At 41.0% G+C, this 144,179-nt stretch overlaps 2 protein-coding genes and 2 long non-coding RNA genes across 6 annotated transcripts; 1 reads left to right on the top strand and 3 right to left on the bottom strand.

Moving 5' to 3' along the window:
- Window positions 1-10,171: 10,171 nt before the first annotated feature.
- LOC136364496 (uncharacterized) lies at window positions 10,172-10,460 on the bottom strand. Its single transcript, XR_010744157.1, has 2 exons — window positions 10,335-10,460; window positions 10,172-10,244 (listed from the first exon to the last, which is right to left on the bottom strand). It is a non-coding gene; the product is annotated as an uncharacterized lncRNA (long non-coding RNA).
- A 17,708-nt stretch (window positions 10,461-28,168) lies between these two features.
- On the top strand, window positions 28,169-55,134 carry SLC18A2 (solute carrier family 18 member A2). Of its 3 annotated transcripts, none has more exons than XM_066323513.1 (15): window positions 28,169-28,403; window positions 30,171-30,522; window positions 37,714-37,772; window positions 39,816-39,899; window positions 42,231-42,323; window positions 42,714-42,803; window positions 42,893-42,936; window positions 43,011-43,071; window positions 46,370-46,465; window positions 49,290-49,368; window positions 49,626-49,677; window positions 50,092-50,155; window positions 51,210-51,329; window positions 51,909-52,042; window positions 53,826-55,134. In XM_066323513.1, the coding sequence occupies exons 1-15, from the start codon at window positions 28,283-28,285 to the stop codon at window positions 53,934-53,936; spliced, it is 1,560 nt and encodes a 519-aa protein (XP_066179610.1). In that variant the 5' UTR covers window positions 28,169-28,282; the 3' UTR covers window positions 53,937-55,134. The 3 variants fall into 3 exon arrangements, with proteins under 3 accessions (XP_066179610.1, XP_066179612.1, XP_066179611.1); XM_066323515.1 differs by lacking the exon at window positions 28,169-28,403 and adding an exon at window positions 28,572-28,634; XM_066323514.1 differs by lacking the exon at window positions 28,169-28,403 and adding an exon at window positions 28,665-29,183.
- A 1,360-nt stretch (window positions 55,135-56,494) lies between these two features.
- PDZD8 (PDZ domain containing 8) lies at window positions 56,495-109,481 on the bottom strand. The gene is made up of 5 exons (XM_066323512.1): window positions 108,450-109,481; window positions 91,824-91,946; window positions 87,692-87,794; window positions 62,144-62,306; window positions 56,495-61,110 (listed from the first exon to the last, which is right to left on the bottom strand). The coding sequence occupies exons 1-5, from the start codon at window positions 109,340-109,342 to the stop codon at window positions 58,913-58,915; spliced, it is 3,480 nt and encodes a 1,159-aa protein (XP_066179609.1). The 5' UTR covers window positions 109,343-109,481; the 3' UTR covers window positions 56,495-58,912.
- Window positions 109,482-123,109: 13,628 nt separating this feature from the next.
- On the bottom strand, window positions 123,110-124,400 carry LOC136364495 (uncharacterized). The gene is made up of 2 exons (XR_010744156.1): window positions 124,212-124,400; window positions 123,110-123,440 (listed from the first exon to the last, which is right to left on the bottom strand). It is a non-coding gene; the product is annotated as an uncharacterized lncRNA (long non-coding RNA).
- Between the last annotated feature and the right edge of the window lie 19,779 nt (window positions 124,401-144,179).

The raw sequence follows: 144,179 nt of genomic DNA, 5'->3' as shown, positions 1-144,179 counted from the left end.
GCCTTGGGCTGGCAGGTGCCATCTTTTAATCTGATTTCCTCTGGGAAATGACTATGAAATGATTGATTATCTCTGGAAGAACTTGGTGAAGGCATCTCCAGGGGTACTCTCCAAAGGGGTCCCTTCTAAATAATCAAAGATGTTGCATGATGAAGAAGCTGAAGGCTCTCCCCTGACAGTTCTCCCTGACATATTTTGCAAAGCTCTGAATTCCTGCAGCATTTCTGTCCCTCCTCCCTCTGGCAGACAATTCAGGAATTTTGTTTTCAGTACTTGTCCAAGCAAGGCCCAGATCTCCAGGAAGGTCCTGTCCTGCCACCTTCTCTGCAGGCAGGGCCAGCTTGGCTGTGGCTGTCTGTCCTGAGCTGTGACACCCTGCTGCTGCCATCTGCCCATCATCAGAGCGAGCTGGGGAGGAGAGGAACAGATCCAGCTGCTGTGTATGGCAAACATCCCACCTTGCACTGGCCAGGGAAGTGTTCCATGGAAAGTAAGGACACCACATCTTCCCATCTCTGTCACCTGTCCAGAAAGCAGCCAGAGAGCTGCTCATCTGCTCAGGGCTGAACCCTGATCATTCCATCATGATCCATGAGTCTGGACTCAGCCTGGAGTCAGTGTGTGTCCCACAGTGTCCAGCTACAGAGGTGCTCGTGGCAAGTTCTGCTCCTTGGTGGTGTCTGGGGAAGGCACACAGCAAACCTGGAGTGGCTGCAGCCCTGGAGTGATGCTCCATGCCTTTGCTGTCAAAAGAGCATGTGTTGAACAGCCACCCCACAAGTCCCCACTCCTCCCCACATTTCACTCTGCACGGACCTCTGGGAGCTCCTTGACCCACCTGTAGAAGACAAGCCCACCTGTCTCACTGGGATGTGGGGAGGATCCTGTACTTATATAATTGTGGAGCACATTAGGATGAGAATATCATTGTTTCTTCAAGATTTTGCTTCTATTATTAACAATTTGAATTGTCAATAATAGCTTTTCATTAAAAAAACCCACCATTAATTTAGAATAAAAATATGTAGTTCATATAGAAGAAACCACTGACTTTAATTAATCACCTTTTAACTTGTAGATGATATGCATGCCCACTAAATATGAACATCTCTAAATAATAAAAAATGCTTGATTATGACAGAATGTAGCATATTCTCCATTAGCAAATTTACCAGTTGGAGCTGAGATTTTCAGAGTATTTACATGTCATCTTATGTCTGTTGTACTCCATGTATGTGGCAATATGTATTCAGTCCTGATTAATAATTGGATGCAATTAAGCATTGATGATATGCAAGATATATAATGACTGATAGTAAATAGGAAATGTTTTGTAAGAATAAAAATAAAAACTACAGAGGCTGGAAGAAACTTCAGTAAACTCTGTCATGTTTGCTTGAGTTTGGCCTTATGTAGAAAGTCCCTCCATTCATATCACTCCTCTCATATTACTTAATTTTGTATCTTCAGATTAAAAATCAGTGTAGAACTTTGGTATCAAAATACCAGAAATCAATGAAAGGACTTGCAGGATATCACAGGCTTTGGATCAGATAACTGCACTTCCTGCCCCTCAAGGTTTTCCTTGTGATATTCTACGCCTGTCAGCAATTTTAATAACTGGTAATGTAATTTGTTTCTGTCATATCAATGGGATCTCATTTATGGAGAGCAGTTAATCTTGTATTCATGGCCCATATATTTCTCATTGGCACAGTACCTTAATGCCTTACCATTTACTTTTAGGGAATTTTGGCTGGATTTGCAATAGAGATTCTGCACCAAATCATTCTAGTTATGGCCAAGGGATGGCAGTAAACAGCTTTTTTTTTTCCTATTGAACTTGTCAGTTAAGCTTTCAATTGATTTTGTAGAAGGAAAGGGAACAAATCACATAACCACTACACTCTATAAACCAATCATGCACCTGACTCTTGAATATTGTGCACAGCTCTGGTCCTTCACCTCCCAAAGGATATGTAAATTTGGAAAAAAGTTTAATAGCCCAGGGTAAAAGATGAACAAAAAAAGGGAACAACTTCCATACAGGGAAGTAGCTCTCTAGTCTGGAGGGAGGTGAGAGACTGGTGGGAGAGATGAGTAGAATTACCAGGGCTCAGAGAAGGGAAACAAGGAATGATGGAATGATTTTCAAACATCTCCCACTATGAGAGCATGGGCTGACAAATGAATCCCACATGTGACAGGCTTAAGAAAAGAAACAGAAAGAAGAGAAAATGGGGCTTCACACAACATGTAATTAAGCTGTAGATGCTCCTTGTCACGGGAAGATGTGGCAATTAAAAGTTCCTATTAGATCAATGAGAGATGGGACAAAACCATGAAAAAAACCCTTCAAAAACAATTAAATCCAAATATAACAATTCTGTCTCAATAATTACTGAGTTCTAAACTGGAGATGAGGAGAAGCTTCTCTACAGATTTTGGTGTCTTTATTTTCTTTCTTTGCAACCTGCTATCTCTCAGAGACAGAACGTATTCTGTCCACTCTGTTCTGGCCTGATTTCCATGCCTGTAATGCATAGAAACATATTGCTACGGAGCTAAAAATACCACTCAGCAAATCTAATGCCTGAATAGATATTTAGTTTCATATTTGTGTGCCAGGTAGACAAACTAGTCCAGTCTGATTGTGCAAAACATATCTCCAAAAATTGTGATTTAGGCAACACGACACCACCAGTCTGCGGTAAAAAGTAATGGTGGTCATTTGGCTTGTGTCATCAGCCTAAAGAAGGGTGGAGAGTTTGACACCCATTGCATTGTCAGGTATAAAATGGTGTTTATGTCTTCTGTTCAGGTGCACTGATCCCACACAAACAGGAATATCTGGGCCTGGTTCTCTCACTCTCAGAGTTGGAAGCCAGGTTCCAGATGGCAGAGCAGTGTGCAGCAGCCTTGGGCTGACAGAGGCAGCAGCAGGTCTCACAGCAGAGAAGGATCTGAATGTAAATGCAGTAAATATAGTCAGAGAGCTAATGAAAATGAATCAAAGTAGTGAGTAATGGCTCATTTAGTGCATAAATATTTATGATTTGACTGTTCTTATCATGGACTAAATCCTGGAAGAATTCACATTCTCTGCCCACAGAAGTTTTTGTTCAACAAAATTGACATGGAGATCAGCTTTGTTTGCTTCAAAGCAGTTACAAAATATTGCTTTTCATAAATTCTCCCCATCTCGATCTGCATGAGATGCTGGATTAGATGTGAAGGGCTCCACTGAAGAACTCTTCTCTCAGGAAAGACGTGACTGATGGGGAAAGAGTTGCTTGATGTGCAACCCACAGCGGATATGAGTTATTACAGCCCCAGCTGGAGAGCTCTGCAGATCAAATGCACTTGATGCTGAAGGATGCTGGATCAATCACCCTTGATTGGGCCAAGATGGCAGCTGTCACGAGCACTTAGGAGCAGAGGGCAGGGTGTTCCTGGTGTGGGAATCACAGGGGAACCACGGAGGAATGAGGGGAAGGAGCAGAAAATAATCTTTGGGTAGAAGTGTTCGAAGGAGAAAATGACAGCAGTGGTGGAGGGAAAAGCCATTTTCTGTGTTGACAGAAATATGGTGAAGAGATGCTTGAGACTGAAAATACAGTGGGGGCTGGTTCCTCTGGCTTGGGAAGGTTTGTGCAGCCAGCTTGGCTGGAGAGCCCTTTTTAAACCAACACAGTGGTTATGGATGATATGGGCTTCAGCACAGGTCTCACCACCAGCAGCCACAGCAGGGCAGAGTCTGTGCAAGGAATCCTCCTGAGAGATAAAACAATCAGAAAGAAGATACAGGGTCTGGACTGAAAAGCCATTAATGAAACCATCAGAAATGTTCCTGTTATCCTCTGCTTTGTCATTCAAAGAATGACATTTCATTCATGCTCATCTTCTGCATGAACAGCGTGTCTGAGGACTCAGGAAATTCTTAATGGGATGTAGGACTTGTCATCTGGGTGCCAGTTCTTCAGATGTAGTCCAGATTTTAGTGGGCTCCACGTTAGTAACATCTGATAACACTTTGATGGCTTTTATGCTTTTTCAACTTGTTCCAGGTGGAAGTGCACCCATATCATAAAAACACTGCCATATAATGAATGCTAATTGCATGTGTGGTGGTGGCAGGCTCTGCAGAGGCAAAGGCTGGGAGTCCAGCTGGGAGCAGTCCCTGCAGTCCTCTTTGCTCCCAGGTTCCCAGCACACCTTGTGATCCTAATTTCCAGACCACAGGGAGCATCAAATGCAGCATGGTGTGGCTATTGCATGCAATGTGAGTGTTTTGTGGACCCAGAAGGATGGGTCTTGTCATTTAACCTGCCTTTCATAAATGAAACACTTTGTGAAAATTTATTATCTTCATATACAAGTAACAACAATATATTTTTTAATTTTTATTACTATTACTAAACAGGTCCACGGGCTGTATTCAGCATGTTCTGCCAGGGCATGCTATATTCTAAGATCAACTTCAAGTATTTAACTGAGCTATCTCCATTTCTTCCTCACATTATGCACCACTTATAAGGTAGAAAAGTACTTTTCAGGTCATTTGACAGGGCAGTGTGCATTTACACACAGAGCAAGGGAGATCAGGGTGCTCAGGATAAATTTCAGTTCTCTCTGTTAATGTACACAGGCACAGATAGTGGCAGAAATACGAGGAATTTTCTCCATCACTCATACAGCAAATCACAGCTATGTGAGGACAGCAGATCTCTCATATATGAAGCCAATATTTTTAGGATAGCAGTCTGAGGTCTAAGTGCAAACCTTCATGAGCAATGAAGTCCATGAATGTATTGCTTGTACGTGCCAATAACTGATTGTCTGCACGTGGTTTTCATTAGAGAGTTTTAGGAAGTGCTTGAACAAATGTTAGTTGGCTCGTCTGCTTATGGGTTTGCACGTGAATCTGAGGCTTTTTCTTCTTTTGCCGTTTCTTTTTTTTATTTGAATCAAAAATTCAGTCTCTGAGTAGATAAAATGTAGTTCTTTACAGGTTAGCTCAAAAACTGATAGGTTTTTTCAAACTGATGAAGCTCTCAGTATCTGGCCAGAGACAGAATCCTTCCAACACTGGTCTTGTGCATAAAACTTTATGTGCATTTTCAGGATGCACCGAAGTCCAGAGGAAATGGAAAGCAATGGGCAAGAAGGGAAAGTAAAGCAAAGCAAGAAGAAAAGAGTAGAAATTTGACAGTGAAAAATAAATTTCTTTGTTAAGCATCTACTGATGAAAAATCAGGGTAACGATGCTGTCTAACAACATTAATTCATTACATTATATGCTTCCACAAATCCCAGTGTGAACAGGAAAACTGAATGAGAAACCACCACAAAACCAGCATATAAAATTGCCAACGGACTTGATGTGCTGCTGGAAGAGAGTTCCTTGATCTGCTGTGCACTGCACACTCTGATCTGTGCCCTATGGGGCAGAGCCACCTGTTTGCTCTCTTTTGTCACACGTGGCAAAAAGATTTGAGGAGCATTACCAGAGCTGGAGGCTGGGGTTCTGACTGTGGGTACAAGACACTCACTTCCTAATATTCTCCCCACTTCATACTTTTCTTGTGGAAAGTCATAGAAGATGTTGCTGCTAAAGGAATTTGGGAGTTCAGGGAGTTCAGTTATGTATTAAACCTTCTGCTGACCAGCTTGATAAATGCACGTGATTTTAGGATGTTTATCTCTCACACAACCATCCAAACTCTCAGAAGAGCACTGACTGCCTAGATTTCCCTGGTGTTTAATGGATGTTTGATGGATGTTTACCAGCCAAAAGTTGCAAGTGTTTTCAAAGCAAATCCAAGTGTAGGTAACAAGTACCAGCAAATCAGGTATTTTTGGCTGAACCGCAAAATGTTGACAGTGAAGAGAGGGCTTTTGGAAAGGCTTTGACAATTCCACCCTTGAATGACTCTGTGAGATGAGCCATTCATGTCAGTGAGAGGGGAGGGACCTCAAAGATAAAGCTCTTTGTGGTCCTCCCATGCTGTCACTGTAACTGCAGCTTTTCACATGGAGACATGGCAGTGACACTGCTGATGAAAGAGGACTGCCTTTCTCCAAGGCTCATTCCAAGCTTTTCCATACCTCCCAGGAGAACACCAACAACGTCATGATCTACTTCAGACAAAGCAATATGTGGCATTCTTCATAAAAAAATGTTTCTCAAACAGTTTAAATAGCTTTATGATAAGTCATCCTTGGAAGAGGAAATAAGAGACCAAATGGAGGCTCATGGATTTTCCTTGGAGTTTAAGAGCAGGACATAATTTGCTGCACTACAAAGTCTGATTTTCTGAATGGGTCTGTAGATAGTGAATGCTTGGAGTAACATTTGACAGCCAATAGCACCTCTTTTCTACCTCCCCTGTGAGAAAAGTTACGCTGCCAAGTGGTTTTTACAGCAATTTTCTCTGCCAAGGAAATGAAGATGTTTTGTGCTCAAAGAGATTAAGGACTGGCACGGGTACATGTGTTTGCCTTCTAAAAAAGCCACTTATAAATGCTATCTAAGAGGAAGCAGGCTGAATTCTGATCTTCTTGATATCCATGGCAAAGCTCACAGTGCTTTAGAAAAATTAGGTTTGGAGAGAAGTAAAAATAGAATATGTTTTGCCATTAATCACTTTGATCTTGGTTTTAGAAGAGCCATTTCATGCCTAAGCTTCCTCACATGGGAAGGGTTTTTCCTACAAAAAACAGCCAAAATTACTGATTACTTGTCTTTTCCCTTGAAAGGACAGGATATTTTTCCAGGTCAGCAGCATTGACCTGAAATCAGGACATGATTACAGACTCTGGAGAAAAGGGAATTTCCCAAAAAATCCAAGTTCCTCTTGGTCAAAGCCAGACAAACATTAAGACGTGTCTTATATCTACATTAAGCAGTCATATATGGCTATTAATTTTTTTTGTGGCTATGTTTGCCATTGTCTCTAGCTTTGAACAGAGCTCCCTGTGTCAGAGCTCCCATCAATGGCCCAGCATGTCCCTGGACCCTCAGGCAGGGCCTGAGAAGTGGGATGTTCTTTGGGACAAGGCTCACCCTGCCATGCTCACAGATTTACTTCTTCCATGGAGAAGTGTGGATATAATCCCCCTCTTGGCCTTGTTTTCCATTAAAAGGGAAGCAGCAGCATCAATAATAACAACACTATAAACACAGCAACTAAGGCAGTCATTAAAGTTAATCTCCAGGTGACTTTAAAATAGATTTTAGGGATGGTGTTTCAATAAACACTTTGACTTGAGGTTCATTGAAGTCCAGTGTTTGGAGAATCAGGTATTTTATTTGTTCAATTATAAATCTTTACTGATGGGAACAGGAAAACATGCTAGAAACTGTTCTCAGTGTTTCTTGTGTTTGGAAAAAGGTGTCATAAAAAACCATTAGGGAGTCTGTTCCTGTAAAATTCTCCAGCCTACCACTTCACACAGGATTTGAAGTGGCTGGCTTTGGCAAATGCTGCTTTGATCTAAAAATCTCACCTGCTTTTTAGTCTGAATAGCATCACCATGGGACTATACGACCTTTCAAAGAAGCTCAATTAAAAATCAGGAGGCCAAAATGTTTGGTCCCTTGCTCTGATTACACTTCCAGCAGTTTCGGAAGGAAGCAGCTCTGTGAAAGTCAGAAAAAAATAATGAAATTATAAACCCAACATGGGATTGGGGTCTTGAACTCTGTTAATAATTATTATTTCTGGAGTTTATTATTTTTATTATGGTGGTTCCTCCGAGCATCTTAGATAAGGACTTTAAATCCCCATTTATCTGAGAGTTTCTAGCAGCATGCCTGCTGCAGAGTGCATCTCTGTAACTAAAGCAGCCCTTATCACTTCCTGCCTGTCCTGGCTGAGCAAGAAAGAGAAACTCCTTATGGCATGTGCACAAATATGTGTCACTGGGTGATTGAGTAGATCTGCAAAGCAGCTGCGGTGTATTTCAAAAAAAGAAGAAACCCAGTGAAATAGGAGCTGGGAATGCAGAAGCCTCCTGCAACACCATGAAATTTCATGACAGGGGAAGTGTCTGCATTGCCCATCTGTCCTGCTCCAGCTGTGCCACTTCACCCCACCAGCTGTGCTCCAGCTCGGCCTGGCCAATCCATAAATTAATCCATCAGTGAATCCCTGACCAATGCATTGGCTTTGGGTGTTGGTGTTTATAAATATCATTCCTGATCTCTACATTAATCTCTTGGATAACTCTGAATACTGAGGAAAGCACAAGTTTGACAGCCTTCAGACATTAATTTAGTTCTCATGATGATGGATAGCTAGCATTCAAGGTGCTTGAAGCTGCCTGGAAAGCTAGAAGAGTGGTGTAATCCAGCACAGAAACAATTTGACAAGCACAGATCAAGGAAATCAGTTTCTCTGTCTCTAGAGTGGGGAAAGAAAAATGTGATAAATCTGCAAAATTTCAAGTCATCATCATATTTTATGAGACTGGACTAGAAGGCATGTGTGTCTGAGAAGTACTTACATAGGAGGGTTTACAGTTGTATTATTATATTGCCCAGATTAAGTGATTTATAGTAAAAGAATCTGTACTCTGGGTTCCATGAGCATCACTTGTCCACAGGCAAAAGGTGCCTTAGAACCAAACTGAAACAGGTGAAAAAAAGCAACCACACCTGAATGCTTGTTATTGTTGAGAAGAGACAAAGACACATTAGCGTGTCCCCTTACAGGAGTTGTTTCAATTGAGAGCCTTCCTGGCTCACTCTCTGAGATATTTGTCAAAATTGTACAGAAAAACATTCAGCTGGAAGAGAGCTTCATAGCAAGAAGGGCTTAAAACAACATGATTTAATGAAAAAGAGAGAAAATCAAAGCAAAGCAGATTATAGTGTCTGAGAGAGAGCTGGGCAGTGCACAAATGGTCTGATAGGTTATAACTGTCAAACCTGGCAGGGAGATGAACTCCTGGATGTAGGAGAGCTCTCCCTTCATTTCTGCAGGCCTACATGGATCTCTGGAGGCAGCAGAGCAAGGTGCATCCTCTCACTCCTTTAGCCCTGCAGAGAGGTCCCTGCAGTCTGGAGAATACAGCCCTGCTCCTTCCTGCAAGATTAACATAGGAATAACCTCTCTTGACTATTTGCCTTTATAGATTTACTTCTTAGTCCCAGAGAACACAGTGAGTGAAGGGAAGTTAAATTTGTGTTTACAAGAGGAGAGCAGTGTGCATAAAAAATTGTCTGCTTGAGCTCACAGTCTCCTGAAGTCCCAGAGCCTTTTAAACCAATTAAGCTCCTGTTGGCTCTGTAAGGTGTAGGGCATTCTTCAGAAGGACTCAAAAAAACCCAAAACAACAAAACCCCACCACTTTATGGCAAACAGCAGGTGCTGAAGTTCCTGGAAAGCCTTTCCAAGTCACGGTGTACTTCTGTTCAAACATGACTCAACGGCTATTCTGAGTGAAGGATGTGATTTACAAAGGATTCTGGCCAGGTGCTTTAGCAGGCTGTGTGTTTCACAGTGGACATGTTCTACTTTCTGTGTATATTATGTTGTCTTGAGGAATGAATCAGTAGCATTTGTAGAAGTCTTTAGGCACCCAATATACATGACCTGGAACTTCACAGCCAAGTGCCTCTCTCGTCCTGGAGGTTTTCCATCCTCTGGCATGACCATGGATCTCCATGGAGAGAGAACAAGGTGCTGTTTGCTTAGGTCAGGTAAATGCCCACACTCAGAGTGACTGACAACAACTGCAAAACTCTGATTTTCTTCAATGTAAAACCAAAAACCTTTAATGAGACTCTATCCCTGGATAATGCAGCTGCTGTCATTCTGGTTGTATTTCTAAAGCCTTTGGAGATGCCTTTCTTTCCATTCATTCAATAAGGAGTGATGAGACACTCTCTAGCTTTGCTTTCACAGCTCTACTTCTCTCTGGGGGAAAGCAAAACTATTCTTAAGCAGCTGCAAAAGGAAGAATGTGTGATAAAAAAAATAAATAAAACAAAATCACAGTCTAACCTCCATAATATCGATCCTGGAAGGGAGATTGGACAGATGCCTTCTTTTGTATGGCTGTGGAAGGACTTTCGTGCTAATTTTATTTCTTAAGGGTTCTGCTTTTTAGTGCTTTGAGTGGTGGTAATGGTAAATAAAATTCGTGTGTGGGGGAAAGGAACTGATTAAGAGAAAATTGTCATTTTATTCCTGGAGGTAAGTTCGCTTTTTGCATTTCCTCTGTTCGCTTAGAATCACCTGAAATGGCAAACGCCTCATCTGTATTTTTATTATTCCTGCTTGTTGGGGATGTGTGCTGGAAATAGAGAATCCCTTTGGCTGGGTTACCTGGAGCCACTAGATGGTGCAAGCAGACCTCGTTCCTTCGGGAGCCCCGGTGCCAGCAGATGGCACGGCTGAGATGGAGCCGGGTCCAGCCCCTCTGCCCTGGCAACAGGAGAACGCCTCAGAAAATCCTCTGCAACATGAGGGACACTGGGATTGTTATCGGGGGACTCTGAAAGGAGGAGAACACGAATGAAGGTTAGGAAGGCAACAATAACACACAATGCTTCACACACAATAGTCAATCTGCCCTTGGGTCTAAAGCAAAACGGCGCCACAAAGATAATTTGATGTGGTGCCCTACGTTTATCATCTCAGGGAAAGTGTAGATTTTAAGATGCTCCTTGATCAGTCCTTATTTTAACATTCTTTTTAGGCAGAAAACTATATAGGAAGTATTGAAAAAATCTCAAATCTCTTAATCCTGGCCATAGGAATGGGCAAACTGAGGCACAGAAGACTCAAAGCCACCCAGCAGCTCCTGGCCAGGGCCAGAGGCAGCAGCTGGGTCTGCTGACTGCACAGTGGTCCCTGCCTCCCTCAATTCCTCCTCTGCTCCTCAGCAGGTGAAAAAGAGTTTCCTGCAGTGGAACCTGGAGCTCACTGCCCAAGGCAGGGACAGAGGAGGTGACAGAGTCCCTGAGCCAAGCCCACCCAAACCCAGGAGGGAGACAGGCACTGAAAAAGGGCCTTTGCCATCCTTGTTTCTGTGCAAGGAGGGCCAGGGAGGGTAAACCACAAAGGCACTGCCCACACTGCTCTGCCTGCCAGTGGGAGAAGCACTGGCTGATGGCAAGAGAAACCGATCTGGAACAGGGCACTTATTGCTGTTTTTTATTTTACATCAATTTAGAAAAATGACCTAAAGCAAATTACATCCTCCTTTGGCTTTATTTGCCCTCATCCGTTGAAGGGTGGTAATGACACCTTTGAGGACTGTGGCAAAGCCTAATATGCTGTTTGCTCACCATAGGATAAAAGATTTAATTAATACCAGAGGAGAAGCTAGATTCGAACTCTTTGTTCCCATAATTGATCTCTACAGGCCTTTCTAGCATTAGAAGAATGAGCATCTCAGACAGAAAGACCTATTTCGAAGTTTATTGTCTTGTACTGACAAAAGATCACTGGACACACAGACAAAATTTTAAAAAGTCAAATCAAATCATCACCCATCTCACTCCAATTAAAATAATGGTCAAAACAAGCCCTAACACAGCCAGAACAATGCTGAATTTCAGGGTGTTGTGGAAGACAGGAGAGCTCTTTAAAGTCATTTCACCAAGCATACCCCATGTACGACTGGAGGTTTGAGATGGGTAATCATTTCAGGAACTCAGTGGGAAGGCGTTTATTACCATTTCAGGGTTAGGAACAGAGAAAGAAAATGGATCTAGTTGAAGGATACTCTGAATGCACAAGTCTTCTCTTCAGGCAGATCAGTTCCCCTGCATTTCCCACCATATCCATGGACACAACCAGCAAGGAGGATTCTTTCACAACCACTCTGTAAAGCTGGTGTCACCACTGAGCAGTGCCAGGAGTTGGACTTGGTAATCCTTGTGAGTCCTTTCCAACCAAGGATATTCTAATGTATGAATACTAAATGCCACAATGCATCCTGGATGTGAAATTTATGTCTCCACTCAGATTTCAGACTGAAAAAACATCCCTGAGATATCCCCTTCAAGGCACACAATGCCTCTTCTCCTGCTTTAGAGCCCTAGTCTTCATTGGAACCCTCCAAACATCATTTTTGCTTCCTGAGTTATCTCTGAAGCAAACTCTGCCATTTCCATCCCACTGCAAGCTGTGATTTTTCCTATTCTGCAGCCAGTCAATATTTGAATTGGCAGGAAGATGGGGTGTTTCAAAGGACAGATAATCTTCTATTTGTTCTCTTCCATCCTTGCTTATACTCAGCCCAGACTTCTGCTTAAATGTCTCCAGTTTCTCTTATTATTGTTATTTTCAGTGGAATTTAAGTTCCAATGGTAGAGGCCACGGGACTCGAGTCATTCCAGCCTTCAGTTGTGGCACATGAGGCAGATCTGATGTGAACACACAAAATGTCAGCTCCTGCACCACCAGGATAACACCGACCCTGCCACCCCTCCAAATGCTGCTCTGGATGCTGAACTTTCCCTGCCCGGAATGCAGGAGGAAACATGATGTGCAGGGAAGGAGACTGGCAGCCAGCAATGGCCAGCAGCACCTCGGGGATCCCTGGTGAACCTGTGAAGGAAAAGGAGATGTTAACCAGGGGTGACATCCTCCTAAGTGTCATTCCCGGGCCATGGAGGGGACTGTGTGACCTTGGGGTACCTTCCTGAGAGCAGGAGGGAGAATGGGGACAGATTCCTGCTGGTGGCACCGTGTTGGCCCTTCTTGCTGTCCCCTTTTCTGTCCCTCAATGCTGCACCTTTGCCGGGCTTTCTCCGTGTTTGCTTTTGAAGGAGAAGCCAGGGCAGGGGCTGAGCATGCAGAGCAAACACAGCAGCCCTTCCCCTGTCCTCCCTGCCTGACCTCTCCCCTTGCCTCCTCCAGGGCAATTCTCACATCTGTTGGGACAGAAATCCGGGCAGAAATGGAGCAGCTTGGATTTACAATGAGAGCTTCTGAGAGCACTGAGCCCCTTGGGCTGCTCTGCACATCCAGAGGGCTGGAAGCTGACCCAAATCCATCTTCCCAACACAGATTTATTACTCTGGCCCTCCTCGGTGTCCTCATCTGCATTTGTGCGAGCCGTGGCTGTGAGTCCGTGACTTGGGGCTGCAGCAGCCCCTGCTTCCCCAGGCAGTGGTTTTTGTCAGATAAGAGCAGGACACAACAGAAGGGAGAGGAGCTGTACATGCACAGAAAATGAGCCCAAGCATTCATTTTGCTATCTGTCCAATGAATGCTGCTTATTAGAAAAGACTGTCTGGAAAGTTGTAGCAAGAGGCTCAAGGGTTATATCAGGGCAAGCAATTTGTTTTGGAGAGTATTAAGTAACGTTTCTCAATTAATTTTTTGGGGACAAACAAATCTTAAAAAGAGCAAGATCTGTTTCATAGAGTTACCTTTTGAGCACCTATCACAAAAGCAGTGTGCTTTAAATAAGGTCATATATCCATAGGCAATTCTTGGCAAGGTTTACGGGACCCAGAAAGGAAATGTTAATATTTAAAAGATGTCTTTGTTGCTGTTTAAGGATCTTTGCTATACATCTCAGACCCTATTCATTTCTGACTCTACGAGTTGTGTGTATAAAACTGACAAACAGAAACAGAACCACTTTATCTGTGCAATCGAATAGGACTAAACCACACACAAAAGAGTTTCTAATATTATCAGCCTGTTACACTGAATGGATTATTGTCTCGCAAAGAAATTCAGCTGGGCTACAATATTTGATAAACACCAAGAAGGAGTGTTCCGCTTGTGCAATACCCACAAGGAGAACTTCCAGCTCCAGGATATTGTTCTGCTTTGGTAAACATTTCAAACGCAGCGCTGCTGGATGGTTGATGGAAATGCTGTTTGGACTCAGGTGGTCATGCTCTGGCTGCGGTGTGACAAACTGCTCAGCCCAGTGCTGTCTGATAGAGGGGTGTTGTAAAGAGTATTGATGAACTCCTATTGATATGGAGGGAGCCTGTAGCCCTAGCCCAGGAGTGGAAGTCCTTTCTGTTGTGCACTGCATCACTAACTAATGTAAAGGCAATGCCTGCCCTGGGTGACATCCAGCTACTCCAAACAGAAGAGAGAGAGCTCCATGCAGGAATACAAGGGGAAAGTGGCACTGCCTAAGGTCAGGCAGGCAGCAATTTCTGTGTGCCACCTGTGCCAAGGTTTTTGTACTCATGGACTGAGGGAGGACGACAGAGTTGCTTTAATTCTTCTTTGGAGAACGTTTTTGGTGTGAAGAACAGCAGATGAGGAAGGACAATATATTTATTAAAACATAACAGAGCCTGAGCATCAGCAGGAGAGTATCCTGAAGCTGGAACAGAGGTGCCCAAGGGCACACCTTCAGCCAGACTCTGTACAATTTAAAGCAGCCTGGTTACTCTGGTATTCGTGGACACAGTCACTGCACTTTCCAGCAGGTGCAGGAAATGCAATTAGTTGCTATGGATATTGATCCTGCCTTTAGAGTATAACTTTGAAGTTGGTTTGGGTAATCTGAAAAACAAAGATGTAGCACGATGCTTTGCCTTCACTAGGATTGCAAATTATTTCTTTTATCCTTGAATTTTCCCTTTATTGCTTTGCTTTCTCTCTTTTATGTATTCTTGTGAAAAGACAGTCTGTGCAAATATTGGGATTTGAAAACAGAAGCAATGGAGGCAGCCTATTGAAATCTCCTTTCATGTAGATGCAGGTTCTAGCAGAGCTAAATCAGAGGTAATTTTTTTTTTGCAAAGAAGCAGAAGCATCTGATTATTTTTGACAAAGAGAAATCACATGGAAAGAAAAACATAGTATTTAATTGTAAGTGAAATTTTAGAGATGTTTGAGATACAATTGGATTCAAACTGAGACTGGGAACATCCCAGAATGGAGATGTCCAGCTCATAAAAAACCCCAATGGCTATTTAGAAAGATCTAGATTTTAATTTTGAGTTTCCAGAACTTCTGAGGGATCTCGATTCTCAGATCCTTGGTTTGGATTACCTGTATCTTAAAGTATGAGGGATCCGCTACTCTATACTTACATGACAGTCCAGGAAAAACAGGTTTTACATTTAAAAAAAAACTTATTTAATTTAGGAAATTAAGAATATTTATTTCAGAAGATTACTCATTTACAGATATGCAATGTTGAAAAATTATGCTCTGTTAATATTTTTGTGCTTCATATTTCTTATCAGAAGCTTTTCCTTATGGTAATTGTTCACAGTGCACAATTTCAAAAACATTCTTCACTTCCCCTGAAAAAGGATTTTTAATCAGAAATCAGGGAAAGTTATTGAGAAACACATCATTGCATGGAAGCCAACTGGCACCTTCATCACTTCTTCACCTTCTTTACTGCAGGCAATCTAGATAGTTAATTATAATTATAATTACAGTTCTGGATATAATTTGCAGCTTTCATTGGATGTATCTTACCTGGATTCCTCATGGAAAAGGCACAGAAAGAGAAGGAAAAAAGGAATGAAGATATGCTCTCTTGTTAAAATCCAGATCCTTTTTTCCCCACATCAGGGCTTTAAATAATGAACTAAACCAGAGAAGATATTCATCTTTAGCACAAGTCAGTGTGATCCTCAGTCCATTTCCATTTCAATCCAGAATATGTGGTCAAAATGGGTTTTCTGCTTTAAATCTGCATATAATTCTTGTGTGAAGCATCTGGTAGTGCCTGGATTTCATCCCCACTAACTGCAATCATTTCTGAAAATGCAAAACCTGTTTTCTTCATGTAAGAATTTTCCTTAATAAAAAACAAAAAAATTGTAGCCTGTAAACTTGGGACTGTTTATTATTCATAAAGCTATTCCTTTCCATAACTTGTCACATATGATGGGAGCCCCTAGAACCTAAAAAATCAAGAAACTGTGTGCAAATATTCACCAGCATAGAGTCAAAAAACACAGTAAAGGACCTGAAAGTTGAAGGGAAGAGGCTGTGAACACGGTTCATGGTTAATTTAGCTGAATGAAGCAAGCAGACCTTTGGAAAATGAAAATGAAGAAATCAGATAACGAATAACTCTAAAGGCTCATTAAAACTTAGACGTGCGCCCCTCAAATATAATTACCTTTAATACGATTTCATCAAATGTCACTGGAAGAGCTGGAAACTCATAATGATGAAACACTTTCCAGCCTACAGTGAGGAGGTCTCATCGGGCTTTATAAATGTTGACAGTGACTGACTCTTCCTGCAGGGGGAAGATCTGGTGGCTGGAAAATGTGGATGTTTAATCTAATGGAGAGTGCAGGGCAGCGTCACACGGCGGGTGGAGGTCGAGCCCCTCTGGCCCCACTCAGCCCTGTGTCCCAGCACCTGCAGGATGCTCACCTCCACTCAAACCTCACATGTAGGATGCTAAACATCTGTCAGGTCTGAGTGTTTAACTGTGGAACTTCCCTGCAATGTTTAAACTTCACAAGGATTAACTAACCTGCCCTGGATCAGAACACTGGTTGTGGTGAGCTGAAAAAGCAGAGGATTTGTGGCTGTGGAAAGGTTGTCCCCAAATATTTTGTGTGTGATTTGTTTTGTTTACACAGGAAAATGATATTAAAACTATTGGGATCCACAGGACAGAGAGCATTACAGATTTAATTAGCATAACCAGTTTGATAACCAAGATGCCTTGGCGAGAACAAACAGAGCTTTGAAGACTACATGGAGAGTGGATCAAGTCTGTCAGACACAAAAAGGAGATTGAATCAAACTTATACAAGCAAGAGATGTTGTAAAATCATTGTAGTAAGAAAATTACTAGCCTTCCTAGAATAGTACATAAGCATTTGGAAATCTCAGTAAAAATTAATTCTGATCACCAAATCAGTCTTCCTGTCTCTCTCTCAATCATCCAAATGAAACTATATAGGTTAAAAAAAGTTATTTAAAGCCATAATTGTATGACAAAGAAGATATTCCACATCACAGAATCTTGATTTTACCTAAGGTCTCTTCCCTTTTCAGAAAGACAGAAATGTTATTTAGTGAAAATTTAGGACCTTTGACAACATGCAGAGAGGAATGCTTCACTCTCTTTGCAGAAATACTCTCCTGCTCAAGGGCTGGTCCCTGGATAAAGATGGAAAGGTTTGAAAGGGTACTGAAGGTTTTTTAATGCAGTGTTCAGCAAATCACATATTTTGATTTCCTGGCTTCTGTGTTTTTATGCATTGCTTTGCATTCTGCTACATTAAAGTAAAATATCTCTTGTTCCCAAACTAAGCCTTTTTAATGCTTCCAGTGAACGCTCTGGCCTCAGCTTAGTTTTTACAGTTTATGGCATCTCAGTTGGAACAAATGCATCTTTTGATTCAGCACTGGCTCCGTCATTTGCAGTTAACTTTTCAACACCAAAGGTGTGAATCGTTCCCTCCTTGGACCCTGTGAGGAGGATTGGTGCTGCTCAGGGGCTCTCAGTGACTGAGTGGAGTCTCACCTGAGAGCTGCTCCAAACTCCCATCTCCAGGAGGGCCCTTGCTGGTCTCTTTTCTCACCTGTGTGAAGGCTGATGGCATTTTGCCCCTTGAGACCATCTGCTTCACACCTCCACACGTCCCTTTCCGCATGCCAGACACAACCAGTGAAGATTCCTTCCCATTTTACCTGTAAATTCCTGGGAGTTTTAGCCATCTGACCAACTTTGCTCCTCTGTTGCCTTACTTGGCTAAAATGGCAAAAATCTGAGAAAGTACAGGTGTAAAGAGGTGTTCTATTGAACTGCTTCCCACTGGAAGAGCCATGGAAATCCTCCAGCCCATGTACCATTGGGGGGCTCCTCTAGGACTCCTGTGGCTCTGAGAAGCTGCCACTGCCAGCAGGGCTAACACACCAGGAAAGTTTTGAGCCTCAGAAGTGGAATCTCACATGAAAATGTGCAGCAAATTCAGTGATGACCAGAAGTTTCTTCATTGCTTGGAGCTTTCTGGCTCATATTTGCTTCCTCTTTTTCTGAATGCATTTAACACAGCTCCATGCTCTTACTCATTGTGTTCCTTTGGAAAATGTCCACAAAGACATAAGGAAAAGCTCAATCAAATATGCTGCAATATAAATTTGCAATGCATACATTATATAGTTCAAATAGGATTGAAAACAAAACTGCAGAGCTCAGTTTATTAATATATTGTATTCACACCTACATATAAATACGTGTGTTTATACATCAATGTGGCATTACATGTCTGTGCTCATGGACCCCTCCACACACTACACAAAATTATCTATCACATTAAGACTACACAAGACTCACAAAAGCTTGAAACACTGACAGAAAACAGGAGGGAGCACCACCAGTTTTGATGGCTTCTGCCAATAAATAGTAACCTTTATTTTTCACTTACATAGCATAGGCCATGCATCACATCTATGGGCAAGCACTGCCATAGCTAATGGAAATATAGCCATTAACAGCATCAATTTATTCTCCTTTCATTTCAGGGCTCTACAAAGCAAAATAAAATATGAAAGGAAGCAGGCTTTATGCTAAGGGAAATGTAATTTTGAATTTGAACTCATTGATCAGGAAAGAATAATTTGCTCTATGTTTTGGGGTCATTAGTGTGGGAGACAGTGCAGTGTAGTCCAGCAGAGTCTAACTTTAGCAGTGATATTTCTCATAGAGCAGGAAGCTAATTAGTCCCTCTGAAAATTCCTTCCCAATCCCTTGTGGATTTCTTTCTGAAAAACCTCCGAAAGCCAATACAGACGTTCCTCTTAATGCTGTGCATCTCTAGTTAACTCTTTGTTTTTCAGTGTAGGACCAGGACGAGTGTGGCAGTCTTGACAGTTGTTCACAGATGTTACACTTAAAAACACACACTTTTCTGGGCTTTAGTACTGCAGCCATTAATAAGGGGGGGAAAAGGGGGGATTTGGGGAGAGGTGTTGTCCTGCTTTGATTTTCTGTTGCTAAAGACAGTACTGAAGAAAGCATTGAAGAATGCTGGGTGTAAGAACCCCAGGATTTGCACCTTCAGGCTGCAGGCACCACAAGCACATGAACACTGGTGATAAAGACACCCCAGATTTCAGTGGATCCTCAGGGAAACCAACAGCTCTACTCACAAAAAAAGGCGAATTGTTGTACACAGAGTCCTGTTTCCTTCACTTATGATCCTTCCCTTCCCCTGTTTGCCCTCTATCCTTCCCCGCTCCCTGTGTCCATTACTCATTTCTTCCACCTCAAAGGCATTTGGAGAACAAACATTACGAAGACATTTCTGCCAAGGGCAGCCCAGACCAGGACTTACACCCCTGTTGTAAACTTGGTCCCTCACAATGATTTCCTTAGCACTGACATGTTTTCCCTTCAGTTGAGCAGCTGCAAAAAATTACAGGCTCTGAAATCTCTGTGTATTGTTCCCTCTGTGAGTGGTAGGGATCTGCTGGAGCCAAGTTCCCTTCCATATGTGGAAACTGTTCTCCCCAGGAATACTCTTGCTAACTCTGCTCTAACCAGCCACTGCCAGATTATTTCTAGGCATTAAAAAGATTTTCTTCAACCAAACACATTTAGGATTTTCTAATAGCAATTTAAACCTAATCTGAGAATGCCTGGAAGTGGAAAATGACTTCTACATGCTGAGGATAGTGTTCCATTACCAGTAATTTATTGTCTTTAAGAGCATCACTGGAACATTTATTGACACAACAAAACACAGACATTTCTGGTTTATTGTAAAATCTCATTGTGCTCAGCCATTTGTGACTAAGCACAGCAGTGCAATTTATACTCCCAGGCAGGGCTTCCTATTTTTCCAAGTGTGTTTAGACTCATATGAAGATTGCATGGTCCAAGGGACAGCAAAAATCTCCTGTTGAAAACCAGTGTAAAACCACAAGCACTATTGGTGGAAAAAAAAATCAATTAAGATCTTCAGAAAGGAATTTGGCTGAAGAAATTTACTGCAGCATTTCCAGTTGTGTATGCTGGTATCTAAGAGATTATGATTGGTTTGTTGAAGCAAAGGGTCTCAGTCATTTTAGATTGTAAATCATGTTTTCCTGTGTTAAAAATTCAACAAGCTCATGTCAGATATAAACTTTGTATTTGTCTCTTCATTGACTCTAGAACATGTATTTCGGAGAAATTTCATTTCTCATCAAAAGTTACACAAAAGAGAACTGTTCAAAAAGCTCTTTTTTTTTTTTTTTCCTTTTTTTTTCTTTTCTTTTAATACTTAGAGATTTATAATTATTTCTGAGACATTTTTAGATCCAGTCCTCCAAAGTCACATCTTGAAGTCAGGGATTATACATGTGGGTACCTGTTAGGTCTGTCAGAGGACTAGAGTAGAAATCTTTGAATTCTATCCATCAGCAGTGGGTGAGGGAGCAAGTCCATGGATGGTTCTGGGTGTCAAGGAGATCCTGACTGAGGCACACACACATGGCTGAGATACAGCTCATTCACCCCACATTTCACTGATGTTCTACTGCATTATTCAGAACAATCTCAGAGCTGAATTTTGCAAGGATTCAGAACTGTTCAATGTCAATTTTTAACCTTTGGATATTTTAGAGGCTCTTGTACACTTTTATTTTGAATATATTTATTTCTTGGTACATTTCACCAGTCCACTTGATGTCTATCACCTACCAAATGAAAAACTCATTGACTTCTTAGGTTTGTCTGGGATTGCTCCTACTTGCAGATGTAGGTAGGTGGCAGAAACCTCTTCTTGTGCCTTCTCATCTTTCCTGTAAGACTAAGATATTTCATGTAAAGCCTTGTTCTGTAAAACTAATGTGATTTTCTCCAGACCAGGCAGTTAACATTTCTCATTGACTGCACTTACATCTAACATATTGCAGAAAGGTCTGCAGAGATTTCGTTTATGCCAACAATATAAATAAGGCCATACAAAAGCTTTTTGTCCCCCCAGCTGATCTAGTATCTTTTTTTCCTGCATTACAGTTGTTTGTTTTCTTGCAGGCTCTGAATGTTTCTTTCTGCTCTTATCCCATCATTATTTCATTAGGACCCATGAGGCTGCTGCATCAGCACAGCACATTCAGCCCAGGTGTTGCTAAAATTAAAATCTATGGGAAGCAGCATCTATCACAGCAGCCTGCAGGTCACACCTGCTCAGGGTGGTTGGCTTGTTTTCCATCATGAATTTTCCACAGGGTTTATTCCAGGATAATACATTTAGATGTAGGTCTGGCAGGCAATTCAAGGATTTTAGAGTGGATTCACTTTTCATGATGGATGGGATTGGCACTTAAATGTTAATTAAGTAAGGCAACTTTTTGAAGCTCCTTTCAGTGGTGGTTGTGTATTTGAGGGACTCTACTGTGACATCATAATTCTTTAAAATGGCAGTATTCTTTAAAATAATAAATATCTTATTTTATTGACACTTAACTTGCCCTTCAAAAAGACAAAGTTACAGCTTGGTTTAACATTCTTAAAGCCAGCTGCACTAAAACTGTGTTAAAGAACAAGGAACAGCCCCACAAGAATTCCCAGGGTGAGCGGGTTGTGCACCATTACCAGAATAACTGACCTTAGAGCCTTTATGTACATGTGTCTGTAAACACAAACTTATTGCATGCTTATTGCTGTACATTTTTCTTAATAAAAGAAGTTCACAGTTTGTGCCTGGAGGGGACTGTGCTGTCTTGCAGAGCCACCTAGAAGACACCAGTCTCAAAAGACATGTAAGCAGTCAATATAAACCCAATTCACATGCAATGACTGAATTCCTCTGAGCTCCTGGGATAAGAAGGATTTTTTTTTTTTTTTAATTGCCATAGATGCTTTTTCGTTTCAGACAGATTTCTGAAGAAAATAATTAGGTTTGTAAAACTGAGACTAGCATTTCTTCCCATTGATCATGGAGCCAAGAGGGACCTCAGGGCTGTGCTCACTCCAAAAGGAAAACCAGCTTGGAAAGAAAAGATACGACAAGGTGCTATTTAGCCTAGTTGTTTTCCAGCTTTTAATGTGCTTGGCTGAGCCTCTTTCCTTGTCAGATGAAGCATGTCAGAAGCTGTGGTCAGTAATACTCAGACAAAGCCTGCCATGGAAAGGCTGAGAACAGAATCCCTGGCCATGTTGCAGTGTGATGGTTCTCCTGCACAGCTCATGGGGACAGACACACTAAATCCTCTGCCCCATGCAGCTCTCGGCAGTGTTTGCTCTCAGGAATGAAAAATAATCTGGGTGCTAAAGGCCAGCAGAGAAATAATGATGTTTTGGGATGGGAAGGCACTGCCTCTCCTTCCTCTCTTATCTCCTGGTTCGTGAGGTTAAATTTTCAAGCAAATCCAAAAGGTGAGGATATGCCTGGCACACCAGGAAACCTCTGCCACTGAGGAGACATTCATGGTGTTTATTCTGTCATTACTTTAGCTGCCACATATAGATGTAGACAAATATTTTCCCATCTATACCTAAACACTCCTTGCATGCTGTAACTCATTTAAGTATCCCAGGTGATGTGTTTTCTACAAGGGATTTAGGCAAGGAGCAGGGTTAAGGGGTGGTTTTCTACTCAAGCAGTTCCCCAAGTCCAGAACTGTCAAATGCTCTTTTTCTAATATGGACAGCAAAATAGTTTAAAAAAAAAATTAGAGATATTTTACTCTAGAATACAATTTCCTAAGTTTGAAATGCATTGAATATTTCAGACCTTCATTGGAACCCTCAAAATATTGCATTTTTTATTTGTTTTCAATGTGAATTTGTTTTCAATGTGAATAGTAGAGTGCTACTACTATTTTGGGTCAAGATTATGTGTGAACAATATTTTAGAATAAGTGCCCTAACTTAAAAAAAATTACTTTTTAATAGATTAAATTATTTAATGCATATAGATAGCCTATGCCATTATGTATAGATGCCCAGGATTTTGTCCATGACACATATATACATGTATGGTCTTCCAAAAGCATCCCAACAAAGCATCACCTATTTATGTTCATGTTTTCACCTATTCTTTCACCACAGCCCTCCTACCTCTGTAAGAACCTCCAGCATAGTTTCTTGGTGGATGGGAAAGTGTCTGCTCTCTATTCTGACATTAAAATTAACGTTGTTGTTTCTATTCAAAGCGGAACAAGTGACATTTTACTCCTTTTTAGCAGAGACACAGGAGCTGTTCAATCTCTCTTCTTCTCCCACACCCTCTTTCTTTACCCTGAGCCTTTCCAGCTTTAAAAATTACCCCCTTAGAGCATGTCAGACCTGGTTATCACACACAGAGCTGTTCAGCCAAAGAAATGCTTAGCATTATTGATGAATTGGTCAGTGATTCTCTTAAAAGCCAAATTCCTGCTTTTTTTCTCTCTCTTCTGAACTTCACGTGCCATAGTGAGTGGTCGTACATACAGAAATACACATTCACACTTTCTGTAGGCTACAATTTCTGCAGATTAAAATATAATGCACACCCTGTGTGCCTGGAGAAGAGGAGATGCATTATTCAGTGGAACTAACTACCACAGTCTCACTGCAGAGTAATTAGCAGCATGACTGCCGGGCACAGAGGGGGGAAAAAAAAGTCTGGGAAGAGCTGCAAAGGATGAAAAAGCTGACTAAGTGTATTACTTGCTATTAGTTAAACATAAGCTGCCAGGTATGACTTCCAATCTAAATTGTAAGAATTATTTATAGCAGGAATTTACCCCACCAGCAATAACTGCAAATGATTAATTCATACAGAAAGCTAAGTTAATTATGAAGTATTGCAAATTAAAACTGCAAGCACTAAAAATAAATGTAAGTCTTAAAAAGAGACAGCTTTAAAAGGGATTACTTTCCCCAAAGAAGCCAGCAAGGCAGTGCATTTCTCAGACTGGATTGTGAGAACCAGGAGTGTTCCTTTATAAATTTCAACGTTTAAGGAACCTGGAGGCAAATGACCAAAATTCCACTTCTCCCTGGTGATTACAATGGAATCATAGAATGCTTTTTGTTGGAAAGGATCTTAAACATCATCTAATTTCAAAATCCCTGCCATGGGCAGGGACACCTTCTGTTTGACCCGATTGCTCCAAGCCCCATCCAAGCCAGCCTTGAACACTCTCAGGGATGGGAAGTATTTATAAGTCTTGAAAAATCTTTATTTCTAAATAAATATATGCTTTTGGAACTAATTCTGTAGTTTATTTATTTTAAAATTTTCTTATTAGAGGTTTATTTCATATTAATTCCTTATTAAAATTTAAAAAGTGATCACATTATTAAATATAGGTCTAATGAGCACGTGTAAAGTTAAAGAAGCCAAAGCAAATATAAAGTAGAGGATTAGCAAAAGAAATGGAGCTGATCAGCATTTTTCAAAGCATGGAAGCATTTTTGAGCATTTTTGCTCCACTGTTGTGTTGAAAGCTAAAATAACAACTGGAAGAAAATACTCTCTGGCTTTTCTTCACTCTTTTTCGCCCAATCTCAATTAAAAATTACAGAATAGTAAGAAACTGAAATCATCAACAGCTGATTTGGCTGCAGCCCTATTCCTTTTCTGCTTGTTCTTCAGTAGACACAGAGAAGACTGATTAAAGACAAACGGGTGTTGGTGAAGGAATCATTCTTTGCCTGGATGCAGCTCACACCTGCAGAGCAGCAAACCCTGCCCTGCTCCCTGCCTGGGGGTAACCACAATTCCAGCAGCTGGATGGGGTAAAGCAAAAGTATCCAAGCACCAACAGGCACCTTGACATGTAAATGAGTGGTTTTGAGTGCTCTTCTGTCTACCCTTGTGATAGCACAGGCATGACCCTGCATTTGTGTTGCAGCATAATTTATCCAACAATCACTTAGCTGGAGGCAGGAGAAGCCAGGACAGCAGGAGAGAAAGGGATGTAAAACTCCAGCCGAGTGAGCAGATATTGTCAGTGTGTTGTAGCATCACAGCAAGAGTGGGATATGGAGGGGAAATATGCCAGGAGAAAGGACTGAGAGAGGAGGCAGGAGGAAGGGAAGGTTCCCCCCGTCACGTCATTGATGTCAAGAGATAGAAACAGATTGCTTCTACACTCATGTCCCTCTTCAGGAATGGTTACAGAAACATCTTATTCCTCTCCAAACCTGCTTTTTGACAGGTGACAAAACAACAGCATCGCTGTTGTTTCCCTCCCCTGTGAACTGTTGGGAATAAAAAATACCCAGGCCCACATTTTCCTGGTAAAATATTGCTATTGACATTCCACTGACATCCATTCCATATTAATGCTGCTTCTGCTGCTGACCAGAGCTGGTGCTCCCCACCTCCTACTGCAATCCATGCAAGTTGTCAACTAAATAATGTCATTTTTTGACTAAGTGCATTCAGTATCTGACACTCTAAAGATGAAACATTTCTCCCTAGTTCAGTCCAGTCGATTGTATTTTTCTATTTCCTCTGAAAACAGAAGTCTTGTTTTGGAAATTCAACTTCAAACGTGAATGTGTCCAACTCCTGAAGCTGCTGGTTAGAAAAGATTAAAACCCCCAAACTAATTACAAGTCATCATTCAAGAATCAATAACCTATTAATAGCCTTGTGTGATACTTGTCATGTGCTGGCATAATAGGTTCTACATAGAAATAATTCATGGTGGACATGTCCAATAAAATCAGAGCTACCTGCATGCAAACAAAAGAGAGATGAGCTGTCAGCAGATCCTCTCCCACTTTTTATCTTTTCTAGAAAAATCAGTGTATAGCAAATAACCCACTGTTCTGAAAATTTACTCCCGTTCCCAAGACCTGTTAAACTTCACTCAGAGATGGGTAAAGACCTAAGAGAGCAATTTAGACCATAACCATTTATCTCCTACTATAACAGACACTGGCAAAATTCCAGAGCAAATGTCTTTTGTTGTCCGTCTGGGTGTTTACAGCACAGAAGGGCTGCTGCCACGGAGGCACCAGCAGAAGTTTGAGCACTTTCCTATGAAACCTGCATCAGCAGTGAGCTCACATCACACCAGAGATGGAAACCACTAAATGGATTAAAATGCACAGCAGACAATGGAGCTAGAGCAAAAAAAAAAAAAAAAAAAAAAGCCTGTGTAGTGATGATGTCATTCTCTTCAGTGTAACATTTGGGTCTGGGGCTGCTGAGCTCCTAAGAGGCTCCCCTCCCATCCAGTGAGTTCTTCCAAAAGGGAGGCTCTGTGAAGCAAAGAGCAGTTCACAGAGTTCAGCATTTGGTGACTAGAAGAAAGTAGTGTGTTATGTGATATGAAAGACAAGAGTTTTACAGCAGTGGAAGCCTTTGTTAGAATGTGTTTCTTGGCCAGTTCAGTGTGGTTAACCTCTTTTTTAATAAAAATTGAGAAGAAATCGATAAGGCCGAGTCAAACACTTGGAATGCCATGAAGAAAAGACCAAAAAAAAAAAAAAAAAAAAAAAAAAAAAAAAAAAAAGTTGAGGGGAGACCTCATTGTGGTTTTTAACAACCTCATGAGGTGAAGACTGAGGGGCAAATAATGATCTCTTCCCTCTCATGAGTCACAGGACTTAAGGAAAGTTATGAAGCTGAGTTAGGGGAGGTTTAGGATGGATATCAGGAGGAAGCTTTTCTCCAGTGGTTGGGCACTCCGGTTCCCCAGGACAGTGGGCAGCAGCACCGAGAGTGCCTGAGCCCAAGAAATGTTTGGACAATGCCCTGGGGCACACGGTGGAATCCTTGGGGTTTCCTGCACAGGGCTGGGAGTTGGACTCGACGATCCCGGTGGGTCTCTTCTTATATTCTACGAGATTCCTAATTTTAGGCAGTTGTTCCGTGTGGCTCACCAAAGGCTGCGCTGCTGCGCTCCGCTGTCTGAGCAGCGGCTTTTCCCCGCCCTGCCCCTGCCTCGGGACATCCCCTCGGGCACACGGAGGTTCTGGCACATACCCCTGGGCACACAGAGGTTCCCTGGGCACACGGAGGTTCTGGCACATGCCCCCGGGCACACGGAGGTTGTGACACATCCCCCTGGGCACACAGAGGCTCTCTGGGCACACAGGGGTTCTGGCACATCTCGCTGAGTACACAGAGGTTCCCTGGGCACACAGAGGTTTTGGCACATCCCCCTGGGCACACAGAGGTTGTGACACATTCCGCTGGGCACACAGAGGCTCTCTGGGCACACAGAGGTTCCCTGGGCACACAGAGGTTCCCTGGGCACACGGAGGTTCCCTGGGCACACGGAGGTTCCCTGGGCACATAGAGATTCTGGCACGGCCCCGCAGCCCGAGCCGCCCGGGCTGTCCCGGAGCATCCCTGCCTGGGCCGGGGGGACAGGGAGAGCAGGGCAGAGCAGGGAGAGCAGGGCAGAGCAGGGAGAGCAGGGCAGAGCAGGGCAGAGCAGAGCAGGGCAGAGCAGGGCAGAGCAGGGAGAGCAGGGCAGAGGAGAGCAGAGCAGGGCAGAGGAGAGCAGAGCTGGGCAGAGCAGGGCAGAGCAGAGCAGGGCAGAGCAGGGCAGAGCAGGCAGAGCAGGGCAGAGCAGGGAGAGCAGGGCAGAGGAGAGCAGAGCAGGGCAGAGCAGAGCAGAGCAGGGCAGAGGAGAGCAGAGGAGAGCAGAGCAGGCAGAGCAGGGCAGAGCAGGGCAGAGCAGGGCAGAGCAGGGCAGAGGAGAGCAGAGCAGGGCAGAGCAGGGCAGAGCAGGGCAGAGGAGAGCAGAGCAGGGCAGAGCAGGGCAGAGCAGGGCAGAGCAGAGCAGGGCAGAGCAGGGCAGAGGAGAGCAGAGCAGGGCAGAGCAGGCAGAGCAGGGCAGAGCAGGCAGAGCAGGGCAGAGCAGACAGAGCAGACAGAGCAGGGCAGAGCAGGCAGAGCAGAGCAGAGCAGGGCAGAGCAGGGCAGAGGAGAGCAGAGCTGGGCAGAGCAGGGCAGAGCAGGGCAGAGCAGAGCAGGGCAGAGCAGGGCAGAGGAGAGCAGAGCAGGGCAGAGCAGGGCAGAGCAGGCAGAGCAGGGCAGAGGAGAGCAGAGCAGGCAGAGCAGGGCAGAGCAGGGAGAGCAGGGCAGAGCAGGCAGAGCAGGGCAGAGGAGAGCAGAGCAGGGCAGAGGAGAGCAGAGCAGGGCAGAGCAGGCAGAGCAGGGCAGTCCCCCCGCTGCCCAGCGCTCCCCGGGCTCACACGGGGCGCAGAGGTGCCGCCCCCTCTCCTCTCCTCCCCTCCCCTCCTCCCGCCGCCGCTCCTCCTCTCCGCTCTGTGCCGGGGCCGGGAGCGGCGGCCGGGGGCGCGCAGCGCGGAGCGGGGCTGCCGGAGCGCCCAGCCGCCGTGTCCCCGCCCGTGTCCCCGCCCGTGTCCCCGCCGGTCCCCGCCGGCCTCCGTGTGTCCGCAGCCGGGCCGGAGCATGGCTTGGGGCGAGCTGGGGCTGCTCCGCTGGCTGCGGGAGAGCCGCCAGTCCCGCAAACTCATCCTGCTCATCGTCTTCATCGCCCTGCTGCTGGACAACATGCTGCTCACCGTGGTCGGTAGGTAACACGGGCTCGGGCTCCTTCCCCTCGCCCGGGGTCTGCCAGGGCCGGGCTCCGGCCGCAGGTGGCTCCCGGAATGCCGGATCGATGCTCTCACACCCAACGCCTTCAGACCCCGTTAATTTAGTTACGTTTTTAACCATGGATTGTGTTCCAGGCATTGCAAGCGCGCCGCCGCGGACATCAAAGTCTTGCTTTATTTCCATGTTAATTGGGAGATAAGAAATGGTGTAAAAAGGTCTTAATAACTCCTTTTATTTTCTCTTTTTCTTTTTTCCTTTTTTTCCCCATTTTCCTGCTAAAGGCCACTAATACTTCATAGAATGACAGATAACAGTATTTATAGCTCATCATAGTTTTTTTTCCTCCTGTGGTCATGCAACTGAAACAGGCTAGATAACATTGGAGATGCCTGTTTCCTTGTGATAGTTCCTGTCTCCCCCACATTGGTCTTAAAATGATAGCTTAATAAGAAAACTATCTAAGTCACTTTTAAGAAAAGCACTTCCATGAGTTAGTTTAATAAAATAATATCAAGTTTTAAGGTCCAACTTTTAATGGCTTTGGTGGCAGAGTGTCAAGATTCAGAAATCTACTCAAATAAAACAATTGAATATTTTTCAGTGGTAGACTTAGAACTCCTCACATTCAGATGTTTATGTGAATTGAAAGAAAATGGTCCAGAGAAACCAGTGGCTCATGGATGTGCACAGAAACACAAATGAATGCACATGGTTCTCCTGGAAGTGACTGGGTCTGTGCAGAGCCAGCTCTCAGGTGAGGCTGCAGACTCACCTTCTGAATCACACTCCTGAATTTCTTCAAGGGGTTCCAGCTTAAAAGTTGATGCCACAAGATAGACTTTAGTTATCAAAAATTCCATTTTTTGCAAGTTGATTTTGGATTTTTTTACAATAATATACTTCCTTATAAAATTAGTAATATTTAATTGCTTATTTAGTAATATGTATGCTAGAAGCCCTAGAAATTATGACAGTTTGCAGACTTGAGAGTCTGGGCTTTTTCAGGAAGAAACGCAAGATGGGAAGGAGTGATTCTGTCACTTGTATTAAAATGAATGAACCTGACATCTGTTTTTACAAATTCTGAAATCCTAATGTCTGAGATACATATTAATGCAATTAAATTGCAGCTAAGAGCCTAAAACATGTAAACATGATTCCTTCTGGATGAACTTTGCAATGTAAATTTTAAAATAATGAGACATGCAAATATCAACATATTAGTTCTGATTCCTTGACAGAGGTCTTTTGCCTTTTTTTCCATCTTATGGCTGGTGCCTATCTATATTTTTGTGGTTCATTTTAGAAATGGTTTTTATTGTATTTTTTAGATTTCGGTTTAATAATCATTCCAATGCTCTTCTTATTATTCATGCTTTTGCAGCCTAATTAAAGGACTTGTTCAGCCACGTGCAACAGAGAGGCTTCAGAGATGGGTTTTAATACTTCTAATATTTTGCTTAATGATGTATGTATAGAAAGCCTTATGGAAATCTTATGAAAACTGGCAAAAGATAAAGAATAATGTAGAGGAAATTTTTGTTTTAAACTGCACTTCTGAGTTGTGGGTGGGTTTTTTTTCCGATGAGCAAACTTCTTTTTCAGTTCTGTCTTTCTGCATGTGCTCTGTAGGAAAGCCTCGTATTCCCTGATCAATGGCAAAGCAAGCAAGAGAACTTGGTGATTCCATTTCCAAATAACCTGCTAGTAAGATGCCAATGTATTCTATTTGTTTTTCCAGTGCCAATAATTCCCAGTTACCTTTACAGCATCGAACACGAGAGAAATGCCACAGAAATCCAGACCACTAAGCCTAACCTACCCTCAGCAACCATGGACAGTTTTCAGAGCATCTTTTCCTACTACGACAACTCCACCATGGTCACTGGGAATGAGTCTGACAGGACACAACCAGGAGAGCTGCACCAGACCCAGACAGAGCAAATGGTTGTCAGTGTGACCCCTTCCCCCTCTGACTGTCCCAAGGATGACAAGGAGCTGCTGAATGAAAATGTCAGAGTGGGGCTCTTGTTTGCTTCAAAAGCCACGGTGCAGCTGCTGACCAACCCTTTCATAGGGCCTCTGACAAACAGGTATGTTGTTGCTGCTGCACCAGCACTGAGGGCTTCACACTGATGTTTTAGTGTTTCAAACATTATTCACTCCCTTTTGGCCCTGGCTTACTTCCTTCTTGCTTTTTCTGGAGGAATAGTTTAGTGAAATGTATTTGATGAACACTTCTAAACACTTACACCCTTTCCAAAGTAGCTGCATGTCAGCCATCAGTATCACACACTTCTCCTCCAGCTCCTGAGACCTTGGACTTTTGTAAAATCCTTTGCTGAGATGGTGTTGAAATATTTCCCATATAGTTACAGGAGGCCAAAAGACGCTGCAATGTGGTATTCCCAAAGATTGTGAATTGTCAGTGTTCCTGTGCCACCCACATTAGGCAAAGGTGGTATTGAAACCATAGGCAGGGTTCAGATCCCTCCCCTGCTCTCACTGAGATGAGCAGCTCTTGGTGGGATTTGGTGTGTGATGGTTTGGAGTTGTCTGAGGTGAGAATCAGAGGGGAATTTGTGTGGACTTCAGTGAAAAGTGACCAAATGTCCAGCTTTGCTGATGCCATGTTCATCACCAGGTTCAATGGCTCCCACATCCCCATCAGTACATGACTCTGCCCAGCCTTCTAATCGCTCCCTCTAAATTCTTGCAAATATTTGATGTCTTGAACCAAATATGTTTAAATGGGACTTCACAGAAAATTTGAGCCAGGATCAAGTTTATAAACACTGATGTCAATGCCTTAAAGCCCCTCTCCAAATCCAAGTACTGATGATGTTTACATGAAGATTAAAAAATATGTGTAATATCATTTAAATTTTTGATGTTAATAGCATTTTGTGTAACCACTCTCCTCAGCTTCAGGCCTCCCAAACAGACTAGGAGATCAATCTCTGCAGGAAATAAACTCCAGACTCTATTCAGTCGGGTCACTGATCTGCATATTTCTTATGTAAGCTGTTTTTATAGAGAATTATTCCTTTCAGAAAATAATAGGCAGCAGAAATTTGTACTTGTAGAACGCTTTTGTTTAAGCAGTCAATGCCCTTCACAGGTGACAATGTTTAAAACAACCAACAGACTCCAATGCCAGACACTTCAGATTTTGAAGCCAAAACTACCTTGTTTAGGTTTTACAGCAGATATATATATATATATATATATATATATAGTCTGAGTTTTTCTTTCAGTCTAAAAAAAAGTATCCAGCTGAAAGCTAAGCAGTATTTGGACTCACAGTGTTATGTATTCAAAACCTGTGTTTGATCTGTGGAACTGATCTAAACACAAAAGCTTTAAATGAGAGAGTCAGTTTCATTTCTTTCTCATTTCCCTTTATCAGCAATACATATCACCAACACACACATAAGTATGCCACCACAAAATTACTGTTGCACAAATATTGCTGCAAGTTGAGAAGGATTTTTCTTACCTGTATTGTTTAGTGAGGATATCATAGCTCCTCTGTGGGTAAAGTAACGTAACAACAAATAATGTTTTAATAAGAGTTCTTTGGATGTGCTTCTAGATTTTCCTAACTGCCTAAATCGTTACCCTATTGATATTTGCTTTTTTTTCCTGTTAGCATCACCATTTCCAGAGCTGCCAAAGCAGGAGAAAGCTGTGTGGTCCCATCTCTGCCCTGGGACGTGTGTGAGGCATCCCTGGGGTTGGCAGTGAGGCAGGAAAGGTTCTTGTAGCATCTCCTTTTCCTGTTAGGGGCAGGGTTGGCACCACACCACGGTGAACTTTAGTGCTGGGAGCTGAGGTTCCCTCCTGGAATCACCCCACAGGTTTGTGCCTGGGGCAGGGTGTGTGACTGCAGGCACAGGGGCAGCTTTGCTCACATGCCCGATGAGTGTGAGAAAGAACAACAAGGAGCACGTCATCCCTTCATCCCAATGACAAACTCTTCCCTCACACAGCTGAATTGAGTGCCCTAATGGCAAAGTGGCCCTAAATTAGATTTAGAGCTCACTGGTTTTCTTTCATGCATTATTAGTATCTTGGTACTGGTATCTGCCTTTCTTCTGAAAAATGTTTAGAGGGAAATATCAGTTAACACATTTATCAATTAACTGCAGAAGTGATTTTCCCTCTCCCTTTTAAGCTGACAATTTCTAATAACAATGTATATGATCAGCTAAAATTTGTGATTGCATAAATCAAACAGAAAACGTCTGGGTTATCATTAGAAAGACTCTTCTTCACCAGTGACAAGCTGTTTGGTTACTGTTAATCTTTTTGTCTTTATTACTTCTACAAAATTCTAGGAAAATATCAAAGCTTAAGGAGAAATGGTTGCTTCTTTCAAGATCAGTGTGCACAGTTGGTTAAGATGCCCAGTAAGTTTCTTTTTCAAATGAGTGGCACACTGAGTACAGTGATTTTTATTTTTCAATCAAATATAGCTGTTCAAGGGTCGTTTAGAATTTTCTTCAAGTGCTGATTTTCACCAGGCACTGGCTTTGAGTGCTTGAGCAACAGGATGTTCTACTCATATGAGTCTGTGCAAATAATAACTATTTTTTAGGTTTTCTGAAGGTTTTGGGGACCTGTTTTCCTTTCTTTTATAATTACTGAAGGTACAGATTTTCAAAAACAAATTTCAGAATTGGTTTCATGCAAGGACAGTGTTCTGCAAAAGAAACATTGCTTATTTAGAGCCCAGCTCTGTTCATGGAACACCAGACACACCTGGCTCAGAGAGCAGGTTTGCTCTTCCTGAAATAATACAAGTTCTCCCTGCCCTGACAAAGTCCTAGCAGAGCAAACACTGGTGATAGCTTTGCCATGGGAAGTCAATGACACACTTCCCACTGTGGCACAGTTTCAGGGCAGAGCTGATAAGATTTTGTGGGTCAGAAGCACATTATGTTTTTCCTGGTGGTGAAATTTGTAAGAAACTACAGAAAAAACATAGCGTTTGATACAGGGCTCTTTGTGAGGGGGATACAGGGGGAGAGTGAAGGCTCTGCCTAAAGCTGTCCAGTGAAGAGATTGGGCAAAAGGCTGCCCATTATAATTAACTGGTTCATCCAACTGCACTGGAACAGAGCCCAGAGCAGCTGTGGCTGTCCCCATCCCTGGAAGTGTTCAAGGCCAGGTTGGATGAGGCTCTAAGTAACCTGGTCCAGTGGAAGGTGTCCCTGCCCATGGCAGGTGTTGGAAGGAGATGGGGTCTAAGTTCCCTTCCTACCCAAACCATTCTGTGATTCTCTGATTGCCTCCAGTGCTGTTTTCAAAGTCTCACCAAGCTCTGTGCACCGGGCTGTGAGCCCAGCTGTGCCAACCCTCAACCACCAGAGCCAATCTGTGCCTCTGCCCTGTGTGCCCACTGCTTTTTCTCATCAGTCTGGAGAACTTTGTAGTTCTAACCTTCTCTTATTCATAGCAGCCTCAAAATCCATTAAAAAATCATTAACTATTTTCACCATCACCATCATTTTGACACCATCCTTGCTACAGCTTTGAACTCCTTTGCATGAGAGAGAGAGAGAGCAGCTGGGAGCACAATGTGTTTGTGTCCAAGACACACACAGAGCAGGAAGCAGAGGAATAAATAACATTAGTAACTAGATATTTACATTTCAGTTCCTATGTGAGCTTTCCTTTCAGGTTTTGGCAGGAGGTGACCTGTTCTGCAGGTCACTCTGTCCCTCTGCCTTCCCTGTGCTCCAGCATGGGACCACACTCCCTGTCCCTGCTGACCCCACATTGTTCTTTTTAAACTCCACACATATTAAATGGTTCATTGGTTCAGAAGCTTGAGGAACACATTTTTGCCATAAATCCTCCCCAGTCTTCACTGCCAGGGAAGGAGAGAGCCAGTGTTCCAGGCAGGACAGAGCTAGCAAAGGGTGCTCACAGGGGCACCATGGAGCTGTGTAACAGCAAGGTTGGAACCAGTGCATTTGCAGTACTGTAATTGGTAAATAGGCTCTAATAATCCACAGCTGCTCACCTGGTCAATGTAACCTTTATTGTGCTGTTGCACAGAACCAACAATCTGTTGTCTTATTCTGAGTAATCTTGTTAATGGGTATAAATAATTTCCTGAGAGTCCTACAATCTGGAACCACAGTGTCTGAAGTGAAGTTGATTTTCTATTCTCCATCAGTGGCAGCCTTTCCTTTCCCTCCTTCAAGTAGGGACTCAGACTTTTTCAGAGATCAGAAATACTCATAGTAAGAACTTTTTAGCTGCAAGTAGCCTTAGTGAGACATGCTGGACTGTGCTTCAAAATTGCTTGGAGGGTTTTGACAGGAGTGCCCAAGAAAATTATAGGCTTGGCCATAGTAACAAGAAAAAATAAGAGAGATGACAGGCTGTAATATTCTTTGGTGTTGCATCCATGCAGAGGAACAAAATGCAGAGGTGATTGTGATGGAGGGTGTTATGTCATGGCTGAGGAAAAACTGCATATTCCACTGGCCAGGACCAAGGGACAGAGTCACTGAATTGGCTGTTACAGGTGGTGCCTCTCCTTTTTATGATTATTTATGTTGTATAGTTCAGCAAACCCTCCCAGTCTGTGCTCTCCCACATCTGTAGAACAGACCAGGGAATGCAGCTGCAGATGAGACATTTGTGGTAGCCCAACTGCCAACTGATTAGTGCTGCAATTTCAGGAGGAGCAGGGTTTGCTAAGAAACAGGGTTTGTTGAAGTTGCCCAGGAAAGGACAATCTGCATATCTAAATAAATGTCAGCTGGATGTGGGCAAGACTGTCCCCTGAGAAAGCCCAACCACAACTTCTAGAGGTTCAGCAATCCCATGCAGGGGCAGCATTCCAGAACTGTGCATGTCCACTTTGTGGGGGAAGCTCTGGGCAATATTATCCTCCCAGATAGGATAAGGACTTGTTTAACTCCCACCTTCTGCTGTGTGTCACTTTCCACCCTGCTTGTCCTGTTTGTCCAAGGAAAAAGGAGAATAATATCTGCAACTGCAAAAATTAAGAACAATGCTCAGAATTACACGGAGCATTAGAATTGACTTCCAAAATGCTTGTTTTCTTCCTGCCTTCAACCACCAGAAAGTTCCTAGGTTTAGGAAGCCTATTGGAAGAGTTGAAATCTCCTTTATTTAGTATGATAGCACTGCTCTGTGTTTAACTCGTGAATGTTTATGGGAGATCTCACAGCTCATGTCTCTGATGTAAAGATGGAAATGTGAATGTGGGAGCCAATTTGGATGGCATTTCTCTTCTTGCAAATAACTGAATATTATTTCAATGAACTTGTAGCAGAAGCAAATTGCTGTCTCACAGGCCCTGTGTCAAATGAGTTGCTTGATTTCTGTACTGAAAGCAGAATTCTCCCTCACAGTGTCCACAGATGTGTCTGGGCTGGCCTTGACAGATCCAACCCCACTTTACTTTGCAGTGGGAAAAGGCATAAGGACATTCACCTTCTCCTTTCATAGCCCAGAAAAATCTGACAATGCTCAACACCAGCAGTATCCATACCTGCAGGGTTTTGTTTGTTTGTTTTGTATGTACTCCTATCAGTGCTTTCTTTAATTGAAAAACTCAAAATCAATTATGATCAAACTCTCTGTGGCCTGTTCTACCTGGGCCCACTGAGAAGGGAAGTTCTCACTTCAGCTCTGAGGCAGGTGAGAAGTTGGCAAGAGATAATTTTTTATTTCCTCATGTACATAGAAACACCAGTGGAGATCAGCATCCCATTGTGTAATACCTATTACACACACAGCAAGGGAAAGGCTGGCTTAGAACAAATAATTTACTTCAAATAAAGCAGACAAAAAGAGTATTGCTCTTTTATATATCATATGTGAAGTTGCTGGGAGATTAAAGTTATTATCCTAAGGCCATGGGAAGTTTGTGATAGGGATTTAATTTGCTTTGGAGACACCAGTTCAGGTAAGTAGCACATGAGTATCCAGTCTCTGCTGGATATTTACAACACCCACTTACAGATTTCAGCTAGGAGAATGTGTGCTCTATGTTTTTGTCATATTTTAATACAGTGGTGATTTAAAGCAAAATACCATGTGAAAGCTCAATTTGTTTCATTCACAAGAATGAGAAAAACAATGATCATCAAGCTCTGCATTTTAAAGAGTTTTCCATTATCAAAGGCCCTTGATTGTATAAAAATATTAATTCTAAAACCAAGCTGGCAGTAATTATTTTGTCATGACAACTGTTATTAAAAGGGCCATTATTGACCCTTCCATTGTTTGATTGACCTGCTTTAGCCAACACTGCCCATTTAAATGCACAACACTGCCAAATCATTGGACACTGAAATCCTTTGAAAGTGCTCCCCTGAAAAACATGAAAAACATTGTTGAAGAATTTGGCCATTAAATAATGTCCCGGAAAATCCATTTGAGATGAACAATCCTACAAAGAATGAAGCTGTGAACAAAGTGTACTGGATAGAATATGTACACTGTCTTCAGAGCTACCTAGGTTTTGACTCTAGGGCAGATTTTTAATGGTGTGAAAAATAATATATTGTGATTTTTTTTTTGGTTGAATTTTTAGTTTTATCTGCTCAAAAAATATATGTGCTTCCCATCCAGAGATTTCTTTATTTCCTGGAAACTTGAAAATACTTGAAGCAACCAGGCATTTCTACAGGCTGTGTAGAGCCCTAATGAAGAAATGGTCTGATGAAGAAAGCTTTGATCAGTTCCATTTCTACTCCTAAACCCATGAAAAGCAAAAGTATTATTCTCAGGCTCTTTGGGACTCTTCCAGCGCTCCTGAGGCAAAACTCCCAGAAAAGCTGATGACAAATTTTTCCAGTAAAAAAGCCACTGGCTTGACTATGTCTCATTATAATCATTGTCTCATGAGGACGGAAACAGATGAGCATTGAAACACGACTGGAGTATTTCAAAGTTCAGCACACTCAGGGAAATCTTCCCTTGGCATATCTTTGGCAACCCTGTGGAGGCCCAGAGGGGTTTTATGGGGAACAATTAAGGCAGAATGAGAAAAGGGCAATCAGGGCAATCATGAGAAGGATTTCTTCCAGGGATTTCAGATGCAAAGTCCATTGTGTCAGCTGAAAAAGAAATCTGTGATGTGGACAAATATGGCCATGTGGCCCACAATAAATAGTTCAAATCCTACCAAGAAACTACAGGTTGGGTTTGTGTGGTGTGTGAACTCGTGTAAGACCAGCTCAAAACCTCAGTGGGACAACCTCAGAAATGTGAATGCTCTTTTTGTTTTCCAGAATTGGCTACCAGATTCCACTGTTTGCTGGCTTCTGCATCATGTTTGTTTCAACAATCAGTAAGTGTCCACATCTTATTTGGTCCTCATCTTATTTGGCCCATGGATAACTTGTAAATGAATGGTCCATGATAATTATCACTAGGAATTCTTATTGATGTATGGGGACTAACTTCCAAGGAAAATTTAAGGGATCAGCCTAAACATCAGCTCCATGTGGATGGTGGGACTGATGAGATTGAACAAGAGCTCTCTTGGGAACGTGCTCTGAGGAATCTCAGGTCTCTTCCTTAGCTGAACCTTTCAGGTTTTTCTGACCTGGAGCAGTGCTCGGGCAGTTTTAAATAAGACAGCCACGGGAGAGCTGTCTTGCAGGGCCCTGAACAAGGAGATATCAGGGTTTATCAGAGAGATCGTGAGGCTGCAGTGGCTCATGGGCAGAGTATGAGTCAACAGGATCACAGCCTGTTGCCAAACATCTCTGTGGGATGTGCAAACAGGAGCACAGCCTGCCAGTCAGCTGAGATAATTTGTCTGCTCTAATGGCATTGATAAGGCTTCAGCTGCTGCTTTGTGTTTGGTTTTGGCCTGACATTAAAAGCCGTGGCCCAGACAGAAAGAGTACAGAGAACATCAAGGTTCTTTAGAAGCCTGTGAGGTGAAAGAACCATTTTTGCCTCAGAGGCAGATGTGAGATGTATTAGAGACCATGACAAGAAAACGAAGGGGACAAGCAGTTTTCCACAAAAGAAAGAATAATGAGAGGTCCCCCAGAGGAGGTATGGATGCCCCATCCCTGGAAGTGCTCAAGGCCAGGTTGGATAGGGCTTGGAGCAAACTGGTCTAGTGGAAAGTGTCACTGGCAGAGGATTGTAGCCAGGTGATCTTCAAGGTCTCTTCCAACCCAAAATATTCTGATTCTATGATCTTAAAACCATATCCAAGTGGACTGAAGAACTAGAGAAGATGACCTGGTCTTAGAGCCACTGACAGCTCAGTGTTTTAGGAACACGTTAGATAAATTCTGGTTGGGATGTAGGTAAGAGTAGTGAGCCTAAGTCATGGCAGGGAAATGCTGATCTGCTGAAATCCCTTTTTACTTTTATTTTTCTTGATTTTTATGTGTCCACACCGCAGGGATTTTTGTAAGATGTGGTGGAAGGCCCCAAGAGGCACAATCCCCTGGGGCAGGTGGGAGGAGTGCACACGGATCCCATGTTTAGTTGGTGCATTACACCTTCCTGCAGCTGTAACCTGCCCAGCAAAATTCCTTAGGTGACCAATGGATGGGAACTTTATAAAGCTTTATAAACTGACTGCAGATTTAATGACACTGACAACCACGTGGACTCTACAAGCAGAGATGTGGTTGGGTTGCTGAGAAACATATTTTCCAGTGTCGTGGATGAGGAATTTAGCCAGGCTAAGTGCAGCATCCAGGGCCTCTGTCCCAAAAGTGACTGAGGGAGGGAGTGGCTGAAGGGAAGCCTTGGGTTAAACCTCTTGGGGGAAGAAAGAGTTGCCACATCCTCTGGTGCAGTTGCTCTGCTTTTGGGAGGAGAAGGAACTTGCTGGAGGTTTTGAATGGGGGGATCTGGCTTCCCTGCACATTCAGCCAGCTGTGCTCCACACGTCTGGCACGGGGCTGGCAACACCAAGGGAAAACTTCTCTCCATCCACTGATTATTGGAGGAAGCATTGGTGAGTGTGTGTTCCACCCTGCCTTCCACAAGTGCCTGGAGCTCCAGCCTTAAATGAAGCAGCGTGGAGAGGTGAGGCTGGAAAGAAAAGTCTTATTACTCCTCTTGTGTGCAGCTGAACCAGAGCAGATGTAATCAAATCCTAAGTAATTAGTTAAAACTGCTTGGGCTCTTGCATTCTGTGTCACCTGGAGGCTTAGACACCTGAGATCAATTCAACACTGACACATCTAAATGCAATAAGAGAAAATAACGCAGTTAGCATTGGAAAGTGGCACAAGTCACTGTAAACACTTGACTGAATTGTAGGAAGTTTTTGTGACAGTTTCAAGAAATCTAACTTTTTAACCTAGTTAGAGTTAACCTAATTTTGAAAATTACCTCTGTTTTTATTTTTCTGCAGTGTTTGCCTTCTCTGGAAGCTATGCACTACTATTTATTGCCAGGTCTCTTCAAGGAGTGGGTTCCTCATGTTCTTCTGTGGCAGGTAAAAGAAGAGATGATAGAGGAAAATGCAGATAATTTTCAGTAATTTCTTAAATTGAACTTTGTCAGCACAATCAGTAATGAATACAAAAAATATTCAATTGAATCAATTTCATATTTGGTTGGGGGTTTTTTTCTGTCTCTTTCATATGAAGTAGCTCAAAAGCAAATGTCTTTTAAGGCTTCCTTGGTATTTGGGTTGCAGTAAGGTAGAGCACTAAATGAACTGCACTCTCCCTGGGATTTCTGCACCTGTGTCTTCAACATTTTAAATTCATTTTTAGCCATTTTAAAGGTCACTGGGAACTTATGTTGGTACTTATTACAGTTAGAACAGCAGCTCTGTCTGTTACAGAAATTTCTGTTATAAAATGTTGTTTTTAAGGGCTTACCATGCTGGCTGCCACTTTGGGCTCAGTATATCTGTACCACATTTCCAAAAAAAGTGCCTCATTTTTAAATAGAGTAGGTAAAATGGAGTATGGGTTTTCAGCCCAGATTATTTGAGCATTCTTGAGGCCAAGGCTGGAGAAAATATGTTTTGTTCATGCTGAATATTTCAGTCTTGGAAAAATTTCCTGCAATGGCAGGAACTGACACTGGTGAAGATTGCAAGCCAAGCTTTCCCAAGGGAAGACATGCCAGAATCAGAATTATTGTTCAGCTGTAACTCAGTCCCCGTCCAAGGGGACACCTTGAGCTACAGGCTCTTAGGTGAGCACAAGACTTTCTGGTTTTTTCTCACCCAATGTGCACAAAAGAGCAGAAGAGGCCAAGGGACCGTCTAGTCCTCCCCTTCCTGAAGGCAGGATCAACTTAATATCAGTCATTCCTCATGCACACTTGACAGGCTGACCTCAGAAGCCTCCAGAACTGCCCTCAGCATCCTGCTCAGTGCTTAAGTACTTCTATGGTCAGGAAGGTTTATTTTTCCTGATGTCTCATCTAAAGGTTCTTTACTGCCATGTGAACTTATTTCTGCTTCCCATCCTTCAGAGAACACAAAGAATGGTTTCCTTTCTTTATCTTCCTGGCTTGCTTTCATATTGCAAGGCTGTTATCACCTCTCACATCAGTTTTGTCCTCTCTGGTTTTAAATTGGAAGTCCTGCAGTTGTCCCTCACTGATGTAATTCTGAGCCCTTGCTCACCCTCGTTGCCACACTCTGCATGGTCTCCAGGCAGCCCCAGATTTCTCCCTGTGCTGCCCCAAAAGCACATCCAGCTCTGGGAAGAAGCTCTGACTCCTCACAGGGCCAGCAGCAGTGAGTCTCATCCTGTACCTCACAGGCAAAGGAAGTTTTGGGGATCATTGCTGCCAATCCTTCACTCCCCTGCACTGGTGTGTGCAGTCATTCCTATCTATGGGTAGATCTTTTATTGTCTTTGCACTGCCCTCTCCTTCTTTTTTTCCAGAATATTTCCCCAATTCCCACATCCATTGTGAATTCTAGTGCAGTTGTCTAGCAGCTCTCCAGCTGTTCGTGCAAACAGTTTGATGTCATCCACTCTTTTCAATAAACGTGGTAATCCACACAGGACCTCTGCTCTTTTGATGCACATGATGGATGGTATTTACTGAATGATCAGCCAGGCAATGCATTGTTTTCCTTCTCTGTGTAGCTGTGGACCTTATTTACTGAGCCCTATGTAAATCTTGATTTGAAACCAGAATTATTAATTTCTACAAGGACTCTTCTGCAGCATTTGCGTCTACAGTGTCTGAGTGCTCCACAAAAAGACGAGCAAATTAGGCTTCGTTTTTCCTTTTGTGAAATGAAGGTTCATAATCAAGTGCAGAAATAAGGCATGTGAAGATAAAGGTCAAAAGGATCCTAGAATTTTTTGATGCTGAACTTGAAATACTCATTTACAAAGCAATCAGCTCTGCATAATACCTCATGCCCAGAGCACTGTCCACAATTGGAGCCAAGTGGGCACCAGACCTTTGTGCACTCTGTGAATAAATAAATGATGGTGAATACTTGTCAAAGCTTTGGTTCTGCTCATTGGAAAGTGTCATCTAAAAGCTCTGTGACAAAGAGATTAATAAAGAATCTAACAAATAAGGTATCACTAAATTACCTGACTAATACTGCACAAGAGAACACGGTCTTGGGGACATTGCTAAAACATTTTTGCTTGGAAGTTAATTCTATAGGGAGGGACTATATATATTTGTATATATTAAAAAATACTTGGTCGTTTCTGTATGTTTAGTAGGTGTGACAAATGGTGACCATAAACTGTAGCACACAGATGCCTAATTTTGTGCTGTGATTTTTTTTTATTTTGTCTCCTTTTTTTTTTTAATTTTTTTTTTTTAATTGTAGGGATGGGTTTGCTTGCCACTGTTTATACGGATGATGAAGAGAGAGGCAACGCAATGGGAATTGCACTTGGAGGCCTGGCCATGGGAGTGTTAGGTCAGTGAACTGGAGGCTCTGCTGGCAAAAGAAACCATCCCCAGGCATCCCAAAGGAAGTTGCTGGGATCAGCAGAAGGGTTTCATTGGGGTAATTGGTGTTGTGCAGTCTCCAGACTGGATTCATGGTGCATGTGAAGAACAGCTTTCCCCACAGCACACATTCCATATGTGGGTACACGTGTCACACAGCAATCTCTGAGATGTTTGGGGTTTGTTTTACATGACAGAGTGTTTTGGGCAATGAAGAACATGGTTATTGTCATGACAAATAATCTTTGTGGAGGTTTTCAAACTGGAGTTTTGGAGTGTGCCAGTAGCAGGATGCCCAAATGTTCACAGGGGATTTGTTCAGAGTCAGAGTCTTCACAACTGTGTCCTTTCCTTGCAGTGGGGCCCCCTTTTGGGAGTGTCATGTACGAGTTTGTGGGGAAGAGTTCTCCTTTCCTGGTGCTGGCAGCCCTGGCTCTGTTCGATGGAGGTCAGTAGATACCCTGAGTCAGAATCACCCTGAAGGATGTCTCTCTGCTGCTCCTGGAGGAGTGTTACACCGTTGGTTTCTTTTCACAGCTGTTCAGTTACTTGTTCTGCAGCCCTCCAGAACACAGGCAGAAGTGAGTATTCAGGGAAAACACTGCAGGAATGGGTGTCATTTTGCCTTTCCTAATCCCGAGCTTTTGTTTCGCAGAGTCAGAAGGGGACACCTTTACTGACCCTTTTGAAGGACCCCTATATCATTATTGCAGCAGGTACCAGACCCTTTTTTTCCTTTTTTAAACCAGCCATGGTTTAAACTGATGTCATTCCTGGCCTCTGGCCATGCCTTGGGCTGAGCTGCTTTAACAGTGCTGTCATTTGCTGCTTTACTTGACATAAAAATCTAAGAACGTGTTGGTAATACGGGATGAATATACCAGTAGAAGCACAATGGGCAGAAAATTTGAAATAAATGTGTCTTCCCAACTGAGAGGCCACTAATGACTTGCAGGTGCCTGCTGAGGCAATGAGCTGTGGCCAGGAAAGATCCTGTGAGGCAAGTGACTTGGGCCAAGGCTGTCCGAGTGAGGGACTGCCAGCACAGCACAGGCAGGCACAGGGAATAACACTGTTTCTGTCTGAAGAGGGAGTGAGCTTGGTCTCTTGAGTGTGAATTGTATTTCAGAAAAAGTTCTGGGTGGAATGGTGAATGCTGTTTGGTATTATGTGTGTCTCGTTTTTCTAATGAGCCTTTCTGTCTCAAGAGAAGTTTGCCTTTTTTTGCATCATACATCATTGAATGTTTATTCTGAAGTCTGTAATTAAGCCTGGCCCTTTCTAATGTTGATAAAATACCTGAAAACAGATAATTATTTTCACAGTTCTGTTTCTTCATCCTAACTTGCTTGTTCCAGGCCTTTCTGGGAGCATTCTGTTTCTTGCTGACCTTAGGGAATTATCATAACCTTAACTCTGTGACTTGGTCGAACTGTGACTTAATTTACACAAACCCTTTTGCTTGAGAAGTTCTTGGAGCATGAAGAAACCACTGAAAAAAAGTATTTGAGGGCAAAGTAGAGCACAGACAGTTCTTGTCATAAGAGATCAGATTTGTCATTCAGCTGATTCAGTAACTTCTCTTACAGGAGGTAAAGCATATAAAGTATGAGGAAGTCCCTCCCATGGATTATCAGTGGGATTAAGGGGAGCACTTGTGGTCTCTGTCTCCCAGGACAGAGGCTGCCCAGGCCTTTGACAGTACAGATGATGCTGCTGTTCTCCTACTTCAGCCTCCTCTTACTTTATTTCCCTCACGGACCAAATTTGGTTCTGTCAGAGCTGAATGCCCAATGCCCTGGTTTGTGTCAGAGGTGATGCTTCACAGCCTGTGCCATCAGTACCCACTGAATAAGCAGGAGAAATGTCACTGACGTGTTTTGTCACTGCTGCTGGGAGCTCAGGGAGTGAAATCAGTGACATTGCTGAAGCCAAACCTCACTGACAGGGATTACAGGAAAATCAGTGCTGCTGCCTGACAAGTTAGTTTCAATGATCAGATTCAAAAAGCAGAGACAGTTATCATCAGGAGCACACAGGTCCTTGAGAAGGTGTGGGACAGCTTTTCACTGGGTCCTGCTCTTTCACAGGGAATGCCAGGGATGTCTGTGGCACTCTGCCAGAAGCTGAGGGGGCTCTTGGCTGTGGGGATGGGATCCAGCTGGAAGGCTGCAAATTCACACCTTCTGGCCAGCACAGGACATTTCATCCAACTCAGGGAAGAAAAGATGTAGGATTCATGCCCTTGACACATGGCACTTTAAAGAAAGATCAGCTCCATGCAAGATTGAGGCAAAAAATAATTTATTTTCTTTTGGGGAAGTTTTGCTGGGGTAGCAGGACTTGGCCCTGAGATTGCAGAGTACCAGCTCAGGCTCTCACTTTTCTCTTGGGGCACTTGAAGCATCTCTATCACCATATCCCTAAGTACTTTGGTAAGCTCTGGTGATGCTTCCTGCCCTGAGGAGGAGAAGGTGCCACAACTGTTTGCAAGCACACCTGCTCCTGCTTCCTTTGCAAGGCTTGTTCAGAATAGAATAAATCCTTTGCTATTTAAGCTCAGTTTAGAATGGTCCTGCTTCCTCTGAAATGTTTTTTTTTCCAACATCAAGGAAGCTGTTTGAGCATGGCTGATTTTGGCTTGGAAGAGCCCCGAGGTTTTTAGCTGGGGCTCCTTACAGGCACTCTCTGGGAGCTTGCACCCAAGTGGAAAGGTTGGCTTTTGTCTGTAGGGCAAAGCAGTGCTGAACTGTTGCTCCTTGCCTGGGGAAGGGAGTGAGGCAGCTAGCCAGCAAGTTCATTTTAGGAATTGTGGATACACAGTCTAATATATTCTGACAGGTTTGAGCAAAGAATGACATCAGTGCTCATTTGGTTTTGAACCTTATGATGAGGAACTCCTTCTGAGAGAAACAATATTTCTCTGACCACTGAAAAATCCAGCTTTTTATAAAAAAAAAAAAAAAAATTAAAAATTGAAATTTGTTTAGTACATGACTGGAAGAGTCTAAAATATTTTCCTGAAATTCAGAGATTGTAGATATTAGGAAGAAAGATGAGAACACGAGTTTGAGGCTGTCACTTCCAGCAGTGATTCTAAAAGCCATTTGGTAAGGAATTAGCAGAGGGGACATGTCCTGTTGCCCTGCATTAAGCTTTGAGTGCCTGAGGGTCTTTTAAGTAAGAGTGAAAGACATCCTGAACCCACAGAAATGCCACGGGGTGTCATAATCCCTCCAGTAAAGCTGAAGTGCATCACTGAGGAGAGATGAGCATGACACAAACCCACTGGAGCCTGGTCTGCAGGCAGTGGTGGAGGGCAGAGCTGAGCTGGCAGGCAGGACTGAATCAGCACTTCCACCACTTGTTAGCCTTTGTGTCTGGGTTATTAAAGGTCCAGGAATTCAAAGGAGATTCGTAAGTGTTTGAAATTCACAGGGCTGTGCAAGCTCAAAGCCAAACCCGTGTTTGCTGCACAGGCTGGCTGACTGTGGGATCTCCAGAGAAAAATCCCATTTGTGGGGAACTGACATCCCTGTGGCTGCATCTTGGTATTTTTAGGATCAAGACCTCCACATCCTGTCATGTGATGTAGTCCTGAGCTCTCAGATGACAGAGGCACAGGGTCAGAGCCTGATCCTCTTACACAACAGGGCTCTGGTATTGCCCCGGGAGACCAGGTAAAGACCAAGTGATTGTAGTTGTAGCTAATCATTTGTACAACAGACCTCATGAACTTTCCAAATGTCATCAAGCTCACTGCAAACTTTCACATTATGAAACAGCTTAACCTTTATTGTAGAGTTTCTGGGAGAATAGAAACATATAAAAAGTTAGAGTTCAGTGATTTTACACTGTGTTCTATTTAAAGTTAATCACCATCTGACACATGACAAATAGGGCTGTAAAAAGTGCAATATTTTATGTAAAAGCATTCATTATTTGCACAGTGTTCTGTTTATAGTCAACAGAAATAATGACTACTATTTTTTCCCCTCCCCTTCTTTCTGTAAGGATCAATCTGTTTTGCAAACATGGCTATTGCTATGCTTGAACCAGCTTTACCCATCTGGATGATGGAGACCATGTGTTCAAAGAAATGGCAGCTTGGTAAAGTACAGTACATTGTTTGCATCTCTATATTTTTTTCTATTGAATGTCTGGGTTCTGGTCTTGTTAAAGATTATTTGCTTCGGGGGATAATTTTGGTTTTTTTACAGTCTGTAAAGTGTCAGTGTTAAACCTGCACAGTTACAAACACTGCTATGTTATAAAAATACAGTGGGGTGATGTTATTGCAGTGGATGCTCCTGTAATGGGCTACACTCACATTTCAAGGAAAAATAGTTGCAGGCAGCCTCAGGACTAGGGTTGATCCAGCTCCATGGGGAATCCAGCACTGCTTTGGCAGTGAATGTTGGCCAGGGCAGCTGCAAGGTGCCTGCTGACTGAGCCAGCCTTGCAGAGCAAAACCATTTGTTTGTTTTTCCCCCTGTAAAAACCCCTCCTCAGTTCCTAGTTTGAATTGCCCTGAGCAGAGACCTGCAGCAGGTTCCCTGTGCTTGGTGCAAACCATGTTTGTGGCAGCACACCCTCCTTCCAGACTGCTCCTGGTGACATGTGGAAGAAAGACGGACTTCTGCTCAAAATGTGGCCACAAGGTCATCAGGAGCACTTTCCCTTGGAATTGTTACATTTGGCATCCCCCTTAGTGGTTACTTCATCATCCCTTTCAATGGGAAGCAACGGGGAGCCCCACTTTGGACCTTGTTGTGGCTTGGAGCAGGGACAGTCCACAGGCAGACATGGAACATGCCCCATGTGCCCATTGGCACTCCAGAGTAAAGCTGGGGCAGTTACTTTCTCTTTGAGGTGCACAAGAGCAGGAAAAACCCCACCAGAACGTGGATTAAACTGAGTGTGAGAGGTTGATGTGAATCGTTTAAGTGGGGGATGCCCGGCCTTCATCTGTCTCTGATTAATTTATTGATGTGTTCATGAGGGCATTTTTTTAATATCAGTGAATAGTTTGAAAGAAAAAGAAAAATTCTGCATGAAAATGATGTTCAGCTGATATCCCTGCTCTGGGTAAATGTAGGTGTCCCTACACCCTATAGAAAGCACAGACTTTAGTTCTAATTAATTTAATTGAGATCTAGAGTGGCCACAGATGCAGTTCTTAATGTACTGCTAAACCTGGCAATAACTTCTAGCCTGTAACAGAGCAGAATGAACATGCAAACTTATGTATTTTGAACCTCAAAAAGGAAAAATAAATATTGCCTATCTACCTCCCTCACCAGTTTCATATTACTGGTGCAATAGAAATGAGATTTACAAATCTCTTAATTGAACAGAGGTTAATAGAAGGAAAACAACCATTTAAATTAAGATTCATTTAACCCCTTAATGATACAAGTAATTGACTCCATTTCACTTTTGTCTGGTTTGGCAGCATTAATTAAAAATTTTAAGCCTCTTAAACTGTAAATTGAACTGTAGGGTTTTGAGCAAGTTATTATCTTATGCGATTGGAAATCCAGCTGTTTGAAGCATGAACTGAAGAAGGTATAAAGAACCTTGGTTTGACTAAGGAATATTACTGTGCATAAAGCTTATTTAGAAAATTATGGTTCTGCCTCAGTATACCACAGCTTACAGGCCAACCTGTGCAAGTTTTATTTAACAGGCCTTTGCAGTATTATTCCTTTTTTACAGCTGTCAAGGTCTGCTCTGTGTGACCATTTGTTATAACCAAATAGCTCCAAGCACTACTGAAGTAGCTGTGGTTACACAGACTAAAATGAAATCTTTCCCCAGCACCACCACTGTAACCCACAAGGTTTTTAATCACAGGATATTGCTGTGCTAAAAATTACCCCTTGATTTTTTTTTTCCTTATGAATATATCAGAGAGCAGGGAAGGAAGATGGATAGGCAGGAAATGAGAAAAGCTACGTTGCCTTGGTGAAAGATGAGGAGCGCACACACGTTCAGGCACTGGTTGGACTGTGTACCTGATGCCATGGCTGCTTTCTAAATCTCTGGCTGGGTCCTGCCCTGAGACTTCTGTGTAGGGAGAGGATGAATCCTCCAATACAAACTGTAAGAACTGGCTTTTTTTAAACCAGAGATGTCACCACACAGCAGCATCTACTCCAGATACAGCCACTGCTGTGGCAACCTCAGGGACAGAAAAACATTGCTGGTGCCAACAATGTGCTGTTCCAAGTGGAGGTGGAAAATGAGAGGGACACAATTTACTCTGGTGTCTTCATCTGCAAGCTATCACAGTTTGTGTTAATTTTATTTTATTTAAGCCAATATGTGATTTAAAAAAAAAAATTAAAAATATGTTGGCTAAATAGTTTCGATACAATTTGTAAACGTTTTTCAGCCTTACATATTGATCCCTGCTTGACTGAGGGCCATGGCACAGCACTTTAGACTTGCCTGTAGCAGGAAGCTTCATGGAGGGGGACTGTCACTTGCAAAGCCACAGCAGCCCTGCTGTCCCCTGCTGTCCCCTGCTGCAGGGGAGGGTCACCCCTGCCCTGAGCACCCAGGGCTGGCTGCATGTGCTGAGCATATGCTCCATAAACCCTGCACCTGCAGGAGAGTTCTCTCCTTGACCCAATCCAAAGTTTATTGTAGTCAGATATAAACTTTTTTGCTCTTTGTTGTTCTGTCCCCTCTCCCAGACCAGCTCTTGTATCTAATGCTGAAAAACTCTTTTCAAAGGCATCAGGCTGCTCCTGCATTTCACAGATGATGTCCTTAGATTTCATAGGAGAGCTGCAACAAACCGGATATTTGATTCCTTGGGCTCTATTAGATGTGTCCAGATCAAAATCGCAGTGTCTGGGATTTATTAGTTTCTTCTAACACCTCACTAAAACCCTTGCTGATAAAACATCCCATTCATATTTTTCAGGCGTTGCTTTTCTTCCAGCAAGCATCTCTTATCTCATTGGGACGAACCTTTTTGGGATACTTGCGCACAAAATTGGAAGGTATGCTTAATTGAAAACCACTAATCATCTTCCAGTCTCTTCATGTCCCATTTCCAGTGTTTCCCAGGGTAGTTTATTGACAGTGGAAATTATTAAGGCTTGTTCTTTAGGAGCAAAATTGCTTTTTTTTTTTTTTTTTAAACAAGTTGCTACTTTTGCTGTTTAACTCAGCGCTCCAGACATGGCTTTGAAACATTCAGGATCAGCTCTAAAATCTCATTATCACCCATCCCTGAGTGATGTTTCTTCTTTGATAGGTGGCTTTGTGCTTTGCTGGGGATGCTAATCGTGGGAATAAGTATTTTATGTGTAAGTAGACAATCATGCATCTTTTAAATCCCGTGAATGTTTGTGTGCTCATCTTCAAATGTGCACTTTTCCCATGAGAGTTTTATGACACGTTATTAAACAATGCGTGGTTAATAGGTTCCAGATCAGAGTTTTGAGTGCTTTCCAATTTCAGAGCTTCAATTATTTTTAGAAATGATGACTCTGAGAGGAGTGTGCTCCTCTGTTGAGCTGTCACTCAGCAGTTTATAATAGTAAGTGTGTCAGTGGTTTAATGGCACAGTTGTCTGAAATGACAGCTCAGAACAAGGATCAAACTCTCAGGTCTGTACAAAGTGGGCCATACCTACCCGGAGAATTTATCTCAGAAAAAGAAACTAACCTCCTCAGCATGTGCAGTGTGGTGTGATTAACAGCCTGAATTTTCCTTTATAGGTGCCGTTTGCTAAAAACATTTATGGGCTCATAGCACCAACTTTTGGAGTTGGATTTGCCATAGGTAAGAAAATTTGCAGTGAGTTCTTACAATCTGTTGTTTCTGTAAAAACGATTTGATATGAAATTACACAGAAAATCAGTTTTGTTGTCATTCTGATCTAATAGGGGTGAACCTGTGGCCCAAAGTGGCAGGCAGAGCAGGATTAAGGGACAGTGCTTTAGGGAGTTTGATCCAGAGTTTGATCCAGACCCCTCAAGTCTGTCCAGAATTGTTCCATCAGCCTAAACAGAACTTTCAACCTCTCCATGAACGTAAAGGTTGTTTTCAGAAATGAAGCCATGCACTGCCCCAAACCCACAGTCTTTCCTGTGGTGGAAAAGGATTTTTATACAGACATTTCCACAGGAAAAAAAAAAAAAAAGGCTTAAATGTTTTGTACATGAAGAGGAATTCCTACGCTCACACACAGGTCCTCATCATGTGTGAGCTCTCATTACTTGGGCCATGCAGGCAGGCTGCAGTGGGGACCCTGCTCTGCTTTCCAGTGCTTGGCTGCTCAGCAAATGTTCTGGGGCACCTTCCCACCAGGGATGTGTAGTGAGGAAAGAAGCTGCAGGCACAAACTCAGATCCCAAGTATCTCGGCAGTTTTGGGAGCTGTCTGTGCTGTTTCTTGCCAGAAATGAGGGTGTGTGTCAAAAGACATGATAAAAGCACTGTAAATAATTTTGATTGACTGGGGGTTAACGCTGCCATTTAGGCTTTCAGTCAAGGTAAGTTAACACCAGATAACTTTCCCCTAATTACTTGCAGGTAATGTGAGGTGGGAGCTTTACACACACAGCTGATGGGAATAGGATACACCTTAAGCTCACGTCTCTCCTGTCCTCTGGCAGGTGCCACCTGTACACCAGTTTAATGTCCACACGTGACCCCAGACACTGCAAAGACCATAAAAAGAAAGCTAATACAGGTTATTTTTACACAAACCTTTTGCTGGGTTATGAACAAACATCCTTGTGGCTGTTTCTGCCTCCCTTCTCAGCACATTGTTCATCAAGATGTTAAAAGAAGGGGAAGAAAAAGGCAGAATTTTCCTGAAATGTGTTTTGCAGGAATGGTGGACTCCTCCATGATGCCAATCATGGGTTACCTGGTGGATCTGCGCCACGTGTCAGTCTATGGCAGTGTGTATGCAATAGCCGACGTTGCCTTTTGCATGGGGTTTGCCATAGGTAAGTCCAGCCTTTCCCTGCCTGGGAAGCACAGTTCAGAAAAGGGGCATCTGCTCCAGTGCCAGGTGGGAATCCCAGTGGTGCTTGCAGATTTTATGGGAAGAGGTTCTTATGTTCTGCAAGAAATCAGAGCAGGGGGGATTGTACTTGGTGTCTGCTCCTCTCTCTGCAGCAGTGCTGTGCTCTCTCCATTTGCTGTAAGAGGCTTGAAGGTGTCTGAAGGCACGAACACAAATGGGATATGCCAGGAGAGAGCCCTTGGAACATTGAAAATTAACACCACAGCTCTGTTCCAAGGGGCTGTGAGGGGAATAACTCCCCAGTGACCCCCCCTGCCTCCTTCAGAGCATGACACAGATGCCCTTAGGAACATCTCTAATCTCCTCAAGGAATGTGGCCTTTGGAGCCAGGAAAGTTTTATGATATAATTAATTACAAACATGTCTTTACATTCCTTAAATCCATTTGTTAGATGGGGGAGTTTTGTATTAAAAAATTCTTAAAAAACTGTTGTTTAAAGTGACTGTTGCAAATTTTGTGTCTGAGCAATCTCCAGAAAAGGGTTTTTATCTGTACAAGGTCCCTCTGCTGGTGGTGCCATTGCCAAGGCCATTGGATTCCCATGGCTCATGACAATTATAGGAATTGTGGATATCCTCTTTGCTCCCCTGTGTTTTTTCCTTCGAAGTCCACCTGCCAAAGAGGAGAAAATGGTAAGTGTATCTTGTTTTTTTAAAAATTTTTTTTTCAGTGAAACAAATGATAACTTAGATTTGCATCTTTGCCTCTAACTTGCTCAAAATGGGAAGCACAGTCAGGCACTAACTTGGGAATCAACTCTCCCTTCTTTTTATGTCCAAGATGTATAAAGGCAACCCTACAGACAACCCCTTTATTAGTTAGATGTTGCAGTCACAAATCTGCTTTTTATGAAACAGGGTCATAAAAACATGACGGGCTGCAGCATCCTAGACTGTGGAGTCAGGATAGAATTTATTTCTCTTTTCCTTGAAGAGCCAGAACTCTGTTGGCCAGTTGACCAAATTATTGCTTGGTGTGCCTCAACCTGTTTTTTCCCATGGTCCTCTGCAGTATATTTTGTATCATCATTTTTCCTCCTTCCCTCCTTCTCCTTCCTTCATACAGTTCACCTGTCCCTATAAACTAGTGGCTTTTTTTTTTTTTTAAATATAAATTTACCAAAGACTTAATGCTCTAGAGCATTCAGTGCTCCACAGCCACTGTAGGGTGTGCAAGGACAGTGTCACCATCTGTAGGTTTCGTCCACCCAGCAATCCATCCTTGCTCTTCCTGAAAAAGGCTGACCTGGGCCCAAAACATAATTTCTTGAGGTTTATTTGGGTGAAAAGAAGCTCATTTTGCATGGTCATGGTCTCATTGTGTAGTGGCACATCTCTAGAAGGTAAGGACAGCACCTGCTGCTTGTGCTGCTCCCTTTGAACTGGCAGAAGGTGGAAAATTGAATCTTGCTGAAATAATGGTGTATGTGAGGTCAGAGACCTTCTGTTTTGCTTGTATTTGGACTGCAGAATCCCAGAGATCCCAGTTAATCGCTTGTCATGACCTTTGCTGACTGCACTAGTTTTGTTTGTTTTGGTTTTCTTACATTAAATAGGGCTGAGGAACCAAGAGGAGAAAACAAAAAGCAGCTGCTGTTTCCTGGCAATATAGAATTTATCACTTCCATGGTCCCTGAGTTTCATTTGTAACATCACAACCCCAAAAGGGACAGGATCTCTCCCCAAGGCTCCAACACCCTGCAGCCGCCTCTAACACACCTTTAAATGCAAAATAACTCCTGTTCCCAAAGTGGCTCATGGCTGTACAATCATGCACCAGTTCTTTCAGGTTGGAGCAGAGTCAAAAGGAGGGTGCCAAAACTGTGGTCTTTGCATAATTATTTACCCCCAAACTTAGCATACACTCAGCAGGAGAATACTGCACAGGTGCTCCAGAACTCCTTGGGAAATTTCAACCCAGAGAATTCAGTATTTTATCTGGCCCTTGCCATGATCAGCACTTCTAGCTTGCCTGGGGTCAAGGCACAGAACTGGGACCACCACTCTTGGCATTATCCTCAGTTCTCTGTTCTGGATCTCCATGGGAAGAGGGGACAAAAGCAGCAAAAGGGAATTGGCTTGTAGCAGTAGGACTCCTCTTGACCATTCTTCCAGGTTTTTAATTGATGGAAATGAGTTATGGGAGGGGCAAACTACTGTTATCTGGAGAGCAGGTAGATGTCTTTCAATAATACCTGGGTTGAAATACTGGAAATAGGATTTTTCTAGGGCTGTCTTAAGCACCAAAATTCCACTCACACAGACCTGTGGACACAATTTACCCTAATTGCAATCAGTTTGGGCCCATCCTTGAGGGAGAAGAGGTGAATCCGTGTGTGGTGCATGCAGCATGCTGGATCAGTCCCAGCCTCAGCTGGATACTAAGCAGAAATACTCACACTCTGTTTTCTTCCAGGCAATACTCATGGATCACAACTGCCCTGTGAAAACAAAAATGTACACCCAGAACAACATCCAATCCTACCCCATAGGTGAAGAAGAGGAGGAATATGAAAGTGATGAATAACAGAAAAGCCATATCATGTATTTAGGTGTACAAAAATGCTGTGGTTCATGTGAAACATCTCATCCAGAAATAGGTTTTAGTTGTACTGTACATTGAATAGTGAAATGGTCAGAAAAACCAAAGGTATATTATTTATTGCCCGTGACTATAAAGCAGACTGCAAACCGCCTTACAGGGGGGGAAAGAGCTTTTATAGACCATTTGTATAGTGTTACTCTGTGTATTTAATTTTATTGAATATTACACTCTATTTTTTATTAAATGTGTAGTATAAATCTGTATAAAATGTGAATTTTAACTATTTGGTTTTTAACGTCACTTCCTTGACAGTATTTCATATTTCATTTGGAGTCATAGGTTACTGTCAAACTTAAGTCTTTCTGATATAACTGGAAATCTAAAAAAGCAATCCTCAAAGAAAACCTATCCAACTTGCATTCTATTAAATGACAACCTTATAAGTGGATTGAGAGGAGCTGGAGTTCAGACTGTGGACAGCACTATCACTTTTTTCATCAACTTCAGGTCATAATAATATATTTAAAAAACTAAATAAGAGGCACAACTTCTCTGCCAGTTTAAATAGTGAGTTCTCCCTGAACCACCAATGTTGAGGAAAACATGTTGTTAAACAGATGAGTGTGTTGCTATTATAAAATGAAGTTGTAATTAAGCAGTTGTGCAATATGAAGCCCCCAAACAAACAGCACCACGTTAACAAGTCGGTATGACATCTACTGTTCCTTTCCCTGAGCAGGGAATGTCACAGCACGAGGATACCTTTTATATTTCTATCTTTTGGATCTTTTAAGATATTTCAACTTTATTTTAGTTGCATCTTCAGTGACTGGTTTGGAAAAGCTGCAGTATTACAGTATTTAGTCTTAGCATGTTCTGAAAGTGAGCTGCTAACTGGGGCAGTTCAAGTGACTCTTTTACATGCATTCACACATACATCTAAAAATTCAATGTATTTATTTTTTAAAATGAGTTCTCTTTGCTTAAAAAACTGGAAGAAACAGCCAGTTTGTTGCCAATCTCTCTTAACATTTGGGGACACAGTCCAATACAGGTGCAGTATTGTATTAAGCAGTCCCTGTCTGCACTTAAAAGCATTTTAAAAACAATCCCAATGTCCTTCTCAACCATGGTGTATCATTTCATTTGTAAAATTAAAATCTTTATGTGCCTTCTCTCATGTAATTGCAGATGTTTTATGTACTACAGCATAGATACTATGTTTACATATAGTTTTGTAAAGCGTATATACTATGGTCAAAAAATATGAAAAACTATAGTGGATCAAAGTTCAAGTATTGCTCTGTCAATAATTATGCATTCAGAACGCATCAAAATAAAGTTATCTGACAGAAGTTCATGATCTATTGTAATAAAGTGAAAAGAAGAATTAAAAAAGAATGACCTCCCCTCATGATTTGCCTTATGCAGTGTGTTTTAGCAGCGTGGGCAAAGCTGTCAGGTCACTCAGCTGCTGGGGAAGCGTTTCTCAGAGCTCCTTCAGAAACCAAGATTCTGTTGTATGATGGATTCTTCACTATCACCAAGAAATAATTGTGCAGATCGGTGGCTATTTACATTAGGCTCAGATTTTACTGATTTGCACACTTGAAACTTTGCCCCAAGAGACGTTATTCTACTTAACTTCACTGAAGAGTTTTGGTCAACATCTAATTGTTAATCTGATCAAATTCAAGACTGAAATACCAATTCAAGAGTTCTAAATTAATACAAGATGTATTCATTTTTTTTGCCAGTGTATTTCTTGAATTCACAAGTATATAATTCAAACATAGCAACTCACGTTTTTTTATAAGCAGAGAAGGGCTTTCTTCATGGCTTGGTTTTGTATTTTTTGAGCACATCAAAACTAAGGAGGAGTTTGCATTAATCTGCAGCATGACTATGAGGAGACCCGAGGAGAGATTAATGGATCACATTCCTTTCTGCAGCTGGAGCCAGGTTTCTGCTGGGCCTTAGAGAGCAGCATCTTCCCATGATTTGCTGAGCAGATCAGTGCAGTGCAGTGGTTCCCCTGCTCTTGCTCCACTCCTGCTTCATCAGAAGAAGATTATTTAAAATCCACACAGACACTCCTGTTTGGAATCTCTGTGCCACCTTTCCCCTCACTCCCAAATAAACACTTAGCAGTCACTTTGGATTTTTTGAGTGTTGAGTAACCAAATCATTTTTGGTGACAGTCAGGAAGAAATTTTACTCAGAATGTACACAAAAATCCCCCTTCTGTCCTGGACAAATGTGGGTTTTTCTTATTTTGTCTATTTTGATCTGTGCCAATTCAATTGTTACAAAGACACTTTATTCATTTGCTCCCACTACTTACTCCTCCTCTGCAGCTGTAAACTTCCACAGATGCTTTATTTCAAACTTCTCGGCCCAGTTAATCCAGTTATCAGTAGTTTTATATAAGGCAAAATGTGTTTTTCCCCTGAAGAGCCTTCCTTTAAGTGGTGGCTTTAGATGGTAAACTACTGCAATAGAAGTGTTTAAAAAACATTGACGCAATGCAAGAAAGTTGATAATTTAGCAAAACTATTTTATTAAAGCTTATTCTCATGATAAAATAATAGCCAACAAAATCATATTAGGCAGGTCTTCTGCAAATGTGTGTAGCTGCCACCTATTCAGATATCATTAAGTCAAGATATTCTTGTTTTCTGTGGTACTCTTTATTTTCAGCTATTTACAGTCAAGCATGAAGCAAAGATTACATCAGGAATGTAGTATTACAATTTCCCCCTCGAGATTCACTGCTTATTGTAAATAATGCCAGATAGGAATTCATGTTTTCCTTCTTATCACTAAAATACAACTATTTTGCCCTTATTCCATTCGGTATATTTAAAAATATTGCACTACATTTAATTTACCTCTTACAATCATCATCATTAGCAACACTATGCGAGGAAAACGATATCCAGCTTTTCTTACCCACTGTGTTACACGAGTCAATTTAAAACCATGAATGTGTTTTTTGAAATCAGTATTTGCATTGTTTTCACAGCTCCTTCATGTGCACCAGGGCTTAAATGAAGCACTTGGATATATTTGAAAACCTCTGTAGTAGTCTGTAAGAGCAAACACTGATGGGATTGAATGCAGATCACCAATGGTAAGCCGCTGAGAAAATGGAGTGGGGAAGTCTTAATATGCATCTCAAGCAAGTACAGGTTAAATAACTTTTAGACAAGAAGGGAAGCTAATTTTGTGCGATTATTTGTTGAAGCTTAATTCCAGAAGTGTGTCACATGCCTGTTTTAGCATGGATAGTGTTTTCCATACATCAGCTAAGTAGTATCAACTGCCCAGAACTCACAAAAAAGTGCAAGTAGTTGCATGACTGGCAGTAATCATTTTGTTTAGAAGCACAAGCACTCTGTTCCACGGTAAAAACCTCTGCTTCTTAATTCTGCCCATCACAAACTAAACCAAGAAGCAAATTTAAAGGAGAGGTACATTACAGATTACCTCAAAAACTAAAGGAGTTATTTTTACCATCTCAAACTCCTCTCCCACAAAGGCATTTTTTCCTACTACCAGCAATACCAGTGATAATGATACAAGTACCTAGCACAGTACCTAAAATAAAGATGATATTTTACACAAAATTTCTATACACAGAAGATGAAACAAGGACATGTCTACAGGAAATAAATAAGAACAATGGCCTCAGCCATCACCAGTTTAATGTGATGCTAAGATCCACAGTTTAAACAGAGCACAAGACCAGACAGTTCTTTTCAAAAGCAGCTGGCTGAATTTCTTCCTCATCTCTACTGGACTCACAAATTGACTCAAATAAAACATGTTATATACAATATAGGACATTTTGCTGACAAAGGTGATCCTTCTGCTCAGACTCCATCTTCTGTATGAGAAGCTGAATGCAACTTACCACTCTATGATTACTCAAAAGTGTTGAGACAACATTAGTTACTTTGTGTTTTGCACCTTAAGCTTTCCAAAATGATAGTCTGCAGCAAAATATTAATTTCTTTATATTACTTACACCATCATTATACATGCTTTTTCACAGAAGGCAATGGAACCTCCGACTCTTGTGAAGAACAACTTTCCTTTACCAGGCTATCAGATAATACAACATCAAAAAATGTATGATTTTGCTCTGGAAGGCAACAAGCCTCTTACCTTGAAAATATTCCCAATAAATTATTATGAGATACCAGTTTATACTTTGATATCTAACAATAGTCAGAAGTTCTAAGGAGGACTTTTTTTTTAGCATAGCATTACTATATTTCATGTTAAATAAAAACTACAAAAAGTTCTTGTATTTAACAAAAGCATGGAAAACATGTGATATGAAATGGTAACTTCAGTAAGTATTAACAACAGACAGAAGGAAAGACCTTTTGTTTGCTGTCATGATATGTTTGGCAAGAATACACAACTACCTAGAAGACATACAATAAAACTGTGATCAACACTTAAAAGCCTGGCCCCTTAGTGACTTCTGTGTCAGTCATCAGCTTAGGCATGCAACAAGCTTATAATGTTTTCTTCATACACTGGAAACTGAACATTTTGAAAACCCTGCCTGTTTCCCATTGAAAACACTACCTAAAAAAAAAAAAAAAAAAAAACAACAAAAAAACCCCAGAGAATGGAAGTGGGGACAAGTAACACATTAGGGAAACCACACACATTGATGTGAAATGGTAAGGTTACATAATTAGAAAAAAATAAAAATAAGTTATTAAAAATAAATTTCCAATATAAACCCCAAAGTGTAGTTTTAACCAGCTAGTTTAACAAAATGATGGTGCTATAGCTGGAGAAGAACCACTATAAGCAATTAACTGTGGAGAAGCAGGACACGCACATTATACCAGTGTTTTAATTTAATTTGTGTGTGTTTGGAGTTAAGTGCAAAGTATTCTTTTAGTCCCTTCCTTCAAAGACTAAATATGTAAATATCAGTCTACTGATTGAGGTGGATCAACTGGCTCTTCTGATATGATGTTCAATGTTGGAGCCTCTGTCAGACTGGCATCTTCGCTATCTACTTCTTCTGCTATACTGGATTCCTCAAAATCTTTAGTCACTTTTTTGGATTGCCTCTCAATGAACATGTTCTCCAGGGACTCTATATCCTCAATGCCTGCCCTGTAGTGGATCATCAGCAGTGTGAGGGCTTGCAGTCTCTCACCCGACTTAGCCAGCGCAGCAGAAATCAGGGCTTTCTTCCTCGCGTCGGTCGTCTCCTTCTCCTCCTTAACGAGCGAGTTATTGTTCTCCAGCTCTTGGTCTATCTCATTCTGCAGCTTATCCAACATAAACTCCAACTTCTGGAAACGCTCCTCCGTGGGCAAACTTCTGTAGAGATCCCTCCCGATCTCTTTGACGGCGATGAAGACGCTGTCGTCGAGGCCGCCCTCCTTGCGCACCAGCTTGATGCCGGCGCCCGCGGCGCGCTTGGAGGGGCTGCTGGGCCCGCTGAGCTCCGTGTCGCTGCTCTCGTTGTCCGACGTGTTGGGGGTGTGCTTTGGGGAGGGCTCGGCCACGTCCGGCCCCTGCTCGGCCAGCCGGGCCTTGGGCACTTGCCGCAGGTTCAGCAGGCGGGTGCTCGTGTTGATGATATGCCTGGTCAGACCTGTAGTTCTGTTAACGGACTTGGCCTCGGGATCGACCCGAGAGGACGAGGCTGCGGGAGGCTCCTGCCCCTCCGCTCTGCTGCTGCCCGCGGTTCGATCGAGCCGCTTTTCGGCTCCTACACAAAAGGGCATCTCGGTTAAACATTTTTCTTGACATTTTTTATGGCAAACGTAAGCACAGAACATGCACTGCGAAGCTGCTTTAGTCCATACTTTCTTTTTGCAGTAATCGCACCAAGTTGGATTCTGAAACTGAGTATCTTGAAAGTTATGCTTGTTGTCTGTGAGAACTTGTCCCAAGCAAGGATCCTCTTTCTGAAGGGCACGAGCTTCTTCTTCTAAGTGAGACTCCCTCTCTTTCTCCAGATACACGCTTGAATCATCCACTTCACCTTCTTTTAAATATTTGAATTGTAAAGTTACATCACCATAACAAAATTTTTCATTGAAACCTTTATGGGTTGTCAAACTCCGCAGCGCTGTTCTGGTGACTGCTGCTTTAGGTGTAGGAGCACCCAGTGGAAATTTTCTAACAAATTCCATCGAGGACGTAGATAGACAATTTAAAGCAATTTCTTCAAGTTTTATGCTTGCATATCCTAAGCAGATAAAACCACCTGCTTTGAAAGGGTCTCTGCACCACAGTGCAACATTAAGGTACTTGTGGTATTTTTCTACTTCAAATAGACAGGAGGATGTTCTCGTCATTGGCCATCGGCCCTGACGGATTTTATAAGGAATTTCTGGTGACTCCCATGTTCGATGATCATCACTATCTTTGCAGCTACGTGCATTTTCTGTAAGTCCATCTTTTAATGGATCTTGCTTTGGTGCTGTTACTACTTTTGGTACTACTGGGTCTTCTATCTGATCACTAACTTTAATTACCTTCTCTGTAGATTTTTCTCCATTATTTGCAGGTGGAGGTGGCCTCTCTGGTTTATCAGAACATACACTTCCAGTTTCTAACGAAGTTTGGCTATCATTAGTAGACAAGACAGGCTTAATTTGTGGCCTAGGTGGCACAGGAGGCTTAGTACTAGATCCTTGTTGTGACTGTTTACTCAATGGCTGTGAAGCATCTGAAACCTCAACAGTTTTAGGTGCTACCACTTTAGCCCCATCTTTTTGTTGCGTTTTGGATGCTGCCTGATAACTTCCTAAATGCAGTTTTCTATTCAGGATGGGTGATATAGTTCCAAGAGGTTTAGCAGCAGCAAGAATTACTACAGACCGTTTGGGACTTGGAGTTGTTGGCAGATCTTCTTTTTGGTCAGGTGCATCACAATTTAACTCTTCAAATTCTGCATCAAAATCTCTGCTATCAACATCAGCTACTAAAGTACTCTGGTCATCTTCTGCCTGTGCCAAGAAAGCTGTGTCCTCCAATTGTCCAAATCCATCCTGCAGTGTTGAGCCATGCTGATTACACCCAACAGGCCTTTCATAAAAGACTAAAACTCTGTCTCCAGCTTGTCTAATAAGCTTCAACACTTGGACAGTTGATGTGATCTTAACACCTATTAAAAAAAAGACAAACATTATTAAGTTCTAATTATGATAATAATCTAAGTGAACAAAAATAGTCAACAAACACATTGTTGCTCAGTAACAAAAGAAGTCAATTATGACAGAAGAGCTTAACTGAAATATAACAGATGGATTCTCTCCCTTTTATTCATACAAAAGATGGAGCTGGAAAAAATAATTACATAAATACTCCAGTTTGCTGTTCATAATAATACTGTAATCTAACAGTAATGTTGATTTGATATGGAAAGTTTTAAACTTGCTCTTACTGTAAGTTTGGACTTTTCAACAGTAGACATTAAACAAAGGATTCAAAAAAGATGGGTATCTTTAAACACAGTTATAATTGTAACAGAAGCAGGCAAAAAATGAAAATAGTTGCAGTATGTTAACGAAATATGGGCATAACGCTACATTATCAGTGTGGCTGGAGTGAGCTGAACCATCTTCCTGAGCAGAACTTTCAGAGCCACTTGATGCATCTACAAATTACATCCAGGCCAAAACATCTTAATGAGCACACAGTCCAAATACAGTCATGCAGAGGATCATTTAAAAATGACTTTTCCTTTGTTCTAAAGCAATCGCCAGTTATCTGTTCAAAGGAACTGAAAACCTTTTTAAATTACTGGAGTATTGCAATGGGGATTTATTTAGGCACTACCTAAGCAAAATAACTCATTGTAGACTTTAAGCTCTGGTCTGTAAAACCTCTGTAAAAGGTTAAACTTCCTGCTAGCCCAGTCACATTAATGTTTTGGCTGTTTTGTTTTGTTGGTTGTTTGTTCTGTTTTTAATGTTGTTGCCAAATGTTTATTCAAGCTTGTTTTGCCTTTTACTTAAGAAGGTGTAAATAAATATGCAAGAAAATAAATCAAGCAAACAAAGACCTTAAGTGACCATAAACAGATAAATGTTAGCTTTTGAGTGACAAGCACAACTGTAATTATTAAGAAAGGGAGGTTAGCTGAACTGCATAGATGACAAGATGACCCTTATTGGGAAAGCTGACATATCACTCACTGCCAATTGCCAGCAGTCTGTCTCCTCTCTGTAGATCAGCAGCTGCAGCAGGTGAGTTTGGAGTCACAGTTTCGATGACAACGTGCCCTGCGTCCTCCTCCTTGGACTGCACAAGGCGCAGCGTGAGCCCAACGCTTTGCAGATTCCCTTTCACAAGCTCTGCCTGCAGAGAAAGAAGTCAAAAGTATCTCAGTAAAGCTGACTGCAAGGATTCATGGCTACTAACAATAATTTAAATAAAAATTAAATAAAATTGTACAGTTTTAACATTAAAAACAAGTTATTATTTAAAAAACGCATCCATTGACTTCACCTAATTGATTAACTGTGTGCCAACTAAGTTTACACCTTTGGAAGTAAGTCCCAGTCCTAAATAAAATACTACTATTAAAAACAACTTCATTATCCATTTTATTAGAAGCACTGTACCCTCAATCTAGGTATCACTTTGAATGTGGCCCATCTGTGTTATAAAGCCTAACACTATGAGCAGCTCTCCAGTAGTCTGTATAAAAGGGTGTTTGGAGCGACAAATCTCTTTTGTACTTACACACTGCATAAGTATATTCAGAACAAATCTCAATTAACAATAGCCTAAAAAGTTTCTTCAAAGAAGCAAACTCTTTCCTTATACTTATCTTGCAAAATAAATACAATTAAAATTTAAACTCAAACACCCTTTTCAAAAAAACTAAACCCAAAAAAAGGACAACTGAGGTGCTAACTCTGCAGCTGACTTTCATATGACAGACCTAGATAGCGATCAAATATTTACAGACCTCAGCATCCGAGATCTTTGGCAACTTTTTTCCTAATAAAAGCAGTCCTTAATGAATTTAACAATACCATTTTTCCCCCTAAAGCACATTCCTTTTAGATTGTTTCAAATGACTGTCTACCATCATTCCATCAACACATATTCTATTTGAAAGGAGAACTAATATGTTTCAGCTTCAAGGATAGAAATTTAATTTGCTTTTTTGATTCCCAAGAAGAGAGAGGCAGATAGTGTAGAAATCTCCCCAGGAAATTTTATATTTGGTTTCAATTTACTGAGTTCAGGTAGACAGCCTTCTCCTCCAGCCTCATGCATTTCCTTTGTTGCTATTCAGACGTGGATGTTTGAATTGTCTGGAGTTGATCCTCCTCTTTGGAGGATGTGTTTGTTCAGTTTGTGCATTGGCTTTCCACAGATGGAAGTGGATTGCTTAGCTCAGTCCATGGCTCTCTCCTTGGCTGCATGGCTGTCATTCCTTTCTATAATCTTAATAGTACTGCATCTTGTTTTTTTTAAAATTGTAGTTCAGTTCTTTACAGAAATAGAAATGCTGCGCTGCTTGGCAGTTTGTTACAGAACAGCACTGAGTTTGAAGAAGCAGACTTGTATTAACTTTCTAAGCTTTGTCACTATTTCCTGCATTTCCTACAGGCACCTACTTTTTTCTCAAACTTCTGTTTTTAATACCCAGTAATGTATGTAAGAATAACAAGACCAATATAAGGTTAATTGCAGTTCCAAGACTTAAAGGTTATTCCAGAATAAAACAAGTAAATAGTTGCATACAGAAACAACTGTGATGGAGTTTTCAGGTTGATTTTTGTTCATTTAAATGCCATCTCATTTACACCAAAACTACTGTTACAGAATTAAATTTCAAAAAATTTAAATAACAAAATACTAAGTGTTAAGAAACAAAGAAGTATTAGAAACACCTGTGGAAGAAGAGAAACTTGGTTTTTTTTAAGAAAGAATTGCTCTTCTGCTTTAGTCCTTTATATGCAATATAGCTTTAAGCTAGCAATTCACAAATGTTGCAATGCGCTGTATGGAAACAACACAAACAATTACTGCAATTTCAAACAACACTAATTGAATATTTTAACTGTCAAAAACACAAATGACATGAATTTGCTTTGGCAGCATGCAAAGCTGCAACAAAAACAACATCCAAAGATCACAATAATGTAACTGCACATTCTTATCAAACAATGAGGAAACCATTATTTCTGAGCTTTGCTCGGAGTCCAAGTACTTAAATCTCAGTTTTCCTATGATGGTTCTTTTCTAAGTCTCGCTCGAAGTGATTAAGCTCAAAAAGATATTTCCAAATCATTGTGTTTGAATAGAAGAGGAACCATCATAATGAAGACCAGGAAGTAAACTCGCATTTAAGGAATGCTGACAAACATGAAAATTACAAAGGGCTGAAAAACAAATTATAACCACTTCTCCCCCTAATTTCTGTTAGTGCACTGAAGTAGAAAGCTGTTTAGTGAGAGAATTCCAGGAAAGAAATGGATGCTCAGAACACTGTAGGGGAAAAAAAAATCCACCCCAACAAAAACTTCAATATGGTTTTTCTTTTAACATCCTGTTATTCTGCCATTTAATTACAGTCCTTTAGGAAGTAATCTATTTTGACTGTATATAGTTTCTTCTGAAATCTTACATTAGTTCTGTATCTCAAAGGCCAGAACTGGAGTTCATTAGTAAGACAAGATGTTTGAGAGTCATGGGCTATCCAGGGAGGACATCCTGTTAGCTCTACATGGCAGCAGAAGAGATGTTGCTGTGAGTTTGTCCACAACATGAGACAAACTCTTGACCACTCAAGGCTCTGAGCAGAGCAGAAAAACACCCAACTACTGAAGAAAAGTGGACACCACAACGCGGTCACAGGAGTCACCTCAGGCAAACCTACTCCTTTCTTTCACAGTTGGTATTTTTCTCATCCATTCAAAGAAAGGGCCAGAGTGATAAGATTTCTCCAGAAAGTCACAAGTCTTGTCTGAAAGAGAACGTCAGGAGGAAGAGCTGTGTTGCAACATCTGACTTTATGAAGAAAGGCAGCAATGACCTCTAATCACTGTTGTTACTTGCAATCATGGCAAAGTGCATGATGAGCAGATATAGAGAAAGGGCATTATTAGACAGTAAAAAGGAAAAAAAGTTACCAAAAGGGTTTTTTAAAGCATTTGTCAGTACAGACTCTGATGCTCTTGAGCTTCCTTTGAATCCAAGGACTTATTTGAGCAGAACTACATAGGGGATGACTTAACAGTGAAAATATTCTGTAGTGCAAAGACCAGAAACCCCTGAGGTGAATCCCAGCATTTCACCCTTCCCTCCTCCTCCAGGGAGAGACCACATGAAAGAAATGAGGGACAGCTGGGACCCAAGATATGTAGGTATCTCTGAACATTTGGCTCCCATGCAGGGACACAGCCTGCAGATTACAACATGTATGACTCACTGATGGCAAGGAGACTTCCAATATTCCAGCAGTATCTGATGGAAAGCTGCTTTTGGAAGGAGAGTGCCTTTGAACGTAACAAGCAAAGTTCATCTCAACTTTTTTATTAACTTTGGCACAGTCACAAGCTTTCTCATGAGGTAAAGTGGTTTTATTTATCAACCCAAACCAGATGAATAGTTTCCTTGATTGTTCTTTCTGGAAACTGCAAGGAACACCACACTATCTCAGGCTACGATGAATGCAGGTGAAGATCATTTGGAGCTCTCAAACACCCTCCACCCCGACAAGTTCACTCACAGACCCAAACATCTTTGTACACCCAACACAGCAACTTTATGCCTTTCTGTCTTCCCCCTCAAATTAAGACTTGATAATAAATGTGAAGAGCCAAAGACCTATTAGAAGACAAAACACGAGGAGGATGAAAATCGGCTAAATGACACAGAGCTTGGAAGAAAATTGCTGATAATGAAAGGACATTTATTATCCAGAAACCTTGCTGCAAGGCAGAAAAACTAACAGCTGCACCCAGGAAAAAGCGAAATTTTAACCAATTAGCTATATCATATTGAAGCAAGTTTCTTTTAATTTGATCTAATTAATAGCTCTGTTTTACCAGTTCCTGCAAGCCTTAGTAGTTACTTAAATACGGAGCAAGATGAAGTAGATATGAATACTTCATTGTCAGTGACAGGCACACATTCAGTGCACATTCAGTCAATTTTACACTGAAATATTTAAACTGCATCTCAGAACATAGAAAATGTGCCCTTTTTTTTTAAAAAAAAAAAAAAGGCAAGCAATCTTCAGACTATTTATTTAATACTTGCTGAGATTAAGACACAACAAAACAGGAATTACTATCCTGGTGAGAAAAAAAAAAAAAAAAGTAATTTCCTTAGTGTTTTATTATTAAAACCCCCCCAAACCCAACAATAAAACAAGAAGACACAAGATGTCCATTAACTTTAAAATTAATAGAACATTTTGATGTGGAGCCGTGAACACTTGACTTTTACAGGACAAAGTTCACAAGCATTGATTCCACAGTACAGGCTTCAGTTCGTTTATATGCACCAGTGTATGAGGCACTGCAGAGCACAACTCCAGCGCTACTTTCAGTTCAGTATTGGATGTATGCTCTGGAAACACAATACAAGGAGAAAATGAGCTTGTGTCTCACAGCCCTTCCTTGCCTCAGCCTAGTTGTTCTGAAAGCCTAGCAGTCGAATGTCAGTGAAAATCAATTTTTCCAAACCTTTTCAAACATACCAGTACTGAACTCCACTTCTCCACAGTGATTAATTAGAAGTTTATAGCTTGCTAGTGTCATTTAAATGGCCAAATATTTACACGAGTGTCAAAACACAATGCAGTTTTAATCGTCAAATGCTTCATGAAATTATCAGTCTGAAATAATTAACAAATATAATGGGATAAATAAACATCCCTTTTACAGGCAACAGACAAATGTGATGCCATCTCGTTCACTATTTATTCCAAAACGGTATATATGAAGTTACACTATTATGTGATTCAGAGGTAAGGATGCCACCAGTAGTACTGTAGTCCCATAACTAGAATCTAAGTTAACATTAGACACAGCATTTCCATCCAGAATTTCTAAGACAAGATAACAATAAATTATGTCTCCATTAATAAATACAGAGATTATAACATCTAGGAAAATGTGTATGACAATCTCTTACCAGCAGTGCAACATTGTTCAGCTAAACTTTAAAAACTCTTAGGTGCATACGAAAATAGAAGATCACAAAATTAAGCCATATCAGGATAATTAGAGCATAAGACTTTTGCTTTTAAACCAAACTGCTTATTTTCAGGAACTAAAAAGGAAAATGTTGTTTTCGTAAGCTTAATTTTAAGCTGTAAAATAATTTCTAATAGTCTAAATTTGCTTAACTATTTGTCAATATTAACATCATAAATCTTTACTAGAATTTAGTAAGCAAGTCACATTCTTTTGAATAAATGCTAAGAAAAGCTTGATCACCCAAGCACAAATAAGAAATCTTATTTTACTTACTTTACATCAACTAGAAGAACACTGTTTTTCCAAACTGTTCATATTCCCCAGCAGGGTAAGTAACACTGTCTATGTAACAGAAACTGAACCCATGTCAGTGCTGTATGACAGATAAAAAAAAAATTTTTTTGGCCAAACCATCGGAGTTGCCAAAGGGGACCTTATGCATTCTTGCAAGGTATAGTATAATGCCTTTTGAGGAAAAAGAAGTGAAAATGTCTGTGAATATGTAAAGTATTACATTTTCCCAGATAATCCAGCATATGCCGAGAGGAGGGGAAGGAATATTTCATGTCAAAATCCCCCAAAACATTAAAGTCCAAAATTGAGAAGCAGTTTCTTCTCTTCGGAAGACTCAGTTGTTTGTATTATTGAAAAAAGGTTTTTGGCAAACATCCTTAAAACATTGACTTTAGTATTACAGCTTTTTTCAACCTTATTATTGAATAAAGTTATTATATATGAGCTGCACAGCAAAGAAACTGTGAGATTATTTACAGGAGAGAGGAGGTAGTAAAAGGAAATGGCTATTACCAAACTCATGATCTGTTCCTTAGAAACACTGGACACAAAGGAAATAAAATAATTTTCTTTTAATATTCTGGGAGGATTTCAATCTATGCTTTAGAAAAGGAGTAGATTCTCCTCCTTGTGACACAGCCCTGAAGCCTAAAGAGAGAGCTCATGCTAGTGTAGCACAAGCCTTTTCCAAACCTCTTCTCCAGCCCTCCTGTCCAGACGTGCTCTGATGTAAACCTGAACTAAGGAATCCATGATGACAGAAATGCTTTCGTTTCCCTGGCATAGAGAAAACTCCCAATTACAGAAAGAGAAACGTTTTCCGTGCATTCAAGAGCTAACCCTGTTCTTGGGACGTTTAAAGAGTTCAGTAAAAATAAAAGTATGCCCTAATTATCAGTTATACACTGTGTTCACTGTCATGTCTTACACATGCACAGGTATAATGCTGCAGATTTGTGGATGTGCCTCCAACTCCAGATTTAATCTGTGGATTTCCTTTGGCAGGTTCAGAAATGTTGAAACACGCTGACAGGTTTAAATAAAATAAAAGGCTGTAACAATTTATAGAAAAACTAAACTATACAGTATGACAAACAATGAAAAGGAAGGAAATAATCCCTTCAAGTTAATTCTGCACAGAAAATTGACTTATTTTCCTCTCCACTAGAAATAGGCATTACAAATCACTCATTAGAAAAATACTGATGGTAATGTAACGTAAAATATAATACAGTGGCTACTTAAAACATCAGTGTACATTACGGCTAAAAGCAATACACCCTTCTAAGAAACCAACATATACTTGAAAACACATTTACAAACCTGGAAATTAAGTTACCAATTTGTGAAATTATTTTTTTCAAATAATTAATAAAAGACTGCTTCAATAAAAATCTGATTTATTTTTTCCCATAATTGAATCTAAATCCTAAATCTAAAACTGCTACTGTTCCACAATTTATATACTTCCATGACAATAACTAACATACTCTTCCTTGCTATGTGATCCTTCCTCCATACCAAAGAAGTTTACATGTCTTTAGAATCAGTCAAGTGGAAATTTTAAAGGATTTTTCTACTATTCCCAGATTTACATTGATTCAGTTAATTTCAACATTTTGATTTGTCCCCCCATTTTTTTAATATTTTGGCAAAACATATCAGACAAGTATGTTGAATGAATACGTATTTCTTCTAAATACGCAGAGTGGTAGGTGAAGAGTTGGTGTGTGATTATTCTTCCAAAATAACTACATTCATTAATACATTTAAACATTTAAATATATACATATATACGCATATTTAGAACTAGCCTAGAACTTTCAATCAGAATTCAAAAAGAAACTATCGCCTGATTATAAAAAAAATCCTGTTGACTAGCAATCCCAATTATTGTTTTTGCACCATTCCTTCCACAGTCATAACTGAGCAATGGGCAAAAAGATATTCTTATGCCCATTATGCCTGAAAGAAGAAATTTGATGATACTATTAAAAATTTAACATGCAAAACCAAAACAAGTTTGGAAAAGCTACTAAAATGGACTTTTACCGTAAGGAGGTATCACCAGAAAAAAAAAAAAAATTCAAGCACATCTTCTTAATTTCTCTTTCCGTTCTGTGCCACTTACTTGATAGTTAAACCTTTGTTACTTCTATGTGATATTTATTGTAGTATTTGTAGTGGGTTTCTGGACCAAATTTTAGTCTTAATTCATTAGTTTTTAGCTTAACCTGGTGTTCTACTTTCCACCACTGCAGCTCTTACTCTGTGCTGAAACCCCGTGAGCCAGGAGGGCTTTTCTGTATTCACAGCTGTCCTGAGCAGACCTTGCCTAATCCACTAGGAAAAGTCAACTTTTCACTTTGCTCACCTTTCTCTCCAAAACCTCTGAACAACACATTCTGTCCTGAAAATAATTTTCAGCAGTAAAACACAGCAATCAGCAAACACTCAAAATCATCTTGAGACTAAATACTCACACGATTCTTCTAGTACAAATATCAGAAAATATCCAGTACAATAACAGAAAATTAAGTTCTACAGCTTTTTTCCTTTGATTCAACATTGCCCATTTTGCAATTCTACATTTTTGACACATATTTGCATTCCATACCCTATCAGCTGGAGCAGCTTTATAGGGCTGGCTACACCTTGGTGTCTCATTGAGTGTCACTGAATGAATAGCCACCAGCTGTTTCGTGGACTGTAAGGAAAACCAGATTTTTGATGAGTATAAAACAGTGTAAAAAGGGAAGTAGGATGTTCTATCTTTCACTGTTACAATCTTCGCAGCCTTGTGGAACTGTGGTCTGTGCATGGGGAGACACAGCGATCTCAGATGAAAACTGCATTTTTCTCATTTGGTTTGGTTTACTTTTAGGATGAAGTGTATTTAAGGAAAAAGGTCTTGATATTTTCTTTACTGGTCATCTTAAATAGAGAGCCAGTGGGACTCACTTTCTGTTCTACACGATAACTTGTAAAACCCCAAAAAAACCAAGTTACAAAATATGACGGTAATTTCATTCTGAAATGAGTTACATATTGGACCTAGATCATATTTATAAGTAATTCATTAAGGTCACAATACTGCAAATGTTATGCACATGTCTAACTTCACCATCATGAGCTATTTTTCTGAAAATAAATGCGACAATTCATCATAGGAAAATTAAACATCTGCATGTCTGCCTGATGAGCACTGAAAACATTTGACATCAGCAAAATCCAGAAGAGGCTTGTTCCTGAACAAAATGAGGATTTTTCTTCAGGAGCTGTATCTTATTTTCCCAAATACTTCTGACACATTGCAGGTACTCTTTGGCTAAGCTACCCCTAAAAAATTCGCATGGTGAAGCGGGTTACACGACATGCAAAAAGCAAACTGTTCAGCAATTATTGTGAATTGCTGGGGCATTCTTCCAGCAATTACACGACTTGAATGGAGGAGTTAAAGGCAAACAAGGCAGCAGAAAACCTGCATTTAACTTTGACGTGTCCAAAGCAGGTAAAATAAAGGCCTTCAGCTTTAGGTGGAACAATTCTTTGCAGAGCAATTTAAGCACAAACACCAGCGTAGCTCTTCTTTAAGTGCTCTGACATCCTTTTAGTGTTTATTAAACCCAACTTTGATGATTTCCTTTGGCTCTGAAGAAATGGAAAATCTAATTTTTTTCCTACTGTTATACCACCATATAAGCCTTTGATAGGTAAAAGGCTTCCTCCAATATTGCTTAAGCATTACTTGATCATCATATAAATATTTTGTGCAAAACTCCAGTAGTCTGGTAAGAAATACTGAAATAATGTTATTAAGTTCATTAATAATACCATGTGTGACATCAAACCAATAAAAACTTTACCTTCTTATGAATCACTGCATTGCAAATTACAGACAACAAGATTGATAAGAACCTGTGAGTTTATGCACTGTGAATATGTGCACATGAGAGAGCTCAACACAGGGGTTTGTTCATTTCTGAGACAGAAGCAAAAAAACTGGTGAAACATTCAAGTGTATGCATTAAAAGTAAACCTTTTAAAACATATAAGTATCTTGGAAGTATCTAACCAATCGTGGTAAGACAGCTACTATTAATCTTCCTGCAATAAACTCAAAATATTGGACTTTCAGGTAAAGTTCTTTATGATGGAAATAACAGACACAGCGAAGAGTTTTCTCCACACAGAGAAACTGCTTGGCAATTCTGACTATTGGACCCAGCAGCATTAACTACCTGAATACTGACATGGATACTGCCATCAAAACTAAAAATATGAGAAGTTATTATCCACTGTGATTACAACAACATGCATCACAGATGCTAGTCTCCATGGAAATAAGATATACAATATAATTTATACACACTTAAAAGTAGTAACTCCTAGATTTCAATAATGCGCTTAAAAGTCACATTTTAAAGGGCTTAGAAGTTACTTTTCTGACAGAAAAGCTACACTCTCACAAACAAAGCATTAAGACTGCAAGTAATACAAATTACAGTCTTATAAATAACACAGCCAAAGCAACAGGAACCTCACATACACCCCTAGAACCTCCATAATCCTACAATTTGAAATATCATAGAACTTTAAAGAACAGTTTGTTATTTCTGCAAAAACACACTATCTTCTCGGCAACTGGTACATTTCTCATCAGCATTAATGGCTAGATGGCTATTAAAGCGAAGCACAAGCCTGAATAATACCCTGTGTGACCACTGAGTGTTCAGACTCCCACATTCCCACTGAACTAGCTAAGTCCAAAGGAACTAAAGCAGATGTAGGCAAATGATTCGTGATCTTAACAGCTCTTCAGAGATTAAACAGAAGACCCATCTGTATCAAAATGAAGTTCCTGTTGCATACAAGCCCTAGCCCCACCCTTTGCCCAGTAAAACCAGACCGGCACTTCTCTGAAATTCTATGTTACCATGGCCAGAAGAAATGAGGATTTGTATTTTACTTATTCCAAATAATTGCTGCAAGAAGGCCAAGGTTTTGTATATAATAATCTTTCTGTACCTAGAAAGGCAGCCAAACCACACTGAGTTGTTTTCAATTAAATTCTGGACAAAACGCTGCAGTATAAACACACAACTATACAACCAGTAAAGGTTTCCATGACCATACATCTATTTCTGGTTATTTTGTTGAACACATCACATCAAATCAATTTATTTATGGTTATAGGGCACAAGTCGCTGGCAGGCAGTGAAACAGCAGCTCAATGTCACATCTAATTAGTAGCACCAAGACAACAGCACACCTAGAAATCAGATTTTCATTCTGTTACCCTCGACCACCACTTGTAAAAATTGTGACAACTATTTAACTGAAAATATCTTTACATCAGCTCAGTCAAATACCGACAATTCACTTTGCAAAATAAATCAATACCCAGCTCTATCTCCTGTGCACTTGAAAAATAATCCAGATAATTTTTAATACACATAAAGATCAGTTCCCAACAGATTGAAGGAATGATTTAGAAACAGAATATTAGCTGTAAATTGGAATCCACATACCCACCAGCTTTGCAACCGAGCCTCTAAAAACGCTTCACGAAAATCCAAACATCTGAACTTTTCACAGAATGGATCTTTGTCTGCTGTGTTCTCCCACGCAATCAACGTGACCAGAGTTGCCTAATAAAAAGTAGCATTTCCTTTCCCTATAGTCAGCTATCTGAACGACAAGAAAACAATTTGTGTAACTGTGTCTTCTCCAGAAACCAATTTTAGATCTCAAACCACTAACACTGAAGCACATAAAAGAGCTAAAAAGAAATATTCTTCCAAAAACAGCTTACTAGGAGTAAACCCAAAAAAAGTTACAAGAGAAGCAGAACACTACCCACAGTTGAAGTAAAAGTTCATTCTTTTTGACCTTTTTTTTTTTCTTTTTTTCTTTTTCCAGTATCTTCTGGCTCAGGGAAGTAATATATACCAGGTCCTCATCTCCCTTTTGTAAGGTAAGTGAAAGAACGAATAGGAAATTATGTCAAGCTTAAAAACTTCTTTTACTTCAGCACTCACTATAAGTTCATACATTCTGGTTTTATGCTCTGTTATTTTTAAATTAGCAACATATTTTATTGATAGTTGGTGAAATATATATGAAAAATACCCACAGGATTTCATAAAGCAACGTCTTTCTACTTTCCTTTTCCCCTTCTCTCTTCTGTCACCAGGAACAGAGCTTTGCTTGGGACTGTGACCAATTACCTCTTCCAAAGAGTTCAGAACTCACTCATTAAATTCAAAATTGAACAAAGGATTAGTCAATACCGTACAAGGCTTGAGAAAGAAATCTAACTTTAAATAAAAGCCATACTGAGGAAGGTAGGAATAATTCAGCTTAATAATTTCAATGACCATTACTATAAAAGAAAAAGAAATATGCATCCAAGAAGTTGATGAAAACTTGTGAAGTAACTTGAATACTTGATTCAGACCATAGTAATACACTTTTTTCATCATCACCGTAAGGGCATAGGTGAAACAGCCCAAAAAAGGCATTGTTCATAAATGGCACATTCAGTACTAAGTATTCCAAAGTCTGAGATTTCTCTTTTAAGTGATACTTTTAAAAATATTTCTTTTGAAAGCCTACAGGCTTAAGACATTAGAACTCTATAGAAAAAAGAGGTGCAATGTGGTGAATGGTGAAATACCTCACAGTAAAAAGAAGAGCAAACCCAACAAAATTCCCAACAGCAAAGCTTCAGGATACAAAATTACAAATTTAATCATCAGCTTGCTCCCCATGTTATATAGCCACTTCCCTCACACCAGAGTTCAATATTTTATAACGTCTACAACACACTAAAAAAATCTACCAGAAAAATTATATTCAGTCAGGGTTTAGTGGGGGAAAAACAAAGGAGTAAAAAAAACCTGTGTATATAAAGATGGGAAGGAAAAGGAGATTAGAAATGGAAAAAAAGAAATCAGATCTGGACTGGAAAATTGCAGTTTGTAAATCCACGGCAGCACTATGATGGCAAAACACTTCTAATTTTACCATTCCCATGACCTCTGATTAATAAAACTTAATTAATTCAAATCAACTACCAAGAAACCAATGGATTTACCTTAAAATTGATAATTTTCAATTATTTGTGTTCAGTTTTACATTTCGGCAGAGACATCCATGCATATATTAAAATACATTAAAAAAGGAATTGCCTTTTTTGCATGAAAAAGGAAAGAAAAAAAGACAACTTGGGTGCTAAGAAAGCTAAACTATCAATACTTTATTTTTTTACTTAGGAGTTATAAAAATAATGAATAAACAAGTGTGTTCATCATGCACAGCTTACCCTTCATCATGAACTCCTGAAGTCCACAAAACCAGCCTGTGATTTGGATATTTTCATACAATTTGATCAAGAGCATTGCAAAGTAATTAAACCTCAGGTAAATCCACACTATTAACTCAAACAAACATCAAAATTAACTGTAATTTAGATGCTTTCAGCAGAAGCACCACTGATTTTTTACCATTTTCATAAAAGGGCACATTTCTAAGTTGAAACAGTATTTTGCATAGAAAGCAATCCAAGGTTAAAAATGGCATGCAAGGATCATAGTCTGAACATAATGATAACATCCACTAATGAGTTGTTAATAATTATTGGAAGAGCTATGGTTTTATTACACAGAGAGTGAAGTGCTTGCTACCACGGAGAATATCAGCTTTTTTGCAGGCCCTTCTCCAGGGCAGCTGCCAGAGCTGTGGTCACAGGGGTGAAGCCAGCCCTGCTAGGGACAAGTGGCAATGGTGGCAAGATGCACCCATCCCAAAGGTGAGTGGAGAGGGACAGGGTGGTCCCACAGCAGCACCCATGGACACCCATGGCAGCAGGAGGCTCCTGACAGCCAGGCTGCCCTGCTGGGGACTGTCCCTGCTCTGGGGGGACCTGACACCCACTCACCCCACGGAAACCCTGAGCTTTTCACCCGGGCTTGCTGCAGCTTCCTGCAGAGCACTCGCCAGGTTTCATAACCCAACATCTTTTTATTCCCCTTTCCTGCTTCTCTCCTCTGCCACCAGAAACCCAGCTTGCATGGGATGTGGCAAATTACCTTCCCCAAAGAATTCACAACTCGCTCATTTAATTGAAAATTGAACAAAGAATTTGTCAACACCATAAAATGCCTGAGAAATAAATACAACTTATAAAACCTCACACAAATAGTGAAGCTCTGAGGACACTGATGAGGACTGGAGCCAAGCTAGGCCAACTTCTTGGTTAAGTCTCTGCCTGGATAAACAACTTTTTTTCCAACAGAAGTTCAAACTCTATGTTACAAATAACTGTGCTTAAAAAAAAAAAAAAGGGAAAAAAAACCCCCATAATAAACAAAACAATCCCAAAGCAGTATACAGACATTCAGAAGTATCAAAAAATGAGATATGGCTAAATTAACACAAAGATGAAACATTTCCAATGAGCACTGAGACACTTCAAAATGGATATCAGTGATGCCTCCATATTTCAGTGATACTTACTCAGTTGACATACCAACCATAAAGCAGTGTGGCTAAAATACGATTTTCTGAAATTCTTAAATAACAAAAAATTGCACTACTAACAATAACCAAATAAGAATAAACCTGTACACTAGGCAAGACCCCTAGCCAAAATTCACATAGTACAGAGTATTCAAGATAAATGGGAGCAATACTCAAAAAATAGAACTAAAGATACGCTGGGAAAGACAAACTCAAAAAAGTTTGTCTGCATCTACAATGCACTCCTGCACATTTTGCATTTCAGCTACACTCTCTTACAGAAGGCATTGCTTTAAAGTATTTCTGACCAATTGATAGTTACTGGCTGCTATTCCTTCCTTAATAAATGCATGACACCTACAGATTCATGAAAAGAAGACTGTACACTTCAAGTTCATGACTCATTTGCAGAATTTTTGCTTTTCAGTAATGACAAATTAACCACTGCTCTCCTATTCTGGGTTTATGCTGCTGCCTCAAGAGAAATTCCACTTAAAAACAATTAAATCAGTTCTACTGAGAGCAGAAATTTATACTCTTGCACTTTGCATTTGTCAATACATAATACTTGAAGCTTACCTAATAATCTGTAGAACTGCTAGACACCAGCCACCAAGAAAGCACACAGCAAGAAAAAAAGAATCCAGCTTTCAAAAGGAAGAAGAATCTCTTTCAGAAGCTGGTTGGTACGCTACTCCCCAGTGAAATGTAAAAATAAAAAATAAGAAAGACTGCCAAGTTTCAGTGTCAAAGATTTATTTCTGATATAGACAGAAGAAAGAGAATGGAATTTGCTCACACCTCTCCTGTATTACCAGAGATTTACTGAAGAGGAGGCCCAGGATAAAATCTGTCAAGACCCATGCAGCATTTTTCCCTACACTGTTCTTCCTTTAGCCACAGCAGCATTCCTTGAGTCCTTTCTATTGGAGATTTAAAATATGGACCGCAGAGTACATATTTTAAAGAAGAGTTATATACCAGGTTGAGGATTTGGCAAAATCAAAAAAGAACACTTTGCTCCACTAAATTATTTCTGAATGTGCAGCAAAGTGTGCATTGTGTTCAGGACACATTTCCAGTGCCTTTATAAGTTACTACTTCCATCTGTTAAAACAAATTCAGAAATAAAAACTAATCTCTGCAGAAGTAAATTTTTTCTTCTTAGTGAGAATCAGGTTCTTAATTTTCTGGTAAATCTCAATTTATTTTCATTACAATTACTAGATATGAGGGAATGTTGCTTTAACGACCTGTCATAAAATCTGTTCTTCTTAGCAGCTATTTTTTAAGCTTGAGAATTAATTACAACTCTTGGTTACCTCAATCATATCCAGTCAAGACTCTTGGTACCTCACCCACAACACATGGGTTGGCAAAAATCTGAATGCCTCTGCTCAAAACAGCAGTAAGAGTTTGCTCCTAGTTATTACAAACATTTTTAGAATATTTCCTATTTCAGATTCTCTTCCAAAAGCGAAAGCTTTGAGAAGTCCAGTGGAAACACAAATGTTTATCAAGATTGGCAAAAAAAATAGTTTAAAAAATGAATTCTTTTCTCAGATATTGTTTTGCAGTGAGTAAAAATCCATCATAGATATTCCCATGTTTTGGTTAAGCACCCATTGTAGCCAAAATTAAGAAGTTTAATATTACTTTCTCTCTCCAGCAGATCTGCACCTCAGATGCAATCTTGATGCAATTAAATTAAGAGTTTTTTTGGCTAAAACTATCTCCAGCCTGGACTGCCTGCTACACAAAGAAAGTTTATTCCATCTGAAGCCATCCCTACAGATATAGTCTTAGGCCAGTCTGAAGACTAAATCAGTCTTTTTGTGAATTATTTTTATTCAGCTAGCTGAAATTAGATAGCTCTGCTGCCCTCCCCTCCCTCTGTAACAGCATCGTCTGTCACTTTAGCCAAAGTGAAAATACAATTTGAAGAAAAAATACAACTTGATTTTTTATCAATGAGTCTGGTTGTGCTCAGGAAGAGAGTGTGAGCCAGCTTGGCACTGACCTGGCTGGGACCAGATTACTTCCAGAAGTCCCTTCCATTCTAAATTACTGACTTGACTCAAACAGATACCTTGTCCAGATACCATTTTAATCTTGTTTTGGACTACACATATATATATATATTTATAAAGAAATGCCTAGAATCAAGCCAATTTTTCTGCTGAATGTTTCTGATAGCACAACCACATATTTCCTGGGAGTTTCTCAAACCTGTAAATAACATACATTAATCAGACACTTTAAAGGTTCCACACTAAGCCAAATATTCACAGCTATAGTGTTACTCTTCTCCTACTTCCTCTGCTCTCTGTTTATGCAGCTGAGCTGGTGCAGGTTTTTATCACTGCACATGGCCTCTTGCACCAAGCTGACAGTCACTCTTTGCTCTTCCTTACTGCTGTGCACAGCCACAGCTCTTCAGTTCAGCCGTGTGCTCCCGAGGCAGAGCATGGTCCCCACCTCCTGTGCTTTGATTTGCATTAGAAAGTGCCGGTGCTCCTGGAGCACACCAAGTGCATTCCCTGCAGAGGAAGCTGCACCGGTGTGTGATTAGCACAGCAGTGCTAATCCTGATGTGAGTATTCTCCAGGAGGACAGAGCAGAGGCAGAGCCCAGCAAGACCTCCAGGACTGTGGTGAGGAAGTGCTGCCCTCAGCCCCGAGGCTGTAGTGGCTCTAACAGGGGCAGCCTAAGCACTCTGCTGTCCACTCTGCTTGCAAAATGCACATCTGTTCTCCAAACTTGCATTTATTTATATGTACATATCCATAGAGAGAACTTGATCTACAGTCTATACATCAGTCTTGAATTCAAAAACAGAGTAATTGCCGTATTGGTGTGTTTCACAGTCCACAAGAACAGACCATACAGCTCAAACAGAACTGGACTCCACATTTCACAGAAATACCGTGCCACCGAACGGCAGTTTGTGACTTAAGCAAGTTATTTGTTGTACGCTTAACTAGTCCAATGAAATCCTACCATAAATGTGCATCTGTTTTGAACCAGTGGAACTCACTGGTTTGAAATGGGGAGATTTACTGTGGAGATGAACCACATGTTTGTTTGCATTAGAAGTTCTGAACACTGTAATCCTATGCTCCCTTCCCATTGTTATGTAAAGTGGTTGGTTTTAGTTTACAAGCTGCCGTACAGACTATTCCTGATACATTTCCACAGATGTGTGATTTAACTACTGTGGAACCTAGAAACAGATTTCTGCAATTGCTCTCTAAACATCAACTTTGCTATTTCTTGACTGCTGATGAACTTAAGGTAAGTTAATTCCAGTTTCTCAAGGGTCACTTATTGTATTTGCAATTACCTACATTTTTAAATGCATAGTCAACTTGTTACCCATCAGACTTTCAGGTATATTTAACTGAAGTAGAGCAACTGATGTTTTTCATTATATATATATTTATTAAGTGCATGTACTTATACATATGCACAACTTATACATAAAAAGTGCATATGTATAATATATATGCTTTTAGATGGCTTTTATAATAAACAAAGCCCCAACAAGCAAAACACACAAAAAATACTTCTACATATTTGCCTCCAGTTTCTAAAGAATTAAGTTTGTTCTCTTTCCTTCAGCCAAGGAAAATCTAAAGCTTCGATTAACATCAAATGGATCTCAGGGTGCATAGACATTATATTTGTTCCAAATATAAAATGGAAAGGGATGACATAAATATAGATCTGAATAGACTGGCTTTTGGTTAAAGCATCTGTGAAGACACTCATAGTTCATAAATTCTATTTATCTCACCAAACTCTGACAGAGACAGCCTTTTACCAGATTGAATTAAGGAAAATGCTCCATTTTCTAATGACGATTTACTCCTGATCACTTCTGATGTGCATGTGGCCTTTGCAGAGCATCACTCTGCTCCCTCTAACCTTAATACACCAGGTGACCTTTTAGTCATTTCATTTGCATGACGGGAATTGGCAATTCCAGCTTTGATCCCCAAGGCTTTTCCAGGACAATTGCTGTGCTGCCCACTCACATTATTCTCTTACTGCTCTCTGCTGCCATTACAGAGCTCTGGGAGAACATGCACTGCATTTGCCTCACAAAATGTTTGCTTATACATTTTCTTAAATTATGGAGACTATTTTTAAGATGCTTGCTCACCATTAAGAATCACTTAGCTTGCACTGATAATTTTGTCTTAACATTCACTTTTGCCTACAAAGTGGGATTCCACTCCTGCTATTCAAAAGACGTAACACAGCCACAGTAACTGGTAATGCAGTAACCAGTGAGAATTATAACAATGTAAATACACCACTGTTCTCATTCACTCTGTGTGGCCTCCATGTGTTGAGCTCCACCGCACCTAGAGGAGACTTGTAACACTGAGACAGGCACCTAATGTCTGGTTCAGCTTTTGACTGCAGAGGGAGAAAGAAGGAAAAAATATAAACAGTCGTTTTGAGATAATGTTCAGTTAAATAATTATATTCTAGGAAGGCAAGATGTGACACATGTAACAACACTGCATTACCTTGAGTCCAAGAATCTGAACTACTTAGAGCATTTGACTTCATAACAAGAGTTAGAATACATTAGAGTGTACTCAGAATAAGGAATTCTTCTCACAAAATTAAAGGCTTTCTGTGCAGTCACTCAGTACATTTTATGCCTGTATTTTGACACTTGAACCACAAAATTTAAAATGACTAGACATTAACTAACTATTTGTGGTGTATGAAAATTCATTTCTATCCTACTGAAGGGCATCAGATACATACAGTAAAAAATGGTGGTTTTATTAGTTAAATAATTAACATAAATAATTATTTTATAGTTATTAATTAAGGATATTTAAAAAACCTCCATTCCAAACTTCCTGGTATGCAACCTGATGATGCTTTTGTTTAAGCTAATGTAATTGCCAGTCTAAACAAAAAAATAGGAACCAGAACCGAGCAGCTGAGATATTTTGTATGGTCTTCTCAGCAGTTACTAACATGCACCAAAGTCTATAAAGAGGTGAGATGTTTAAACTCAGAAGCAAGGAGAATCTCAGATTCCTGAAGGGCAGAAGTTAAACATCAGCTGTTCTGTGGCAACTACAAGGACTTGCCTATCCTTTGACAGTCTGTAGAAACTCCAGTGTAATTTTCTCTTCCTTAACTGCAAGATGAACTTCCAGATGATGAACTACTTGTGGCAGTAACACTCAGACAAGATCCCACTGAGCAACTCGCAGTCAGGGAAGAACAACTCTGCAACTCCGTCCTGTCAAACCCGCACACATCTCACACAGATTTTGGGAGATGACTGGTTTTAGGAGAGTTTGTGAGCACCTAGTGCCAGTACCTTGCTATTTCATAACAAGTATTTTTACACACGGCCACAGGCCTCTTTCCCACAACTTTTTACCCACTCTGGGCTTTCTCTCTGGAAAACGCTGCTGTTCAGTAATTACACATTCAAGCACAGACTCCTCTCCAGTATTTTGGGAGACTTGACATAACTGTTCATCAATGGAAGGAAAACAGCTGTCAACCTGCCCAACTTGATGAGGTCTTGATGTGGTAGGGAAACATTGCAATATCACTAAAATCCACACAGATAAGTAAACTCGCTCTAATCTAGCTACTACCTCCTGAGTAAAAACAGATCCTAGTCTCTCAATCTGAAAAGAAAAAAACCTATGTTAGGAAAAGGCTAACTATTATAAGGTTATCAGAGAAAAAAATATTTTTAAAGTAAACTGGAGGGTTGAAGAGGAAAACAAACTACAAACCAATGAGAATAAAACCAGCTTACTTCTCCAAAGGTGGCTGTAGATACCTGTGTTTAAATAAGCCCATCCCCTTCCACTTCAGCCATGCGAGGCAGCCTCCAACCCGAGCTGCCAGCTCATCTGGCCATGCAACTTTGCAATAGGATGTAAGGAAATAATTTAAAAAGTCATTCCAGAAATACTGAATTACCCAGAAACCACTTTGTGTACTCTGGTCAATAAAACACTGTTATCTCTCTTACAATAAGCCATACTGTTTATACAAACAAAGTTAGCTTTCATGCATCAGCCATCTATTTATTTAGCAAGATCAGCTATCACTGTAAATCAATTTCCTCACAAATGAGCAAGACAGCTGCTGTAAAACCTACTTAAACCTCTTTACTGCATTCAGTATTTGGACATGCTGCAGAGCAGGGAACAAGAATAGGGAAAAAAAAATAGTCACCAGCACCACATCCTGGTGACACTCTCAAAGAGTCTTTACTTTTACAAGCATTTCTAAGGGAAAGTATAATTAACTGTTTACTTCATAGTTACAGATCTTTAAATAAGAACCAGTACATTAAAAAGTATGACAAGAAAAGGTTACAACTGCCAGTCAAACTGGGTACTATCAGGATGACGCATAAAATAGTCAACTCAAAGGTAACTCATAGAATCTCTACTACAGGTTGCCTATTACATGCATAAAAACATAGCTAAAATGAGTATTTTTTTTCATATCAGTTCTGCAAAAAGCACTAAAAGAACAGATCTAATCCTTGAATAAACCTGAAGTTTCATGTAACTTTTGTCCTAGAATAGTCACACAGAAAATTCTTACTAAGGACAATTCATCCAGCATAACCAACTAAAAGGCTGCAGCCTCTTTCATGACTCTGTGACTAATCAGGAGGTCACTGCCATGTTTTTCACACCTTGCAAAATACCAGCTTAGAAGACCTCAGCTGGATAGACAGTACATGGCATCTGCAACATAACTTGGCTACAAAATCTAATGGAGATTTCAACTGGAATTAGGTGGCTACCAAACCAAACTTAATTCACTAGACAAGACAAGTATCTGTTTCTAGAACTCCTCCTAAATCCAAGGACCATGAATCAGCTTTGTTGGCAGCTCTCAAAATAAGAGCTGGGGATGAGGAAGTGTAAGAACACAGAGAGCACTAAGCACTGCTCAGCACAGCTTCTTCTCCCTCAAGTTATTTTACCCAATCATCTTTTCATCTACTATTTTAAATGTGAGACTCAGCGAGTCAGATTTGTTGCAAGCAAATGTCTGCAACATTCTAGGTAAAATCACAATGTCAAATTTGGACACAGGGAGGAAAAGGCGCAGGGAAGGGAAGCCCCAGACTTGGATGGACGTGCTACATTTAGTACTGCCTGCTGCCAAATGCCAGAGTGTGGCAAGTTCCATTTTCTGCCTGCCCCAGTGAGAGTGTTCATGCCCAGAATGCAGGATAGGACTGCCCCGATGAGCAGGTAAGAAATACCAGATCAGGCTGTGACTGGGATAATGGCACTGGGTTCTAAAGAACTATCTGACTATACACTGAAATAAACCCCTGTGTCAATGGGCTTTTGGTAGGGTTTTTTTAATGTTCATATTCCACAGTCTCTAAGCAATAAAGAACTACAGTGCATTTTCACAGAAGGTTGTTCATTAAATCACAGTAAAGCTTTCTGAAGCCCCAAGCCAAAAAGCTTAAATGTTTGGGATGAGACTGAAAAAATCCTGATGGCCTTCAAGTTTATTTGAAAGACAGATTACAGAATATTATGTAAGGCACAAATCTCAGAACTATTCCCCATTGTATTTACAAATATTACCAAGTTTTACAAGATCATGAATTTTCATAAAAAGTGACATTTTCAAAAAGCTTTTCTTGCTTTAATCCTCCTTCTTTCTTTTGATAGGATTAAATGCTGAAATGGCAGGCTGTTAAATAAGCACAGTGAAATGCCAACTGTGAGGCATTTAACTCCATGTATTCACAAATTAACATTTCACAGTTGCTTTAAATTTTGACATTATAGTTTAGTACCTTCAGGCAACTCATTTCACAAAGTGTTGGATTTGATTTACATTATTTTTCATTTTAGATTCATATATTATGGTACTGGAATACCTTGAAGTTCCCCTTAATCCCTGATAAAAGAAATTTAGTTTCATGAAAAGCTGAGAAATATTACTCTTTTTTTCATAGTGCAAGATTGAAAGATGGTGTTATAGGTCCTCCCCTTGTGTTACTCCAGTGCTGACCACAATGTTCAGAATGAACTGGAGAAAACATCAAGCAGTGCTCATAAAAAAGCACTGGGATGCTTATCTTAATTCTTTAATTCTTTCTATTATTAGATTACTTCAGGAGATATTTGTGTGCTTCTGAGACAACTGCTGCAAGAGTGAATCCTATGAGATACCAGATGTGCTGTTTTAAATGGAAATTTTTACTTTGCAGAACATGAAATGCAGTTTCAGTATTGATAAAGTTAATATTTATAGAAGGGTATAAAAAAAATTGTAATTAATAACCCTGCCAACAATAAAAAAGCCCTAGTACTTACTGCCTGTAGAAGTAAGAAACTGGAGAAATATGAACTCCTGGCTATTCTTACAGTACCACCTCAGAAAACATACTTGACACCAAAGTTTAAAGGTGTTCCCTCATATTTTCCTTGGGTTATGTAACTTATTTCAAGATCAGTAATGGTTCTCTCATGCTCCTGAATTTCTATAAAAAGGACTTTAAAAGAAAACTTGGAACAGACACATTTTTGGTGTGCAGTTGAAAAGTTCTCCCCATTACTTCCTATTCTTACAACTAGTAAAAAGCACAAACCATTTACAGTTTACATATGTTTTCTGGGTATAAGACAACTTCTAGAAAACTACTTTATCAGAAAAATCAGTATGTAGATAAAAGAAACATGACTACAAAGATCTTCAGAGCAGTTTATCACAAGATTCTCACTTCAATACAACTGCACTTTAGAGTCATTCTTCTCCACAGAGGTGGCTGCAGAGAAAAGCACCAGCATCTACAGAGCAGTCAAGGCACTGCAGTCAATGCACAGGGCACTTATGAAGCTACCTTAAGTCTCTGCTACTCATACTTCAAAGTTCATCTCCATGTCCGTTCTTCTGCCAGTTCTGAAGAAAGCAGGCTGTATTTTCCTTTTATACATAAAGAAACTTTGATTTTTGTTGAAATATCATGCTGTTCTTTCACAACACTGCACAGGAAGTGCTGGCACTGATAAAGACACAGCAAGAGGGTAGAGAGGGCCCAGGGTTCACTCAGAACAGATGTGCTCCAAGAGAAAACAGAACAGCTCTTTTTGTTTGTAGAAATCCCTGGTGCTGCTGACTGGCAGTGCAGTGGACATAACCATCCACATTTATGATACAGCCTCCACTTCCTATCAACAAGCATGTACCTCATTATTTAGAGATTTCTCATTATTTAACCATAGAACACCTGTCTGGTAATACAATGCTGCTAATGCTAATTACTACATCCTAGCCATACATCATTTTTACATAGCAATGCACTGATTAATGCTAATTCCAGCAGCACGTACTGCTAATTAAGGTATTTAAAGATGTTTACACGTTTTACATGGGAATGTGCCAAATCACTCTCCAAAGTCTTACTCATGTTTCAGATTTGACAGACATAAGCCTGAGACACCTTTGTATTGTAACAGACACTTCAATAATGCTCCAGAGATATTCAATAACACAGCATCTTTTTTCAAAATCAATTGTGACATCTACTAATGTTCCATAAATTCTGGGATCAGATTAAAGTCTTCCCAAAATTCATTACGAGGCATTAAACCTGTCTAATCTTTGATCACTACTACTAACACAATAAAATGAATGAAAATGTCAGGAAGTTTAGAAAGTTATGAGAAATTTTCTCAGGAACATTGTAGAACGTAGTCTGTCATGCCTTTGTGAGGCTTCTATAAATTAGACTCTGTTAAATCAGAATGTATCTTTTAACTTTTCACTTCAGCTTTGTCTGCTATTTCTCCATCGTTGCTTCTGAAGTTATTATTTCTAACTTTATCTTGAGTAAGTACTGCACATGTGAGCATTAAAATAAGGATTTAATATTAGAAAGATATTAAGTACTGCCATCAGCTGCCTCATGGTTAATATTACATTAGGGCTAATAATCACAATGAAGGATAAAAGTAAACTTTTTATTTTGTTGAGGGCCTTGGAAAATACTCTCACCACTTGGTGAGATGTCCTAACATTTAGTAACTTTAGCTTGCAAATTTAACCGGATTTCTAAGGAAAAGAGGTTTCCATGATTTTACTACATCTGTTGAATATAAATTGAGAACCAAAAAGTAGTTCTGCAAGCTGCTAATTTTCAGTTTCTATATCATCCCACGTACCGAGACTTTCAAAAGCAGGATTTCAAACCAGGCCACCATTCCAGGGGCCTCAAGTTCAGGGCGGTTGGGCACTGAATTCTCCAGTGCCAGCTGAGCTTGAGATGCAGCAACCCAAACTAAGGAGTCTCTGCTCTCTGGCAGTATTTGAACACAATTTGAACACCACAGATGCACAAGAAAATCCTCCCTATATTGCGAGCCAGATTTCCAAAAACTTAGGACTTTTTTTTTTTAATTGCCATTTCATGTAAAAACCTGCCATTTTGCTTTAGATACTGACACAGATGAGTTTTTGAGAGTCTCTCCCTGAGTACTTTTCCACAGTTTGAAAAGAAGCCATTCCACCCTCACTCGTTTACTCCTACTGCCATCTGCTGTCACAAACACATCAGTGCCACGGAGTATGCAGAGAGATTTTCCTCTCCTCTTCTGTTGTTAGAGTGTCAAAGAATGTGTTCTAAACACTGCTACTCAACCTCCAAAAATAATCACAAGCTAATTTGTCTAGAGGAGTGTACTGGTGAATCAACGCCTTGCCACCTTCACTGCCAGAGCATCAACCCTGCAGATCCGTGCATGTTTTCATACACAGTTGTTACCCTTCCTGGCAGTAAGCTGAAAACAAGTATTACAGCATTTGTTACAAGGATTTTAGACCCAATGCAAAGTGAATTTAATGGGGCAAAACTAAATGAGATGTTGAAATTCTGGATTCTTGCTGCCCCAGTGGAAAATGATGCTGGTCTCCAAACATAACTCCAGTCAGATGTAACAGAGGCACAGGCTTAAGTTAGTGGCAATCAGCAGAGGGTAAAATGCAGGACAAGGATTTTTGTTCCAGTGATTTTTTTACATGAAACCAACTGTTAACATGAGGTCTTTTTAAAGCTTTGGGGGGCTTTCTTCAATAAGTACACTACCTATTGCTCAGCACAAGCCAAATTCAATTTGATTACTAACACAATACCCCTCTAATGTAAAACTGAAAGGCTCTTTCATACATCACACCTCTTCTTTGAAGAAATAGAAAAAGGTCATTCTCACCCTCACACACACAAAAAAGGGCAGGCAATCTGCAGGCTGCATGCTGCTCAACTCCTGTTGTCAAGTGCAATAATTAGTAAAACACTACCTTACAATACTGGCCAGGCAGACAGGTGACTCTTACTCAGTGCTTTCTAAACACTGCCCCACCCAAATATAACAGGGCTATAAAATTTATATTTTCCACTATTTGTTTTAATGCAGCTGGGCAGTTGACAGTATATTCAAACCAGGCACAGTTTCAGGCACAGCTGTGAGAACTGAACACAATGTTAACCATACATGGTCATTTGACAGTGGACTAAAAACTAAATAACTGGTCTGCTATGTTTTGGGTTTAGTTTTTTCTCTAATATCACCCATTTGATTGCCTAAAGACACAATTTCTAGACAATATATCAAGAGCATAAGACAAACTGCAATATGCAAAGACACCCTTTTTTTTTACCGTTTTAATAGAACTTCTTGATTTTTCTTCCCAAACATTACTGCTCAGCTCCATTGTGCAATGAACATTTGTTTCTCTTTCATAGGATCCAAACATCAGCAACCTGAAACAGAAAAGCCTGTGGTAAGAACTGTAATACCATTACATATATTCCAGATAACACATTTAACTCCCTATTCTTCATCTATACATTATAACCAGTGTGTATACATAGAAGTCCAGAGAGAACAGATGGCACAGGCACAGCATTACAAAGGAAAGACACTGCCACCCTCTAGTGGAAAACTCCAAAAATGTAACACAATTTTTAGCTAAGGGTTTGTTTTTGGTTGTTTGTTTTTTTTTTTTTTTTTTTTAGTTTACCTTTTTTCCTACAGTGTTTTCAGTGTTTTCCTTTTTTTTTTTTTTTTTTTTTTTTTTTTGGGGGGGGGAGGTGGGGTGGGCAGGGGTTGGTTGGTTTTTAAATAAAGTGTTCAATTCGTATTTTTTCTACAAAGGGCTTTTGTTTTATTTTAAGAAGAGCAAGAATAGCCACCAGAGTCTTCCACTTTAGTCCTAAACATCACAATGTGAAGCGCTTATTGGTTTAAGAGTGCTACTGTAGATTAAGATAGATATACTGCTTATATTTGTATTTCACTTAACTGGGATCCTATTATCTGTGATTTTTGTAACATTTCTAAAAAAGAGTGGTTCTTCATGCATGATACCCTACTCCAGAAGGCTACAAAGTTTTTCAGACAGATATTAGAAAAAAAAAAAAAAAACCCAGACTACAAACTTGAGGCAATAGAACAGCAATCAAGCTGTTCACAGCTTAACTCACAGTAGCTGGAAGCAGATAAATATTTTGGAATAAAAATTTCAAACAAACCTTACTCATTCAAAAGAGCTGTTAGATTTTAATTTCCCCATAAACTTTCTATATACATTTGACAAGCACAGTTTCTAAGCTTTCATCCCAAGTATCTTACTTGTGATTGTGACGTGTTATACAACTCTTTAGATGATACAGACAAAAGCTGTCAGAAAAACATGTCAATTTTCTCTGTTTACCATGACATTGTTAAATAATGTTTCTAGGTTAAATATTTATAATCAAAAAGAGCCTCGTCTTTCAGATGTGGAGATTTGTAGTGAACATACCTTGAAAATTAATTAAAGCTATTGAAGACAACTTTCACCAGTATTTAGAACTAGTAAAATTAAGACAACCCAAGGGTAAACACCTCTCTGTGACCGTTCTCAAATTTGCTTCTGCTCACTTAAACACTCTTCAGGAATTTTTCAGGGGTACTTATGACTCCTCTAAAATATCTATTCCACTGCACTGGATAGAAAAACAAGCACATGAGATAACTCAAAACAGGAATAGAACAAGTTTTATCCAGAACTGCAACATAAGTCAGAAGCAAAACAAAGAGCCATTTTGAGATTCCACCTTACAGTGGGTCAGCAGCACCTGACCTGGTGTAAGGTGAACAAACCCATCATGAAACAGCCAAAGTACACATTGAAATTTTAAAGAGCTCTTCACGTTGGAGTTTGGAGCAAAATTTCCAATTTTAGAAACATAAAGGCAAAATTTTAACTTCCGTTACACTAAGAAAACTTTTGTTTGAACGTTATCTCCATTAATGTGCAAACAAAGGCGCTGTACCCTTCAAGACAGCTGCACATAAAAACTGACATTATTGTATCTTACAGCATATTAAAGAGATATCTATATCCTGCAGATTGAAAAGTGCCCCCTTTATGGCACAGTTTTGGAAGTGTATTCTTGCCTAATAATGTCAGAGTTTATGAGCTTTGTTGCTTTCTTCACAGTGTTTCTTTAAAAAAAGAAGAAACAAAACCAAAATGTAACATAATGTTGCTTTGCTTTTTCCCTTTTCATAAAAGGTTTAAGATAATGACAGATAACAGCATTTTTGCAACAATTAAGTTCTTTAAGGCTATTGCACTTTTTGAAAACTCGAGTTTTTGTGCAGGTTACATAAAGATTGGTAAGACATATTCCTTATTATTTCTTCACACCAAAGTTCCCATCCTTTCATTAGTTTATGAGCAAATTTAATTTTTCTTCCAAGAGCACAACAGCAGAAAATTGCTATGGTCAAGCCTGCAATTAGAAACAAAGTGCAAAAAGTGCAAGTATTTGCATGTGAAGAATATAATTAAATGTTTAATTTAATTAAACAAGCGATTTGTAACACAGAAGAAGTTTGCTAAACATTTTACCACTCTAGTTTCACCACTGATGTCCAGACATAAACAGGAGAAGCAGCAGAACTCTATTACCTGACTAGAGAGAAGAATTCTACTTCCAAATTCTGTAAAGAAGTCAAAGATCATTTACTGTACTGAGAAAATATAAAACCTTCTGGGGCACTGAGCAAAACTGAAAACCACAGAGAAATTCAAGTGATCTTTCATTCTGGGATGAGAATGCAAGAATGAAAAATGTTCAGGTCCCTATGGCAGATGGGAGTGCAAAAGCCATGGACACAGCACACAGCACACACTGGGAATTGTCCCAGCCAACCTTCACACCAGCTCAAAGGGGGCTGGTGGAAAAGGGATATTTGATCACTGTCACTTTTGTGAATATTAATGTTTCTTCTTTCAGTATCCAAATCCTCTATTTCTCTTTCTATCTCTTCAGATGCAAAGAAGGAATCTTTACTCTCTGAGGGACTCTAAGGGCAGCAGTTTAGCTCAAAAAAAGAACAGGACAACTGGAAGATCTGAGGAATTACTGTGGGTGCAACAGTCACATCTCGGCTGAGAACTGTCTGTTGAGACAATTTCCAAGTGTGTGTTGAAAAATTCCAAGCTGCATAAAACACTTGGATTATGTCAGACCTGACAACTCAGCAACTGCATCCTCTCCCAGCCATCTGATAAGCATCTGTGACAGCTGAAAACACTGAGAGTTCAGAATGATGTCAGACTGAGCAATGTGAGTGCTCAGTGCAAAGAAACTCTAGAGCTGATGCTGCTCGGTGTTTCAGATTCAGGAATACAACATTCAAAAGATTACTTTCCAAACCAAGAACAACTGCACACAGAACATGGTGGTCATTTTGGCCCTCAGGATGAAAACAAATGCACCACTGGGCTGAATTTGGAGAATTGCTATGAAGAGAAATCAGAGTTCCCTTACTCAGTACAGTCAAAGGGGAAATGCTCTGGGTGGCCAAGGAAAGCAGTTATTTAATATCCTTGGATCATCCACAAAAAACATCACAAAGATAGGGAGACAGGTAAGCAGGAATTTTATCACAAAAACATAACCACTGCTGCCACCATAGAAGTCTTAGAAGCAGAAAAATATCTTCAGGAAATCCTGACCACTGATAAACCACATCAGTACAGCAAACACAGCTCAAATGGTTGTACAGTGCTGCAGAAAGAAAGTGAAAAGAGAAGTTGTTATGGGAATACAAGCAGTGAAAAGGTTAAAAAAAGAGTCTTTCTGCAAAGCAGTTTAGTTCATACAGAGTACAACTGCACATGACTAGATCAAAGCCTTAGCACTGCTTGGATAAGATCTAACATAAACCAAGAAGCCTGACAAAAAAAACCCCAACAAATCAAGAGCCCACACACCTTTTCTGCAGCTTTAAAGAGAATAATCTCTTCATGAATGAAGGCAATAGACTTTATTTCTTCCTTTCCACTATTTTGTTCAAGACCAAGACAACAATAATGCCTTATAAAAGTGATTTGGATTTATGTAAGACTGAGTGAAACAATTATTTCCTTTTGCTTACATAATACAGCAATATAATTACAACATTTATATTGTCCTGGAAAGAGACTCATAATTTGCTAAGGCAGAAAAGCAAACTAAGCAAATAAGAGGAGGCACAGATTAGCTTGTAACCAGGCAAAATTCAGAAAGGCAAAGAATTGTCCCCAGACAAACCAGAATTGCCTCAGAAAATAACTGCAACACTCATTTATTCATTTTTGCTTCAAGAAAAACACATTTCTTGGTTAGAGTGCAATCCTAACACCAAAGCTGTCACTTGCGTGAATCAGAACTGGCCTACAACTATAATTACTACAAACTGAGGAAAGGGGTCCTTGCTTAGTCAAGAATGAGCAAAAGTGCACAAAAATATACCTTGAACATTCAATTAATGTGACTTTCAGTCGACCTTCTGTCAATAGAATATCCTGTATAGAGAGGTCTCGATCTTCATATTCATGAGATGGCAATACTTGAATTGGAAAAAATGGCTTGAATCTGAAAAATACAGAAGAAACTTCTCTTAATTCAAATTACACAACATGAACACACAAAAATATAAAAAGGTAACAGGACAATAATGAATCTTTAACACTCTAAAAGGAGAAATACTGCCATTCCTACATATCCATTGGTCAAAAGGAATGAATAGGAGCTACTAAAGCTTTTTGAATGCAGCAGACTGGACAACATAAACAAGAATTCTTCACAGGCATAGACTGAGTTACATCTACCAGCACAGATAATTCTGAGAAAGTGAGAAGCTGGTAAAAATCACACAGTATGTTTATGACTGCAAACATGATTTAACACAAGAGTCTTACTGCAGTAAATATCTTACCAGATTTTTAAGTTTTAAGTTTATCTGCATAAACATCACAGCACAGAAAGATGAAAATATGCTATGAACCTAAAGCTTAAATTTTTCATGACAAAGCCATTGGTGCACCCTAATGAACAGTTCATTTTAGTTTCATAGATTGGTTCTTCTCACACTTTTTAAAAAATTAAGTTGCTCTTCTTAGCCAGCCTTCTTGAATGAAAATAAAGATACAGGTATTCTAAACATTTGCCCTTGAGCTTTATTTCCCTCACTGCAGCATGTGATTCACAGAAAAAGCAGTTCATGTTCCAGATAACGTGCATAAAACACCAACTATCTCACCACATAATCCTCTCTCTTTGATTAGAAAATGCTGAGTTATTGTTATAAGCGAAATAGCCGAATCGTTTTATATGAAGAAATTTATTAAAGTCAATTTGGTTACAAAGAAATAAAAAGTCCACCACCAAAATAACAATAAAAACAAAAGAGAGATGCCAAGCCCAGGAGTTGGCACCAGTGAACAAGGTCGGACCAGCGATCTATCTGGCAAACAGTCCTCCCCTGGTTCACGAGAAATTGCCGCTGGAGCCTGGATTTTTATACAGTTTTTGTGCCCTCAGGCTAGACCCAGCGATGGAAATCTCCTCAACTGTCCGGTATGGTGTTATCTATTCTTATCGGCTTGCACTGAATAGTTCTTCCCGGCTTACTGGAAGCCCTTTTGTTTTTCCCTCCCAGTCCGGTGATGCTGTCCAGGTGGCACCAGTAGTCTGGTCAGGGAGTGATGACCGCTCCTTGTCCCCTCCAAAAAGATGTTACTTCGCCCTGTGCCTTCAAGTGCAAATGAAGTCTCTCCCTGAGTTTAAGTTCTGCAATCTGAGTTTTACAAAGGTGGGGGGGGGGTGCTTAGTATATTTACTATATTTAACTTTCAGCACTTTATATAAAATATTATTACAAGCATGAATTAATTCTTAGCCTCCCTCATAAATACCAATCTGGTTTTTCAGTGATAGTGCTGTGGTGTGGGACACAGCCTCGATCTGAGGGAGGAGAGAGGCTGCAGCCCCATCCCAGGGCTCACACACACAGGCAATCCCAACAGCAAGGGCCACAACCCTGCACAAAGAACGGTATCACAGCATCTCTACTAAAGTTTTGGAAAAAAACCCAACCCTCTTACAGGGTACTCCTCCTTTCTGTCTTTATTTATTGCTCTCATTTCCTAGCACTGCCTTGTGCCTTGGTTTCCATCCTCTGCCGCTGCTGCAGCCTCCAGCAGTTATTTGTGTGGAGATTTACAAATCACAGGAGAGGAGCAGCTCAGCCTGCAGGATGTCTCTGCCATTTCATGAGAATGAAGTCTTTCATAACTTCTGTTTGCTCAACCACCAGAGGCATCTGCTTGTCACATTCAGAGATCACAATATGTTCAGGAAACAGTCACATGGAGCTGAACTTAAGAGTTTCAGAAACTCAAATAAATAATTAAGCATCCTTTAACTGTCAGCACACACTTTGGGAGGGAGCTCCATGCTCTGATTCAAGACACTTCGGTTCTGAATGAGCAACAACCACTACAGAGCCATGAGAAAGACATTTCTTTTGTTCTCTTTGTGAATAAACACAACTCAACACTCCAGCTATTTTCCTGAAATCCAATTCAACTTCTAACTTTAATTTGCTTCCAAGTTTCTCCCTCATTAACTCCTTCATGAAGAAAACCATCTTGAAATATGTCACATAAAAATACTCAGTTTTAAAATTATTTTTTTTTTTTAGTCTTCTGCATGAAAAATAAGAGACTATTAAATCACTCTGGCCAGGGTTTAGGAGTACACCACAAACAACTAACTCAAAATATGCCGTGTTCAAATATTAACTGATCTGGTATTTTACTCATAATCTTCCTTTATAGTTCTTGAATTACTAAAGTAATAGCAAGCATCACAAGGGTAGGGAATAAACCACTAAGATGACCCCACCGTTCTGATTCTACAAAACTCCATATCACACCAGGGCCTGGCCACGTCCCCACTCAAATCCACCTCAAGTTTCTCAGTTTAAGCACAAGGAAGAGTTCCCTGTTCCTGTCAGGAATGATTTTACCCCCTCAAAATGCAGACTTAGCTCTGATTTTGCAGAAAATGAAGAGTTAGGCAAGCACACTGGAAAATAATGCCAGGTTTTGAGTGAACAGGTACTTGAAGGTTTGCGGATTTTTAAGCACTAATAAACTACTTTTCAGTTAGTACCAATACGTCTTCTCCCAAATCTATTATATAGTTTTCCATGGGAGCATCAAACTCACAAGAACCATTGTGAGCTTTAGTGACTTACTGAAGGAAGATTTCTGGCAGGGAAAAAACACAAAGGAAGAGAATTCAGTAGACTACCATTAGCTCTACCAATTTCTGAAAATACCATGAGTAAAAGTGTTGGGATTTCAAAGGCCTTTTGCTAATGTATGCACACATCCTGCAGGCCATTTACAGGAACAATAACTTGGACAAATCTGTTCCAAATGCTAAAAGTAAACCAGAAAAGCAAAATATCAGACTGAAACATTTCAGTAAGGATGCAGACATATCCACCTACACATTCAAACCAAAAACAGCATCCTCAAGTGACTTCAGAACAAAGTCTTAGTACAACACACACTGCAAGCCCCTGCTGCAGCACAGAATAATGAAACAATCCCCAGAAAAAGCCATTTTTCTTGCTAGAGTAAAACAATGTTTACTGTAATTTTGATTTCTATTTTCGAAAACCTTTTTTAAAAATGTATAAACAATTAAAGAGGAATTAATTCTAAAATACCAATACAGTTATAAACAATAATATATAAAGCACTTAGCAGTGTATGGGGGACCCTGTGCAGCATTACTTAAATTTTCCACAAATAAGGGATTAAAATGCAGTCTCAACATCGTATTTAATTTACAATGAGCACTTATGTTCACATTCTTATCACCACAACTAATTTGCAAAATCATTAGCAAAAAAAAAAACCACACATCATCTATTTCCATTGGCACTAGCAATGTATAAAGAGCTGAATAGCTCACATTAAATGCATTTTTAATGTTTTAGTGCTGCTCTGAAGCCTTCTAAATTTGTATCATCGCACTTATCTATTTAATTTACAGAGTTTGCGCATTTCCAAAATTAAACATGAGACAAATTACAATTTCCTGTAGATTTCAATTACATTTTAGGGAACTGAACTGTTGTCAGAACATTTTAAGTGCAAGACAAACACTATTTATTTGGAAAGACTTTCCCACTGGGAGGTGGGGAACTAATACAGACCCAGAAGGGACTGCTGGCAACAGGGTGGGACCATTGCTTGTGTTGTAAAACCACACACAGGAAATCCAAGCTCCCAACAGGGTCAAGTACTACCAGCTCTCCCATCTTCTCCCCATGGCAGGAAGAGCCTGTGAGCTTCCCCACCCTTTAAAAGCAAGGCACACGTTCTGACAGGGCCATCACCCCTGTCCTCCTGCCCTTCCAGGGCCATCACCCCTGTCCTCCTGCCCTTCCAGGGCCATCACCCCTGTCCTAGGACTGCAGCAGGCCAGCAGTGGATGCTCTCTCTGCAGAAAGTCTTTAAAAGTGTTTTTTATTAAATGCTTTTAGTGTCTTTTCAACTTGTTTTTTAATTACCAGAGTCCCTCTATAAACTCCTCTTATTTGTCCAAAGGTCTAAAGTTCAGACAGTACGCTATTAAGAAAACGCCAGCTAAAACCCAGCATTAATATGAAGAGGAATATCCATCAATCAAACTTCATATGACATTTTAGCAAGGGAAAAAAAACCAACCCTACAGAAACGATCCTTAAAAGAAGCTGTAGCACAGAGAGTGTTTCTTTAAAAATACTGCAAGATACAAACAGTAAAATTTCCTCCTTCGCACAAGGAATTAGTCAGATGATTATACTGAAAGTAATTAAGATAAAGTTACTGAATTAATATATAGGATTAAAGGTAGACACTAAAATAGCACAGTTCTAAGCTCTTCCACACACAGTACAGCAAAACTGTTTCCAGGCACTGCAGGCAGTGTCTCCTTGATGTGAAGGACTTGTACAGACTCCAGTCATGCCAGACCTCGGAGTCACTCCAGTGGCTCATTTGCTCTTCAGTGACTCATTCCCTCTCATCACCACCTCCCTAAAGCCTGGATCAAAAGTGTATCCAGAAAACTCAAGCACATCAAGCTTATTCCCATTATTCTGATGCTTCCAGGCCCGGAATGGGGAGAATTCTCCCTTCCAGTTGCCAGTTCTGGGAGGCAGAGCTCATCTACTCGGAACAAGTCGGGATTTGGTGATTTAATTTTAAAGATGTCTGACCTACATTCCCTTTAATTTAAATTCACTCTTCTGTGATGACTGTTTTGTGACCCTTTACCCAACTTTTAACAGAAAAGAGGACAGAAGTCATTTATACCTTAGTTTAATTAACCTAATCCCCAAATAATCCGCTCCCCTCTGTACCTACTTAACAATACTTTTAGTTGCATGAGGAAATCTGTTGAGAACTACAAAAAATATTGATTTATCTGGTATGATAACCATATGCTTCTGTGTCTGCTCATTGCATCACTTAAGAATATCCAGAATCATAGTAAAAAAACAACAATATATTGTTCAGAGCTAAACAGAGACAGGAACAAAATTCAAAAGTTCTCAGTATTCCATCTCCTACTTGGAGAATAGAAAGTCTTATGGTTTCATTTCTAAGGGGGAGGTGGGATTTTGTAGACCTTTTGCTAAGAAGTGAGAATATTTTTCTAGAAGAAGTTATAGTAAAAGTTTTAAATTATTCTCTGGTTTTATAAAGGAAGTTTTCTAAAACAGTTAAAACTCTAAATTCTAAAATTACTGTTCTAAAATTACTGAACATCATTAAATACTTGTATGATATGAATCCCAGCACTACGCTATTGACATAAAGATTAAATGTTTTCAAGTTTGGGATTTTTTAAGTAACATTAATTGAACATTTGCATTCTAACAAAATGCAAAAAGATTTTAAACCTTAGAAGAGTCAATGAAACAAAAATGCAACTATCTTTGGCATAAAGCTACTTTGAATGCATTGCAAGTCTCATTTTTCATCTACAATGTTAAGCAGAATTCTATCACAATCTAAAGAGAGACTGTGTTTAGGAGATTTCAATTTTGCAAGTACTACTGTATGTGAAGATTCTAGTAGCTAAAATACTGCTGAATGAATTAACTGCTGGATTTCTTTTTAGTTTGGGGATTAATCAAAACGTTCAGCTAACTACACAACAGAATTGAGTAATTTTTAGATTGTGTTTTTCACTTGAGTCACAAAAACACAAGTCAGGCACTTGTAAAGTGTGTACATTTCAAAGAATGATTAGGACCAGGTATTTTAAGATATAAAGAAGTCCTCTATTCTTATATTGTATGTAATCTAAGATGAAGTTTTACTTCTATGAAAATTCTAAAATATTACAATCCACTCCTACAAAGACATGATCACCTTAAGATTTCAGAAGTACTTATCAGCTAAAATTTACACTTGCCAGGTATTATAATTTAAACAGCTTATATCATTCTTCACACTGAAGATATAAAAATGAGGTCCATCCTGATTTTGAACAAAAAAAATAGCAGTACTGGCTTCTTCATAGATTTTTTTTATAGATTTTACAAAAGCAAATCTCCAGCTTCCACTAATTTCTGCTAATGAACTGTATTAGTATTCACACTCGGGGGATTTTAACAATTCAAATTATAGTAGATTTCTGTAATGGATAAGACTAATTTCAGCTTTATTCACAGCCATGACAATCTGACTTACAAGCTGCCTGAAAAAACATTGCAATAAGGAAGTGTTTGTTTTCTAGGAAGTTTTATTGTAAACTGCAAATCAGATCTATTAATCCACCCACTGTCTCACAGGATATTCTACCACACACATGTAGGAGGCTCATACACAAGTTCTCAATATATGAATGGTCTCCTTTTTTTTTTTTTTTTTTTTTTTAAACCAAGACCTCAAAAGAAAAAAAAAAAAAGAAAAAAGGAAGAATTTCACTATTCTCTTTTTCTCTTCAAAGAAGTTTCACACATTGCCAGATTCTTGAAATAGCTTTCTTTCTTCTCAGTAACTCCGAGGTATATCTTGAATCACACATTTGAGACAAGACACTTCTCAAACTTAAATTTGTTCTTGACTTTCATAAAAACAAATAAAAGAATAAATGCAAACAGTCCAGTAGCTTCTTCAAAAAAGATCATAGATTTTTTTTCTGCTTATATGACTGAAATTGCAAATATGACATGGACAGTCTTAATGATATGGATTTACTGCCTGTATTGGAATAGCCACAGGTAAAAATAAATCTTACCAGAACTTACTTCTTATCAGCACAAACCAGATCAACTTGATCACATGCACACTTTTTTTGCATTTCAGGAACACCACCTTCCCAAATTCTAAACTCCAAAAAACTTGAAAGAGCTTTGTTAATTCAATGTAGTCAATGCCTGTCTGATCTCTGAGTTTTCAAGTTCCGTTGTTTCAAATTAAGGAATAAAAATCCTGGTTTAATTCAGACTGGATGAAGACAAAATTTCCCTGTCCAATCAAAAAGTCGAAATTGTTGTGGCTTTGCTCCAAATGGGACAGAAAATACAGAATGTGCTTATGTTCACATAGAGTGAGTAGGTGTGGTTTAGCAACCAGCTTTTAGGCATTCCAGGAAAACAGCAGCATGAAAAAAAAATCCCAAAAAACAAAATAAAGAGCACACACACAAAAAAGCAAATGAAACCCAAAGCATGCCAAAACTCCACCTTCAGCCAGCTGGATTAGAGATTGGTCCCAGCGACTGATGATAGGCAAACATTTGCTTTTGCTCACTTCAGCAGAATGTTCTCTCATAAGGAAGTCTCAAGTCTCTACAAACATCACCTGTCTGCAATCCTGGTTAGAGTGAAAAGATGATAACGTTCTGTGAGAAGTCTAAGCCCTGAACACGACTGACTGAAGAGTTTTAATCCTCTGCTCTAAACCCCGGCCTACATCCATGGGAAAAAAAGTGACATCTCAGGCTGCTCAGACAGAAAACAACTGGCTCACTGCTGAAAGCAGTCTCTGACAACTGTAAACCAAAAGTGAAAAAATCTTTGTATCTGTTGTGAATTCTAGGCAAGAGAGCTTCTCAAGGTTTATCCTCCCTCCTCCACTTTGTTTTAAAAATGCTCCAGCTCTGGAAGCTTCTCAATCCACATTTATGCAGCCACTTCTGACAAGACAGAAGATGCTCCAGTTCACAGCCTGGGAGCTCAGGCTCAGTAGCAGCATTTTCAAAGCTGAGCTGAGTGAGAGCTCACCCTGAAGCTGTGAGCAGCTGCCATGTGAGAGCTCAGGGACTGCACTGGTGGGGAGGGCACAGATGGACGCAGGGACACACCATGGCCATGGACTTGCCAGCTGTCCCCCAAGCAAAGATGACACCACAGCAAAGTCACAGCGTTTTATTAATAGACCCACACACTGTAAACAGGATCGAGTAACGCAGAGGCTCAGCCTGGACACGACATGTGGCACCACTGCTGACAATCAAACACAGGAAGGGTTTGTGAGGTTAATTAACAGGAAGGATTCCTGCACTTTCCAAGTCCTGCATCACTCAGGGCAAATTACACTCAGGACTTGTGATTACATCTGATAGAAGCAGCTGCTCAAATTATGAATTTGGATATTTTCTCTAATTTGCCCTTCATTCAGAGGAACAGAGGAAAAGAAAAAAAAAATCTGAGTTTTTGTAGTATTGTTTTAGAACAATACCACTGCCTAACACTGCTGTTCCCACCCCAGCTCCCTTTCTAATTCACTGGGCTCTTTGCTTGGAAACATGAGGCTTATTTTGTTTCTTCTCAAGTTTTGTTAGCAAGTATGCAGTTATTCTTAAAAAAAGAAACAAACCCAAACCAACAAAAAAATCACACAACTGCTGAAGTTTTTGGAGTCATTTCCCCTGGTTAATTACTTAGTAACTATTCACCAAGGCTGATGATTTAGAGGTGATCCAAACAGCCCCAGGAAACCGGGTCCCATGTCACTGCAAGACTGGGATCTTCCATTTCTACTCTTCCCATTTGAGCTCAAACAGGAAAAACGGTTTAATAATGTTTTAAAACCATTTACTACACAGGTGACATTCATGAAAAAGTCTATTTTAATTTTTATTACTCAGTGGGTTTCCTTTAAGATACGACATATAAAGCATATGTGGCAGGGTATTTTTCACAGCCTTAAGCATAATTTAAAGCACTTACCATATGTGGTAGTAGTTACTACCAGTATTACTACCTCCATTTCACTGGCAAACACCACATGATCTTGTACTTAATGCCAAAACAAAAGTAAATTTTAATATTTGTACGCATTTCCTTGTGAGTGAGCATTTTTCATAGCAATACTGCCATTGACACTGATGCAAGAAAATATCCTTCTTAGCATTAGGTCTCAGTTAAGAAAATCAGGAACAAAATATATGTGTTATGATTTCCATTAGATATCATCAGATAATTTTTAAAAGACAGACAGTAAGAAATTTTTTTTTTTTGAATTTACGTCTCGAAGTGTCCCTGTAAGTTTTTCATGTAAAACAACAAAAAACTGCCAAAAATTAATTCCCAAGTGATTATCCTAATTTAATTTTATGCTAGTCATATCTGGCAATTAATTACTGTCTCTGAGTGTAACAGTCTGATTAACTATCATCAGCTGATCACTGTAAGACACTCTATTTCAGACAGAGCTTTATGACCTCTGGTAAACCTTCAAAAATGTGTGAACGGTATTGCTGGAGTAGAATTCCCCATGAAACAGCTTTAATGGAGAGGGCTGGGGACACAGCTCCTCACAGACCATTCTGCTGAACTCCAGCAGCACCCAACAGGGAATTAAGATGTTATGAAGGTAAGCTGTACACAAATTATCTATTCATGTAACCTACCTATGTGGGGTACCTATGCATTTCTCTGCATACTCAGTTTAGAAAATAAAGCTTATTAATCCTCCAAGAAGACTTAAAGTCTTTTACTACACTCTAAAGAAAAAAATAATATCAAGAATACCCAAATGTTGAAACAATTTTAAATCAAACAAGTGTGAACATGAGCTGTAAACACAGGAACACACCGGGTGACTTCAGGCCATCTCTGCAGGAATGCAGAATAAGCAGTTTCCCACAGAAAGCCAGAACATGAAAGGACATATTCCAACAGCGAATCCTGCACTGCTCTACCCCACCAAAACCTACTGTCCTTTCCCAGAGCTTTCTGATCAAGAGTCATTTGCCAATAAAAGGTTAACTGTTTCCATGCATTTAATATATCTAAATAGCTTGGACAAAAGAGACTCCTACATTTTTACATCCGATGAGCTCCTGAGAGCTGTATTAGCCACACACCTTTACAGGTAAATTCTGTGTCTTTGTTCTCTGAATGAATCTCCTTCAGGAAAAGCCAGGGTTCAGTTCTGTGTGACAAGTGGGGAGCATTAATCATCCTATCTATGCACAGAGTCTAAAAACCACAGTCTGTAAAGGTGGTTCAGAACAACCCAATTCCAGAGCCTGAGCACTGCTCCAGCAGACAGGCTCAGAACCAAACTCATACACTTCTTATGTGCCTACAGCTCAGTAAAGTGATTAACTCCCATATCATCTATATTATGAAATAAGTTACCTTTCAAAAAATAAACTAATGCTTATTTCATATCTTATCTAAATGCTTTGAAAGCAACACAAATTGCTACAAACCAAACTAAATAAAAATATCTATATTTGTGTTCACTGAGCAACATGATCATTTCAAGATCAGAGTCCAGATGAACAGAAATGTGGTCTCAATGCTGGTGCATGCAAAACGCCATCAAGCACTAAATAAATCTTGCAGATTTTCCAGAGTCTTTATTCACTCTCCACATGACAGTTCACTGCAGGACTAAGATCAAGTAACTTCTAATACAAACCAGAAAAGGATTAAATGAGGTAATTTTTTTATATTATTATTGTAGTGCTTTATAGACTGTTGCAAGGAAGAAATGTAGAAGGCGGTCCATGAAAATTCATGTCAGACCAATTATGCTGGTTGAATGTCTATCTGCAGCAAAGGCAGATACTTAAAACATATTCCTTTATCCTATATCTTCATCTATCTCTCCCTCCAGCTGAGATTTCCCCCTTGTCCCATACCTCTGCTCTCCCCATTTTTTCACTAATCCATCTCAAGTCTGTGATGTGTTAGTTCCTCATCCTTGGAGGTAAGAACAGAAAATGTAAGATTTGTTGACTAACCACAGAAAAAGGCTCACTCTTAAGCTGGAAAGAATGCCACCTGCATCCTGGGAAATGTTTGGTATGCACTGGTCACTCATTAAATCTGACTTTACTATGAACAAGTCTCAAACTGGCATTCTTTCAGAATTCAGTCTTTCCAGTATGAAAACTCATGAAGTGCTGGAGCTGGGGAAGATGAATAAAAATGTTTCAAAACTCTTAGAACCAATGGATTTGAACTTGCTGGCTACGTAAGAGTTACATACAGACATGGGACCATATAACTTCATACAATCTTAAGAAACTTGTACTTAGTGACCCTCCAGAAATTATGTATGCCTGAGATGGAGCCCTCCCAAAATAAAACAGTAAAAAGCTCCGTGTTACAAAAAATTTACTTCTACATGTAGCACCCTTGAGGAAAAAAAAAAATAAAATTTGCTGTTCTGAGGTTTGGTTGTGTTTATTGTGTGACAGGTTGCCTACAGACTCATTTATCCAATTCCTGTAAGACTAAGGAAAACTACATCCATGCAGTATTAATATAATCCTCCAAGCATGAAACTACTGAGTGAAATTATCACCACTTGGCCATTGGCAGAACAGAAACTGCCCTGCCATCATTCAGGGCAGTATCTCTGGGACAGTCTGAAAATCACAGTGCTGCTTTACCACCAATTTTTGCAGAGCAGAAAAGGACTCAGATCCTCGAGGCTTTTTTAATGCTTTTGTACACTAGATGAGTTTTGTACCTAAAATAGGCATGGTGTTAAAAAACCCAATAAATAGAACCAATAAATGACTCTTCTTTCCCTTCCCCAGCAGTAGGAATGAGCAGCTCAAACAGGAGTGTCTTACAGATTTAACTAGGGAGAGATTCAGTAGAAATCCCCCCAAAAAGAAAACCCCTCCCTTTGCAGCAGCTACAGATAAAGGTCTCTGAAGCAAAGACATGATCACAGTCCTAAGATCTGATTATTTCTGGTACTCCTGCCTCATTACATAAATAATACATACTTGTTTTAATTTTATACTTTTTCCAATACCTCCATTTCCTCATTATGAAGTAATTTCTATTGTAAAACATGTTTCAAATCAATAGCTTTTTACATTACTTCTAGGCTTATGTTTTGCCAAAAATAGGAAACTACTATGTAACTCTCAAATTGCATTCTATAATGGTAAATAAAAATAGGCTTGTCTAATTGTTCTTCCCAGAGAAATTCAATATAGCCTCAACTTCCAAATAAAGCATAGAACTATTTAACATGACTAAATATATTGCAAATGATCAGTTCTAAGGATAATTCATGTTGGAAGTGGGCAGAGGAGGTCATCTAAACATCCAATAAAGAAATGGTAGAAGCAATGTTTTGTGAGGATACTTGAAAAAAAAAAAGTTATTTCCCTCTGTGGCAGCATGCATTAAAATAAAACAGAGTTTCTCAAAGCAGACTAGTATCAATACAAAATATTTAGGTTTTTTTAATGTAACAAACTAAGAAACAAAGTTTTCCTAAAATACACAGAACTGACCCACTGCTTAGGCAACACCTGGTCTGCTTAGAATCTGAATGGATGAACTTGTGATACATAATTAAAGAAAAAGATACTTAATTCAAGGAAAAAAAAATGAAGGCAGCTGTCAGGTTATTTTACATCATTGTTTAAGAAACATCCAGAAGTTAAATTCTGGCAGAAGGACTTTACACATACACAACTGGCTCTTTATCTTTATTATGGCAAAGTGTATTTTTATTGCCTAGAAGGAATCCAAAACCCAAACCTCTCCAAAATCTAAAAGCAAGATCAGGAGCTGTGCAAAAGAGCAAAAATACACTCAACTATTAAGAGGAGGCTGGACAGAGGATAATCAGTGTACTGACAAATCTGAGCTGAGGGGGGCACAGCAAGGCTGACACCATAAGCAACTTAACAAAAGGTTAATGAGCAGGGTAGAGCTCATTAGAGAACTAAGACAGGTAAAGCCATAACTACCCTAACAGCACCATCGAGCAAGGAGAGAGACACCTGAAACAGTCCTTACTCTGTGCCCCTAAACCCCAAACGTGCCATGTCAATGCAAGGAACTGCAGCTTAGTGTCAACCACTTTAATAGCCACTATTAAAAGGACACAATAAAACTAAAACCAACATGAACAGTGTCTACAGCATGAAAGAACTGTTTGAGTGTAAGCAATGAAAAACCAAAGGCCCAGGTCACAAGACAAACTCCACTTTGTGCTGATAATATTTACTGCTCTCCTAAAAGAAACCTACATGAAAACAAGGTTGTACTAAATCTTCCTCACATCTGAACAAGACACTGCCCTGACAAACCAAAATGTTTGCCCAAAAGCTGTTTGCATTTCTATTATAAAGCAACAAATACATTAATGTTAACTACAAAAGTTTAACTGTTGCTATTATCAACAGAATTGCATAAATCCTTTATCAGTGGGAGAAAAAAAAAAAAAAAAAAAAAAAAAAAAAAAAGAGAAACCCAGCCTACATTCACTGGATTTTACCAGCAGCCTTATATCCAGGGATTTATTCAAATTCTACTACACAAGATAGCAATTGCCATTCAATGGCAGAACAGCTACAAAATAGGGTGTTTTGCCAGACACAAACACATTTATTAAAGAGACAGAGAAAAGTGATTACATGCTATTAGAGTAAAACACAAATTACTGCTTATTAGTTTAGACATAAAGTGCAACCCTTCTTTTTCAATTAGTAGACAATTGCTTTTATGGAAAGAAATGTGTATAAAATGCTAGACAAACTTTAAACGCACTTTCTAGGCTGCCCTACCCTTATAGGCTCTTAGGAGTGCAGCAGGAATGCAGGATGCCTTTTCCTACTTTCAAGGCACAGTTATGCAGATCACACAAAGTCTGTAGGAATGGATGATACAAAATATGATCTTACTCATCACTGCCGTGCTGCATGAATTTTGTACCTAAGTGGAAAGAATACAAAGTACTTGTGTAGTAATTTGGCTGCAGCAACAGCACACATATGAATATACATTTTTTAAATACAGTATTTTGTAACTAAATAACAGAGGACGCCAGGATCTGTAACACAAACTTAGTAACAGGATGTTCAAAATCAACCACTGGCAAAAGTGCTCTTCATAGGCCATTCACCACCCAGTAATAACCTCTAGAAGTTGCCTTAGACAAAAGACAAAGAAAATGGCATGCTTTTATACGCAAATTAACACCTTGAAACAAGATAAAACTCTTCTGTGGGTTTCAGTGTGGAAGCCAACAGAGTAGCAAAATGTCCCTTTTAACCAGATGAAGAGAATTCCTCCCACTCCAAGTATTTTTATTTACAACATTGTCATCACTGCTATTCAAAGTTTTATTTACAAAGTTACTTGAGCAAGAGTAGGGAGGCAGCAAAGAGGTTTTGAACTACACATGGAAGTCAATACTGTGTACTTAAGGACATACAGACAATAGGGAAAAACTTGGGAGAGAATAATCATATTCCATGTAGATGGGAAAATTTTAAGGTTTTAGTAAGGCAAGAGGTTATTAAGCAGTTGTGAAACTCCTTTCTCCTATTTATTTTTTGCTAAGAAATATATTAGCATGTAAAATATGCTAAATCCCAAATCCAGTGTAATCTTATAGCCCTGTTTAAAGCGCCAGTTTTGTATCTTATCAGCAAGGGACTTGATTTTCCAAACCAGCTTTCAGTAACACCTGAACTCTCAGCTCTGCCACCACCTAAGAGTGTATTGTTACTACTCAGCTGTTACTAAGTTCGGGGATTCACCTAAACTCAGCTGGGACACGCTGGGAAAGGATTTGTAGTTTTAGTGTGTGCTCCACAAAACCCTGGGCCACTGTGAACAGTTAAAGGTTCCCACCTGAAGCTTTAAAGGCCACGTTATGGACAGCTGGAATACCAATGACCCAACCTTCCTTCCTCAGGACAATTCCATTAATGTGCACTGAGCTTGGTGTCCTGCCTTAGTGCTCCCTTCAGCACGGGCGGTTGGAATGATGCCTCCAGTCCATGGCATTAACTGTAAAGGTCAAAAGCACCACAGCAGAGCTGGACTGTTCCATCAGGCCACTATCTAGACTGAAAATCAGCTGTGGTACTGCATTTTCCTCTGAAGCACTCATAGATTCCCAACTCCTTTAACCAAACAGAACATTCTAAGTTAACTGTTAATTCTTATAATTAATTATGCCTCATATACCTCATATTCTTAGTGTCAATTACCTTCTCTCATCACACTTCTCATTTCTGGCTCAGGCTCAGCACTCTGCTTCTTTCCTTGTTTGCCCTTCCAGTCCCCCACACATGCCTCATTCATTCTTTATGGTGGCAGAAAGTTTGAGGAAAACACGTGGAAAATCGACTATCTCCAATTAAATGATGAGAGCACCTCACTTTCCACGTGCACCTCTCAGAGGCAAAGTGAAGATGTCTGTCTTCATCTGAAGGGGAGGAGCACACCATCACAGGCTGCACAGGAACTCTAAAAACTTGTCTAGGGAGTGCAAAGTTCATTAGTTCTTTCTAGGTGTGCTGAGAGTGCTGACTCTGCACCGTGACTGGGCTATCCCAACCTCTCCTCTGGGCTCCTCTCCACAGCTTACAGCTTCACTCTTTCCAAACCAGTAAGGGAATGGAAGCAAACTTGCCAGGACAGCTTCCCTGCTGTCCAAGGATTCTCTCTTCTGGAGAGCAATTCAGCACCTCAAAATCTGAAAGAACCACTGCACTACTCAAAAAGCCTACTTACTGTCCTGTCAGGGCTCTCCAAATCTTGGATATTTTAAAAACCCACTTTCATGAGAGCACTTATAAATTCAGTTGCAGGGGAAGCAGCTGAAAAGGCTTCAAAAATTACACCACTACAAAGCTAATTACACTTCAAAATTCAAACAGGCCTTTTCAGTTACTCATCTCTCACAAATTTCAGGGAAAAGGCTTATTGCAGAAGAATGTGGTAAACAAACCTAAAATCCTTACTTAATACATAAAAGCTACAAAGAACAAACGAAAGAGAAAGGCAACACAGTATCCTACGAGTGGTAAGACACAACAGAAACACAGCACCTGAGCAGTCATAGTACATTCAATATCAATATCAGAGGATTGAAACAAAGCAAATATGCCTCTTGTCATTATGCTACAGAAGTATCAGTGCACATTTCATTATATTCACTATACAATGCATTCTGTGCTGCAGTGTGTGGATTTGTAAAAGAAAACATACTATAATACAGAAACCCCAGAAACCCAAAAGGTCCCTCAAAGTTTTACTTACCACAGCAGTGGCAATAGCTCTCTTTATCAACTTTCACACTTCCCCCAAAACTACTGAGGGAATTATGCAGGCCAGAAAAGAAGCAGACTGCCTAATATTCCTTAGACAGTGAACTCTACCCTTTCTTACATTAAGTAACAATCAACTCACCTCTAGAGGTAAGCATGAGCCACAAGGCTTACCCTGGTGGCTCAGAGGCTTGGGAGGACACCCCAAACGCACACACTCTCCATGAGCCATCCTCCTACCCCTCCAAAGAGGGACATCATGGTCCTATTGTCACACACCTGTCAAGATCCCCAAACTTTTCATACATATTAATTCTGCCACTTCGTTACACCCAGAGGAGGGCATGTAACAACCTCACCATGGAATAGCTTCTTCACCTGTTATAAATGGAAAATGATCCTTCCTGTCATGGAAAGCTTCTGCCAGCAGACAAGCAACATACCGTGCCAAATACCCATTAAGATCAAAACAGCAATTCTGCTGCACACCACCCAAAGTAACGCTGAGGACGCAGGACAACTCACCTGATTTTATAATTGGGTAAGGTGTGCTTGCGCTTAATGACTTTCTTGAATTGGTTCACTATGATGGAAGTGAGCTGAGGCATGGGCCTCCCTTCGAACTGAGACTTCACCTCAAAGACTATCACGGGGTCGTCCATAAAAGAGAAGAACCAGTGCGTGAAGGGCAGGCGCGTGAAGACCAGCTTCAGCTTCCCCATCACCCGGGAGATCTTCACGAAGAGGTAGGCCGACTTGCCGAACACCAGGTCGGCATCGATGGCCAGGTGGAAGCCACCATTGTACTCCAGGTCTACCTCAAAGCCCAGCTCCTCGGGACAGCCCTCCTCATTGCAGGTCACCGGCCGGATGAGCTTCACGGACTTGAAGACAGGCAGGACATCGCCCAGAGACACCTCCCTGAGGCTGAGCCCCTCCAGCACCTTCCCTGTCATCTTGGCCTGGAGCAGCTCCTCGAACTCCACCTTGATCTTCTTGACGACCCAGTCCCTGACCAGGGCAGTGTCCCTGAGCTCCCTGAAGAGGAAGAGGAAGATGGCATTGAGGAAATGGCACGTCTCCTCGCGGGAGGAGGGGGCTGGAGGGGGCTCCGGCTGCTGCTGCGGCGGCTGCTGCTGCTTGGGGCCGGGCTCGGCGCCCGGGGCGGCGGCGGGCGCGGAGGCCGGGGCCGGGCTGGGGGCTGGCTCCGCGGAGGCCGGGCCGCCGGTCGGCTCCGCGCCCTGCAGGTATTCCCTGAGGCCGTGCTCGGCCGCCACGCGGGAGTAAACGATGCCGCCGTGGGATCCGTCCGCCCCGAGGGGTTCGGGCTTCTTCCTGTAGACGAGCAGGAGCTGGAGCAGGAGCGTGAGGCAGCAGCCGGCCAGCGCCGAGAGCAGGATCACGTACAGCAGCGGCATCCTCGGGCCTCCGCGCTGCCCCGGGCGCGCCGCCCTCACCGCGCCGCCGCCATCGCGGGGGTCGCGCCCGCGCCCCACCGGCGTTTAACGGCCGCGGCCGCCAGGGGCCGCCTTATCCGGGTCCCCCCCGCCGCCAGCCGCGGGGAGGGGCGGGGGCAGCCAACCAGCGGCGCTGGCCCCGCCCACTTCGCGCTTCGATTGGCGGGGCCGGCGGGTTACGTCATGGCGCCGCGCGCCGCTTGGCGTCACGGCGCGGCGGGCGCGGGCGCGTGCCCGCGGGGGGAGCGGCGTGGGCGGGGCGGCGGCGCGCGGAGGGGTCACCCGCGGCCGTGAGGGGCGGCGCGCGCTCCCGACAGCGAGCCCGGGGCGCGCTCTCCAAACTCGCTCCCGAGACCCGTTCCCAAGGCGCGCTCCCCGGGAACTCTCCCGGGGATCCCTCTCCTGGGGCGCGCTGCTCGTGCCCGCTCCCGAGACTTGCTCCCGGGGCACAGTCCCGAGACCTCCCCTCGGTCCCGGGCGCAGTCCCGACACTCGGTCCCGGGCGCGCTCCCGAGGCCCGGCGGGCCGTGCCCGTGTCCGGGGCAGGGCAGGCGGCGTGGGCACGGCCGGGGGCCGGCACCGCCCGTGGGGAGGCGGCCGGTGTCGGTGGCACTTGGTGGCCCGAGGGGCGGCGGCAGGAAAAGGACTTTGAGCATCCTCCGAAATCGGCGGGTGGACGGGGATTGTTTGGGCGAAGTTGCTCCGGAGAGGGGCGATGAGATAAAGTCTGTTCTCGTGGGCGTTGTGTGACTTCCTAGAAACCTCCTTGTTTCCTGCTGATGAGAGATGCTTTTATCACATTTAAAAAAAAAAACCAAACAAAAACCTCCCTAGATGACATTTTATCCAGCTCTGCTATTATTGGTGATAAGATATAAATCTATTTCCGTCTCCTTCAGCTATCTACTTGTGCTTAAAAGTCTTCCTTGAATACATGAGGTAAAAAAAAAACCCAACCAAACCTGTGGGGAAAAGGAACATGAAGAGGAGAAAGCTGAGAGCTTTGCATGATGTTTCAGCCTCTGATGTGTGTGAGATCGCTGCTGTCCTGTGGGTAGGACAACCAAGGACAGAGGTTTCTTTTAGGACAAACTGTGGCTTCGATGAGATCACGGTGGAAAGGAAAGGAAAGGAAAGGAAAGGAAAGGAAAGGAAAGGAAAGGAAAGGAAAGGAAAGGAAAGGAAAGGAAAGGAAAGGAAAGGAAAGGAAAGGAAAGGAAAGGAAAGGAAAGGAAAGGAAAGGAAAGGAAAGGAAAGGAAAGGAAAGGAAAGGAAAGGAAAGGAAAGGAAAGGAAAAAGGAAAGGAGAAAGGAAAGGGGAAAGAAGGAGGAGGAATTTCACTGCTCAGAGCCTTTCCAGGGAGGTGACAGGTTGGTCTGTGCAGGAGGCACAGCTGGTGACAGCCCTTCAAACTGGAGACCAGGAAAGATGGACATTACAGCCCTGCTTTAAAATCCCTGAGCGAGGATAGGAAGAAGAAACGTGACATGAGGCAGGGCTACAGCATGCAGGAAAAACATGTAACACTTCAGAAAGGGTCATTTTGAACATTTTGAGAGGTTAACTCGGAAGAGCCGTTCAAATTTGGCTTACAGAATTGTAAGAAATATAGAATATTGTTGTAGAAAAAAAACATGTTTTTACTGGAAAATATAAACATACATCCAAAAGAAACTGCTGTTATGCCAATCCAGCAAACTTATTTAAAGGCCAGATCAAAGCTGTATATACTGCTGGAGAATGTACTAGGTCAGCTGTACACTGTTTTTCCAGGTGCTTCCTTTTGTCAGGGGTAGTCTTTTCTTTCAGTCTTGAAATAGATGTTTTATGATTTATGAAAGGCAGAAATAATTGAGACAGAAGTTACTTAAATGATTGAACTTGTTTTTTACAGATGATATTGTATTTTAATAGAATAAAAGAAAACTCATGCTCACGTTGTTGATTTTTTTTTTCCCCAACCTCCAGAACTGCTTAAAAACGCAAACAAGAGAAGAAGAAAATGTGAAATTTTATTACCAAGAAGATAAAAGCTCTCTTCCCCATCCCCCTTCGTAAAGTGTGTGGGGTGGGAGGATTGAAAAGCTCTTAATGATCTAGTGCTGTGGTTTGAAATTGGAGATTCAGAGTATGAATTTTTTATAGGTCTTGTGACTGAAAGTTGCAATGCCTGGGTGTTTAACAGAGCACTTCTATAGAAATACCAGAGAGGTCATTAGTCCAACATTTGAGCCGCTCTGTTACGGGCCTTTACCGTGGCTAATACAGGCATACGTGGTAATAATGGAAAGGTTTGGGATTTGCAACTAAATGGTTTCTCAGATAAGGACTAATCTATTCAAAAAAGGCAATAGCAGCCTTGCTTTTGGGTCAGGAGGAACAGCAGGAGGATACCATAAAAAAAAAAGTCATGTTTCAGATGTCTCAATTGAGTATTTTCTTCAGTTAGACGAGCAGAATAGGGAATTTAGCACATTCCGTGCACCTGATGGCAGCTTAAGAGCCTCTCAAATGTTCACCTCTGTAATCGCTTTTCTCCTTCCCCAGGAACGTTTTCAACAGGAGCTGTGTTATCTTAAAAGACACGTTATGAAGCAAGAATCAGGCATGTTTTTAGTATTTCCAATGAGAATGGGAGAATGGAGGGAAACAGCAAATGTGTTAACGTGGATACAAAGTGATTGTGCAAAAAATGTTATGTAACGTAGGATTGAAATAAAAGAAAAAAATATTTGAATTTGTCAGGTAGAGGAGAAAAAGAAGATTCATCTTAATACCATCTGAAAAGAGCCTTTAAGAACATATTTTACTTTCACTTCCATTTGGAAGGTCTTATTTGCATTTTATGGAAGTCTAGATATAGAAAGGTTTGTGTAGTCTCACCAATTTCACCCTGGTTACATAGAGCTTTGTAAAACTGTAGAATGTACTCCATTGTTTATTCTTTGAATAGCTGGAAATTATTAAATAGAGCTCAAGACATGCAAAATAAAAAGGCCTATATTTATACTGATATTTTTAAAAAGTACTAGAAGATCATTTATTAGAAGGGATATGTTACCTGTATTTAAATGAGGAAAATACTCTTTTCATTTGCATATCAATTTAGTACCTGATGGCAGCAAATCAGTAAGTGTGGAACTTGAAAAATAATTTCAATATTTTGTGGAAGATTTCATCAGTAATAGTGCAAAATAATTGCAAAACATGTAGAGTTCCATAGTTGACAAAGGAGAGCAGGTAGCATAAATTCACAGAAGGGACGTGTTTCAGGGGATTGACCTGTTCTGAGCAAGGAGTGGTGGGGCCTTGGGAACATTTGTGTCAGTTCATGTCACTCATGCCTGATCCAAGGATCACTGGGCTTTGGGAGCATTTTCAGTAACCCCAGGCAGCAGGACTAGGCAAAGTTGCACACTTTAAATTTCACGTTGAGGCACCAAGGAAAGAAACATCCACATCACAATCTTGGAATGGCAGTTACAGATGGGGTGGGTTTTTTTCAGAACTGCAAAGTAGTCTAAATAGATTGTTTTTTCAAAGCAGGATATTTTGTAATGACTGGTTTTAGTAATTTTCTTCATCACTGGGCTGGAATTATTGCCTTCTTTTGTAGTATCTGTTAGCAAAGTGATTTCATTCTTTCCTGGGCCTCCTATTGTTTCTGTATTATATCTCTTAGAGACCAAAATTAGATTATCATTCTCATGGTGCTGCATGAAACAGGATTTAGAAAGTGATTAGGTAAATTCATGAGGAAAAAAACCAATCCATTGGAGGCTTTTAAACACAAGGATTGCTGAAGTTACACTGTGACAGACAGCTGGCGGGTGTCTTTTCCTTTTGACTGTCCTCAGGCATCTACAAATTCAGACAGGATACGCTGCACAGAGAGCAGCTGGTCTGCTCCAGTGCAGAAGAAATCTTAAAAATATATATATATGTAGGAAGTGTACATATATATATATATATATATCTCAGTACTGCTTCCAGTTCTTGTTCCCAACTCTGCACAATGTTGCATTAATGTCAGCCAATTTTGCATTTTATTGGTATAAACCTCTTTAAAACACTGGGACTTCAGGGGAGATTTTCTTTGATGCCGTCTAAATTCCTACTTTTTTTTTTTTTTTTTTTTTTTTTTTTTTTTTTTTTTTTTTTTTTTTTTTTTTTTTTTTAATTCTGCCTTTGAAGGGGCAGGTTGTACTGTGAATCTGCTCCCAGAGCTGGCAGAAAGAGCTCACCCTGTTTCTGCCTTGTTCCTGGGGAGATTTGTTCAACTCACAGGGAGGAATTTATCTTCTGCCTGGTCTGAGCCCTTTCCTTGTCAGGAGGAGAATCCATTGCTCAGGGCTCCATATTAATTTCCAAATCTCTCAAGTGAATTTCACTCTTATAACCTAAGTTCTCCCACTCAAAATTTTGTGTGAAAAAATACACTTTGGGTGACTCAATCATATTCAGGCTGTGTTAGTGCTGCAGAGAACCACTAGCATTTCATCAGCCAGAATAAATCATTGTTTCCATTGCATTGATGCACCCATTTATCCCACTAAAAAATATGACACACACATCCCCCAACTTCTAGTTATTTTTAAGGATGACAACTGAGAATTTTAGGAGGTTTTTATTCAAAATGGGAATGCATATTTGCATATTGCTTTTTTATCATCCTACCTGAGATATCGAACCCTCTGTTTTCAGAGATAATGAGAAACTACAGAATTTACTTTTTAATTGTGAATATTGTGTGCAGCAGGATGAAAAATCCAAAACAACTCCATTGACTGAGTAAAGATGCAGATGCCCCAAATTAACCCTTACTTCTGAAAAACAAGAGGTTTTTAACTCTCTGTTTAAATTTGCAGATCTGGTATAATGTCTCACAAGAGGGATACTGTCATTTATGAACAGCTTTGCAATCTTACCAGCAACAGGTACAACACTGGAGTTTTTTGATAAGAGTGGCTTAGAGCCCAACCACTTTGGATCAGAACATGTTAAAAACAAAAACAGACAGTGAGGGTTTGCATCCAAGATTTAGTTTGGCCCAAATACAAACCCAGTATTTTCACTGAAGCTCATCATTAATTATCTTTTAAAGTAGGTTCTGCTTCTTAATCAAGAGCTTAACATTTTGGATGTAAAGATGCTTTGGATACTTACTTCAAGAGGCTCATCATACTCAAGCTTAAAGTATCATGGTTCTTAATTAGGGATTCTGTTACTATCTTACACAGACTCTGGTTTTTATTATATCATGGAACAAGATACTCCACTTAGGAACTGTAGCTCTCAGATAACTTTTCCAAGATTAAAAAAAAAGTTTAAAATAGCTATTTTAATTGTAAATATAACAAATTCAGGTTTTTAATATTACCAGTATGCAAGGCAAACTGAAGATTTCCTTTATTCCCTGTCTGCTGTTACATCTTAAGTCCAGAAACTGTTACTTAATTCGCAGATGCGAGTGAGACTTGTCACACGTATTTCACTTTTTTCCTGCATTTACTTTGCTGACTTTGTGGTATTCATGTAAATGCCAGCTTGCTTAAGCTTTAGAAAGTGATGTGTTTGGGACAGTGATTATCTCATTTGTCATTTAGTGTCACTCCAGTACCTTTTCCTTACATGCTCTGAAGCACATTCACCATCGTACTCAGAATTGCAGGCTCCCTCCCCAAAGACCTCTTGCACGCTCCCAAATTATCTTTTCCAGAGTGGAGATTGTTTTAGCTACTTCCCCTAATCCATTTCAAGTATAATTACACTATGGTCAATATGGTTTAGATGTTCCATAACCTCATATTATTATTTTTTTTTTTTAATGCTTGGCTCATTTCCTGGATTAGTCCAAAGCAGCCTCTGGCTGATGGAGAGGCTTCAGGAAACTGCATTAAAAAGCAATTTTGGTTTGCACAGGGATTCACCGGCTAAAGGGTTAATACACACTTCAAGGATGAATGTGGGGTTTGAGATGAGGCTCGCTGTGAGACTTTGTGCCTCACTTGCCCTTCATTAAAAGTGTAATTCCCTGCAGCAGTCCACAGGTAGCTGGTCGTGTGCGGCAGCCGCCGGTCGCGGACCATCTGCTGTGTCCTGTCAGCCTCCAGATAAGCTCGGCCAAACCAGGCCACGGCGAGAAGCTCCTTCCCCCTCCTTCCCTCGCTGCTGCTGGAGGTGATCTCCCTGTGCAAAGGTCAGAGCTGCACACGTGGCCGTGTTGCAGCTGCTGTGCTGCTGAGATAGACTCTTCATCAGCCTCTGTGTTCGATCCTTTATCGGCCACTATATCTGACCTTTATCCCTTTATCAACCTCTGTGTCCATCTCTTCATCAGCCTCTGTGTTCGATCCTTTATCGGCCACTATATCTGACCTTTTATCCCTTTATCAGCCTCTGTGGCCATCTCTTCATCAGCCTCTGTGTTCAATCCTTTATCGGCCACTATATCTGACCCTTTATCCCTTTATAAGCCTCTATGTTAGACCCTTTATCAGTCCCAATATCTGACCTTTTATCCCTTTTCCAACCTCTGTGTCCAACCCTTTATCAGCCTCTATACCTGACCCTTTATCACCCTCTATATCTGACCCTTTATCACCCTCTATATCTGACCCTTTATCCCTTTATCAACCTCTATGTCCATCTCTTCATCAGCCTTTATGTCTAACCCTTTATCAGCCTCTGTCTGACCTTTTTATCCCTTTATCAGACTGTGTCCGAACCTTTATCAGCCTCTGTATCTGACCTTTTATCCCTTTCTCAGCCCCTATATCTGACCTTTCGTCAGTCCCTGTGTCCTGCAGCAGGGAGGGTGAAAGGGCCATGCCAGGGGCAGGGGACAGAACCACCTGGCACTGCCACAATCCCTGCCCGAGTTCACGTCCCGCTCTGGGGAGGGCCCATGGCTTGTGCAGAGACTGTAATCCCATTTCAGCAGCTCCAGCCCTGGGATCAGTGACACGCCGTGGCAGGTCCTGGATCCTGCTCATACCTCCCTGGATCCTGTTGCTGCCTCAGCAGAAAGAGGAGTGAAGTAGAGGAGCAGGAGATTTGAGAGAACCTGCTGCAGTTCTTCAAGCTGGAGGGAATATCTCAGAAATTTTAGCTCATATTGAAGTTTTTCCAGAAAAGGAAGATTCTGGGATTTTTCCATTATCCACCTTAGCATCTCTGTTTGCTGCTAAGTTTCATATAAGTTCTTGAGTCATTGAAACAAAACAAAAAAAGGAAATTACTGATCAGCCTATGCACTTTTTAAGGAAGGTGTGTTTGGTCTAAGTGCAGTGGGCAGACATGACTGTGTCCTGTTCCCCTGGCATTCCTTGGATTTCTGAGGCACCTTCACAGGGCTGTACATAAAGCTGTGCATCTCAGCATCTGTAAACATGTTTGTGGAGCTGAAGTAGTCACTAAAGCCTGAAGAGATCCTTTCATCTCCTCTCCTGTTTGGTCAGCCCTTCCTCCCCTCAACCCAGCAGTTTAAACTAAAATGAATATAACTTGCTCCAAACTCTCAGAGGTAGATCAGGCATTTTGATGTAAATATATCTGGGGGAAAAAATTCCTTTTGTACTGGCAAGAAGTTCAGGAAAGGTAAATGGAAACATTTATTTACATATTCTCCTTTCTGTTTCTTCCTACTAATACATTTTCACAACAGTCTTCCTCTGCCTGTATTGATGCTTCTGTATTCAGAGAATAAAAATATGCATGTGGGCTCCCAAGGCTAATCTATACACAGATTAGTTTTATTCCCTTCACAACATATTTCTGCCCAAACTCAAGTAGATTTTCTCAGAAGATGTCCCAAAGGCCATGTTTAATGACAAATAATGATCATTGCAACCATAGCTGAACTGTAATTCTAATATATCTACATGTGTTTGTATTTTAATACATATACATATCAATTGGGGCTACATATTTGTAATAGCATGAGCTACTTTGTTTAACTTTATAAGACAAATAGCTATATTATTGAAATCTCTGTAAATACCATTAGTAACACATTTCAGCTGAGAAAGCAAAGCATTACAATTCTGCCATTCTCCCTTTAGACTTTATTTAATAGTCTGGTTTCATACTACTATGTCTGTGCTGCTTCTGTTCAGAGCAAGGCAAACATTGGCCAAATTTAAATTCACCCAGAAAGACAACCTCCCATTTCACACTCAAGAAGTGATACATTGGGGAGGACAGAAGCAATTCATCATGTCACAAACGTTTTGGAAGTTGGAAAACTGTATTATCTCTGTAGTAACAGTGAGACCTGGCCTTATCCTTTGACACTGAAGCAAGGCTATAATTTTAACACTTTTTTAACACATTTTTGTGCATAAGACATTGCAGAGGAATGGGCTAAGTGAACCACCTACACAAAGGAAGTAGCAAAAATAAGTAAGAAAAATAGTAAGGAAAAGCAGCAGATTGGGGAGGTTGTTCGAAAATTTGGATTATCAGTAAAAAATAGATGGAAATCTCTGGCAGAAATGCAATTTAGAACAAGGATCTTCATGTTCACTTTCAAACTTCTGAGAAGGCAAAAAAAAATCCAAATCCCTCTTAACTGAGGAAGAATTTCCCATATTTTGGACAAAGTGTACTCCTGTAACTTCAGTGGGCCAGAAGGCAAAGCTCAGGGATATTCATACAGCTTTGGATCTGTTCAATTTGAACTCTCTTTTCCTGGGCACTCGGTGATGCTGAGGATGCTGGATTGAGTGAGAAGGTGAAATTGCAGTCTGCAGGCTGAAACAAAGGAGGAACCTGTTTGTTGTCCTCAGCACCACAGCAGATTAGCATTTCCTCCCACTACCAGCCTACAACTTCTCAGTTATTCCACTAATTTAAGAAGCATGTCTTTAAAACCACAGCTGCCTGAAATGCTGCCTATACACTTCTATTTAAATTTACTTATTGAGCTCTACATCTCACAAATGGAAAAACTGAGGCAAACATTTTCAATATGAAATTTAAAACTTCTCTGAAATAAGCCTTAAAGAAGCTTGGGTTCCTGAATAATTTCTGCTAAAATTTGCCATCCGTGCAAGGTTATTTAATCCAAATCAATATTAAAATTAAAAAAAAAAAAAGTCAGGAAGATGAAAACTGTCATCTAAAAAGTAAAACTGAAGTTCTGGGAGGGCTGTATTTCCAAATAATGTTATTTTTATTGGAATGGGTAAAGCTTAGAATATGGTAATAAAAACGTGGAGGGTTTTTTGGCAAGATTTTCACTTAACTACTTTTGATCAGCAACATTTTCTCAAAAGCTTTTGAAAAGAGCAGACCATTTAACTACATGAGTACCAGCAATACATTTTCTGCCATTTCTGTACTGTGACCTGATCAACTCAGCTTAAAGAGAAATAAAATCTTTCATGCAGTCAATGCAGTTTTTGTTTGAATGCCATGTGTTGAAACTACTCAGATTTTACTGAGGGAGCTCCAAATGCATGCACTGCCAGCCATATGAATGATAACCCTTATTTTTATAATAGGATTGCTGCATTTATCACCCCAATTACAATGATCCTAAGCACTGATCCTAAGCCCTGCTGCTTGAAAAAAGGCAGAATGTATTAAAGAAGGGATATCTGCAAAGGCAAGGAACTGTTCAAGGAGTGCTGAAACTGTACATCTACAAATTTTTAAGGGTTGAAAAACTGAGCAAAGCTGCTCTCCAGTGCTGTTTAGTTCCACAGCCTGTGTACTCCCACCACCTCGTACAAGTGGGAGGGTTGTCAGTGTCTAGTAGTCTGAGAGAGGAATGTTACCTATGAGGAATATAATCAATGCACATCACATTCAGTGGCTACAATAAAGGTCTCCGTAGCAACATTAAGAACAGATATTTTTAAACACTCTTAGTCTTATATTCATGGTTGTTGGTTTTTTTTTTTTAAATGCAGCTATTAACTGCTTCCACTGCAGATGCTGCTGTGAGCTAATCATCCAACAAAACTCCTTTGCTGAGGTTTGAAAGGCTGATCCCTGCCTTGTTTTTCTGCAGATCACCACAGGCTTGCTCTCCCCTGCAATCAGTTAATATCCACTAAGTATTGAATCATCGTTTATCAACAGGCAGCTAGTCTGAAAAATGAACCTGTCAGAGCTTTCTCTCCTCTGAGACGAGTCAAAAGAGCTGTGGGAATAGCAAGAATTCAAAAAGGAAAATTTGAGCAGGTTATGGCAGATAATCCACCAAAATGGTAGAAAACAAGAGACCAGGGAGGCTCATCATGCCTGGGAGTGGGGCTGAGGGAAGCAGAGGTGGAGGGTAAGGTGGTGAGGAGGAGGAGGAAGAAGCTGGAAAGCTCCTCAAAGCCCTGTGAGCTGTGGCAGGTGCTGCAGCGGGGGAGCTGCTGTGGGAGCAGAGCTTGGTTAAGAGAAGAACAACAGAAAACAGGTGGGTTTATCTCAGGGATCTGAAGTGGCTCTTTCTGGAGGAGGAGCAGGGAGCATGTTTATCATTTTCTGAGAAATGAAGAAGTGTGTGAGTTTTTCTTGTATTTTCTTGCTCCTTTGGAGTAGTGTCCCCACAGCTTCACCCACTCCTGATTCCAGCATAAAGACTGAGTTAAGGCAAGCATGGATTTCCAGACCTCCTTGTACCCAGCATTCTTCTTTGTTATCTCAGAGTATTCCTATTGCTTTCCCCTGGTTCCTCAACCCTACAGACGTGAAACCAGTTTGAGAGGGGAATGTAGATTTCACGGAAAACAGGTAAAAAAAGGCTGAGTCCTGTGCTTAGAGTGGTACTGGGACTTAATTTCTGAAAAAAACAGAAAGTTCTTCCTTTTCACTGTTAACTTCTTAAGAGCAAGGAGCAATAATAGGAATAATTTACACACTGCTGTACACAGGAATGATTCAGGAGTGATGGAGACATGTACTGCAAGCCTTGGACTTCATTAATTATATATATATATAAGTATGCATACTTGATAAAAAAAAAGCCCTTCCTAGTTTGTTAATAGACTTCTGAGATGCTAATCTTTGCTTCATCAGCTTTAAAGCTTTAAGCATAGTCTGGCAATAGTGTTTGTACCATGCAGGAATGATCTGCTTTGGAGGGAGCACAAACCAGGGAGCATGAGAGTGTTGTCATCCGTTATGCACTCTCTAGTGCACAGAGTCCTGGTCCATCCCTGGAGCAGCTTGGGCACAAAGGATGTCAAAGGCAGGGGAAGGGAATCACAGGTAAACATGTAAAAATTGCATGTTGAGAAGGATGGCAGGAAAAAAAATTAAAAAAGAGTGGGGATTTAACAGCAGGGCTTGTCAAGAACAGAATGTGCAGAAGGGTATGTAAAAGGAGTGGATAGGTAAAAGGATTGAATTCTGTCCCATTCTAAAGCTCTTCAAGGGACACCAGAGGTATTTAACAAGGATTCACAGGTTGCATTTGTGCAACAGAATTTCCTGGGCTGGGCAGAGCTGCTTTATTTGGGTGTTCCTCTCCTATTAGGATGGGAGCACAAAATTTCTTCAGCTAATTCAGCCCTGTCCCTAATAGTAGCGATTGTCTGGGATGTTCTCCTTCTGCAGCACTACATCCCCTCTCCACTGCTGCTGTTTTGCTGGGAAAGCCTGGGAGAGAGCCTGTTGATGGCGATTTGGCTGAGCTACCCCTGTCTCTAGGAAAAGGACAGCAGTCAGCAGCTCTGGGGACGTTTAGTGCCATCAGTGCAGCTCCTGGCTGGGAAGTAGCCGAAGATTTAGGACCAACTGCAAGGTCTGTTGAGGATCTGTGCCAAGGAGCAGCTGGACAGGCTGCAGCCTGTTACACCACCACGGTTCATAACCGAGCTAATTGTCTGTGTTGGATTTTACACGGGAGATTTGTGGCCATCCAGGTTTCCTCCGCACCGGTTTTGCTCAGCCCGTCTGATGCTGTAACCTGAGCTCTCCGCCTCGCTCTCTGTCAGAAGGGCACCATCAAGGACGTTTTCCAAGTGTTTGCCGAGTTATTTGTGAAACCCTCCCAGAACAATGAAAATACTGCTTTTCCACAAGGCCAAGTTCTTGTTTGATTCTCGCAGTTACCCTCATCAGCGTGACTCTTCCCACAGTAACTTTTTTTTTTTTTTCATGTCTTCTCTTCATATGTGTTTACTGGGGGAAATTTTTCATTTGACACAAGGTAGGTGCCATTAAGAGCAAACACAAGTTCAAATTTAGGGGAAGAGGAGGTCACACAGATGCTGTGAAGATTTAAAAGCAAGTTACTGCTCTTCTTCTCACACCATTGATGTTCCCATTTTGCTTTCCACCTTTTTTACATTTAGCAGTAATAATTTGTAGTTGGTTCACATTTTGTATTTAATTTCCTTGTTGTTTTGGGGATTTCTTTGAACACAGCAGCTATCTACAGAAATAGGTTTTAGTCAGAAATCATCAGCACAATCCTGTCTTCTCTCCTTGCTTATAATTCTGTCTCAATATTTTGTCTCTGTGTTATTCTGTGCCTGGGCTCAACATGCCCAGCTGTCAGAGTGATTTTGCTTTGAATCTCCCCCATCCCAACATTTAAGGAGGGTATTTTAATGATTTGGGTACCAGACCTGGAGAGAACAGCCCTGTGAGACAGCAATGCCAGAACTCCTGCCTGAATTCTCACCACAGACACCAGCCAAGTTGTTCCATTGTCTTCAGAAAGTATTTAGTCACCTGAATCTTATGAGATAGAGCTTAGGTCTTCAAGCCCCAAAGTCACATCTGTAAGATCAGGATGAATGTGCTTACTAAAATTCCAGGCTGGTTAGATAAGCTGGACATGCAGACACATCTGGGGCAGCTGGAATAAATATCCCTAACCAGTATCCACACCAGTGAGCTGTTTTAGCTGGTGTTGGAGGCCAGGGTTGGCTGCAGGAAACGGCATTAGGTGCTGTGGAAGGGACCTAGGGGCAGTGAGGGTGCTGTGGTTGCTCTCACTACATTTTCTCTCTCTGTGGCTTTGTGACTCATTTCTCACACTTCCTCATTTTCCCATTTACCAACAACACAAAGTAGCCTTTTCTAACAGAGAGGCATTTAGAAGCACTGGGTTTGGATGAACAGTGTAGGAATGATTTCTGGTATCTGTGAAGAGTTCTGGTTCACAGCTTTTCTAAGGAGTTCTCGTCTTGGTGCAAACACACCTCTTTTCCATAGCCCATTTCTTGTGTCTTACACAAGAGCCAACTGCTCACAGTTTGAGCAATACCCTTGATGTACTCAGTGCTTCTTTAGTCCAGAATTCATGATGGATGATGAGAATTTGAAATATCTGATCATCTTCACCTGAAGATTTCATGCTCAATAAATCACATGTGTTTCTTTTTCCTTATTTTCAATCGAGAAGAAAAATTTCAGTGGCTTTTCTGTGCTTGCCTTGGTTCATATTTAGCTCATCTAAGGAAAGGAGGTCCTGCATGGGTCTGGCAAACTGTGTGTGTGTTCCTGTGTGCTGTGATGAAATAGCAAGTGGAGAACTTGAGAAACAAGTTATTTGGAAATGCAATTAAGATGTCAAGGAGTAACTTGCAAGATTTTGCTGGACATGTAGACCCAAACAGGCTATTGCTTAATAGGTGCTGTAGACTAACACAGCTGAGTGGAAGGAAAATCAGCTAGAGAGTGGTCATAATAAAATTAAGTAGATTTTCATGTAGGAAAGAAACGAGGGGATCCTCTGTCTTTTATTACATATACTAGAGGTTTGAGATTTTAATTTTGTTTTTAATTTGGTTGGGTATTTTTTTTCCACAAAGTGTGAAATATAACATTTCAGGACATTCATTAAATGCTTCAGGAGTTGAACACACAGACACTCATAGCTGCACCCCTCAGATTTCCTGTGGCATTAAAAGCCTAACCAGCCCAATAAAAACTATATTATCCTTTGAACCTTTCCTCCTGAAGATCCTCTTGGCTTGAAGAGACAAAATATGGTCCAAAGCTTCATCCTCATAGGTCTTCTGGGACATGGGGCTCTGAAACTTTGGTCTTTTTGAATAGGAAAAAAGATGCAGAGCTAGCCTATGCTTTCTCTAAAGCAGATCAGCATCTGCACATCAGTGTATAAAACAGAACAACAAAGAGTATGAGATCATTAGATCTTGCCAAGGTTTGTCTAGTCAGGCTTCCTGTAACATGATACTAAATCCAGCAGCAGAGGAATACTGGAAAAACCTAAGTGCAGTGCCTTCCTTTGCACTATATGGCAATAATATGCCATTATATCTTGTCAGTTCTACCTATTGATGTTAAAAGAAGAGCTTTGCAGTTCTGTGGACATACTCAAGCAATTCTTACAATGGAGCAGATTTTCAGTTTCCTTCATTTTTTGCCCCCAGACTGAGCCCCCATTGAGGTAAAATCAGCACAAGGAGTTCTGAACTCACACATAAAGAAACTCAGCCTCTGTTTTTTTTCCCCTCATCTCTGGCTAGTGATAAAACTGCTGCCTTCACCAGGGAGCACAACCCTCATTTCTTAAAAAAATTGGAGAGCATGAGTACATTTCTGACCATTCAGTTGTGGTACCTCGCCTATAGATAATCCACAATCTAGTGGAGAGCTCCAAAGAAAACAGCTGAGAGAAAACAAAGGACAGTCAACATCACAGTCATGTGCATTCAGAAGATCCTGAGGGATGTCCACTTTTTAAAACCAGATTGAATCCAGTCATTGAATTCACTCCCCTTGGGGAGCACACTCTTTGTGGTGCCACCACAACCACCACTGAGGTAATTGACTTCTTGGCTGTGTCAATACTGAGACTTCTCTGGACAGATGCACAATATTTCTGAGCATAACTTAATAAAGATTTTTGTACCTCTCTCTGTATTTCTGTTGTGTCCTCACTGGGAGCTGGGCTGGTCCCTTGCCATGGATTGTAGGACAGCCTTAGGGTCAGTGCAGTCTCTGCTCCACCAGGTGTGTCCTCATACACTGTTTGCATTTCCACAGTGTAAAGTGAGATACCATTCCAGCTCAGGGATGAAGAAATACTGTGGGGAAAAAAAAAAAAGCCGAACAGGCCTTGTTAATGAACTTGGGCAATGCTATAACATTGTTCATTTTGGAGAGGCAGGAGAGGGAGTGGGATGGGGTGAGGGATGTCATTAGGAATGAAATAAAACTCTGTCTTCCTCCAACAAAACTTGCTTTCCAGGAAGCTCAAGGAATTCCACCTTTATTTCTTGCTGCAAGAATTAAAAAATAAAACAAACTGAAAAAAAAAAAAAAAAAGGAGACACAGCCAGCAGTTGCTCTCTGTGCAAATGGAACTGCTCCCTCTTCCACATATAGTAAGGATTAAATCCTTATGCTCTCTACCTCTAGCAGCAGGTAGGTGTGATGAATCCCTCCCTGTGGTAGTGCTGGTGATCTCAAGTCTTGGAGAGACACCAGGGCACCCCAGACCCACACCATGCTCCCAGACAGGACAGCACTACATGACCAGTCCACAGCTGCTTTTCCTTTCAGCCTGCAGCCACCCTTCACACATATTCCCTCTCCTGTAAGTGGGTTCCCTAAGAACCTTATGCCTGCCAGGGATTTTTTGGAATATTAATAATAATAGTGACAAAATATACTCCAATCACCCCTTTTAAGGTTTCATTTCTTACTGAGCTGCCAAACCGCCAAATCTCAAACTTCTGAGAAAGCAAATCTTACTATTTGCTCTGAATTCAGCCAGGTTTAATCCTATTACATTCTGTTAACTCCTGCTAGACTTACACTGCCTCATAAAGACTCTGCTGGAGACCGATACTGTCACTTACTCATTTCTTCCTTTTTTACAACCACTCTGCTCTGTCACCCACCTGGCACCAATGACATAAAGCTTTGCAATTTTAACTCCTGCCTTGCAGCCTGATGTTTTTCTTAGATGTGATTCTGATATCTGGTGATCTGTTCACTCTCTCCTATCTCAGAGGATGTTTCACATCCCATGACAGGGGGTTACTGAGGGAGCAGCTCAAATCTCCTATGGATTCAGGCACTGCTTTATTTCCCCTTCTGTTTCCTTAGCAGGAATCAAACTTCTCAATAATGATGGGCTTGCTCTGTTGAAAATGTTAAGCAGAGGTGCTAATTATACTGCTGAAGCATCATTAAATTCCTTGCATTTGGTTTGGAAAGTCACCCCAAAATTTTCTTAAAGGGTCAGAATCTGAAGTTATTACGAATGATTGTAAGTACAAGCTGAGCATAAATAGTTGTATGTCAATAATAGGAGCTTGCTGCCATCTGGGTCCTATTTGGAGCCTCACCATCTTTTAAACACTGGTAAGCAAACATTGCAGGAAATGGAAGCAGAAGAGAAAGAAGAGTCATCCTGACAAGGGTGAAACAAAAAGTGACATGACAGAAATGTCAGTCATCAATGTGATGTCCTTAAGCAACCACCCTGAAGGGACAAGTAGGAAGTTTTAGCAGGCTGCTATCTCAGATGAAGCATCAGCAGGATCTAATCAGGCTGGTTTATGTGCCTCTGCTTTTTAGTCTCAATACATCTGTTTTTAGACTCAATTGTCATTCCCTGCAGCATCCGTATTCTAAATGTAAGCAATGAATAGTGAGCAGGGTTTTACTCCAGCCCTTTCCACAGCTGTGAATTAAAGGTTTGGATCTCTGTGCAAAACTTGTTGCTCAAGTGCCTAAATATAAAACCCTGGCTCAAGCACAAATCAAGTACACCAGAGCCATAAACCAGGCAAGAGCATTACCAAAGCCCAGGGCTCAAAAATCAGTGAGCTCCTGCAGTGTAATGAATTACTTACTGAGCATCAGTGGAGCCAGATGTTCTTGGCCTGTCTCATATTTGAGGAAAAATGTGTTCATTTAAATGTCAGCAAAAGAAGATTTAAGATAATGCATTTTTGCTGCGTGTTTGTGAGAGTCTAGAAGAATGCATGTGGTGGAACCCCCAGCCTCGAGGAACACACAGTGACTCTGCAGCCAGCAGTAACTTGATTATCTCCCCCAGCCCTGAACTGAACCACAGCAGTCGCTTCAGATTAGAACTGAGCAAGAGGCACAGGGCTGCCAGAGAAGGTGCAAATTTAACGTCTTAAATTGCAAGTCTGGTCAAGTAAGAAACAGTGTTTTACTGAGGATTTCCTTTGTGGAGTCCCAGCATCAGCACCTCACTAAAGAAAAGCCTATTGTCTCTGAGGGAGAGTTGAGCATTTCCTAGTGCACAGTTAGTAAAAAACAGTCTGTGACTGGCTCACTCAATATTTTTCTAACACACTCAGAAAGGTCTTCTCAAGTTCCCCAACTCGTTCAAACCAGCTGATGCACTCCTTGGTGGCCTGCTTCATATCCCCCATGAGGAGTCACTCTGCAACCCTGGCTCAGCAAGAAGTGAGGCAGAGTGGCTGCAATCCAAGACAGTCCCTGTGTCTGCTTGTTCAAGGTCAGGGAGCCATTTGGATGCTTGAAGTATTCCCTTTGCTGTATTTAACACATTGTGGGTTGGAACATGATAACATGATCAGGGAAAAAAAGCAGTCATGATGTAGAAAAAAATCACTCATGATGTTGGGTTGCCAAGTTGGACTACCTGGATCTGGTGGCCATCTAAATCTTGGGAAATAGGGCTGTGAAAGTTTTAATAGGGGTCTGCACTGTATTTCATACGCATTTCCTTTTAAAAAAGCATTGATAGCAGCTCCTTCACTCATCATCATACAGAAACCACGACATCTGTATGACTCTGCCAAGTGCAGAAAGCCCCTTTGTTTAGACAGCATTGCCAGAAGATGCCTAAGAAGCCAAGGAGATGAATAGGAACCATCTGACAGCCAAAAAAGCCCTTGGAAAAAACTGATTAAACAAACTGACAACCTGCGTAGACAACCCCAAGTTTACTCTACTTTACCTTATACTCCAAAATTTTAACTCCAAAATAACTTATTGAGGGAGTTAAGCTTATTCTGAAGGCCAATGTCTATCAGGGGAATGTTGTGTGGGTCAGAGCAGAAGAGTGGCTCCTAGTACAAGATATGGGTGGATATGTGTGTATCTATGTGTGTGTGTGTACACATACATATATATATTCCTCATTCCCTGGATGATGGCACTTATAAAATCTACAAACTTTTTTTTATACTTAACGCTTTCAGGAGAAGTGCAAATAGTGGTAAATCCAGCCCAAGCTGTTACATCCCGAAATGACTGTGGCTGTCTCAGTTTGTGGCCACTGGATGTCACTACTGATCCATTTCAGAGAACCAGCACATTTTTTTACGAGTGCCAAACAAATACCCTCCTAATTTGGAGAAAATGAAACATTATTTTACTTCTTATTATTGTTTATAAGAACTTGACAGGCCGTTTTCCTAAGTCAGCATAGCATGCCTGTCTCTTTGTGTGTAACTGTGAAGGAGCACAGGCACAGATTGTTTCCTCACATTGCCAGACAACTTCTAATCAGGGAAGAAATCTTGGGATCCAGGAGGAAAAACTGCAGATTTGGGGCGATGGTGCCATGTCAAGGCTGCTTGGAGCAGAAGCACCTCCATTCAGCCCGGGCTCATGAGCTGGGGGAGTGCCAGGAGCCTGGCAGGGGAGAGTGCTGGGATCCTGCTCCATACTTTCCTGGAGCTGGTGCTAAATGCCAACCCAGCACCACCCTCATTCCCTGCCTTCTTTGTGGAAACAGGGCAGATTTGCTTATTTCCTTGGGGACAAAAGGCTGGTCCCAAGTATTACAAATTTTAATAAATTTATAATAGCGACACAGCACCTGTCAAGTCACTAAAGATGAGCTCTCTATAGATCCGCCCCAGTGTGTTGAACACTTGCAGGGACATGAAGTGAGAGCTGGGTCTGCTTCTGAAGCCTTGCAGTAAAGGAGGTAGCAGAGATTAGAGGACAGAAGTATTCTGTTCTGTGATATCTTTGCTCTGCTCTTCTGGCATCCCCACAGACCAGAGGAGAGGCAGTCTGAAAGGAGCAGATGAAATGGGGCTCTGGGGAAGGAAGAGGGAAGATGACATCAAGATTTGGATGAGAAGATAGAGTTTTATGGCAATGAAAGGCAGGTTAAAGACATTTTGGAACAACCACATCAAAACCATCATGAAACAAGGAATCAGCCTTGCCTCTCTGAGACCTCTGGGCTGATCCTATACATTTACCCATTCTGTGCATTGCTCTGGGGGCTCTGGCACAACCACTGGAGTGCTCTTCTAAACATTCTGTGAGTCCAACCTTCACTGCCTGAGTCCCACCTCGTGCCAAGGTAGCTCAGAACTTCCCAGGAAAAGGTCTTATTTCCCATTCAGTGTAGCCTCACAAAACATCCATCACTCAAGCTGAAAGCTCATGTTAGATTGTTCTGCCTCAAGCTTGAAAACAAGGGAATAAAGCCATTAATCTATTTCTAAGAAAGAAAATTGAAAGAGAAATCATATACTCAGCAGAGACTTCTAGAGATTAATAATTTGACTCTTCCAAGATTTATTCCCTTTAGGCAGGAAAGGATCTCCAAGCCACTTAAAAACTGGGTGACAGCCTGGCAGGAGAAAGGAGAACAGGACCAGACAGCTGAAGGGATGGAGATTTTATAGACAAGGGTAAATTAAGTTGATGTAGGCAACCCAAAATTACTGCCTTTGAGCTCCTCCTTACCACCTGGAAGTGTTTTGACTGCTTTTTTGGAGTACCTTCCCCTTGTGTCCCAGTGTGTGGTTGGGTGTTGTTTGGGGGGATTCAGGTGTTTTGGAGCTGCAGGTTCCTGAGCCCCATCACAAACTCTTGAGGAGCAGAGCCTTACATCTTCATCATCCAAGCCACAAGCTTGGTCCAGTGTGAATTACATCAGCTTGCTGAATTCCTGAAGTGACATAACCAGATAAAGATAGTGGTGACCAACACCCAGTTATGTCATGGCTCTGATGGGGCTGAGCTGGTGCTCTCCCCATCACCAACCCACTGACCTCATTGGAAACCTGAGGAACTCCTTAGGTTTATGCTGGGAGGCTCATTTTGATTTAATCAGTCTGCCATTTTGGTGTAAAAATTTCCTCTCTGAGTTTTTTTCAGCCTGTTTCAGTGAGAGTTAATGGATAAGCTGAGGAGGTCTTCAGGAGCTCCTCTTTTTCCTCCCCTTTCCTTATGTGCAGACCCATATTAATGCCATGGGGAAATAACACCACGTGCAGAGTTGTATTAATGTCATGGGAAATGAAATAAGTACATGTAACAGCACAGAGGGGGCACAGAGCAGGTACTTCACCAAATCAGCTGACTTATTTCAGGAAAAGAAGCAGCAGGACCTTGCCCATGGGATCCACCCTTTCCATCTGCTAGTGGAAAATCTACTTTATTTAAGTCAGGGTACCCAATGAATTACACTCACTCTACCAGTGTGACTGGGAATTTGGCTGGAAGGAGGATGAAAAGCAAAAAAATAAACCAAATTTTAAAAAACAAACAAACAAACAAACAAAAAAACCACAATCAGAAGAAACAAAATGGCTTTTTGGTCAGATTTTCTCCATCCTTTCTTACCTTGAATTTCTTTATGTACTGGGAGAGCCAAGCAGGCAGCAAAGCTCAGCCTTGGCATTTCAGTCCCAATATACTGCAATGCCTGCAGAGCATTTAAAGATTTTTAATATGTAAATAAACAAGGTGAATGGATGTTTGGAATCAAAGCTAATGGCCTCTACACCGTGCCAGGACATCTTTCAACTCCATTGCACTACCATTAGTTTCAGCACAATTACTTGCAGAATAAGAATCTGCTCAGCCTGTGGGAGAGAACCTGATCCCTTGTTTTCAGCTGAAAGTGTAAACTTTGGGACAAGGATAATTTCCATTTTGCAGAGGCTCAGTTTGGCTCTCTCTTCAACCATTCTGTAAAGCAGCATTTTACAGGAAAGCCATTTAGTGCTCCAAACCAGGATACTGAATATCAACTTTAAATCACCTTTTGGAATCATAGCATTGCAGAATTGCTTAGGTTGGAAGTACCTTTAAGATCCCCGTGTCCAACCATTAACCCAACACTGCCAAAGCTCCCATGAAACTCTGTCCCTGAGCACTACATCCCTGGACTTTAAATACCTCCAAGGCTGGTGACTCCACCATTTCCCTGGGCAGCCTGTGCCAGTGTTCCCCCACCAGCTCATCTCTGAGCACGTGGGAACAACCTGCTCCTCAGCCTTGAAGATTTCCTTCCTGAAGAATGACCAGTCTTCTTGAACTCCCTTGCCCTTCAGCTCTTCTTGCAAAGGACTCCAGGAATCAGTCTCCTAAATAGGCCAGTCTTCCCTCCAGATGACAGCAGTTCTGTGGATCCTTCTCCTTCCTTCCCTGAGAACCAAAATCTCTATCATTCCATGATCCCTGTGCCCCAGGCTGCCTCCAACCATCACATCCCCCACCAGTCCTTCTCTGCTCACAAACAGCAGGTTCAGTGGATGCCTTTCCTGACTGCCTCCCTCACCAGCTGTGTCAGCAAGTTCTCTCCTGCACACTCCTGCCACCTTTTCCAGGGAGAAGTTCTAATTCCTGCCTGACAATCCTCAGGTGCTTCCTTGGTTTCTATCATATCAACAACCCTCATGTCTCTGCTGCTGCACAAATCTCAATCCCTTCTTTCACTCAGAGAGCAGACCAAAGGACCTCACTATCATAGTCTCCCTCGAATTTTTGGGGTGCTGGCCCCAGGCTGTCTCTAGCAAGCCTGGGCTTATCCCTTCCCCCTTCAAGTGTAGTTTAAAGCTGTCTCAATTTGCTCAATCCTGTGCAGATATCCTTTTCCCATTTTGGCACAGGTGTACCCCATCTGTTGCCATCCAGCTCGGTGTCATGTAAACTGACCCCTGATCAAAAACCCCAAAATTCTGCCAATGACACCAGGCTCGGAGCCAGCTATTGATCTGCTGGCTCTTCCTGTTTCTTCCCTCATCATTCCCTGCAACTGGAGAGATAGAGAAGAACACTGCCTGTGCTCCTGAACCCTTCACCTGTTGTCCCAAGCCCCTGAAGCTTCTCTTGATTTTGCTTGAAGTTCTCATCATGAATTTGTCACTTCCTACCTGAAAAATCAGTAATGGATAGAAATGCAGCACCCATACCACGGCAGAAAGATTTCTCTTCATTTCTTTAATCTGGACTCTAGGAAGGCAGCAGACATCCCTAAGAAATGAGTCTGTTTGGCATAGTTTGGCCATAGTCTGTTTGGCCTTCTGAGCCCTTCAGGAGGGAGTCTCCTCTGACACAGACCCGTTTTCATCAGCTTCATTTCACAGTCACACTAGATATTAGGCTAGAAAACTTCAATTTTCCCAACGAGAAAGCAAAGAGGAAAGGAGCTGGCCAGAGCACTCTGAGACACGTTGGCAGGATCCTTCCTCCCCACTGCCCTGACTGGCAGACGACTCCCTGAATGCCTCAGCACCCGCTGCATGCTCCTCCCTCCTTTCCTGGAAGTGTTGCTTTGTCCTGTGGAAACTCAAATACGTATGATAATATGCAAGGAGTTCTTACCAGCTCTTTTTATGAGCTCTGTGAAAGATGTCAGATGATTATCTGAGGCCTCCCCGCCAAACCCATCGCTTCAGGGGGACACATGGAGGCTGGCAGGAAAGGGAAATCCTATGGCCAAAAGCTCTTGGAGAGAGCAGTTTCTCCTCCCACTTGCAGAGGCCATACTTAAATATTTGTGGTATCATAAATATGCTCTTTGGTGTGTGCACGCTAATAGATCTCTGGAACACAGCTGGGTTTGGACTCTTGAGCTTGTGAAAAGCAAGGTAAGAAGTGTCCAGTGTGTGTCTGATGTGGGGAGTTGGGTGAGTGTCTGCTGGCCTCAGGATCATTCTGTTTGACCCTATCCTGGTACTAAAGCAGCTGCCACCATTACAGCTGTGAGATTTTGAAAATAACATTTTATCACTGACCTGGATGACTATAGCATAAACATTACATATAGTGAGGAAAAGTTACTACCACGGGGAGAAAACTTGGCAAAACAGACCTCTAGTGCTTTATGGGTTATACAGGCACTCATGCTGGCATGAAATGGATATAAGAACATATAAAATTGATTATATAAACATAGCTGATAATATTCTGCTTACTCTCCATGCAGTGATTTTATGCTAAAGGGGGTCACTTACCTAATATAGTGCTAAAGCCTCAACCTGAAGTCTTAATTCCCTTATTCAGCCACATTAAAACCTCTCCTTTGGGAACAGAACTTCTCTTTTACCCCTGTCACTTGCTTTCCCATGCTGTTTGCTCATGGCTTCAGAGAAGTGCCTTCAGTGTCAGAAGCTGAGGTCCTTCCTAAGGAAAGCAAAGTTAAAGACATGCTGAAGGCTTTGCCTGTCGCAGTTTGGTGTAACAAGACAGCAATCCCTCAGGGGGAGAGGGGTTGAGGCAGATTTTAACAATTTCCTTCATGTCACAAGGAGAGTTTAAATAGATTTCTGTGCCCTGAACATGAGACCAGTAAGAAGTGATTTCTGTTTAAGTAGGTGTTAGGAGGTAGGAAAGAGTGTTGTAATAACAACCTGTCTCATAAGCCAAGGAAGTGAGATGTTGAATCTGTACCCAAACAAAGAGTGAACCTGAGTCACAGGAACACTTTGTATTTATAGGGCAGCTTTCACTTGAGAATTCCAGACTGTTCCAGAGTGTTTCACCTACCTGGAGAGCTGGGGTAAACACATGAACTTACACCAGTGCAGCTTTCCTTGGTGATGTCATGGAGCCAAACAGTCAAGGAACACAGAGCCTGGGACTGTTTCAGTATGAGTAACAGGACAGAATCTGGCCCCATATGCTTAACTTTCCCATCTCTTTTCCCTCGTAAATTAAGCTTTCATTCCACTTTATAGATGGGTAACTGATGTACAGAGATCCCAGGGAGTTTGTCTAAAGTCACAAATTGAGGAAGGTAATGAAAAAGGACCTAAAAGTTTTGGCTTTGTGCTCTAACCCCAAGGAAAACTTAATTTGGTACTAGCAGCTGCTTGATCTTTAGGGCTTCTGCATGAGCAGGGAGTCGTTTGGTTAATGAAATAATATCCCAGGCACATACGAAGAGCAATTACTTGCTCTCATATAAACTCTCATATATTCATCTAGAAAAAATGTTCATGACTCAGTCATCTGGGATGGTTCAGGCTACTCACCCTCCAGCATGAGGCGTAGGCATTGCAGTGGTAAAGTTAAAAAGGAAGACACGTGACCCCAATTACTCACAAGGAGAAGAATTATGATCTCAGATACAGTGGTATAAATCCAAAGTCCTTCCCCCCCTGAAGTAATTGGCATCATACTGTATTTTCTCTAACATACAGGAAATCAGAATGCAGCCTGTAATCCCAGTTTGTCTGCAGAGCTTTGTTCAGGGAGAGACTTTGCTCTCCTGCAATGGATGTTAACTGATGGAGAAAAGTAAGGCTGGAATATGTACAAGAAAGAAAAATGTGTCAAGCATCCCTGTAGCAAGAGCAAAAAATTGCTACCTACTTTTAACAGTGTGCTTAATAATGATTTCACCTTTTTCATCAGGTTTTCTCCATTTTTAATAAACAATAAAAATGAACTGATGTACAGAAAGACTGTCTAGTTGACCTGTATTTCAGTTTCCTCTTTTTTGCTCTAGATATCACAAACACTGAGGAAGGAAATCGTTGACTGTCAGGAAAGGTGAAGAAAATTATGAACTTACAAATTTACAGATGGACTTTGACAACAAACACAGATATAGTATTAGGGACAGTGCAAATTCAGAGAAAAGATTGATTAATGTAATGACCACAGTGAACTGTTCAAGTGGGACATGGACAGTTGTAAGAAACTCTTTCCATTAGTGCAGAACAAAGGACTTAGGGCTTGAAGAGTGTGGACACTGGATCTGGCACAGCAGCTGATCACATAGAAAAATATTCTAAATAGACCCTCCATTTATCATTTCTGAGATTTTGATAATTGTAATATTCTCAACTTTATGGTTTCAGTAATTTGGAACTGACAGATGAGAACTTTAACCCTTGGGACTAAAGAAAACCTGGCAAGAAATGAATAGGGAAAGGATTCAGTTTGAAACATTATAGGCACCTAGCAAGTTTCCAGCACATCAGGCAACCCAGAGTTCTTACAGATATATGTTCTTTTTACATTTTCTAAGACCACAGAAGCAGTTCAAACATATGTTAAATTATATTATTGGCAAATTGTACCAGCAGCATACAGAGGGACACACAGGAGTTATTCCTTAACTCTGGATGTGCAGGAGGAAGGATGGGGTGCCACCACAAAGCATCCTGCCTGCCCCTGCTGCTGGCACAGGGAGGAGCACAACATGCAGCTCCAGTGCATGTAACAGCATTTTATGGGCACATATTGACATTTCTGGCTGGTCACCCCGTTCAGATTCCTTCCTGAAAAGCCTTGGCACACACATCTTGTTGATATAATTTCTGAGTATGCAGAGGACATGCTTGTGCACCAGTTAAGCTACAGATCTTGTGGACTTAGGAAAGCTGATACCTGTATTACATGCATGAATGCAGAGCATGTATATTTACACATGAATAAAGGGTAGATGTATTTTACACATGTGGCAGCATGTGTGTAATGGAGTGTAACACAAGGTCCAGGGGTATCATTAGGAGACACTTGAGTGAAGGTGGTGAGGAAACTGTTTGCACTGGCACAGCTGAAATACTGGAGCCTTCTACCTCTTTGCAGAGAGAGGCATGGTAACAACTTGAAATGTTTTTGTGGCAGATCCAAGAATAGTAAAGCCTTTCCCATCATCAAGTACAGTCACAGTGATGGTTTGCAGTCGCTTGCTGTGTGTAATTAACAACTCTCCATATCTGCATCAGTCAAAATCCTGCTGTGGAACTTCCACGTTTCTGGTAACCCTGACAGAGAAGTGGCCCCAAATAGACCCCAGTACCCAGTGCAGCTGAGTGGGGAAGCTGCTCTGTGATGCTTCATTATCACAATTGTGTCCTGGTCTGGGTTGGGCATCCTCTATGTGCAAAAGCATAGAGCAAAAAATGAAGTCCTTTAATTAAATGTCCTTTATTACTTAAATAATGAGTGGTTTTGGAGCAGTTTTATACCATTTTTATCATTTCAGTTCAAGGGTGATTTTTTTACTGAAATAGTACCTCAGCCCATCCCTGCACATCTGCAGTGTGTCCAGTGTGATCAGCAGAGAAGGTGCTATACACCAAAAATGCAACGCTCACCTCCCACAATAAACTCACCTTCCCTCTGAAGAGGCAGTGCTTTTCTCACGGAGAGACACTTACAAGAGTTCCCTCCCAAAAGTGCTGCTCTTCCTCTGGCCTGGGACCTCAATGGGAAGTAATTACTGGTCCTTTAGCCAACCAGCAGAATCCAGGTCTCTGATCCAGGGAGAAGAAGCTGGACACATGGCACATTTGTGAGATGAAGGAGAATGTGAGGGGGAAACATTTAAAGGACTCTGAGAAATTTAAAGGCATCCTGTCAACACCAAGGGCGTGCTGAGAGTGGTGTTTTGGCAGCTGGGAAAAAGTCACACAATATAGGACCAGACTTCACAAACACAAGAGGTTCTGGTCCTTGAGAAGCTTTAAAGAAAAGGATTCTAGCCAGAGTTGCATGAAAAGGGAGCATTGTCTGCAGAGGTGACACATCTCCCTTACTTTTGTTTAGGGACCTTGAGTCTCCTCATCATTAACACAGTCCCTTACAGGCTCTGATGGAGCACAGGGTTGTTTTCCAGCAGCACCATCCCAGACCTCTGCCAGGACCGAGTCTGCAAGGCTCTGGGAAAGCTAAATCTCTAAAATTGCATAAAGACCTCTCTGCAGCCCTATTTTCAGAAGTGTTGATACTGATCTAGCCCCTCTCACCTGAAAGCTAGCTAAAACTCCTCTGTGAGGGTTGTAAGGCAGCAGCAGGGCACTTTGCGCTGCATTTTCTTAATTCTTGGTGGATAGAGAACTCTTTAATGGGGTATTTATTTAGTGTGCCAGAGCCAATAGGTGTGGGTAATTTGGAACTGCCAAGGACAAATCACCAAAGGTAATGTTAAAACAGTTACTCCAGGGAGGGGAGCGTGAGGGAGGAAGTGCTCTGTATTAGCACAACTATCTCCTCACACATCCTCTCTCTTCTTTGCATAATATCCCAGTCTTGTGGTCCCCTGCCAGCAAAACAAAACAATGATCCCAGCCCTGTGGGTCTGTCATTATTGATTTTTAAAATACTTAAGCTAGTTGTATTTTAAGGACACACTAAATGTGTCCTTCCATTGCAAGAAGGAATTAGTGGGCATACAGTGGTGTAAGACTGCAGAGTTATTATCATGCTATAGGAGTTACATTTAAAGACATCCTCAAAATGCCTTTTTCTTAAGCATTTTGACCACTTTATGAATACCCATCTGGAAATAAACATAGCTGGCCTAATGTATGTAATGAATTTAATGTGCCATTCTTCCACATTAAGGATAAATCTAATAGGATGATTGAGTGGGGCCAAACTTCTCCAGGAAATTCCTTTATAATACATGATTGAATTATTGTTTTTCTATTAGGGCAGCCAAAACATTCAGCGTTCTTGACAATGCAGGATGTGTGCCGTAACTTTTTTTGCCACTAAGCTAGGCATAGTGTATCTGGACATAAGCCCAGCTTTTTGAGTATTTCCAGTTGAATGATTTATTTATTTTCCAAAGAAAGGCTACATAAGTCATACAGAACTCAGAAGACTTCTTTTTGGGTCAGACGACAGAATTTGGTGCCTGGCTGCCAAATGAATGAAATTTCAGGAATCTGGAGGCGTTTTACTGCAAAGCTGAGATTTTCCTAATGGGTACCTGAAAGTTGTGCTTAGGAAACTACTGAACCTTTTCTCAATAGGAATGGTGCAAATCTCTATTTCAGGTCTGCACTCAAGCCCCTAAGTATCCTGATTTTCAAAAATGTCGGCCTTCCAGCTGCCACTGTGTAAAAGAAGCTGAATGTAGCACATGTGAAAAATTGATTATTTATAAGCCTTAATCTGATTCTAGAATCCTGACTTCAAATGCCTTTTAAAACTTAGGACCAGATTCAATGATCTTAAGGGTCTTCTGCACCCTAAATAATTTTATGATTCTATAGTTTGAATGTGGATTGTTTGGTGTTCATGTTTTTCTGGGAAGATGTTGTGTATTTGAGACACCCACTTGCACTCCCAGTGGTGACAGGCATGAAATGTGTATCATTATCAGTGCACATGATGAGAATATACTGTGACTCTTAAGACATCCTGAAACCCCAAACATAAGTATATGACTATATACAAAGGGAGAAAGGGAGAAGAACTCCGTATTTTTTCAAACTACAGCTTGGGAAAAGGTGGTGTTTATTAGTGTAGCCTCCTAACCTTGTCTGAAAGATCTCATGGCTCATTTCCTGTAGCAACAGAGCTTCTTCCTTTCTGTCTTCTTAATAGGGGAGGGCAATTATTTTTCTTCTGTGAATAAAAATACTTGACACCCCTCCTCTTCCCAAGTAGTCTCAGGTCAAATCCGTCATATAGTTGCAGCTGGAAACTATTTTTGGCCTAAGTTTACAGCTCTGTAGAGGATATCCAGATACTTCACCAAATATTTAAGGCACTCAGCCAGGGTGTGGGAGATGGCAGGTTCAAATCTCTCTGGAGAAGTGGATTGGAATCCACCCCCCAGGAGGTAACTATCACCAGCATCTTGCCGTGTAGGAATGATGAGTGAGAGAGAACGATTCAAGCAACTCGAGGTTTGAGCAGCTACTTGTCTCACTTGAGGCTTTTCTCAGTTGTTGGGCTGCAGGGAAGGTGGGATAGGGTATCAAACCAAGCAGGGGCCTCAGTTTTACCTCTCAGGCTACACCAGCCCACTTTTACATTCGACCATCATCTGTCTCAGTTGTGCAGAGGTGAGGCTGGACTCGCTTTCACCTCTACCCATCTCCCAGAGAAACCAGTGTTTGATCGCTGTGCTGGATTTCTTTTCAAGCCTCCTTGAACTGAAACTCAGAAATTATCTGCCACTGAGCCAGGATCCTTACTCATCCTGGCAAGGATCAGGTTCTGACGTCTGGGACATCAAATAAAAGCAAGGAGGGGAGTAATATTTGTTGGCCGTGTTAGTAACAGAGAGTGAAAGACACCCACGTGGGAAAAACTGGAGTGACCCAGTACCTGCTCTGTGCACAGAACATGCTGGACCTCTCCTGGTGACATTTCTCTACATGTGTCCCACATCCCTGCTCCTCAAATGTATCTTGAGTTCAACAGCTCCCCAGGTTAACCCATGGTTTTTGTGCAGGATTCCTAAGCTAGCCGAGTGTTTATCATCATCCTTGAGGAATCTCGCCTGTGGAGGTTTGATTAATTTTTTTCATACACATATAAACAGATTCAAGATGTTCTTGCTCAGCCAGAGGATAAAGGTTTCTCCTGCTATCTCAGTTCTCCATCAGAAAAACAGCCAGTCCCAATGTGCCAAGATTCTCCCAAAGGCATTATTGCCGTCATCTGCGTTCACTAACGCAGGCTGCAGGCATCCTGAAAAACAAGGACAGTGTCCTTTCCCAGCATGAAAACTCTGGATTCTGGATAGTCCCAGGTTTGAACTGCTTCTTATATGTTCCTAGAGCCAAGAGAGCCCTCAGAGAAGACCTGGAGATCCCATCCACACTGCAGAAGTAACGGTGGTCAGCTTTGAACAGTGGCCCAGCGTCTCCAAAGCAGAAGCATTAAACCTGTGATTCCACTTTGGACAAGTGCAGAGCATGACCTAAACCTTCTTAGTTCACTCAAGAGTCTTCCCTTTCCCTCCTTAGTTGCCAAATCATGCTGCCAGATATTGCTCAACCACTGATGAGGGTTTGCACTGCATGTGCCACGTGTGAGTGGATGTTAAAGAGAGTCATTATCATTATAGAATCCACATTTGCTATAAAAAATCACTACAAAATCACTGAAACCTCATCAGAGGATTGAGCCACGTGCACCCACCGAGAGCTCCCTAGGATGCTCCAGACCCACTTGTCTCTTCCTCCAAGGCAGAGGGCAGGCTGTGTGTCCAGCACAAATCCAACCCAACTCTAAGCAGTCTCTAAGTGATTTCACTGATCCTAAATGAAGAAAAGATTATTTGGTTTAGGATTCAAAACAGTGAAAATTTTCCACTATTCCACCCTTTCTTGCCAAACCCGAAATATTTAAATTGAATGCAACTGGACCATAAAGACCCCACCAAAACAAAGTATTTTGATTATCTGGGATCTCAGCCCTCTTATTGAGAAATAAAGTTACAGAAAGTGGAAAAGAAAGTACATTTTAGAAAATCCTTTGATCCCAGATGTACAGCCTTGCCCTCGTGTCAGTGTCCTAACAGGGTGAAAGGCTGACCAATTCTGTTTAATTCTTTGTGGGAGATGTCTGCCTATTCAGTCTAGTATCATCTGCCTACACTATCTCATTTACAGTCTAATCATCAGCACAACTGTATTCCAAGCTGGCAGCCTGAACATCCAGGTTCAGGATCTCTGCTTTCTTGTCCTCTTTTATTTTTCCTTGTAATTTGCATGTATGCACATCCACATTTCAGATACACCCAATGACATCAGCTTTTTAATTCCTCCACCATTTGCTATCTCAGAGAATTGTGCAAACTAGAATTCTCAGTTCTGGAAGACCAGAGCTTGTCAAAGCTTTCTTCTGCACCACTTTCTACTGACAAGTTTTCATGTGAACAAAATAAAATGCCAGGGATTCCCTGTAGCATGTTCCCAGCTTTCCAGAGCAGTCTGGGGAAGGACCTTGCTCACTGATTGCTACAGCTACACAATGTCATAAAATGCCATTATTAATACATTTGCTTTATTTGGCAGAATAATAGGAATTATTTCCTCATAAATTTTTACAGTAACTCCTCCCTACACGGGGCTCTGGTTGACGAGAATTGTAGGTCTAATTATTGGAACATGTGCTTTTATGTGTTTTAATGTCATGTTTTCCTTTAATTGTATTATATTGTAAGCCTGCTCTAGAAATAACACTATTAAAGTTCCCTTTCAAAACAAAGATCAATCAAAGAGACAAGCAATTATTTCATTATCCTTAAGAAGCTCACAACATAATGAAGGGAATGTTAAAAATAAACTAAATGGGTGTACTTGATTGAAAGAATAGATCAGTCCTAGTGACTTTTCTCAGAGAGTAAAAAATTTATCCAGGATTACATTTTCACAGCTTTGAGTATATTACAGATTCTCTGTTTGTAGTAATTAAATAGGGAAGACTTTCTTCAGCAATAAACGAAGAATTAAATTAGAGGCCGTTGTATCTGAGGAGAAGCAAACACTCAGGATAAAAAGCCAAAACTGCAGTTCTGAGGCCAGGTGGGATTAGGTGATGTTTGGGTGGACTGGGTCCTCTCCAGCCTGGCTTGGAGGACACTCCACATGTGAGTCCACACCATCCCTGCTGGGGAGCCCTGGAACTCTCTCGAAGGGAATTTTGCAAAGCTTTATGGGCCTTCTTTGATTTGCTTCTTTCAACTTTTTGTAATATTTGAACCTTTCAGAAGCTCAGATACTGAGAGTAGAAGCAGTGTAGAGGTATATCAGAGAAAAACTTTTTGTAACTAAAAAAGCTTTCCCAAGAAACAGTAAGAAGAAAAAGCTGAGCAGGTAAGACATGGGATAAAGGAGGAGCTTGGCTGTCTTCTCAGTCCTCTATCCAAATCTGTCTTCTCTGGTCTTTAAAATAGGCGCGCTGGTAACCACGAGGCAGCCCAGCTGCAGAAGGTGAGGGCAGCTTTGGGACATTTGTCATGTGCAGCACTGGGGCCAGATGGACTCTGCAGCACAGAAGACAAAGATGGAAAGAACCAGAAAAAAACAAATCTCTCTTTTCACAGGCAGAGCAAAATGCCCTACTTCTTGTCTGCTTTCCTCAGTGGAGGGGGAAAGCCAGATGGAGGATGAGGGATCTCAGTCCAGCACCACTGAGGGGCAGGGCAGGTGAGCATCACTGCACACCCCTGTGCTCCCTGCCCAGCAGCCACCAGGGCTGCCATCAGAACTCGTTTTCATGGGCTCACTCTGAGCAAGCTCTGCTGGGAGCAGCTCTTTGGACACCAGCCCTTCCTATAAAGCCAAGTAACCAAGTAACTCTCCCAGGAGGATGTTTTTACTCCTTGCAGGAGAACTGGGCTGGTGGTGCCTTCCTGCTGTTGGTTGGACCTGAGCCTGAAGCTGGAAATAGTCCGGTCAATGCTGCTTACACTGAAAAGTGTTAAATAAATACCTGCTCAGAGTTCTTTTACCTCTCATTGTTCCCACTTTCCTGAGGGAGGAGAGGAGTGAGGGCAGCTGCAGGTGGCCATGGCACCAAGTGTGGGAACAGGTGACATCCCAGGTTCCAGGGTTCTTTTGTCATGCTCCAGCAAGGATAAAGGTTTCAACATGACTAAACTGGGTCCCAACTTCCAGAAACAAATCCCTCTTGGCATCCCTGCATCCCAGCATGGCACCATCGTTGGTTTAACCAGTTTCTCCATCTATATAACCAGTTCCTCCTGCCTGAGGTGTATGCATCAGTATTTATTAGGGTAGACTCTCATGTCTTGTGTTTGCTGAAGAAAAGTGTCTGCCTAACACTCTTCATCCTTTCTTTTGCTGTTTCTTTCTTTGTGGGGGGTGGCCTGGCTGTGGCAATTTCTTTCACATGTTGAGACTGTTGTTTTTCTAGCACAAAACACTATACATTTCAAAAGCTTAGTAGGAAAGATATATTTCTAAGTCATGTTTCTTGCCAGAGGAGTAGTGAACACTAAATGTTGGCTGTAGACAGTGGTAGACTTGGGATTTGGTAGTTAACCAGTAAAAATATTAAAACAGGCAAAGTCTGTCATCATGTAAGAGACAGCTTTCAGCTTTACTAAATGTCTTTCTACTTGCAGAGTTAATGGAAACCAGTCACAATGATAAAATCTGTGATTGTCTTAAATAGAAAGAATTCTTGGTTCCTTGTGGTAGAAAGAAGACTGGAATTTAAATTCTTGGGCTTTCCCTCCTCATTTTTAATTCCTTTCATTTGATTAAAAGAAAGTTTTTTTTTTAAATGAACAGGCTAATGCAGGAAGAAAAGAGAAACATACATCTTAGCAAGATAAAACCCCAACCCTTTAAAAAAAATACCCAAACCGTGCAATTATGAGAAATAAAACAGCCCCAAAACATGTGGACCCAGAGCAGACAGAGAAGGTAAACAAAACCTTGGGCAAAAATGGGCAAATGCAGGAATATTACTGGAGAATGCCTGATGAAAACATGACAGGAGAAACCACCATGCAAACCACTTGCAGCTCAGGAAAAAGAGCAGCAACGAGGCAGAGATGGGAGCCACAGATAACAACGTGTGGAAAACTTCTGAGAGAAATCAGGGAGAAAAATAAGCACAAGGAGAAATCTAAGAGATTCAGATGTGCTGAAATGCCAACAGAGTAAAGAAAATCATGAGGGAAAGAAATTGTGAGAAATGGAGTTGAGAAGCTGTGATAGCTCTGGAGAAACTCCCTGGTCACTGAACATTATGAAAGGAGGAAAAACACCCCAGATCTTCTGCCTCACCTTGTGCATCTCTGCCCAGAGGAGAAGGTTGTACTAGGACATAGTGCTGCTGCTGCAGCCTTGCTACAGGTTTTTCTGGAAGAAAACCTCAGCTCTTGCTCTCACTTTGTAGGGGAATCTGTTCTTTCAGCTCTTTTAGCCTGATGCAGCACAATCTGTCCTCAGGCTCAGTCCTCAGGCTCAGAGACAAGAGCAGTGGCCCAAATAACAAATAGCAGAGTATAGTCTAAGTCTCACAGCATCAAAACTGAATGGACTGACTCTTGTTAGCCCAGGGAAGATAATATTGGCCCCTGCATGGAAGCCAAAATGCAAAATCAGCTGGTGTTTAGTGCAGATTTTTGTCTGCCCTCTGGAATAGTCTTTTAAAGTGATGAAAGGGGAAGTAATATTTTCTAGCCTATGAAAACTTCTATTGTAAAAGTGGTCTAATCTGGTCTGTGCTAGAATGAAGCCATGACTGGCTGATGTTTTACATTACCAAACAGAGAAAGGCTCTCATCACAGCACACATTAGCCCAGTGACCCTGGCACCTGCCTGTTCACACCTGCTGGTGAGATCAGCTCTCCCATATCTCAAGAGGGTCACCACAAGGTTCTTCTGTCTTAATTTCGTGTACTGGAGGCTTTTTGTAGTGGGACTTGAAGGATCCCGAGTCTAACCCAAGTCAATGACAAAACAGGCTGGAATTAATGAATTAATCTCTGAGAGCTGGGCCAGTGCGGTTTAAACAACAAGGTAATTAACAGGTTATCAACTAGGGGCATTTTTTATTCGAGAAATACAGTCTCCAGTGAGTGAGATGTGAGAAACTGCAGGGGATGATTCCTGCCACCCTGAGGCAGGTACCTGCAGCAGGTGAGTCAGAGTGCATGGTTGCTTCTCTCTTGCTCCATGGTCCAGAACAGCAACCTCAGGATTTGTTTAGCTTTAAACATCCAACTGGCACATGGCTCATTTTCAATTAGAAGAATCCACCCAGAGGGCTTTGACATATTTGGGTCATGTGCATTTGGAAATAAAATGTGCTGAGGGGCAAAAAAATATCAGTTAAGCCCTTTTGTTTGGAGGAATGTCTATATTGCTGCTTCTTCAAATTAAAAACTTTTTTCTTTCAGTCAGGGTAGGGGAACTGTGTTGGTTCTAGCAG

This window comes from Sylvia atricapilla, chromosome 8 (assembly GCF_009819655.1).
Source record: "Sylvia atricapilla isolate bSylAtr1 chromosome 8, bSylAtr1.pri, whole genome shotgun sequence".
Taxonomy (NCBI): domain Eukaryota; kingdom Metazoa; phylum Chordata; class Aves; order Passeriformes; family Sylviidae; genus Sylvia; species Sylvia atricapilla.
This window is presented reverse-complemented; position numbering and strand designations above follow the sequence as displayed.

Bases quoted from the DNA above. Each gene is read 5' to 3' on its own strand.
- PDZD8 (XM_066323512.1), bottom strand. From the start codon at position 109,342: ATGCCGCTGCTGTACGTGATCCTGCTCTCGGCGCTGGCCGGCTGCTGC. The intron at 91,947-108,449 runs GTGAGTTGTCCT...TGTATTTTTCAG, and splicing joins TTACCCAATTATAAAATCAG to ATTCAAGCCATTTTTTCCAA. The intron at 62,307-87,691 runs GTAAAAAAAAAG...CTTTCTCTGCAG, and splicing joins CAAGAAGTTCTATTAAAACG to GCAGAGCTTGTGAAAGGGAA.
- SLC18A2 (XM_066323513.1), top strand. From the start codon at position 28,283: ATGGCTTGGGGCGAGCTGGGGCTGCTCCGCTGGCTGCGGGAGAGCCGC. The intron at 42,804-42,892 runs GTCAGTAGATAC...TTCTTTTCACAG, and splicing joins CCTGGCTCTGTTCGATGGAG to CTGTTCAGTTACTTGTTCTG. The intron at 49,678-50,091 runs GTAAGTAGACAA...TTTCCTTTATAG, and splicing joins TGGGAATAAGTATTTTATGT to GTGCCGTTTGCTAAAAACAT.